Source organism: Coccinella septempunctata, chromosome 7, assembly GCF_907165205.1.
Source record: "Coccinella septempunctata chromosome 7, icCocSept1.1, whole genome shotgun sequence".
In the NCBI taxonomy this organism is placed as follows: domain Eukaryota; kingdom Metazoa; phylum Arthropoda; class Insecta; order Coleoptera; family Coccinellidae; genus Coccinella; species Coccinella septempunctata.
The window spans coordinates 2,704,732-2,826,627 of NC_058195.1; the positions used below are offsets into that span (position 1 = coordinate 2,704,732).

The following is a 121,896-nucleotide window of genomic DNA, read 5'->3' on the forward strand; positions in this document are numbered from 1 at the left end:
TTATGATATGAGCTCAATATGCTCGCGCAATCGGTTATTAATTACGTATACAGGGTTTCTCTTGAGAAAGGGTTAAACTTGAATGGTGAATAGGAGTAATAGGAGACAGCCATCATAGATAGCTTCGAATATTCTGTATTTGTTGTTCCCTTGTTCAATTTAAGGGCTTGTTATTTATTTGGGTTGTAATAGCATACAATCATGCCAAAAGACTGACATAATAACAGAGATTATAAAGTTAGGAACATAGGAGAGCGATTACAGTAATGTGAGCGCCATCTCGTGTTTCAAATGTGTTACTCATAAGACTGTTTAAAATATTAATTTGAGTGGCATTTGCAGAGACACATAAAATGTTGTAAGATTTCACTCGGTCATTTTGATCAAAGAGCTTCTTCAGTTGCTGATTATTGAATCGACTATTTTCAATGCCTTCAGCACACACTACACTATAAGCTGATCACAAAACCAAACCATACTTCTGTTTTGTGGCCTCAACAAAGCCTCTATTGGAATCCAATACAACGAACAGTATTCGAATTTCGCGGAATTCAATTCTAAAACAGAAAACTGTTATTAAACAGCGTTTCAGTAGTGACAGTACGTATTCAGCGCCATCTCATTGTCAAATGTGGCAAACGTCGACCAAAATGTAGTCCGATTTTTAGTACTAGAGATATCTCCTCTTCAATATGTGCATCCTGAAATGAAATTCATGAATAGCGAGACCAAAAACACTACTTCTGGATATCAATGAGATACCCTTGTTGTCTGCGTATCCTCTATGATCAGATAATGAATAATATCACATATTATACCTATATTTCCTAAATTTTCCTTCGATTTCGGAACTGGTAACCCATTTCCTCGAACATGTGGACCTATTCAGTAAATTCCAAAACAGCATCAATCACTTCAAACGAATCCCCACTTATCGCAGTTACATGTTTACCAAAACGCGTTCTATGACCCGCGTATTCGTTCATTATTCTATTTACCTGAAAGCCCGGCTAATGATCTCAATCAACGTCTTCCGATCACTTTCTAAGCAATCTTGCATGTCCGAACAGGCGCGTGGTATGCAGCAATCTCGAGAACGGAGATAGGAACTCGGCTTCACGGTCCTTCCGATTCACTTGTTTTTTTTTTCTATGCCGATTTCAACGCACGGATATGCCGGATTAAGTTTTGAGCCCTGGTGAAATCGAGAAATGAGGTGGGATGTCGCTTATGTCATTGGGAAATCGTGAGGATATATCTATACGAAATGAAGTCCTCAACTTGGCCTTTTTTGGATTTATATTACAGTTTGATAGACTTAGATTCACCCATGAAGCTGATTCACTTTTCGTCCGTTGCTCGATTTGCATAGATACAGCATATTTACTCGATGAAAGTATTTCTCAAAGGCCCTTTAGCCTTTCAACATCATAAAAGTAGCTGCATGTGTTTTAGGAATTTGTGTGACGTTTTCAGAGCTTCACAGTGTAAGCCTCTTCAGCTTTAGTTAAAATAAGTATCAACAGTTGTCACTGGCGGTTGTGCCTCTCGATGTCATCACATCAAACATATTCACCTTTCTGTATCGTTGATCACTCATTTTCTGTAGAGTTCGAGGTGTGAAAACCCGGAAAGTGACAGAGGTGTCGGCAAATTTGACTCTTCACCTTCAATTATCAGGATGGAGCTGAATTTGTTGCCTCATCACCCGGCTCTTGTCTACACGGATTATATCTGAAAGGTGTGGTTGTGACCTCGTTTTTAGCGGCTACTTAGCCTGGGTATAGCACGAGCAATAAGAGCGACATGCAGGATTGGATTAGAAGATGTTGAGCAGGTTTGTCTCAGTTCACCAGTCGACTGGTACAGATATTTCGACAGTAAATTTTTGAGGTCAAAAGAAACACTCTTTGTCTCCACCATTTTCATGGAATCGGCTTGGATTAAAAAATACAGTCTGCTGAATGACCGTAAAGACATGTTATTTTTAGATTTATCTCACAAACGTTTTCATCGAATGAGTTGAATTTCGGTGTATAGTTTTTCATTTATTTGATAAATCTGCGAGTGTGTGCCCTCCTACGACTGAAGAGACCTAACCGTGACCTACAGATCCTTCCACACTCCGGGCATGGATAGTCACCAACCAGATCTGGCCGCCGCTGTATCATTCTCGAGTTTCCATTATAACTATGCACCAAAGACCTCCACTGTGACCTGTCTAACGCTAGTTTTTCCCACTTATGATTGGCATCAACTGATTTTAGGGATTGATGCAGTACATCCTTAAACCGCTTATACTGGCCTCCTGGTTTCTGAGCTCCCTCTGTGAATTCTTCGTACAGAGCCATTTTGGGGAGGCTTTTGTCTTGAATCCTTAGAATGTGGCCTCTCCATCTGAGTCGAGCCCTCATTACTTGAGTCTCAATTGTTGTACAACTCGCGCGTTGCAAGACTTCTGCATTCGAAACTTTGTGGAACCATCTGATGTGCATTATCTGTCTTAGATGACGTTGTTGCGTTTGTTCAAGCTGTTCAATATGTCGCCTGTAGGTCGTCCAGCTTTCGCTTCCGTAAAGAAGCGTTGGGAAGACCACTGCTTTGTAAACAGCTGTCTTGGTCTTCAGATTGAGGTCGTGATTTTGAAACACTCTGTCCTTTAGCTTCCAGAATGCCCGTTATGCCGAATTGATACGGCTGTGTATTTCCGTGTCTAGGTTAGCCCTAGTGTTCATGAAGCTTCCTAGAGTTTCATTCTCCAAGCTGATATTTGTTTGAAGCGCTGAAACACCGTCTAGACCAGGTGACATTTTTTCATCGCACTTATAATTTCCGAGATTTCGAATTCAACTCTATTCAAAAGATGTGTAGTGCCATAGATTTAGCTTGTTATTCTGGAGGGAATTTTGTTTCTTCAAAGGTGGCATAGCTCATTATGAAAACATAAAATGGCTATATCCTTTAATCAAGTCCGAATATTGGTACGAGTCAAAGACTTCCCTTGTATAAACAAAGATCGATAATTTCTACCTCATTTTTGCAAGTGTGGGTGTGAAGAATCGAATACTGAATCCACCCCTGCATCGCTTAATGATAATACTCTGATTGACCCGAAAGAAGATGATGCAACGACCACGGCCCATGCAACGGGGTCAAGTGTATAAGAATCGATCTCGATAAAAGAATATCATATTGTTAATTTCTCAAAATGCTCTGAGCCTTTTTCATCCAATGAAACATGGACGGCCTGATTTTTATTTTTAATGGCAATCAAAACATTGGAGCTGATGCGTAATTGACTAATGAAATGAATGAGATCTTGTAACAACTCTAGTCCCATTATTATGTGATCGTCGAAGAATGAAAACTTGAGTAATTGTTGCTCAACAAGTGATCATTTGAATATAGCAATTCGGCAGATTTAAATTGATTCATTCCTTGTATGGCCTGGTCCCAGCAGTGCAATACTCCTCCATTCGGTAGTCGTCTTCATCTAAAAGAATATTTGCAATGGTAATCAAACGTTGTAGGAATCGAACACTGAGCTCTCTCTAGAGATATGGACGGAGACATCGAAGGAAGATGCGTGCGCTGGACAAAAAATACAGACGTCAATGCAGTTTAATGAGTTTATACCATTTTAGGCTGACCACCTTGATATTTGAAGAAACATCATTTCGTTTACATCCCACTGGCATGTTCACATGGCTGTTTTCACTTCAGAATCACCTGTCAACGCCGATGATGAACCAAAAAAGCAAGTCGTGAATATTTCACACCTGAGATTTTAATTTAATTCGATACATCTGTCAAAGGGTGAGGTCAATGTTTACTGCACAAGAATATACCGAAATTTCCACCTATTGAACTGTACTTTTATACCAGTTTATATTACTTTGAATTGGTGGGTTTTATGATTGGGCATCAGTGACCAATATGTCGCTTATTTCGAGATACTCAATAAACCTTCCATAGTTTTGCCAACACCCTACATAACAAAGAACCTTGTCTTCGACTAGAAGAGTCTAGAACCCCGAGGAAAAGTCGTTACAGCTTATTCTTTGAAATAAATCACTGCACAATTAAGTGGTGACCCTAGAACACCAGAAATTGATGCTTCACTTCGACATAAAAGGAAGACGCCATAAAACGCGAGAAACGTCCACTTTAATCTCGTGACTTTCGTTCACGTTCACAGTAAATCTAACAGATAGTTTTGCTCCACGTCTGCTCTCATTTTCTCCACGTCTGACTAGAATTCGCCAGCATTTTCTTCACCTGTATCAGTAGCGATTTCCAGTGGGCAAATATAGTTGGTTGAATTTATGCAGGCAATTAAATTTCACACTCCAGATGATGTCCGATATCATTGCCGTGAAATTTACGAGTTGAAATTTGTCATCGGCCTTTACATAACGTACCTACGAAGTATGTGGCGATTGAACACAACAAATATGGACCCCAGGGCAAGAAGGACTTTAGAACTCGGATGATCATGCCGGTACTTTCTATGGGCGCGGTCGCAGTCTGCTTCAGTCTAGGTACTCATGTTGTAACCTAATCATAAAGAGTGAGTGCTTCAAGTGTTACCACATCTGAATACGACTGATTATGTTACTTGTCGGTATCGACAGACGATGGATTTCTGTTGAATTGAGACGATTGTTTATATGAGTCGTAGTCCTTTCATATAAATATAATTTTTTTATAGTCCACTGTGCAGTGTGAAGTGGACCAAGAGTACAATTACATTCTGAGGCCTCTGACTAACTAAAAACCGAAATATATGATTTTAACTAACATGGGGTAGACTGTAGTTAATCTTTACCCACCTGAAGAGCTACAACCATCGCACAAGATCGGTTAATACACAAAAATGATTCGTTGTAAAGTTACGTTGCTTGAAAGATGAAGACTTGGTTATGGATTTATTCAATTTTTTCGAAGTATAACCAAGATAGACAAACGGAATTTTGCAAATATATTTTTCGAATAAAGATGCACCTGAAACTAGTTTTCTCACTCATCCCTGAGGGGTGAGATCGACAACACTTTTTGATTTTCTACCATAACTCTTCATAGGCTTTCGGGCATGACTCCATACGAACTTTTCGTCTTATTTTTAGGTAATTTATTTCCATTAATCCTGTGACACCCTTTTTAGTACTACAGGTATGCAAGCAGTGTAGGAATAATAGTATCTAAACATAATTCTTATCAACTGGATCATAATCCTAGTGTAATGGGTTGAAAAGCTTGGAAACTTGAAGTTTTTGTTGGTTTAAAATTGTTGTAGGAAGGGTACTGTTAGGTTAGGTTAGGTTAGTTCAGATTAGGTTAGGTTAGGTTAGGTTAGATTAGGTTAGGTTAGGTTAGATTAGGTTAGGTTAGGTCCTTGCACCTTTGAGAAAAATGTGCTATTTTCAAGTTGAAGACTAAGGATCTCTTCCACGATTTCTACAGGGTGTGCCTTGGACTCGTACAAATATTTCAACAGTGGATTCTTGAGCTCAGAAGAAACACTTTGTTACCTTACCCTTTTTTCCTAATCGGTTCGGTTCAAAAGACACAGGCTGTTTAAAAACCCTTGAAAATTGTTATTTTTAGTTCTCTCACAAACGGTTTCACGCAATGAAATGAATTTCGGAATATAGTTTTTCATTTATTTGATGAATCTTCTTCGAACACAAGATATGACCCACGTCTCCTAGTTTTCTCATTATGACCATTACGTACCATAAGAATACCTAAAATTCAAAGAACCCAACTCTTGCAACTGAGTTGGACGATGCCTGATGAATATTTGAACGTTTTGTATAGTAAAAGTACCTATTCTTCATATTTTGTCGTAAAATGTACCATTTTCGAGTAATTTGATATAGAAAAATTATCATATTATCTGTGAACATGAAAAATTGGGTACTCTGGCTGAAAACGACTCTGTTTAAGTCATTCACAGATGTGTGGTATCAGAGATTCAGCTAGTTTTTCCAGGTGCGGCCTAGCTCATTATGAAAACCTAAAATGGCTATATCTTTTTATCAGGATCGAATCGGAAAAAATGGTAGAGGAAAAAAGTGTTTCTTTTGGCCTCAGGAATCTACTGTTAAAATATTTGTACAATTCGAAGACTCGGCTTGTATAATGAATAAGCACAACTTGAAGATACTTTTTCGGTCAACTCCACCATGGTAAAATGGCAAAACATTGCGCGAGTTGGGAAAGAAAACAACTAAGAAAAAACGCCAGATCGGACATTGGCTAGATGTGGTACAGATTGACCAAGAAACATTCAGAGAGCCGTTTCAACAGAATGGACAACGTCGTCACGACCCAGCGGCAAGATTAGCAGCGATTCGGGAGCATCCCAGACCGCACCCTCCTGGAAACCTTTCGAATTCCGACCAGCGAGCAGCAGCAGCAGCATCGGCAGCGTCAGGACCGAGATGTTCGACACACCGGTGTTACACGTCCGCGCGCCCAACTCCGAAACGAACGACCGGAGATAATCCGCATTCGGTACACGATTCTAACGATACTCTCTGCTCCGTCTTTCCTCATCGCACCCCAGGCGGCTCTCCGTGTCATTTCAAAACTATTGAATAACAACACCGTTTAGCGTTGTTGTTGTGGGATCGTGGCTTTTTTGAGCGTCGTATATCGCTAATGGGCTCTGGTAGTGTATTCGCGTGCCTAGCGCTCGTGTGGCTCGCGTGCCGTCGCCGAGTGACCCACATAGTAACCCTTCACTCTCGCTCAGAGCATCTCGCAGTTTCAGGAGATATATACTGAGTGACATAGAGAACAGAGCCTCCGGTTCTCCATTAGGAAGAATTATCTCCATATCTTAAGACAGTAATAGAACATCCTGATTTACAGAAGGAGTAGCAAATAGGTCTAACCCCTTGCTCATTTTTTACCCAAAAAATCGAGATTTTCGAAATTGCAATTTTAGAAAAATGCCATTTCCAAGAAAATCTAAACGAACAGAGATAGGTTTTCGAAATTACTCGCAATAGATTCAGCTTGTTCGAAAACATATATTGTCATACCAAACTTCCCAATATCTGACACTGTTTAGGAGAAAATAACTTTTTTTGTTTTTCCACTTTTCATTTTCGAGTTGACTTCGAAGAGCTCTCTGAGGTGCAATTCGCTATTGAATCATCAACTGTTGGTTTTCTAGAATCCTCAAAACAAATTCAATGCACTCCATATCCTAAGACAGTAATAGAACATCCTGATTTTCAGACAGAGTAGCAAATAGGTCATTTTAGGGGGGTCTTACCCCTTGCTCATTTTTGACCCAAAAAATCGAGATTTTCGAAATCGAGTTTTTGTGCTAGGGTGGAAGCCTTGGCAATGCTGATTATAAAACCGGAAGTCTCAATTGGATCAGACGAATATAACAGGAGATATCGCAGATTGAAAATTGCAATTTTTGAAAAATACCATTTCCGAGATGAAAATCTAAACGAAAGGAGATAGGCTTTCAAAATTGCTAGCAATAGATTCAGCGTGTTCGGAAACCTATATTTTCATACCAAAATTTCTAATATCCAGCCCTGTTTAGGAGAAAATAATTTTTTTTGTTTTTCCACTTTTCATTTTCGAGTTGACTTCGAAGAGCTCTCTGGAGTGCAATTCTCTATTGAATCATCAACTGTTTGGTTTTCTAGAATCTTCAAAACAAATACTATGCACTCCATATCCTAAGACAGTGATAGAACATCCTGACTTTCAGACAGAGTAGCAAATAGGTCATTTTAGGGGGGTCTAACCCCTTGCTCATTTTTGACCCAAAAAATCAAAATTTTCGAAATCGAGTTTTTGTGCTAGGATGGAAGCCTAGGCAACGCTGATTATATAACCCGAAATCCCAATTGGATCAGACGAATATAACAGGAGATATCGCAGATTGAAAATTGCGATTTTTGAAAAATTGCCATTTCTAGGATGAAAATCTTAACGAAAGGAGATAGGCTTTCGAAAGTGCTCGCAATAGATTCAGCATGTTCGAAAACCTATATTTTCATACCAAAATTTCAAATATCTGACACTGTTTAGGAGAAAATAATTTTTTTTGTTTTTCCACTTTTCATTTTCGAGTTGACTTCGAAGAGCTCTCTGGAGTGCAATTCTCTATCGAATTATCAACTATTTGGTTTTCTAGAATCTTCAAAACAAATAATATGCACTCAATATCCTACGACAGTAATAGAACATCCTGATTTTCAGACAAAGTAGCAAATAGGTCATTTTAGGGGGGTCTAACCCCTTGCCCATTTTTGACCCAAAAAATCGAAATTTTCAAAATCGAGTTTTCGTGCTTGGGTGGAAGCCTAGGCAACGCTGATTATATAACCGGAAATCCCAATTGGATCAGACGAATATGACAGGAGATATCGCAGATTGAAAATTGCAATTCTTGAAAAATGCCATTTCCAAGTTGAAAATCTGAACGAAGGGAGATAAGCTTTTGAAATTTTTCTTAATAGATTCAGCGTGTTCGAAAACCTATATTTCCATACCAAAATTTCGAATATCTGACCCTGTTTAGGAGAAAATAATTTTTTTTGTTTTTCCACTTTTCATTTTCGAGTTGACTTCGAAGAGCTCTCTGGAGTGCAATTCTCCATTGAACCATCAACTGTTTGGTTTTCTAGAATCCTCAAATCAAATTCTATGCACTCCATATTCTAAGACAGTAATAGAACATCCTGATTTTCAGACAGAGTAGCAAATAGGTCATTTTAGGGGGGTCTAACCAGTTGCTCATTTTTGACCCAAAAAATCGAAATTTTCAAAATCGAGTTTTTGTGCTTGGGTGGAAGCCTAGGCAACGCTGATTATATAACCAGAAATCCCAATTGGATCAGACGAATATGACAGGAGATATCGGAGATTGAAAATTGCAATTTTTGAAAAATGCCATTTCCAAGTTGAAAATCTGAACGAAGGGAGATAAGCTTTTGAAATTTTTCTTAATAGATTCAGCGTGTTCGAAAACGCATATTTCCATACCAAAATTTCGAATATCTCGTCCTGTTTAGGAGAAAATAATTTTTTTTGTTTTTCCACTTTTCATTTTCGAGTTGACTTCGAAGAGCTCTCTGGAGTGCAATTCTCCATTGAACCATCAACTGTTTGGTTTTCTAGAATCCTCAAATCAAATTCTATGCACTCCATATTCTAAGACAGTAATAGAACATCCTGATTTTCAGACAGAGTAGCAAATAGGTCATTTTAGGGGGGTCTAACCAGTTGCTCATTTTTGACCCAAAAAATCGAAATTTTCAAAATCGAGTTTTTGTGCTTGGGTGGAAGCCTAGGCAACGCTGATTATATAACCAGAAATCCCAATTGGATCAGACGAATATGACAGGAGATATCGGAGATTGAAAATTGCAATTTTTGAAAAATGCCATTTCCAAGTTGAAAATCTGAACGAAGGGAGATAAGCTTTTGAAATTTTTCTTAATAGATTCAGCGTGTTCGAAAACGCATATTTCCATACCAAAATTTCGAATATCTCGTCCTGTTTAGGAGAAAATAATTTTTTTTGTTTTTCCACTTTTCATTTTCGAGTTGACTTCGAAGAGCTCTCTGGAGTGCAATTCTCTATCGAATTATCAACTGTTTGGTTTTCTAGAATCCTCAAAACAAATTCTATGCACTCCATATCATAAGACAGTAATAGAACATCCTGATTTTCAGACAGAGTAGCAAATAGGTCATTTTAGGGTGGTCTAACCCCTTGCTCATTTTTGACCCAAAAAATCGAGATTTTCGAAATCGAGTTTTTGTGCTAGGGTGGAAGCCTAGGCAACGCTGATTATATAACCGGAAATCTCAATTGGATCAGACGAATATGACAGGAGATATCGGAGATTGAAAATTGCAATTTTTGAAAAATGCCATTTCCAAGTTGAAAATCTGAACGAAGGGAGATAAGCTTTTGAAATTTTTCTTAATAGATTCAGCGTGTTCAAAAACCTATATTTTCGTACCAAAATTTCAAATATCTGGCTCTATTTAGGAGAAAATATTTTGTTTTGTTTTTCACTTTTCATTTTCGAGTTGACTTCGAAAAGCTCTCTGAAGTGCAATTCGCTATTGAATCATCAACTGTTTGGTTTTCTAGAATCCTCAAAAAAAATTCTATGTACTCAATATCCGAGGACAGTAATAGAACATCCTGATTTTTAGACAGAGTAGCAAATAGGTCATTTTAGGGGGGTCTAACCCCTTGCTCATTTTTGACCCAAAAAATCGAAATTTTCAAAATCGGGTTTTTGTGCTTGGGTGGAAGCCTAGACAACGCTGATTATATAACCCGAAATCCCAATTGGATCAGACGAATATGACAGGAGATATCGCAGATTGAAAATTGCAATTTTTGAAAAATGCCATTTCCAAGTTGAAAATCTGAATGAAGGGAGATAAGCTTTTGAAATTTTTCTTAATAGATTCAGCGTGTTCGAAAACCTATATTTCCATACCAAAATTTCGAATATCTGACCCTGTTTAGGAGAAAATATTTTTTTTTATTTTTCCACTTTTCATTTTCGAGTTGACTTCGAAGAGCTCTCTGGAGTGCAATTCTCCATTGAATCATCAACTGTTTGGTTTTCTAGAATCCTCAAAACAAATTCTATGCACTCCATATCCTAAGACAGTAATAGAACATCCTGATTTTCAGACAGAGTAGCAAATAGGTCATTTTAGGGGGGTCTAACCAGTTGCTCATTTTTGACCCAAAAAATCGAAATTTTCAAAATCGAGTTTTTGTGCTTGGGTGGAAGCCTAGGCAACGCTGATTATATAACCGGAAATCCCAATTGGATCAGACGAATATGACAGGAGATATCGCAGATTGAAAATTGCGATTTTTGAAAAATTGCCATTTCCAAGATGAAAATCTAAACGAACGGAGATAGGCTTTCGAAATTGCTCGCAATAGATTCAGCGTGTTCGAAAACCTATATTTTCATACCAAGCTTCCCAATATCTGACACTGTTTAGGAGAAAATAATTTTTTTTGTTTTTCCACTTTTCATTTTCGAGTTGACTTCGAAGAGCTCTCTGGAGTGCAATTCTCTATTGAATCATCAACTGTTTGGTTTTCTAGAATCTTCAAAACAAATAATATGCACTCAATATCCTACGACAGTAATAGAACATCCTGATTTTCAGACAAAGTAGCAAATAGGTCATTTTAGGGGGGTCTAACCCATTGCTCATTTTTGACCCATAAAATCGAGATTTTCGAAATCGAGTTTTTTGTGCTAGGGTGGAAGCCTTGGCAATGCTGATTATAAAACCGGAAATCCCAATTGGATCAGACGAATATAACAGGAGATATCGCAGATTGAAAATTGCAAGTTTTGAAAAATGCCATTTCCAGTATGAAAATCTGATAGAAGGGGGATAGGCCTTCGAAATGCCTCACAATAGATTCAGCGTGCTCGAAAATCTATATTTTCATACCAAAATTTTAAATATCTGGACCACTTTAGGAGACTTTTCGTCCACCTCTGCGTTACAAAGAGTAACTATGACTCTTGAAGGTAGTGAAGGTAGTAGAAGAGTAGTAGATTTGATCTATTATTTTCCTTAACCTACAAAAAAAATTGTTGGAAACATTTATTGTACTGGGTGTTCTGTTTTCTATGTCACTCGGTATAAAGAGACTGCTTGGCAGATTGAGTTATTGCAAGAGTTTTCCGTGGTCGGACTACTGGATGTAAATTCGAATTTTTCAGGTGTACCTACTCGTAGATATATTCGGATAGGTGTGAAAGCTTGTTTACGATGTTGGACGTTGAAGAGTTTCTAATCTGGTGTGGAAGAAAGTACATATAAATTCTGGTGCAGTTCAGATTTTAACGGTCGATTACTTGGTAGTTGGTGTAGGGTGAAAAGAACTGAAGTTCAGAGGACTCATAATCAAAGAATTGTTGGGAATATGTTGTGTAGGGTCAAGCTATGTTTCAACCATACATACAGGGTGCTGGAGTCAATGTCAAAGTTTTTTCATACGTTTTTCGAAACTTACATTATATATTGTAGTATATGGGACACCCTGTAAAATTCTTTGAGCGAATTCAATCACTCCAAATGTTCGGCCATAATCCATCACCATTCGAAAAAATTATAAACGTATTAGAGTTTGAAATGAACTCAACAGTTATTGATTGCATCAATCAACCAAAATGACATGATGAGGCAATAAATTATTCATTCTACGATTCGAAACGTTGTGTAATTTCACAGTCGATTCCAACCATTCGATTTTCTGATCTATTTTTCGACTCAGAGTCTCCCCACGCTGATTGATAATAGTCGTTCGACTAATTAAAACGGATTCGTTAATTAATTTCTCCTTCATTAGGGAACATTTGAACGTGAAAAATCTCGTTACATGGAGTTATCTTGAGCGGATTCAAGAATTTGTCGCGTGGAACAGTGGCGTACACAGAGGAGCCAAAACACTATCCACGAAAGGAACACTCCTGTCTGTGGTATAGGAAAAATAACCTACCAAGAAAGAGTTCAAAGAAGGGGAAAAAACAATCCAAAAATTTCCTTCTCTTCACAGCAAGATCTGACAAGTATCTATATCTAGAATATGCTACACCTCTCTACTGAAATTCTCAATGAGAACGTGTCTAGTCTAGCAGAAACTGACGAGTGTAAATTCTCTTTAGAGGTGGTTGAAACTGTAGATCACCTGGTATTTAATTTTCAGCCAAATCAGAGATAGACTGACACCCTTTTCACCTTCACCCATGTACGCCACTGTCCAAGTTTGTCTCCAGGGATTCGATTCATTAGGAAAGTGGTCTATTCTTTAATTGGATCTGCCTGATTAACGGATTATTGCTTTTGTAACAGCTTATGTATAAGTATGAAATTCAAATTTGCACTTTTTGTCACAGAAATGATATAACGTACAAGAGTTATAATAGTGACGACAAATTATTACTTTCACAGCAGGCTGTAAGCCGAGCTTTTTCATCATTTGTTCAAAATATGAGAAAGTATTCACTGATAGCAGTGAACAGGAGAGTTTTTTCTGAATTCCTCACATAGTTCCTTCGTTTTGTCGTTGGTCACGCTGATTTGACACGGCGATAATGAGATGGAACAAACTGTGTACAGGGTGTCCCAAATTCGATGTCCAAAATCTCAATTTTTGGTATCGACTCAAAAACGAAGCACCGTAAGAGGCTTTACTTTACATCATTCTCTGACAAAGAGCTCGGTTTTGCTCTATCTCTTCACCCACTGGACATCGAATTTGGGACACCCTGTACAAACTGTCAGTGCAACTGTGATCATTTTCTGATCATTAAACGTAGGGGAAACGTGATTTGGATTTCTGCAGAGCCACAATATCGATTAGAGATGGTAGCAAGAAAATAGATCGATTCTCTGACTGAAAAATCATTCATAGGATTTCAAGATTATGAACCTCCGAGCCAAAAATTTCTGAAACATAAAACGACATTAAAAAGTGCAGTTCATTAAAAGTGTATACGTTTGGAAGAATCAATTCGTCATCCGCTCACATGTCGTCAAAACATTGATTATCGAATCCGAATTTTCATCACTAGACCACCTATATGAATGGCATATTCGAACATTCCCTCAGAATTCAATAAAATTATGTGGGACGGAATGTTTATTGAGAGAAATCATACAGTTGCCTCGATAATTCAGGTGAGCTTAATAGCCTGGAATACATCGAATTTTATTGATCTCATGTGAACGACTTTGCATATTCGTTCTCCGATTGATGGTCCATCCAGAGGAAGTTTCTTCGAATTCTTTGGTAATTTCATCGGTTTCAGATAGATGAAATGGCAACAAGGAAGGTATCTCTCAACTTGCAATATATCTTCGAGATCTCTGTATTTCGAACTCTGTTCAATGCGTCTTTCTAGTAGACTGTTGGTGTTAGGAATAACCACTTCGATAGACTTGTTTTCATTTTTTTCAGCCATAGAAGGTAAGGGTTTATTGTGAGTTAGTTTCCGGTCTGTGAAAACTGTGCGAACCCAGTAGAGCTAGTGGTGATGATTTTTCAATACAGATTCTGGATGCTGATTGTTATAAGGAACCTTTTTCGTCCTTGGAAGGTGGTATTTCATTGCCAATTCTTCTGACATCCTCAAATTCCACTGTGTCTCAACCACGCTCGTGTAAATCCCGATTCAGCATCGTGGGCTCCCCAACTACAGAACCTCATTGGAACCTTGCCAATCAAACTCTTGATTCAGCTTGATATCTATCGATTTCCTTATCTCATCAACCCAAATCTCCCTAACGATCCATCAATAATGATCGAATTGCCCAAGACATAAATTAATAAGAAAGATACCTAACCAGCGATGTTATCTCCTAAGATTTCGTAAAATATTTGCGAAAGAGAGGCTGCCTGCCGATCACGACCTATCCTTGAAAACAAAAGGAACAAATAAATAAATTATAAGACCATATAATTAGATAATAATGATAAATCCGCTTGTCAAGACGTCTTGGTATGCGCGGGTAGAAAAATAGGGTCTTAATTAATATGCAGCGTCTTATCGGGGATCTTCTAAACGCGTTTAAAGCCCTATAAATCTCGCCTGGAAGGATATATGTCTCTATGGGCCTCCAATGTGATATTTCATATCGTCGCTTTGGTCATACTCTATGAATATTTCGCCAGATATGATCTCCAACGTAAATTGCCTTTCACAACGCGAGGAATTCAGGATTTTCAGAAAATTAAGCGTTCTACTTGGCCACCAACATTAATAATTTTTGTGACGTTTCAGACATTTTGGTATCTTGCTCTGGTATCGAAACCAAGCTTGCTATGACTTTTTTGAGATTTACAAATAGACTGCGCAAAAAAATTAACGCACATTATGGAAATCTCAAATTTATTCTACAACTGGAGTTGTTCTCTATGATAATTATTTTTATCAGAATTATGCATGCATATGTTATCCACTTTCAACGGTTTTCTTCAATACAGATGTTTTTTCCCAGCAGGAATAAAAAAAGATGATATTATCAGATTTTGAATGTATTGGCTCCATTTTAAAATCAGTTGTTCTCGATCAATTCTAGTGATCAATAGTTTTTCTTTCGTTTCATTTTCTACTCTCGATCGCTATGCAACGCGAAACTCGCAATTTGACCCAAGAGGAATGTGCCCAAGCGGTAGTTTTGCGAGAAGAAGGGTGGACATACACAAGAATTGCAGAAAGGTTTGGAGTTTCCCATACAAGTGTGTCGAGAATGTTGCAGCAATTCAGGGAGACAGGTATGAATGTCCGAAGACCAGGACAGGGTAGACCACGGGTAACAACTGCCATTCAAGAGTTTCTTCGTTGAGACAACGGTTTGCAACCGCTCGCCTCCTTCAAATTCAGCTTAAGCAAACTCATGAGGTGCAAATTAGCACTCAGACAATAAGAAATCGTCTCAGAGAATATGATTTAAGGCCTCGTGTAGCGGCAAGAGGCCCAGCTCTTACCCCAGCCCATCGAAGGGCGCGTTTGGATTTTGCGAGGAAGCATATCCATTGGGAAGAGGCCGATTAGGAATGAGTTCTCTTCACAGATGAGTCTAGATTCTGCCTCTACCATTGTGATCGACGTTCCCTTGTATACAGACGTCCACATGAAAGATATGCTCAGTGCCATTTCCTGAATACTACTGGTTTCGGGGGAGGATCGATTATGGTATGGGGTGGAATATCTTTGACTGCTCGCACAGACCTAATGGTCGTTGATAATGGAGCTATGAATGCTGATAAGTATATAAGGAACATTCTTGAAGAGCATGTAGTGCCATTTGCCCCTTACATTGGTGAAAATTTCATTTTTATGGACGATAATGCCAGACCCCATCGTGCGCGCATCGTTCAGGAGTACCTTGAAGAGGTTGAAGTCTCTCGAGAAGTCTCTCTGAGAAGTTCAGAAAATCATCCAGCTACTCTTAATGAAACCAACTCGGAGAAATCTGGGAAGGATTAGATCAGAACATTTTAAGATCACTCATTTTGAGTATGAACCGTCGTTGCAGAGCTGTAATTAACGCAAGGGGTGGAAATACCAAGTATTAAATCACTTATCAGCATTTCAGTAAGTTTTCTATTGAATTTCTCTGTTCAGCGAAGAAATATTTGGTGCACTCGCTATAATCGAATCTCTCGAACTGATTTACGCCGTTATGATTTGTTGTTGACTCCTGCTTCATTAAGAAGTCACCTCTGAGGTTAACTGTCTCCAGTTAATCGTCAATTTTAATGTAACTCGATTTGAAACACACTTGGGGGTTCTGTTTCGTTATAAGATCACAGTTCCTGAACTACATTTAACTGTCTCTTAATAAGTGCTTGCTAATTGTTTCTTCATGCTGCTCATTAACGAGTGGTGCTAAAATGGATTTATTTCATGGGAGGATGCCTTAGTTGAGAGGAATATAAATTAGTTTGAAATTGATATGAGACGCCATAAAAAGGTTACCGTTGAAAGGCCATTTAACTGATTCGTTTAGTCAGATTCGTGCCGCACAATAATAGATGAGGCACTCCGAAGAAATACAGGGTGTTCTTTGACTCGTACAAATATTTCATCAGTAGATTTTTGAGGTCAATAAATTCAGGCCATCACGATTTTAAATATAAAAATTGTCTGTCTGATAAAATATCAATTCGTTTCATGGTGCTATTCTAATCGGACAATTCTTCAGACATGCACTCAAGTAGGCTTCATTTCAACACTGCAATCAGTCTCTTTCTTATTGAAATACTTCCTGCTGATCCTTGCAGAATGAGCCTGCATAAATTACATCAAAACCACATAACTACATTCATCATAAACTACTGTCCATTGTTCGTAACGAATGAAAACTCATTGCGTAAGTTATCAACAAGCACTCCACCTATAAGCTAACCGCAAAATTCTTCTGGTAATAGACAAATTCTCTACTTGAAAAATAGATTTATTTTTTCGTCATTATTTCTCGACTTCCCTATCTTAGGTAGATATCCGTAACTTCATTAAGTAATTTTCACCTTCAACTGTTACTAATTCTCAAGGCTACAGCGTGACCGTTGCTGCTATTTCACAATGATATTGTTATAATGAATGATTTTCAGTGATCTCATAACGCTATCGATAACTCAAAAATCGATATCTTACATCTAACAATCCCAGAACCCATCGTTACTGAAGATTTGTTAGCAAGGTTGCAATAACGATTGATTCTTGCCCCATAAATTTCGTCAGATTAGCTTGTTCGAACATACAGTGTGTCAAAGTTAAAAAAAAACTATGACTCTTAAAGGTAGTTAAGGTAGTAGAAGAATCATAGTTACTTTTTCTAACTATGACAATGATACAAAAAGTAACTGTGATGATCAATTCCATTATAGTTTTTAGAGACAAATCCAAATTGAGGAAGTTTCAACTGACCCCATCTTTTTGGGAAGTTTTCGATGGTCCACTTGCGAGTAGTTTTTCTTCCAGAAAAACTATCGTAGATCTAACTGTGATACATATTCTGAAAGAGCAACTCGTCTCGTATTTAATCTGAAGATTTCATCCATATCTGCAGAACCGTTCGGTCTTGACGAATTCTGAAGTGAAATTTGCACTTTTTGACAAATGCCATCTCCAAGATAAAAATCTAAATGAAGGGAAATGGGCTTTCGGAATTGCTCGCAATAGATTCAGCATGTTCGAAAACCTATGTTTTCTTACCAAAATTTCAACTACCTGGCCCAGTTTGGGAGAAAATGTTTTGTTTTGTTTTTCCACTTTTCATTTTCCAGTTGACTTCGAAGAGCTCTATGGAGTGCAATTCTCTATTGAATCATCAACTCTTTGGTTTTCTCGAATCCTCAAAACTAATTTCATGCACTCCATATCCTAAGACAGTAATAGAACATCCTGATTTTCAGACAGAGTAGCAAATAGGTCGTTTTAGGGGGGTCTAACCCCTTGCTCATTTTTGACCCAAAAAATTGAAATTTTCGAAATTGAGTTTTTGTGCTAGGGTGGAAGCCTAGGCAACGCTGATTATATAACCGGAAATCCCAATTGGATCAGACGAATATAACAGGAGATATAGCAGATTCAAATTTGCTATTTTTGAAAAAATGCCATTTCCAAGATGAAAATCTAATAGAAGGGAGATAGGTCTTCGAAATTGCTCGCAATCGATTCAGCGTGTTCGAAAACCTATATTTCCATACAAAACTTTCCAATATCTGACACTGTTTAGGAGAAAATAATTTTTTTTGTTTTTCCACTTTTCATTTTCGAGTTGACTTCAAAGAGCTCTCTGGAGTACAATTCTCTATTGAATCATCAACTGTTTGGTTTTCTAGGATCCTCAAAACAAATTCTATGTACTCCATATCCTAAAACAGTAATACAACTTCCTGATTTTCAGACAGAGCAGCAAATCTGTCGTTTTAGGGGGGTCTAACCCCTTGCTCATTTTTGACCCAAAAAATCGAGATTTTCGAAATCGAGTTTTTGTGCTAGGGTGGAAGCCTGGGCAACGCTGATTATATAACCGGAAATCCTAATTGGATCAGACGAATATAACAGGAGATATCGCAGATTGAAATTTGCGATTTTTGAAAAATTGCCATTTCTGAGATGAAAATCTAAACGAACGGAGATAGGCTTTCGAAATTGCTCGCAATGGATTCAGCGTGTTCGAAAACCTATATTTTCTTCCCAATATCTGACAGTGTTTAGGAGAAAATAATTTTTTTTGTTTTTCCACTTTTCATTCTCGAGTTGACTTCAAAGAGCTCTCTGGAGTACAATTCTCTATCGAATCATCAACTGTTCGGTTTTATAGGATCTTCAAAACAAATTCTATCTACTCCATATCCTAGGACAGTAATAGAACATCCTGATTTTTAGACAGAGTAGCAAATAGGTCGTTTCAGAGGGTCTAACCCCTCGCTCATTTTTTACCGAAAAAATCGAGATTTTCGAAATCGAGTCTTTATGCAGGGTGGAAGCCTAGGCAACGCTGATTATATAACCGGAAATCCTTATTGGATCAGAGGAATATAACAGGAGATATCGCAGATTGAAAATTGCAATTTTTGAAAAATGCCATTTCCAATTCCGAAGAATCATTAAGCAAACTTTATCAAGCAATCGTCTTCCTTATCCATATCCTTATCATAAATGTTTTATTTTTTATTTTTGAATGTTTGTGCTTCCATAACACCGGAACCAGATGACTGATTTTGATGGGAATTTCACCATAATGTAGAGAATTTATCAGATTAGGTTTTCATGTTACATCCAATATAATGAGGATCATTTTTTCCAAATGATTCGTGCAGAAAGTTGTTGGCTCCTGGCGTGAGGTTTGTTGATTTTCTGCTCATTTTTCCTAATCACATCTGAACTACTATTGCGCGAGCGAAGTCGCGGGTTCAAGCCAGCTCTCCATAAAAATAAAGTCATTGTTCCAGTTGCGAAATCCCACAACAGAAACGCAACAAAATTGTCCGGCTGCGCTCGCGTCGTCCGCTGAAAGTCATGATCGATCGTGCAGTCTGCGCTCGCATTTTTTCCGAGATTTTGAAACGATCCCGGTTGCCGTGTCTCAATTAAGGTGGAAAAAATCTGTCGTAACCCGCTATCAATTACCGATCGATCGAGCGAACTTGACACAACGAAAGCTGACGAAAGGAAACAATGAATTAGAATTCCATTGTTCTACAAACCTGACTAGGGTAATTTCACATTACGTTTGTCGGCGCAGGACTGGACTGTGCGTATTTTGGATTAGGGAAGAATTGATAGACGTGGCACCTGTCAATTTTCGATTTTAACATACGACTCCTTCTTCACACCAAAGGATTCTACAGAAAATATCCATCCAGCCTCAACTTAGTTCAACAAAGTGTCAGAAGTTTTTTGAATTTCTTTCTCGTTTTTTCAATTTGCTACTGAATAACCACTGGTATATCTATGGTAGATGATTTCCCAACATAAGGGTCCTGTAGCGTTCCTCGAACAGCTGAAGAATAGAAGAATCATCACTTGGAAGACTGGACCTGGTCGAAAGACCCTCCCAGTCTAGTTTGAGTACTGAAGGCATTTCTAACGACGAGGGTGATCCCCCACCAAGATCAGCAGAAGGTTTTTGACGCAGAGATGATATTCCTCTTAGTGCAATTGAAGGACAAGTTATGTACCTATGATTTTTTATTTTTTCTTCATTCATCATGGAGTCTTTGAATAAGTTTTGATGAAACCTTTATTATTCACTTTTTTTCTCGTTTTCTGTTTCTTTGTTTCAGATATTATTTCGAAATGAAAAGCGGATGGAGAAGGAAATCGATGGAAAAGAAGTCCTTCAGTATTTAAAGCTTGTAGCTTGTAGAAACTGGAATCATAGTAGAGGCAGTTCTTAAAGAGAGCTGTCTGATTTCAAAATATATTTTAATTTACCATTGATAAAATGGAAAAGACTGCGTTTATCTACAAGAATACAACCAGAGAAACCAAGCAAAAACACGTTGCAGATCGTTTGTGAGCCAATATTGGCCTTATTTCTTTCACTAATCAATAATTTCTGCTGCTTGACACATCAAAATCTAGGTCTTTTTCCCCATTCCATCCCTGTAGAGATCGCTGGTCGAAGACGGTGCAGTGGCAGCGTTTGCGGGTGGGGTGGGTGTAGTTACTTTCACTGCAGTAGCAGAGTGCTCTACTTGCGTCATCAAGGACAACCGACTATCACGCCCAGCACTCTAGATACCGCGGAGTGTTTCATCAACGCGGAGCTTTGGAGATCGATTATGGTTACATTGTCCTGTTATCGAACCATACACTGCCCGAACAATTCGATCACATCTGAATCTGGTCGTGGATCTGGCGGTTTTCACAGTTGTGGTAGTTTATTCTGGCCGAGAACTACTTAGATTTCAAAACGTAAACGTATCTGATTATTTGGTTTTTCTAATTTTGAATAATATGAGGAAATATGGAGATAGAAGGAATCTTATCAAAAGATTTCAAATCTTGAGGGGAAAGATGGCACCTGAAAAGCTATTTTGAATTTTTTTCAGAAACAAGAAAAGTGACAGCATGATATCTACCCACTAGGTAAATTCAAGCTCACTTCCTACTTGTTGATTAATTATTTTTTCCCAAAACCGGTTACTTCTAGCAAGAAATTACAAGAGACGTTCTTTGTTCGAAATGAATCAAGTTTTTTTCGAAACAAATCTCAGAGATTGCTTTTTCTACCCTTTGTTATTGAAGAAGGCCAAACTCTTCGCTCCTATAGAATGTCAAAGCAGTATAATTTTAGTCAGTTGTCTGGTTTGTGAGAAAAAAATTGATTTCAGGTACCATCTTTGGGGAGCTGTTTCCAATTCTAAGTAGGGGTTCAAAAAAGAACTATATGAAAAACCCGCACTAGTTTCGAAGAGGAATTACCTCTTGTTACTAATTATTCACAACCTGTACATTCAATGATATGAATCCCACATTTATCTTCTACATTCTTGTTGTTCAGTGTATATCTTCGGCTATTATTCTAGATCGACCTCATTTCCTCTGTGAATTCTTAGACCGCCGATATGTAAGAATCGAGCTACAAATTGGATATTGAGTTTCTAAATGACTGTCAACAATAGAGAAGTTCAATTTTGTAATGAGTCGTGAAAATTTCATTGAGCAATATCAAAGGTGTTGTGTTAGTCATGGTTTGGTCTGCAAAGATCAACATATCCAATTGGATTCCATGCCTACCTCAATGTGTGATAAATAACAAAACGTTCAATTGAAAAGCTGAATATATCTTGTTTTTTTTTCTCGTCTCATAAGGTGCTGGAAAAAATGAGTTATGGTGAAATAGAAAAAAAATTTTTTCACGAATAAATTTTGGAAATTCATCACCAAATATATTTCACTGATGAGACGTAGCGGAAAATACATCGAAAAATTATTAAATTAATTTTTTTTTATTTTCAAGAGCAATAATTGAATTTGTCTACAAATTGTGCGCATTCACCATTTTGTAGCTGCTAAAGCACTCCTGATTATTTCACAACTCTTGTATCTTCGGAGAAAATAAATTTCCAGGCAAGAACTCGATGAAATGTTGAGATTCATTACTTATAACATGAGTTGCTCTTCTAGAATATGTATAACATTCGGATCTACCATGATTTTCCTGGAAGATACGCGACTCTACAGTTGAAAGTTTGGTTCAGTTAAAACTTCCTCATGAACGGTTGTGCCGAAATGGATGAAGTTCTCAAATTTTTTACTAGAAGAGTTGCTCTTTCAGAATATGTATCAAGTTTAGATATACGATAATTTTCCTGGAAGATTAATTCCTCTAAAGGAGACCTTCGAAAATTTCCCAAAAAGTTTGGTTCAGTTAAATTTTCCTCAAGACCGAATGGTTGTGCCGAAATGGATGAAGTTCTCAGATTTTTTATTAAATGAATTGCTCTTTCAAAATATGTATCACTTTTAGATCTACGATAATTTTCCTGGAAGAAAAATCACTCTTAAGATGACCGTCGAAAAATTCCCAAAAAAGTTTGGTTCAGTTGAAACTTTCTCAAGACTGAACAGTTGTACCGAAATGGATGAAATTCTCAGATTTTTTACTAGAAGAGTTGGTCTTTCAGAATATGTATCACGGTCAGATCTACGATAATTTTTTTGGAAGATTAATTCCTGTAAAGGTGACCATCGAAAAATTCCCAAAAAGATGGGGTCAGTTGAAACTTCCTCAAGACCGAACAGTTGTACAGAAATCGATGAAATTCTCAGATTTATAACTAGAAGAGTTGCTCTTTCAGAATATGTATCACATTCAGATATGCGATAATTTTCCTGAAAGAAAAACTACTCGAAAGTTGACCATCGAAAAATTCCCAAAAAGATGGGGTCAGTTGAAACTTCCTCAAGACCGAACGGTTCTGCCGAAATGGATGAAATTCTCAGATTTTTTACTAGAAGAGTTGGTCTTTCAGAATATGTATCACGGTCAGATCTACGATAATTTTTTTGAAAGATTAATTTCTGTAAAGGTGACCTTCGAAAATTGCCCAAAAAGTTTGGTCCAGTTAAAACTTCCTCAAGACCGAACGGTTGTGCCGAAATGAATGTAGTTCTCAGATTTTGTATAAGAAGAATTGCTCTTTCAAAATATGTATCACTCTCAGATCACGATAATTTTCCTGGAAAATAAATTACTCTAAAGATGACCTTCGAATAATTCCCCAAAAGTTTGGTCCAGTTAAAATTTCCTCAAGACTGAACGGTTGTATCGAAATGGATGAAGTTCTCAGATTTTCTACTTGTAGAGTTGGTCTTTCAGAATATGTATCACGTTCAGATCTACGATAATTTTCCTAGAAGATTAATTCCTCTAGAGGTGACCTTCGAAAATTTCCCAAAAAGTTTGGTCCAGTTAAAACTTCCTCAAGATCGAACGGATGTGCCGAAATGGATGAAGTTCTCAGATTTTTTACTAGAAGGGATGCTCTTTCAAAATATGTATCACTTTCAGGTCTACGATGATTTTTCTGAAAAATAAATTACTCTAAAGATGACCTTCGAAAAATTCCCAAAAAGTTTGGTTTAGTTAAAACATTCTCAAGACTGAACGGTTGTATTGAAATGGATGAAATTCTCAAATTTATTACTAGAAGAGTTGCTCTTACAGAATATGTATCACGTCAGATCTGAAAGATAAATTACTCTAAAAATGACCTTCGAAAAATTCCGAAAAATATGGAGTCGGTTAAAAATTCGTCAAGACCGGAACTGTTGCACAGAGGTCGATGATATTTTGAGTTGGATTACTAGAAGATTTGCTCTCGAGGACTTGGATATTCTTTGGAATATCGAAAACTTATTTTTGGAAGAAGTTATGTTGTATCTTGCTTTCTATAAAAAATCTTGAAAACTACACTGGCTATATAAAAACAACCCGAGTAATTGTAATAAATTTATTTATGGTCACAATCAGTGATATCCTATATTAATGAGTTATAATCATTATAAGTGAATGTAAACTCGTTTTCATATATTTATATAACAATTATTGGCTAGTACGTTCAAGAAATAAAATAAACAATTTCGATAAACACGAATAAAGAAGTAGAAATAGCTTTGGTTGAGTTATGAATTCAAGGGAAAACTGAAAAAAATCACGAATCACAAATGTAATCGAATCAGAGTATTTCATAGTAGCATAGCGTTCACGACAACTACTACATAAATATTTTATAATACAGATCTCACAATTATATTTACAAAAACCAATCTCACGGAAAACTACTGGCATTTTCTGTCACATATTTACAAAATTCATAGACTTATATTACAATTTCCAAAGGGTTCAACTTTGAAATACTCGAAAATATCGTGGATACTCCAATTATATATAAGATTATGTACTATAAATCAAGTGCTTTAAAACTGCTTACAATTAAAGAATGTGTAGAAGGAGTTATCTGATATTAATATAATAGTTAATCTAATATAGTGTAGGAACTTGGAAAAACAACTAAGGAGTAATATTTACAAAGATAATTCGTCAACATCCAAGGAATGTTCGATGGAGCATAAATAATGTCAACCGAAATAATCAAGTCATGGTTAATACTAAATTATTGCATATTTATGGAGGGTCCCTCCTTTTCTCAGATTATGTAGTGAGTTCGATTGGTTGTTCGTTGTTGTTCAAAACTTCCTCTCTTTCTGACTTGATTTTCATCTCGTAATCTTCAGATTTCAATTCAGCGTAATCTTCAGGAGGCGTACCATCAGAAAAGCTCTCGGAATCTTCCTCATCTTTGCCTACAACATCGATTATGTTATGGGATGGTGGTGAAAACAGCCTAGTCTGACTGTAAGGTTCATTTCCCGAATACGTGACTTTTCCCATGAAGCTACGTATCTCATCGAAATACGCATCTTCTCTTTCATTCTCATTGCTGCTTCCCGGTGAATCAGCAACCACCACACCTCCACTACCATCGTCAGCTTCGTGTTTCTTGAGATGCCTGTCGAGGTTTGTCTGCTGGCCAAAACATCGTTCACACAAGGGACACTTGAATGGTTTTTCCTTGTTGTGGATGTTCCTGACGTGCCTCTGTAAGTTGCTGGATATACTGAAGGATCTCTCGCAGTATCTACACTTGTAGGGTTGTTCACCGGTGTGGGTCCTGAGATGCCTGGTCAAATTCGCCGATCGTGGAAACACTTTCCCGCAAAATTTACAGGCGTACCTATCCTTAATCTTCCCTTGCGTTTGCTGTTGCATCACATCGTGGAAAGGCTTGACGCCAGTGAAATTCTGCAAGCCCGGTCTGAGCAGGTCGAAGTTCCTCTGTGGCTGGAGATTGTTCAAGAATGGAAACCTGTGTGGTCCGAAGGGAGATGGTAGCAATCTCTCGTTGTTGTGTTGAGGTGAGAAATTGGCGAAACTGGGTCGGTACATGTCAAGAAGCATTGGGTGGATCGGTCTCGGGTAAGCCATTGGTGGTGTGCTCTGGAGTTTGTCGATGGATCTCTTCTCTTCCTCAAGGGTGATAACATCGATTTTCTCCTCATTTTGTATCACGGGAGTGGAGGCTTCACTGGGTCTTTCCGATCTTGGAGAGGGCGTTGAAACTTCCGCCACCTCACCCTTGAATTTCTTCCAAGTCATGCTGAGATCCAACGGTTGCTCGCCATCTTCGCTGGAGGTTGGCCTGGATCGTTTTAAGGTTCTTTCCTCGGAGCTTCTAGACAAATCTGTTGGGAAACTGTTGTTCTCGGGCGTCTTCGACCCAACCTCAACCTTCTCCGTCTTCACCGGTGGTTTAGCCGGTGATGGTGTTAAATTAGCCTCTTCTGCAGTCGGAGGACTAACTTTGAGGTTCGCCGATGGTACTCTGGGCGGCGTGGCACGTTCCCCACATGGAGAATTCCTCCCAGCGCTCAAAGACCTCATCTTCTTAGGTGAGGGCAGCTCGGGCAGATCGTCGGTCCTCAACTTGGGCAATTGGTTGAACAGCAGCGGGTTTATGAAGCCGGAGGGCGGCCCCGAAGGGTGAAAAATCTGGTGGTAGGATGGGAAATGCGGCGGGAAGAAGGGCATGTGGCAGGTCGGCCTGTAGAGCGAGAAGGGGTTGTTGCTGGCCATCGAATTCAAGGGTAGCGGCGGTGGGGCTCCAAGGGTTGAGGCTGGGGTGCTCGAATCACAGAAACGTTTGTGTTTGGAGAGTGAGGTCACGGTGGAGAAGGACTGTCCGCACTTGATGCACTTGATCTGCATACGGCAGTCGGCGTGCATTCGCTTGTGGCGGCAGAGGTTGGAGAACTGGGTGTAGGCCTGGAATTTGTAAAGAAAAAGGTGAGTATAATAGCAAATAGGAGGGAGTTAACTGATTGTTTACGTTGCCAACGGTTTACGGAAATTTTATTATAGGCAATAAAGCTGAATTGGTTGTTCTGAATGAAAAAGAATGTTTAGGATTTCATTGAACCAGTATGATTCAATTTTTGGGGGGTATATCTCTTTCTGAAAGAACTTTCCGGAGTTCAATAACTCTGTGTCAACATATTTCACCAAAGTGAGATGAAATGGTGATCAGGAAATCAAGCAGACTGATCTTTACATCCATATTTTTTGGTATGATGACGTTTCATTCGTATTTGTATGTATTTTGTTTGTGATTGTCCACAAAAAACTTTTCAACAATCATTTATTCTAATTTCATATGCTTATCAACAATATTGTTTGAGTTTTCATTGCTCCTGTAATAACTGATGGTTTTGAAATCCGCATTCATTACAGAAATAATCTTAACAGAAGAAAAATAAAATAAGATCGAAAATTTTATCTTCCTAGATCAAAGCATAGTTACTGTGAGTTACGATGAGTCTTTGACTCTCGAAATTTTCATCATACATTTCCATTCATTTCGATAATTTAGGTAGCAAGAGCAAATTGTGACAGTTCTATCTCTCTGTCATTGCTAAAATATAGAACATATATGTATATATCTGTGAAATAGTGGGGAATCTAAACAAAGTTCTTGCGTGTACGTTAATAGGAACTTCTGGTGAAGATTCGCAGGTTGTTTTTCATGATACATACCTTGAAGCAGACTTCACACTGGAAGGGCTTCACCGAGGAATGGATGTGAGTGTGCTGTTTGAGCCCCGAAGAAGTGGCGAATGTTTTTCCGCATTCAGGACAGGCGTGTGATCGGGCTCCTACGTGGTGAGTCCTTATATGCCTCTGCAAATTGCTGGGATCGGTAAAAACCTGAAACGGGAGACGGTGCCATCAGTAAAAAAGCAGACGGTGATTCGCTACCTGCTTACGAGCAGTACGTGAATAATTTCGGATGAAAAAGTAGCAAAGAGCAGTTTTTAGTCCAAGAGTTCATGGAAAAATGTGAAAGAGACTGTCGGTTTTTGTATGGGAAATTTTCTCGCTGGCAGCAATTATCCTACTCTTCGTTTTCAATCATGAGTAGTGAAATACGAAAGAAAGCAAAGCGTATTTTGCTGCAAATAATCATTTCGAGATATAATGGCACATACAGTAAAAGAGTTCGAGAATGTGTCACCCATTTAGGCCAGCTCTTACAATTCTCGAGATCCCCTCAGTGGACAACGATTTTTGCCCACCCTGTACATGATCAGGTGGTCGCCGTAAATCGAACGAACTGAAAGATTCGCGGAGAACGTATACGGAAGTGTTCGTATTAGCGCCATTTATGGTAATTCCAATTTTTCGCATCGCGTCATAATTCAATTAAGTCATTCGCTCAATTTCATCACGGTTATCAAAACAATTTCGTTACAGTCGCTGGATCATTCAACTGCGATTCATATAAGATCTTGTCTTCTTGATTGTCAGAGCCGGAGAATAATTTCCAGAGTACAGAGAGGGAGCGGATGATTCTTAAGCTGAATGTCCACGTATGTTTGCTGGCAAACAAAATTAATTGGTTTTTTGGAAGGAAACATGTCTTGGCTTGATGAATATGTATTCAAAATTGATCTTTACCAAAAGGAACGTTCGATAAGCCTTTTTTTATTCGTTTATGTTATGTCACAAGGATGGGAAGTAGAACTATTCATTCTTTCTTCAAATTCACTCGATCAGATCAACTCACCTTGGGGCAGTTTTCGCAGTGGTATTTTCTATGTTCGCCATGCACTACCGCCTTATGCTTGATAAGGCAAGGTCTGTGGCTGTAAGCTTTCGGGCAGTATTCGCACTTGAACTCGTCTTTTCGATAGTTGTGCTTGACTATGAGATGTTCGTCTAGTCTGAAAGAAAAAATGATGCAATCAGTGAAAGCGTTGATGACCAACGAGTGACAGATAATGACAATTGACAATAATCGCATTTCTATGCCCAGTTTGCCTTCGGTGTGTCTGAAAATTCCTGAATTTTTTATAAGCGTAATTATTTCAATTGTGCGAAATGTTGTCGCCATTAAATGTGAGATAGGTATCGTCTATCTGCAGAAGGAGTACCAGGAGGTCGGTAATATCTTGTGTTCGAAAAAGATTAATCAAATAAATGAAAAACTAAATAATATTCATCGAGCGTTAAATGAAGCAAAAAATAGTTTCGTATGTCAGCCGCTAGAAATTCGAAGTAACCCAAATGCTACTACAGTAATTAATAACACGAGCACTCCTACGTGGAAGGCATCAAAACATATTAAAACACAGCAGTACACATATTCTCCATTACCAACCTGAGAACCGTCAGGTGTTATCTTTAATTTAATTCAGAACTTCGTGGCGTGAAGTACTTTAGGCATGCATTATTCATTAATTGCCAGATTAGGCTTGAGCGAAGATGATGATCAATCAAAATTTCCCAGTCCCATCAGTCCCATTTTCCATCTGCTCGGCAATTACTGGAAAACGACAATTTTCGCGTGACATGGAACAATAAAAATCGTTTCCTTGTACGGAGGAAATTGCTACAGGCGACTTGGAAGGGTCCTTCGTGAGCTACTTGGAAGTTTGAAGTGGATTCACTATTTATTGTTATGGAAAAATTTTTTTGGATGATTTTATGATGTAGGTCGATTCAACCTTCACAACAGGAGGTGTATTCGGAGAATTTGATTCATCAATGGAAAAATTCAGTTTCAGTGGGAAGAACAAACGTTTTTTTTTGAAAATTCGAGCATAAAAATTCATTCTCTCTTTTCCTTGTCTTTCGTTGTTAGGCAACTTCTTTATGATCTTTTCTTAGAATTGTCAGTATGCACTGATGAATTGATACTTGATATTACACTTTTCGTCGCACACTAGATCTTTTCTACATATTTGAAAACCTGCAGACGCTTTCCAAACCGCTGAGAGTGTATTTAACATTGATTTTTTTTCTTTATACCATCTAATCTTCAAAATCCACTAGGTCTCCACGACGCTCGAGTAAATCCCGATTCAGCATCGTGGGTTCCCCAACTATCAAGGTACATCCCACTTTTAAGACCCAGATCTTCGTTACAAATCGAAATTCTTAGATAAAATCGACGCATAAAAAACGACTCTGTTAATTTCGTTCGGGAGAGCAATCAGATAAAGCCCAGCCGATTAAATTGTTCTGCACATGATCAGCCAAAACTGCCAACATATACTGATCAACAGCGAATTAACCTCTTCAAGTTCGTGATGTGTTCATTCACAGGGGAATAACCAATACCCCAGTATCTTCCATGCCCATCGCTCAATAAATATGGCTTTGCTATCAGTCGCTTTCATCTACTGAAAATACTATATGTGTCCGTGTGCGTGACCACTGATAGCACTGGGACCAATTAATTATTAATATTACGATTGCACCGGACTACTCGTTTAATTTGTCCTTTCATGCCGATGTTGGATGGATTGAGATAGTGGATCTTAATCTGGGTATCGCGGAGTTATTCGAGAGTTGCGTTTGTTTGTCCGATTTATTGCTTTCATTTATTTTCGCTTCAGTTCTGTCGTTATCTCATCTTTCGTTTCTTCAACATCAGTTATCTTATTCGTACGGGTCTGATGAAGGATGATGCTAGCTGGTTTCTGCTTGGTTTGAACGCTCTGTAATATATCGAAAAAGAGGTCGACCACTATACAGGATATGCCCTAAGTACGGAATGAGTTCAGGGGCATTTCAATGGTTAAAAAAAATGATACGTAGAAAGGAAGTTTGCCGCTTCAGTACGCGAAAACTTGTCTTCGCAGAGAACTCTTGATTTTTTTCTAGGTAGTTGAACTATTCCAGAACATCCTCTGAAAATTTCATGAAATTCACTGCGACCGTTTAGCCTTCAAGAATTTCAAAGTGACCCTATATATATTTTTCGGAATTTTTTCGAACCTCAAATTTCCACACGCGTATCTCCCATAAAAATGATCGTAAAGCTGGAAGCGATACATATTCTAAAAGAACGAGTCTTCAAGTATTGAATCTCGAAATATATTCTCGATGAAAAAAAATTTAGGCCATTTTTGTCCTAAAATTTCTCTCTCGCGGTATAATGCACTCCTAATATTCATTGAATTCTAACCCTCAGCTAGAAATGGATGATTCAAACACTCTTTTGCGTCGTTTTGAATCGTACTTTGAATAAATTGATTAATTTGAAACGAATTCCTCAAGTTTCAGGAATTATCATCAACTTTATCACTTTTTTTGAGATTTTGAGAGGACCAAGTTTGCGAATCCACTACGCAAAAACTATTCATCGCAGATAATTCTTGATTTTTTTCCTGTTGGACAAACTATTCAAAAATATCCTCTAAAAATTTCATGGATCCCAGTGCAACCGTTTGGTCTTGACCAATTTTGAAGTGACCCCATATTTCTCGGAATATGGACATGCGTCTCTTCCAGAAAAAACATTGTACAGCTTAAAGCGATACATATTCTGAAAGAGCTGGTCTTCTTGTAATGAATCATCAAATTTCATCCATCTAGCACAAAAATAAAATTTGACGATTTTTCAGATCTTGAAGTTTACTGCGACACAATAATAATAATAATATTTCCCAATTCACGACTAATTTTCATGAAAAAGAAGTATAATTTTGAAAAATAATAGAGGTTGAGACTGATTATCAAGTATTTTTGTGTTTATCAGTCCCAAATATGCTCAATAAAAAAATAAGCAAAATAAAATATTTAACCAGTGTTATCAATATAAACCAAAATAAACAGAGGCAGTTATGGTTTTGCTCTTTTTCATTTAAATTCAGATAATTTCATTTTTCTCTCGAATTTTTCGCGGTAGGTTTAATAGAAATTCACAAAAACTACTCACTTATCCACATCCGTGAAAGGTTGTTCACAAACACAGCACCTCACTTCAGATTCATCCTCTTCTTCCTCCTCACGATCGTCAACAGTTCCACTGTGCTGCGAAGCTGTAACAAAAAACCCAAAATCAAATCTCCAAACAGCCCAAACCTCAACGACTATTACCTCCGAGAAAAAACCGAACGAAAACCAAAAAAAATCTACTCTCGAAATAAAGCGTCAACACCGGCGAGAATCCACAGGTTATCCTGCGTGAAGGCTCGGTTGTAATCAAATAAACAAGTCACTTCTCCCATATTGTTCCTCACCTGCCACCCCATTGGGGACTCGCTATACAATTTTTAACCCCGTCTCTCTTCCACCCGCTCAAAGGTCGTAAGAGTCGAACGGAGATAAGTTGGGGGTTGGAACCTCGACAACAGGACGATGACAAGATTTTGCCGAAGCCTATTCGTGGTCGTCCGGTGGAATAAAGGGGCAGGGGTGGAATAGACCCCGCTGATAACTTGACCGCGACGGAATTTTTCGATATCGAATTGAATAATTATAATAAAAAAAATTTAAGAAGAAACAGAACACGAACTACGAATACTACGATAAAGATAAATCTTATTGGGAGTATACAAGAGTTTGATCCTATTTTTGTAGTCAAAAAAGCATGCATTTCCGAATAAAAGGAATGAACACATCATTCAAACAGTTCTCCATCGCTGGCTACTACAAAAACAAACACAAACAAGAAAGACGTGAAAAAGTTCCAAAATCATATTCAAAATATAGATAATCTTCACTTCTACTCATCGAAAAGATAAAAGCTGACGCAGATCATGAAATTTTTGTGGAATTTCCCATATAGAGAAAAATTGAGACACCTTCAGTTATGGAAGTGATATAAATAGCAAGGCAATCTTCGTGATCTCTGCTATCCCTATTTTTATTGGGATGATTGATCGAAATAATGAATTTTTTCGTCGACCTGAACAAAAATTACATTTTCGTACTAATTTAACGAAAAGTCGTCTATTTAGTTCCTTTTCGTCCGCAGACACTTTTCGTCCTGAAACACTTTTCGTCCGGCCTCTTCGTCAATGAGTAATATTAGATCCCGTAGCGATTGAATCAATTTGGTGGATACAGAATTTGCTGTTGTCAAATTAATTTCGACCTGAAATTTCTATTCTCGCTTCAAATGAGCGCCTAATATTCAGAGAACCAAAAATTACGCTATAAGCACTAATTTTCGAACGAAACGTCAACTATTTTTAAAGGCAAGTTTTTTTCGTCCGCAGACACTTTTCGTCCGCAAGCACTTTCCGTCGTTGATCGAAATTGAAACACGTAGGTATCACAAGTATTCATTGCCAAATTTCAAATCGAGTTTAAGTCGCTGTATTGTATAATAAGAGTGTATCGATTTCATTAAAATCTTACTGTTGAGAGTTTTATTGTTTTGAAATGTTGTGCATTCGAGGTGCACGTCAGTTTTGACATGGAAAAAAGAGGGATCGAAGTTATTGTGTGATTTTTAAACGTTTCAAGTCGTCGGATAGAGCTGTCTTCACATAGGGCAAGAACCATCAATCATATCTTCCGCATCGAAAGTAAATCAGCACAATTAACTTTATATCTCAATTAATAAGAACCCAAAAGCCACCGCGCCCATCATAACAACATAATAACTTGGTGTTGGTATGATGAATTAATAATGGAAAATATTTCCCACACTTAATTCAATAATAACGTTCTTTCGTACGCAAACCGTCAGTTGTCGCGGTGCTCTATGCTTCGTGGTCATGGCCGATGGTACCTTACCGTTTGGTCTCGCAAGAACAATTTCCAGAGTGCACCTGTGTGCGAGAGCTACATAGGTATCCTGGTCTTTGGTGCATGAATGAAATTCCAGCCGGGAGACTTTCGGTGGGAAGAATGGACATCTGGTGGTATCTCGCGAGGAAGATAGTTCGGAAGAATGGGTAATGAATGGAACCGTTGGTACCTTATGGTTCTCTGAAGTTGGAGGCTCATTTAAATACCATGAGAATTGGAGTGGAATAGCGAGAGATGGTCGAAAAGCGGTTAGGCGGTTGATGCGGCGGAAAAGCGGAAAATAAATTAGGTGTACAGGGTGTGAATGACGAAATTAAGGGGTGATTCTCTGTTAGAAAAACTGTGGGACTTAAATATCGTTTTTCTTTGAGGTACAGCTCCCTAAAGATGGCATCTGAGGAGCAATTTCAAATTTTTTTCGTTGCGACCAGAAAACTGACAGAAATGTCATTCATATTAAACCATTATACTCCACTAAGGGCAAACGACACTTAGAGAATATAAATGATCTTCAAGTTCAACTGAAAACCTCATCATCATCTTCATCTACCAAATCTCAAGAAGATAAACGTGAAGATAAACAATTTCTCGAAGATCCAAGCATGTATATTAAGAAATTCTTAGCCTACTATAGAGCCAAACAAAATTTTGTCAAAATATTTTATTACTCAACATGTTCTCCTATTAATTGGCTACATTTATCACAGCGAACCTGCAACGTCTCTAGACCTATCAAAAAAAAAACATTGATCACCAAGGGTACTGAGCATATCTTCGTAAATCTGCTCACCTCTTAACCCTTTTAAATACAGGTACTTGATGATGGCTCGATTATCCAATTTTCGATTTTCACAATTTCGGTAGACATCTTCTTTCTTTCAATTTATTGCGTAACTCTGGTTTACTGTTTCGATCTCAAACTTCACTCTGACACTTCTGTTTTTTGACCAGGAATCAACTCTTGCATATTTGCCGCACGTTTAGTGAACACCCTGTAGAAATATGGGTTAGGAAATGGAAGTACTGTTGCAGGACCATATGTTGATGGTGGAGGAAGCTCTATGAATGGAGTAAGATTGTATCATCTGAAGACCCAATATATCTAACTCGTTGTTGTTATTAAACCTCTAATGAAAGAGCTTGCCTCTTCTAATTAGCATTAAACATGATTCATCTTCGGATTCTTCACGTACTTCGCATTTAAACGCATCTAGCCTGCATCTTCATCAATGAAAAAAAATCCTGACGGACTCAAAACCCACATCCGCATCCCCAATAACCCAACCGGTCGAATTAAATCCCTCAAACCGACCTTCTTATCTTGAGGTGACATCTCTCGATCGCAAATGGGTCGGAATAAGCCTCCTACGAGCCGTCAGCAGCCCCCCTTCAAAACACACGCATATTAGGGGCGACCATTCCACTATTTTTAAGGGTTGGGATATCAGTTTAAAATGTTTGCGAAATGCGCAGCTGGAATTAATCGGATTTACGCTTGCGGGGGTATATTTTTATTGTGTCACAGGGCGACTTTTTGTGTTCGACATCGTCACCTTTTGTCGCGCGGGGACGCTCGGATGACATATTTATCCCTTTGTCCTTAATGGTTGTGTATATGTCTATATTACACATGTAAGAGGCGTATGCGTTAAATTTGGGACATTTTTATGGCTTCGACGCTGCGGGAGGATGGATTCATCCATGAGGAGGGGTGGTTAAACATTTGGTGCTAGTTGGTCCCAAATCAGGCTTCTATCGAGCGAAGAGAATGGATTTTGGTTGAATGAAATGCCATATCTGCGAGTATTCTTGTTGCTTTACTTACTCCTGCATTTCAATTTCATTCACAACAAAATTTGGGCAATGCCAAAACTACAAAGGCTATGATCTGTTGTGTGAGGTATAAACTAAATTAAGAATTGTCTTCTCTGAGTCCTGCTTGGGGTTATTTTTTCTTCTGACATTGGAGATGCTTCAGAAGGTGGCCTCTTTCTTCTTGTTGGAAATTCTGCATAATGGTTTACGCTTAAAGACACCTATTGTGTGTATATGCAGTGACCGGTTGTTAGACCTGTGTCTAAACAGCTCTAGAAAGTTTTACCTAGAGGAATCTTATTTTTCACTGAACGCTTTGCTGTTGCAAGAACTGAGAAGTCCCAGATCAGCTTAGATCTATGTTCCATGCTCTGAAAAGTTTTTAAGACCCGTTTGCACCAAACGCACTCAGTGTTAAGTGTCCCTTAAAATGAACCCTTAACTTAAATTACGTTGCACCAACTGTAAAGTGACATTTAAATGGCTAAAGCTAGCCTTAAATTTAAGCGCTCCTGTAATTACCACTTAGGTATTTAAGGGCGGGATTCTAACCTAAAATAATTTGTTGAACTCATAAACTGGCTGCAGAACTGCTGTGGTTTTTCTAATAACGTCAAGTACCTTCTATTTGACAATCTATTTCATTATCAATAATAATGCTAATTCAGCAACAAAAAGTTGTCACTCTTTGATAATAATATAATAGTTTAGGTACTTGACACTGACTGACAGGACAATAAAGTTAGGTTATTGAAATGACAACGATCATCGGCAACCGGCCAACCAATGAAAAGGCTTTATTGGACTAGAATGAAGTTGCACCAAAATAAAAAACTGAAATAGCACTAGATATGAAAACTTAAGGGTCCCTTAATTAAAATTCTGTCAAGCCGCAGTCGTGCAACTGACAATAAAATTAAGCGTCCATTAACTTCAAACTACGCTTAGTTAAGTACTCATTTTAAGGGGTATTGGTGCAAACGGGCCTAAGGGTAGCGAATGTCCACTGCACAGAGCATTGTGAACAGAATCTCTAGTTGAGAATAAATACGTACGAGGATGTATTGATATCAAGTTAGCCTAGACCAGAAAACAAAGAAATGACAACCAATGAGTCAAAATTAGTTCAAATAGCCAACTATTTTGGTAACTGCACAGAATTAGTTAATCTCTTCTCATTTTGTACTTGATCTTAACACGACGATTTAAACCATAGATTAACTTTGATCGGAGATTTCTCAATCAGAACTACGATTAATCTTACGGGCCTTAGCTAGTTATTCTGAAGGTAATTTTGTTTTTCCAGGGGCGGCACAGCTTAAAATGGCTATATCTTATCAGTGTCGAATCGTGAAAAATAGTATAGGAAAAAAGTGTTTCTTCTGCCCTCAAAAATATTATGTTAAAATAATAGTACGTGTCAAAAATTCACCCTGTATAATCGAACAGGAATTAGGCGAATAATCAGGTCGAAAAAATCAGTTCGCTCCGCGTCAAACGTCAGGTGAAATACGCGCTGACCCCATTCGAACATCTGTCTCCGTGTCAAACGAACGACCAACCCCTAATTTTTGAATATTCATCATCGGCATCGGCAAACCGTCGGCGGGGTTAACGGGAACCATTTCCACTAAAACAAAAGAACCGGCATATGGCACCGACTATCACGGCCATCTCGATCGGAGACTACTTTTTATCGTTTCCTACGGCAGGAAACAGATGAACGTCGCGAGGGGCTGAAGGGTGTTGTTTTTCGCATACTTCTACCCGTGACCAATCTCGGTTTCCTGCCTTAGATCGGAAACGAACAGAAAAACCAATATGGACACAAGATATATCATGGGAATTTTTATACAAATGAGTTCCTTAATTTTTTTTTTTTTACTTTCACAGTGTATCACATTTTTCTGGCGAGTCAGTTGACCCAGAACTCTCAGACTGTAGGTACTGAATTTTCCAATTTTCCTCAAGGTGCACGAAAGCCACTCATAATGAAATATCGCAAAATTATATAGAAGATTGAGCAACACAGAGTTCGATAATTTATAACAGAATAATTACACGTAATAATCAACCATTGAACGCACATAATTTAAGCCCATTTCCTAGGTAATAAATAAGGTTATCGTGTTCAAACTTCGACTGTTCATAAAAAAGGGTATCCTGTTAATTGTAATACTACTAATTAATCACTGTGATTGGTGATTTCTCATTTCAGAGATGGAGTTGTATCTTGATTAAGAAAAAGTAGGTGCAGGTGCGTTTTTCACTATAAGAAATACATTATTCAATTTTTTTAAGAAATAAACAAAAGAGCAGATAGAAGTTCTACACGTGTAACAAAATATTTCTGCTTATTTTATTCTTCGTGTTCTTATATTTTCTGAACAAATTCATATGTTCGTTTTTTCCAGAACTGTTTCAACTGACTTGATAACTGGGCTCACCTATGTTGGTAAGAAGAATGAAATGAAAAGACACGAATGAATTTAGTTACCAGGAAACTAATACGCAAACTAAAAGGGGCCTCAGTTTCATTTATAGAGTAAAGACTTTTCGACGATCAGTGAAGAGCTGGAAAAAATACATATTCTGATCGATAGGATGATGCAAAATAAAGAAATATCGCCTTTTTGGAAACCAGGTTGCTCTTACACCCAGAGGAGAAGTTAGTAAAGAAGGAAGCAGACTGCCATTGTAAAAAAAGAATACTGAACAACCCCTAACTACTACCACATGTCTTCTTCTTCTCGTTACATAATCCTCGACTGAGGACAAATCACCATGGACATGGATGACGTCTTCTCCTACGCATAGGACGGGGACACGTGCCTTCTGGAACACGAACAATTGACTATCACGCATAATAGTCACGTGGTACGTGCGACCGCCTTCCAGGATTACCACGGCTATTGTGTGCTGGCAGAACCCTTTTTGGATGGAGTTGTCACACAGGATCGGAGGCTGGGGTGTCAGGGGGATGTTATTTATGATTATTTCGTATTTATTATGAGCCGCGTCGACACTGATCCCAGTCAAACGACGCAGAACCGTAAGAGGAAAAATATCTTCTAGGGGTGACATTTCACATCATTCAGTTATTTCTTTCGGCGTTCAACTATTCATTTATTACGGTGAATATTAATTGCATCAGCATAGTACTGTGTATAGCTATAACTGAAAGTTTACTGCCGCTTTAGCAGACTCCTTCTATGAGCAAACAAATCGCACTGATCCTGCCCTGAGTCAGACCCTTTTTATTAAGACCCAGACAGATGCGAAAAGTCATGGATTTTTGCCATTATGCGTGCCTGTTTGCGTTATAATATAGATAAACGTGTATATTAGGGTTGTGTCATTATGGTTGGGCGGTAACCGTTTGATTGATGTTCGTGTTGTTGATCTGGACCGATCCTAAATCGCTCCTAATGGTTCTCTTCGGCAAACATTGGAAGCGTGTAATGATTGTGCAACTGTATCAGACTTTGCGTACGTCATTTCATTCTGTATTGGAAGTGGATGATTTAGGAAACCTCTACTTTAACTGCTCAAGCGATAATTCTTTAAAATATCACGATCTTCATGGTTAAGTGGTTATTAGCTTTTGAAACTTCGTTTCATTTTCCTGATGCCCAACACCATAAAGCCATGTCTGCTCAACATTTGATAGGGATCACTGGCAGGCAGAACCTTAAATTGTCTAGACATTTTTGCCCAGAAATGATCTATGAACTACATATCTCCCCAGGATTTGATTCTCAGTGACCTGTATTCTCTTGATGTGGGTCTTGGCACTTGGAATGGGAACCAGTTACAGAATTTATGAAGAGAAAGGTAGAAAGGATATTCGACAAAGCCAAACAACATCCAAATGAGGAACTACGAAGATTACTCGACTAGGATCCAACAGAAGAAGCTATAAGGTCAAGAACCTACCACCGAAGACCGAGAGATCAGTTAAGGATTTAAAAAGTAACCAAAGAAGAGCTTAACCTATAAAAGATATAGGCAGCATACAACTATCAACACGACTATGATCGTGTGAGAGTCCAGAAACCATAAGAGTCAACTGGTTAATAGGCAAAATGCCCGGAACCTATGAAGAAGCAGTTGAGGGTTTTTAGTGTGTCTTGAGCTCAAGAGAGTAAGAATCCCCACACTTGTTTCCCCTCAGGAGAGGATGTGTTCGTCTGTCTCGCAGATTTTCCCCCTGCTACACCAAAAAGAAGGCTTTGATGAGGATAGTAAGATGGAGCTACACTCCTAATCCATAATGAATATTCCACATTCTCTAGTGAAACTTCTTGTATATTTTGCTCACGACATGTGAGCTTCGTGATTTCCCTTTTTCCCGTTGAAAATCAACAACCCCCTCGGAAAAAGACCAATATGCATCAAATTATAGCATCCTGTTCGGCGTATAAATCGACCCCTCATAGATTTATAACAATTATTGTGTCAAGTGAAGTCAAGAGTGGTTGACTCGCATATGCCGGATATGGTCAACGTCATCCGGTGCACAAAAATCAGAATAATTACGATCAACGGCGGCGTGCGTGATTGTTTTGATGAACGGAAAATTTAAGTAGATAATAAGTTGGCGCACGCTAGATGGGTGAAGCCCGATTTAGTTGCAAGAAGGTATTTTCACCGGGGAATGATTGAAGTATCCATGCGTATACAGGGTGAGTCATCAGTGCTTGATCGGCAGAAAACTGTTAGAAATTTCGGACTTTTTTTGGGGGAATCTACTTAGCGCATAAGTTCTTGTTAGGTTAGGTTAGGTTAGGAGGTTAAGTTAGGTTAGGTTGGGTTAGGTTAGGAGCTTAGGTTAGTTTAGGTTAGATTAGTTTAGGTTAGGTTAGGTTAGGAGGTTAAGTTAGGTTAGGTTGGGTTAGGTTAGGAGGAAAACAAGACATCTTCTCGAACCATGAATAAGCTTTAGCTTTAGCTTAGGTTAGGTTAGGTTAGGTTAGGTTAGGAGGTTAAGTTAGGTTAGGTTGGGTTAGGTTAGGAGCTTAGGTTAGTTTAGGTTAGATTAGTTTAGGTTAGGTTAGGTTAGGAGGTTAAGTTAGGTTAGGTTGGGTTAGGTTAGGAGGAAAACAAGACATCTTCTCGAACCATGAATAAGCTAAAACGTGTTCATTTGTGAAGTGGGTAACATCCTTTAACGTGAAACACCTATTTCTATTTATTACACATATTTTTTTGCTAGAAAAATGTGAATTGAAAAAACCAATGATAATCTTGTTGAACCTCTAATTGGAATCTAGATTTGCAATTTCTACTTTTAGGCATACACTTATGTTTATGAAAACATGGTATGATTTTGGCTTATTTATTATTTTTGGCGTTGGTACTTGTGTCCACCTGAATTTCTAAGGAATAATTTCAGAATTTCTTTCTGTCAGTATTGCCACTTTCGCAGCTATGGTTTAAGATTTAGATTTATCATTTTCACTCGCATTAGTCGAAGTCGCTTTAGTTTTACTGTTTTACTGATTCATATTTTCACTGAAACGTTTCTCTCTATTGCTTGTTAGTGGATATTTTGAGTCAGAATCGGAGCCAAATGGCTCTGCAGACGTTCTGTTTACTGAAGAGTCAATGTCACTTATAGTAAAAAAAGACTACCACTTTGTTATAATCAAGAGTAGGTATAGAAAGAAGTTGCAATTCAGTGCAAAGCCGATTGGAAGGGTGATGACGTAGAAGGTGGCACAGTCAAGTTCAATCGACAGAAATGGGACCATTAGCAGTGGCGTATCGATAGACAATAGTAATAGGTGAAGATTTGTTCGAATTTCTTGACTTCTTCTCAAGACAAAACAAAAAGTTTGTCATCAAGACAAGAATTCTGCTCTTATCGATCGCTAATATCACATGTGGTAATTCAAAATGATGAAAATAAAAAATCCTGCACATACGAAAGAAAATTTCCATGAACTAACCTGTTTCTCTGTCAGATTTCTCATCAGCTGAGGTAGAATCTCCGAACATATCCTGAAGATTCAAAGGTTCCCTTGGTCCCAGTACAAGCTCCGTCCCAGTTGGTATTTCCATACATGTTTCGTACCATAACTGGAAAAAACAGATGATGATTTAAGGCATTTTTGATTGCTGCATCGCTAAAATAAGGATGGGGATTTTTTTCCCATGACTTTTTGTTGATTTCGTTGTATGTTTTCCCTATTTATCTACAAAGTTTCTTCAAGCCTTTTATAGGCTTCTAGTTCACGTTTGAGGGAGTCCAAGTAGTCCATAAGGAAGACTATATCTTTGTTATTCTTCCTACAGAACTCCTCCTGGTTGAAAAATTATTTCACAAAGCAGAAATGTGAAAAAGTGTGAGAGTACAAATTAATTCAGTGCGTTCTTCAAAACTGAATTTATTCGAGACAAAATGAATGAGAAGATCATTCAAAGGCTCAGGATAAGGCAGCAGAAAAGAAGACAGTTCGACTTTTGGCTCTGAAAGAGGGTGAGAGAGATATGCACAAACATTTGACCTCTGTGCATTTCTGTCAGTTTGGGAAATTTGTTCCGTTGAACAATAGGAATATCCCCATTATGAAAGAGTGTTACTTTCGATGCTATACACTTGGAATGAATTAATCGAAACCCAATCTTTCGATCAATACCCAACAGCGTCAAGAGGACGATATGTATGTGAAACAATGACTGTATCTCGTTAAATGAACATCGATTATTAACGGCCCTACTACGAGTACACCATACGAAAACATTATTTATGGATTCTTTTCGCCCGAGCGTGTCACGTCCAATCAATGAATAATAAAACGATCCACCATCATATTATACTTTTCATAAAAACACTTCACGGATATATCGTGTCATCAAAATCTCATTTCATGTATTCCAGACATACATAAATAATTATGTTGTTAACCCGCCGCTCGCGCTCGTACGCTCGTGCTAAAGGTGGGCATCCGCGTTAGGAGTTATCTCACACAGGTTGGTCCAAAGAAAATTTAACGAGAAAGTAGAAAGACCGTGTTTTTGATTTACCTTGTCTATCCTGAAGTTTCATGAAAGAGGGTGTGAGACGAAGCGAGAGACGTGGCTGTCCTAGGTCATGTAGCAATGAATCTGGCCTTGAGAACTTTTAAATTCATAGGCCAAATTTGAGGAGCTGTAGCAACCAGAAAAAGAGAATTTGACATACGCTGATTTTCTTTATGACAGATGGATCTTTTGCAAATGAGAATTTTTAATTTTCATCCATTTACCACGAACAGTTTAGATTTCATGATTTTTTCCGCGAAGGTCCAAATTTTACGATTTTTCATCGACCACAACTTGAAAAATCAATTTTTAAAAAAATGTCGGTTTGCATATTCGTTATCTACGACCTCGAATTAGTCAACAGTATAAATTTGGTTCCGATCGGAGACCAAAAATATTTTTCGAAAAAATCGCAATTTTTCAATGCATATGTATGGAAAATTTGAAAAATTTTCGATCTTCCCAATTTCCACCAAAATTAGAGCATTCACTCAATTGAGTGCGTAGATCACAAATATGTAAACAGAATTTTGCTGAAATGGATTAGTTTTCAAGTTATGGTCGATGGAGAATTCGAGATTTTGGACCTTCGCGGCAAAAATCATAAAATCTAAATTGTTCGCGTTAGGTAAATGAAAGTTAGATTTTTGTATTCGCAAATAATAAATCTATCACCAAAAAAATCAGCATATGTCCAGTGCCTCTTTTCTAGCTGCTACAGCTCCTCAAAGTTGACCAATTTTTTCGAAATTTTGATTTATATCCTAAACTACTAATTCTGGGAAAAATATACTGGGCATGGCATATTCGTAAAATGAAACACTTTTACACTCGGTTTGACAGTTTGACACTCTCAAATATTGAGTCTAAGGCGGAAAAATGTAAAGAAATGGGTTTTCCTCGGCGACCGATTTGCCGGGCTGCAAATCCTCCCGCGTACGGTCGCCTTTAAGTCGTTAATCCCGTGAGGTCCTGTAGGTGGCGCCCCGTGTCGTACACGCAAGTCCCGCGGCGATGCGTTATCAATTTTTCAAACTGTCTTCTGGACATTAATTATCGACTCCCGTTCGGCCCACGTGTGTGTTTGTTCTTATGTATGAAAAAATTCACCGTGAAAAATATCCGTCGGATTGAACGGCGTCTGGGGGATCGTGACAGTTGAATTATTCTCCGTCTGGAGGACCGTGGGGGCGGATGGGCCAGTCCTACCCCTTCAAGGTTCAACGAATCTTCTAGGAAATTGTCTGGCCATTTCCACCGACTCAATTCATGTTAATTTTCGTACAAATCGAAAGGATGGTCCATTAAACACTCTACCTTCGATAAGTAGAGGGTAAAATTGATTTTTTCAGTATTTCTTCGCCACAGAACTAGGATAAGAAAGAATTTCGGAATGTCACAAAGTCGAACTGATGTTTCGTTTATAAATCCTGAAAAACTCTCACCTGGCCACTCTGGAGGTAATATCTGACGTTGAAATTCGTCCTATCTAGTGAGCAAGTTATCATTTTGAGCCAATTCTGATGTTCCACAGAACCATCGAGCCATCCCCTGACTCCAGAGCCTGCTACGACCTGAAAAAAAGGGTTTTGTTAAATTATGTCTTTCAGAAGAGTTTTCTTTATCCTTTTTGTGGGTATTTGTTCCCAATTTTATCATGTATACGAGATTAAGCCTTTAGGGACTAATGATTTTCTTCATTCGAATAATAGTCAAGAAGAATTTTGGAAATCAGAATGCAATTCATGTAATCTGTTTGATGAAGGTTTGATTATTAATCAAGAAGATACTATGGACCACTTGGTACAGAGTTGAGCAAAATAAAAATTTCAGGGAGCTTTCGAAGGAATTTATTCGGTGACCGATTCTTCTTTGAGATGGGTTACAAATTTCAAAATTATCGAATGAGAAATATAGAATACAATAGGTACCCTCCCTTTTTTTTTCTTGTTTTCAGATTATTTTCACTTCATAAACCATCATGATATAAGGAAGGGCGAAGAAGTTTTTGGATTTTGCCCTATGAAGAAGATTTCCTTCAATATGATAATTTCAGCTCATTCTTCACACAAATCCAGTACCATTACACTTATACGGGCAGACAGGGAGTTTTTTCTGAGGTTTTTATCCCTGTTCTCATGTACCCTACGAAGGTATGTATGGTACCTTCTTGACATTGTTCCTCTGCTTACACTGAGATCTGGAACAGGGATCAGATTCCAGGATCTGTCTCTTGTTGCCATTTCCTCACACTTGCTCCATTGTTTTCAGATTGTCAAAGTTCGTATCACTCTATTCCACTTGGAAATTGTTGAAATTTCAGTGGGATTCAACGTCAACGTTTTTTCATAAGACAGCTGAATTTGTGTCATTAAATTTGCCATTATTACTATTGTTTTGGACCACATGTATATAAGTCACACGTAAATTTCATTTCATATCTCATTCTCGAATTTTCATCCCTTAAAATAATCCACTAAGAGTCAAAAGCTGAAGACCAATTACCAATTTTGTGGAAATTTCATCGATTGATTTTCAGCAGGAAATAGTCGTGATTTTTCTCGCCCACGTTTCCGAAGGTTAATTGGAAATAACGAAGCAAAAAACAGCCTTCTAACTCCTCATTATCTCATCCACTGAGCTCTATACCGTATCAGCAGAATTTCGCAAATCTCTTTTGTCCCGCCAAGATTCGATAATGGGGCGTTTACTCTTCCATCGCCTCCGCCTTTCAAGTCCTCTCCGAGGATGTATAATGACAGGATTAAGGATCAGACCATTAGGGGTCGAGGACCGCGTTTCCTACAATTAGAGGGCACCCTCCCTTAGACCGCACGCCCTTGTTTCTCGTTTCACCCTCAACATGACCGAAACTTTAATTGTGGAAGCTACTACGATTCCAATCCTGCCAGAGGGAGTGGTGAGAGATGGTTTTTGAGAGTGCGAGTCTGTGAGAGAGGTTAGAAACGATCACCAGTGACAATTGGACGTCTACAGATCGAGATTTTCAATGAAAATGACGAATAGAATGTTAATTTTTTATTCGGGCTCGATATAAGTATCACTTGCGTGATTTCCTCGACTCTAAAAACAATTTACAATTATTCCCGATTCAGTCTTCGAAGCTCCCAGATAAGAACGATGACCACGAAGTCTCATACTGATAAAAAGGTGGTGGTTTTCCTTCCTGTGGATCTAGTCTCGCAACTTGTGGTTGAAAGGTTTTATCAGTCCGGTTAATGCATCATAACAGATACGAAAGACACAATATCAATATCTACTCCTATCGTAGGATATAGAGGTCTTAATTGTTTTCGTTTATTCAACAGCGGAAGCTCTGGTCAGCTGGACTTTAACATTACTCGTTCATCGATGAAGAGAGCTCGGAAATGAGGTAGAAGTTGCCTAGAATCTCTGTAAATATTGTGAGACAGAAAAGCGTGTAGCACTTTAAATATTTAGAGGTAGGGGCATAGTCTGGCAATGTACAAAGGCTGAAATTTTGTATGTATTCTCACCATTGGTAGGTGAAGTATCCAGGAATAGTAACCTTCTGTCATCTAACCTAACCTACTGTGGCTTATTCAGGTAACAGTAAATGGAGGTTTGTAAAAATCAAGCTCATTCAAGTTAGAAAATAAACCTTATCCAATCATCATTTCAATTCGATGCCCATAGGCAAGAAGGTCAACTACACCCAGAAGATGTTGCCCATAGCCCATAGAGATGATTACACAGGGTGGCTCAAAGCTGAAGGGAAATTCAGAAACTGGAGATAGCAAGAATCAATTTCTTCCTCATCCAATCAATGTTTGCTCAAATTCGCAGATGGATATCCTTCGATCGTTCAACCTATATGATTGCACAACGAACATAATGTAACCAACATTATGATATACTTATTTTGAATATTATGAAGTCAAATGGGCACCAAGAAAAACGTTGTCACTTTCCACCGTTGCGAGTCTATCGAAAGCTTTCTAACCATATTTTACCGAGTCGTTGTTTTTGATTATGAATTATTTAATTGACCACCTTAATTGACGTTTCAGATAAGATAAATTCCTTCGGTTAATTGAGTTCCTAGTTTATTAACGAGGCATGTCTGCAGCTATTGTAGAAGGATTTCATAAGAGGAGAAGGTTACCGTGAAACTGCGGACAATTTAGAAAAAATGCAAGGGAACAGATCGAATGATATGAATCCGAATAATGGAACTGTCAGTGAAGAGTACAAATCAAAAGAGGAAAAACCCTCCATCATTAATCCTAATTTCGGATGGACAGAAACAACTGCCGAGATGAAAGAATTGTCAAGTTTTCACAGATTATTAAACATTTAGATAGGTGTCACCAAGTTCTTGAAAATTTCGAAATTCTATCTTGATTTCAAGACGGTATCAAGAATTATTTTCAGAAAAAACAAGAAAATTTCATGTCAATACCAAGATTTCTATTAGCTATTTGTAAAAATGATCATATTTCTTGCTTGGAAAATGTGAATTCAAAATAATTAATGATGATCTTGTTGAAACTCCAATTGGAATCTAGATTTGCAATTTTTACTTCCAGACATACACTTTTTTCTGTTTATGAAAGTATGGTAAAATTTTGTTTATTTATTATTCTCGCCGTTGGTACTTGTGTCCACCTGAATTTCGAAAGAATAACAGAATTTCTTTCTGTCAGTATTGCCACTAGTACCTACCACTGTCTTGCATTGGTGAATGCTGCTGCTTTTTCTTTTACTGCCACTTTCGCAGCTACAGTTTCAGATTAAGATTTATCATTTTCAGTCGCATTAGTCGAAGTCGCTTTAGTTTCACTGTTCGTTTTATATTTTTACTAAAACTTACGTTTCTCTTAACTACTTGTTGGTGAATATTCTGAGTCAGAATCGGAGTCAAATGGCTCAGCAGACGTTCTGTTTATTGAAGAGTCAATGTCACTTATGGTAAAATAAGACTACCATTTTGTGAAAATCAAGGTAGGTATAGAATTAAGTTACAATTCGGTTCAAAGCCGATTGGAAGAGTGATGACGTAGAAAGTGGCATGGTCAAGTTATTATAAAAGGCCAGAACTGGGTCCGTTAGCAGTGGCGTATCGATAGACAATAGTAAAAGGTAAAGTTGAAGAGAAGATAATTCGAAATAACATCAACTTTTGAGCCAAAACGTTGTTATTTTTCAAATTGCACTACCAAGTGTGAAGATACCAAAGAGAGCCTAGTATTTTCGATCTCCTATTGAGCCTTCTTTCTATATTTTCTTGGGAATAATAACCTCACCCAACTAAACAAGATTGTATATGTCAAAAAACGTCAAGACAAGATTTATCTTAATTTCTTGACTGTTTCCCAAGACACACAAGAAGTTTGTTATCAAGACCATAATTCTTCGAAATCAGAAAACAGGGGTGTGACAATTCTGTGGGTAGAAGAGGAAACTCTTCTGATCTGATCTGATCACAGAATGCCTCGGCATTGCAAGCCTGCACGAGGAATGCCTCCTTGAAGTCCTCCTCTCAGATACTGGAGTTCATTGAAGCTCTAGAGCTGTAGATGGCGTTGTTTTGAGAATAGCTCTGATGGGAGGCACAACATACCTTATGGACGCAATGAAATTCAACCCCCTCACCCTCTTTTACATCGAGACTTTCGATGCCAGCTCGGTAATTGCGTCACGTTCAAAACTTCACATATTAATTTTTTCTTCCTCACCGTCTCCTTCCGCGTAGCAGAAGGATTCCCGTTGGTCTCATTCTTAATTCATCGCCTCGAAGTATCGAGGTAGCGGCCGTGATGCTAGGGCTATATTAGCGGCGCGAGGGGGGCTATAAATAATGGGGTACGACACGACGAACCATAACGTCCTGACGTTTCAAGGCAGGGGAAGTGATAATTGATAATACGGTCGAAGCGCCGTTTGATTCGATTTTTATGTAGTCGTCATGCTCGAACGATCTCAGGATCGCGGCAGACTTCCTGAGGATTTTTAGATTCGACGCTTAAGAGGCTACCAGAATGTGGGGTGTTGCCAAAACACTCCTAAGATACGTAGAAGTTACGAATATCACAATAGTTTCCATTTTCGTCGAAAAGATGGCAGTAATTAAAGAATGTCTTCTTTCAATTTCACCAGGATAGGAATTGTAGCCAATGGAGAGACTTTTCGAGAAATTTTTTCAGGTGGAAATTCATAGAAGGGATAATTCCACCTCGGAAAGTTGATAACATGTACGAATCTTTTTTCTTCGAGGAAAATTAATTTTTTCTTTGTTTTCCGTTTGACGAATAAAAAAATTTCTGACTTTCCGAGTTGTCGAACTGATTGAATTGAATCATGATGAAAACCCCATATAAATCAGTAGTTTCTGACGAAAAATATTCAGTTTCTCTTCCTTGAACTGACCACTAAAACGGTGTAGACCCCTCTTAAGGTCGCAGATGGAGGCTTGGATTCTGCGTTTTTTGCATTCGGATGCTTCTCAATATCAGCATATGTTAGAGTGTGGAGACATGGTTTGATTTTCAAAGTTTATACACATCTAAAGTGTGGAAAGATGGTTCGCTTAGTAGGAACATGCTGCCAGATATATTAATTCGTATTTTTGTTGATGATAATAGTAGTAATTTCAAAATTTTGAATAATGATCTTCCACAGGATCAGTTTTAACACCTCTTCTTCTCAATTTATACCTGTATGATATCCCCACTCCTTCTTCTGAGAAATTTATATACGGTGATGATATTGCCCTTGCATTCCGTCATTGTGATTTTAGATGCATACAGAATAATCTCTCTACAGATTCAAAAATTTGATGAATTTCTTTTTCTAGTGGCTTTTGCGTCCTTACCCAAATAAAACCGAAGTTTCGTGTTTCCATTTGAGTAACCATCGAAAATATAGAAAATTGAGCGTAGTTTTCGGTGATTTTTTTTTCGAACAAAACTTCAATCCAAAATATCTAGGAGTTAAGCTGGATTCCTCGCTGAATTTAAAAGCCCATTTGGAAATTTGCGTCTGAAGTTGAAAACTACGAATAATATCCTGCATAAACTTGCTGGTACTTCATGGGGTGCTGATGCAACTATTCTTCGAACGGCAGCCCTAGCTTTGGGTTTTTCGGCTGCTGAATATTGTTGCCCCGTTTGGGTTAATAGTGCTCATGTGAAAATATTTATGCACAGTTAAATCTTTCTATGAGAATCATAACTATAACTATTAGATCTTCACCTATTCAATGGTCACCAGTTCTTTCAAACATTGTACCACCCCATATTCATAGACAGAGTGCAGTTATGAAATCTTGGAATAAATTTCTACTCCAACACTGGAGTAGCGTAAACCCTTATGGTCCCACTCTTCTCTTATTTCGAATGTAAGGGACAAGGACGTTTGGCAGTCTGAATGGAATACCATTTTCAACCAAGAATTAGTTAGTGATCCCTCGAATAGAATTCCTGGTTTTGATCTTCCCAGGATAATATGGTGTATTCTGAATCGTATAAGAACAGGTCACGGACGTTGCAATAGTATGCTTTTCCGATGGAATTCAGTTGAGGGCCCTAGTTGTGAATACAAACAACCACAAATCTTAAGAAATTACACTGAAGCTGTTGAGGAGACGAAAATATATAAAATTATTTTTTATTGCACCAAACCAACAACATTTTTTTGCAAGAATAATCATTATATAATCAATAAGCCAACACCCCAGAATCTCCTTATAAACACACACACTATACAATCATTCGGATTTCTAGGCACTAGGGCCCCCTACAAGTCTAACGCGGAACCTTACTCTCTACCAATTCACCTGCAACTATTGCGACAGGTATGGTTGGCTTCATTATCTGTTCACCGTTCGAGAGTTGACCGCAGAGAAAGTTAGAGGGCGCGAGAAGGTAGATTATAATAATATTCAACCAACCATGTCTTATTCGATTAAAAAGTAGCTTATAGTGTGCTCATATTCTACCTGAAAAAGCTAGTTTTCAGAAAAATACATTTTTCGACACATATTCCGAAAAATTCAATAGTATGTCTGGCCAGTGGCCACACTATAACTGAGAGAACTCTTCTTTATGGCTGAAAATGAGATAGATGTAAAATCACCGATGTGTAGCTCCTCATTCTGGTCAGCAAAGGATGCTGCAACAAAGTATTAGATAGGGCTCCTCCCGAACATGTTCGATAGGATATAAATCCTTACATATAATCTCTCCTCTTCCTCGTTGGATTCCCTTGATTTTGAGAAGAGAAGATTGTATATGGCTGTGATTATCTTGGTAGTTCAACATTATAGCCTGACTAGTCTAAGAAGTCTCGAAGCTAGTGGTCACAAACACCTAGTAAAGATTGTTTCCTCTCAAGATCCAGAATGTAAAATCACCGATTTGTAGCTCCTCATTCTGGTCAGCAAAGGATGCTGCAACAAAGTATTAGATGGGGCTCCTCCCAAACATGTTCGATAGGATATAAATCCTTACATATACTCTCTCCTCTTCATCGTTGGATTCCCTTGATTTTGAGAAGAGAAGATTGTATATGGCTGTGATTATCTTGGTAGTTCAACATTATAGCCTGACTAGTTTAAGAAGTCTCGAAACTAGTTGTCACAAACACCTAGTAAAGATTGTTTCCTCTCAAGATCCAGAAGATTTCTGGCCTTAAGTTTTTTGACCAAATGAGAAGACTCCCCACTGCCAGAACTTCATCTTGATGTGCTCCATACAGAGGAAAATTCTAGCCATCCTAACAGTTGTTCGACAGATAAGAAGTTGCTGAACAAAACTTGACGGGCTGATACTCTGACACTAATCATATGAATGATGAATATTGCCATTATTATTGGTTCTTTCCATTTGAAAATCAGAAGATCAACTCTGTGTTTCATCACTCCAGCTGCTAATACGTCAAGGTTAAATTTCACCATCTTATATTCCAACTCCTACCTCCCAATTTTCAAAATTGAATTCCGGCTGAGTTGAAGTACCTGACCCCGAAAATTGATGATGGCTCCCAGCAGGAAGCAGAGACGTTGAACAAATTAGCCGAGACCCTCTCGGCTTTTTAGCAATTTCAAAAGTTACACAAACCCCGTCCTCCGGTAAAGTTGGCCTTTTTCCGTGGAGCGTGAGGAACTTTCTTTCATGCCCGTCTTCAATATTTAATCGGAAAAGGTCGCTCGTGGCGTCTGTGGGAGATTCAAGGAGTAGGGCCAGGTTAAGGAGCCCGGAAAAACTGGAAACTTCATCAATTATTCGTGGAATGATGCCGGATCTCGAGATTTTTCGTTAGAAATTCGTTGTTGATCCAAGCAGCAAGGGCCGTAAGAGAAACAAACTCTCCAGAGACACTCAGAACAAGAGTTTCCACTGAAACCTAGCAGAACTATCACCTAGGATAATCTTTTCGAGTTTCCTTCAACGTTTGAGTGGAAAATATTCATTCCGAAACCATTTTTTCCCTGCTACGACCCTGCACGATGAAACTGCGGATATCAGACTTGTGGAAGAAAATCCACGCTAAAAATACGGCACTCAGCAGCAAGGCAAGCAGTGAAACGAAGTCGAGCGATAAATCTGCAGCTGACTCATAAGCATCTTTGAACATTGATGAGTTATGGCCCAATATGTCAGCAACAAATTGGTCTCGTTCCTCTTAGACAATTTGTCTTATATTAAATAAGGATGTAATAGGAAAGAAGTACGGATCATTAGATTCGCTTCAGTTGGGAGAGAAAGTTTTGCGTGGAAATGATATGGGAGTCTCACGGCACATCGCACAAGGGTGTCGAATATTAGGAAACAATTTTTTTCAGACGTTGGATATAAGCGCGTGCGGGGTATCAGGAATTGCTTGATTTAGGTTGTTTCTGGTACTTCCAGACGATTTTCGTGAAAATCTTCATTTGTCTGGAAGATATACGAGGATATATTCAAAAATTCTCAGCCTACTATAGAACCAAACAAAATTTCAATGTCAAAATATTTTATTACTCAACGTTTCTTCTCTTAATTGGATACATTTATTACAGCGAACCTGCAACGTCTCTAGACCTTTCAAAAAAAATGTTTCTTCTTGCTCTGTAAACCAGACCCCCACAGCTCCAATTACCTCCTCGTTGGAAGAACATTTACGACCTTTTAAACTTTTTCTCAGTTGAGGAAGGAGATGATAGTCGGATGGAGCCAAATCTGGTAAAATAGGGGGGTGTTCTATTAATTCAAACCCTAAATCACGAATTTTTTGAATGGCAACATGAGATTTGTGTGCAAGGGCGTTGTCCTGAAAAAACAAAACACCTTTGGATAGTTTTCCGCGTCTTTTCTCTTTGATTTCTCCCGTGGTCAGTAATGTCGAATAGTAATCTCCGGTTATTGTTCTACCCTTATCTAAAAATCAATCATGATTACTCCATGGCAATCCCAGAAAAGTGAAGCAAGAACTTTTCCAGCAGATTTTTGAACACGAAACTTCTTAGGTCTTGGAGAACCAGAGTGTCGCCATTCCATCTATTGTTGCTTTGTTTCTGGATCGTAGGAATGTATCCAAGTCTCATCCATAGTAACAATTCGGTTTAAGAAGTCTACATCGTTTTCAAATCGAGCACAGATCGAACGCGATGCTTCTACCCTTGCACGCTTTTGGTCAACGTTCAAACATTTGGGGATCCATTTTGCAGCAATTCTTCTCATGTCCAAATTGACGTGAACTATATGATGAACGCGTTCGTATGAAACATTCACTGCCTCAAATATCCGTTTTAGCCCAATTCGACGGTCTGATAAAATCATGTCATGAACTGCTTACCCTCTTAACCCTTTTGAATACAGGTACTTGATGATGGTTTTCACAATTTCGGTGGACATCTTCTTTCTTTTAATTTATTGCGTAACTTTTTCGACCTCAAACTTCACACTGACACTTCTAATGAGCTAATGTTCGTTGCTATGGTAACGCAATATTTTTTATGCATGGAACTGGTCTAGGCTAACTAGAAATCAATACCTCCTCGTATGTTGGAGTGTTGGGCATCAAGTAATGTCCGCTTTTTAGGTTAGATCGCCCTTATAAAAACGCGACATCTCACGTGCAGACAATGAACACCCCCATCCCCTGAATTTTCAACAAATCCCGACACATCTACCATCACAAAAGCACTAGGTATTGGAAGAGCATGTCTAAGCCTTCGCGATAGAGCTTTACCATGTTAACGTCACTTCAGGACTCAACGGGCGGTCTCTTTCGAAGGTGTCAACCATCACATGATCACTTATTTTCATCCCCCCGCTCGGGATGTGAAACCGTCCCCTTTAACTACGCGAGCACGGTCACATCCTGAGCCTACGCTTAGGTAAAACGGTAGCATCCTTATATTCTTTTGGTCCGCGCCGAAAACTGCCCATAAACGGGCCGTGAATGCGTTTCGTCTTCTTCGGATCGTCTCCAGGGCATTGTTCGGGTTCCGAATGAAAAAAGATGCGCTTGATTTATTATGGTTGTTTGTTGGAAATGATGTGCATGAGATTCTCGGAATGGGATCGTGAAAAATGCAGAAGGGTGCTGGGTTGCGTTGATTTTTTGGTTATTAAATGTCACGTAGGTGATAAAGAGCATAGAAATTCGGTTGATGTATTCCTGTGGGTCTCGGATCTTGAACTGTGGATGATATGGGGCGTAACATGAAGATTGTAGGGATAGGGAGTTGTTCCGTTATCCTTTCGTCAACTATTCGAATTTTGTCCAGATTTCCAGCATAAAATCATTAGAAATTTCATCAATAATCAATATTCAATTGATGTTTTATCCACATGCATATACAATATGAAGTAGAACTTTATCCAGTGGTAGGGTCATGGAGAATATTTATTTTTCATTCATATTAATATCATTTCTTTCGATAATGAGCTTGTATCTGTCAAAAATACTGCTTTTACATGGTGTTCCGAAACGAATGCAACAAAATTCTATTTTTGCCAGGAGGGGGAGGAAGAGAACTTACAATTCAGGTAAAAACAGTTTGAGAACAGAACCAAAGTTTGGTTTTCTTGAAATAGAGTGATACAAACTTTTATAATTTAAAAACCATGAAGCGGATGTAAATAAATGGCAACTAGAGACAGACCCTAGAACCTGTCCTTCGTTCCAGATCCAGTGTAAGCAGAAGAAAATGTCAACGGAGTATCATACACTTCTTATGGAACTGGAAGGCCATGGATACCCAAATGTTTGAATGCTGACCAAAAGCGTGCAAGGGTAGAAGCACCTCTTTCGATCTGTGCTCGATTTGAAAACGATGTAGACTTCTTAAACCAAATTGTTACTATGGATGAGACTTGGGAACATTTGTACGATCCAGAAACAAAGCAACAATCGATGGAATGGCGACACTCTGGTTCTCCAAGACCTAAGAAGGTTCGTGTCCAAAAATCTGCTGGAAAAGTTCTTGCTCCAGTTTTTTGGAATTGCCATGGAGTAATCACAATTGTTTTTTTAGATAAGGGCAGAACAAAAACCGGAGATTATTATTCGACATTACTGACCACTCTACGGGAAAAAATTAAAGAGAAAATACGCGGTAAGTTATCCAAATGTGTTTTGTTTTTGCAGGATTGCACACAAATCTCATGTTGCCATGCAAAAAATTCGTGATTTAGGGTTTGAAATACTAGAATACCCCTCTTATTCACCAGATTTGGCTCCATCCGACTATCATCTCTTTCCTTACTTGAAAAAAAGTTTAAAAGGTCGTAAATTTTCTTCCAACGAGGAGGTAATAAAAGCTGTGGAGGTCTGGTTTACAGAGCAAGAAGAAACATTTTTTTGAGAGGTCTAGAGTCGTTGCAGGTTCGCTGTAATAAATGTATCCAATGAAGAGGAGAATATGTTGAGTCATAAAATATTTCGACATTGAAATTTTGTTTGGTTCTACAGTAGGCTAAGAATTTTTCAATATATCCTCGTATATGATAAATCTGGGAGTAAATTTAGGAAGGAAAGGAATGTTCTCCAAGACTTCGAGACTGCCACCTGTACGATGTTTGTAAGAACGGGGACACAATGCAGAGATGTATATTTGATGGTTTCAGTAACAATCTTCATCGAATCATTGAGTGGGGTATCGATTTTATTAACGTGAGCAATGTTGAACCGAACAGAGCAGCAGAAAAAGCTAAGGCCAAAGCTGTCGTACGAAGTGTGAAGGCATCAGCACCCCAATTCATATTGAAGAATTAATAAAATACGTGTCGACGTATGTGAGGTGTAGCTATCCGAATACTTCTCCACCATTTTTCAGGATCGTCGTAAAATGCACAAAAACGCCCCAAAAACCAGCTCCAACCCGACAACTTAATCCGCATATCCCATACATTCAAAAAACCCGAATCGGAAATAACGATTCCTGCCAATCCCATCAAAAATCTCCCCTTAATCCCCATTCCAAAAAAAAACCATCGCCCCATCAGTCAAACCATTCCGTAATACTGACAACTTTTCCCCCCGTATCTATCGGAAGAACACAAAACTGCAAACATCTAAACTCGTACCTCGAGAAAAGAGACACAGAAAAATCAATCAGTGTCCCCATTTGGGTCACTTTTGTTGCGAACAGTGAACAGATGCATCACTTCAGCTGTCAATGGTCCAGTCGGCCAACTGAGTGGCTGGGACGCCGGGGTAGGCCTGCTGATCAGGGCTCGGGTGTTCGGCCAGGTCTCTACACCTTCGAGGATGGCTTCGCGTGAAGGAATCAATCAATAAGGGAGGAGAGCTTCCGATACGGAAGCGTTCGAGTGAAAATAACCCGATTACTTGATACCTTTCCACAATTGGCCGGGTTCTGGTGTGAAAATGCGTGAATTCAGGTAAAATGCCGCTTTTTTATGAGCAGGCGACGGAGCGGAAGGTGACCATTGCAAATTTTAATTAGGTAAATCTACTTATTGCTGCGTATCTCATTCGTTCATGGAAAGTTTGAGTAAATAGTAGGGTAGGCTTAACATCACAGTCACCTACCGTTACTGGAGGCCTAAGAAAGTCATTACTGGCTAATATAGATCAACATCCTTGTACAGAGTGTCCTCCAAAGATGTAACTCGTACCTTACATGCAAAACTATAGGATTAAAAGGAAATATTTGTCAAACAAAGGGTGTTGTAGATAATCAGTCTACAATTTGGCTTCATTTACCTTCAACTAGAACACTCCATATATTATTTGAGCTAAAAAAGTCGAATTCAGATGTATACAGTTTCACACATCTCTGATTGTCTATTTGTACTGATAATTCTCATAAAAAATGGTTCAATTTTGTGGGTATCGAATTGCAGTTAATGCCCAAACTTTTTCTAAACAAAACGTTTTCAGAAGCTTGAAAGCACTGTTGGCACATTCTAAAAATTCGAAATTTCCTTCATTTAAAAGGAAAACCTTACACAAAATGGCATCTTCAGAAAGCTCTTTCAATACCAGATAAGTTTTCAGAAAATGTTAATGAAAGTAATAAAAACCATTATGATTCATTTGTCGTATTATGATTTCAGTTGCTATAAAACAGAAAAACATAGAAGTATATGGTTGGAATCAGTATTGAGCAAGCTTTTCAAAGATGCCCTTTTGTATAGGGTATCTCATTCGGAAGAAAGGACAAAACTACGAATTTTCAAAATGTGGAACTTGCTTTCGAGCTTTCGACAACGTTCTGTTTGTGTAAGTGGTTCAGAGTTACATATTCCAAAAATTCGTTGACTCAAACTGCAACTCCATAGCTATAAAGGTGAGCAACTTACACCATCTCTCCTGATGATCATCAATAAATCCGAATAAGACATCAAGAGAGCCATAAATCTAGATATATTTGAATTTCTTTTTTCAAGCTCAAGAATATGAATATGCTCTGTTGGAAAAAAGGTCAATTTGTATTGCCACCCTGTATACAAATCAGTTATTGAATGAATCGAATTATTGAATATCTACTTGTACTCGCCTTTTTTCCTCTCATACTCTTATAGTCTCACATATAGGGTACAAGGTCCTTTTATGGCAGACACCCTGTATATCCTCGTATATTCGGCAGAATGTTGACTATTTCAGCAAATTTTGTTCATGTGAAAATTGAGTATTAGGGTAATGACGCTTTGCGCGAGAAAACAAAAAATGTGCAAAGTTATTCAACAGTGAACTGAATTAAAACAATCAACAAAATTGTAATTGACTTACTTCGAAAAATTGTTTTATGCCATCAGCGTTTGGATATGATTTCTGGCAAATGGACTTCGAGGGTGGTTGTTGATGGTTAATCATCTGTGAAGAAATTCAACCAGCTCAAAATTAAACAAGGCGCTTATTTTCATAGATATCTCAATCATCTCCCTGAGAATATCCATGCTGGTAAAAAAAATACACCCTTTAAATCACCCCCAACAATATCCACATCCAAACGCGTCTGAATCAGCATGCGGAACGTGTTAAAATCGAGTGATTGTCTGTAATTTTTCACGCCAACTGTTGGTCCAGTAAAAAGGAAGATAAAAAATACACCCTTGCAACATACCGGAAGATAATCAAAATTATTAATTAGTTCAGGACGCCTCACTTGTCCCTGTCCCTTTTGGTCACTGCGTTCGCTCAATGTCACTACGAATGGATGGGTTTGAAAAAGGGGGTACCTACGCTGCAAGAAATGACATTCATCTCTGGTACAATTTGGGGAGTTATATATCAGAATGTGTAATTTGGAAATCAATCAAAGTCTGTGTGGTAAAAAAATTGACCATTTGCTTATGCTACATTGACTTTATTTACAAAATATTGGTACTGAAAGGTTCTTCCTGATGTAGATAGCCCATTTTTCTCACTTATATCTACACCTTATTCTCCGAAGAAGCTTCATTTACTTGACAGAGTCGCATCTATCAGCGTGTGCAAACAAAATTGGCAGTTAAATAAATATACGTGAATCCGTTCGTGATTATGAAGTTCCGAGAAGGCTCTAAGCCTTATTTACCGAATTATGGTGGATATAAATAGAGTTGAGTTTTCAGAAATGATTTCATAATTTTTTCGACTTTTGGCCGTTGGCTAGGTTATATATTTGAGTTGAATTTCTGAGAAAGTAGGGCGCTGTTCTTTATTGACGTCTCGAGGTAAAATCCATTGCCAGGTGAAATACACGCTACTGGGTTAATGCTTGTTTTCACACAGTAGATGTTATTTTCTATGGTTTCCTTCATTCCATAAGAAACATCATACAGGGTGTTTCTGAATTTGAAAAAAATTTCTAATTGAACATAAACACGCAGAATGACGTTCGTATGCATATCATAGCAATATGAAATGTTTTATGTTGTATATATTGGATAGGGGTGGAAAAATGGTAAGTTTTGAAGGGACACATACAGAGCAAGTTGAATAAAAGCTTCAACAAATATTTTTCTCGGATTCGTAACTATGGATCGAGTAGGTCAACACGTGATACCCAATCTATAGTCTTTTTCCGACTGACACAAAGCAATAAGAGATCGCCATCGTGTTTTCACACCCTCCTTGGACGTCGGTTTAACACGTCTGAAAGAGATACCTCAGATAATCATCTTTCATGCCCCAGTGGCCTTATACACCGGTCAGAAGAATGAGGAACCTAACAATGGACGGGATTCCGAACTGACATTGTGAGAAATTATACGTAAGATGATGGGTCCTTTGAGTGAAGGATACCCACTACTGAAATAAATCTCCCGAAAGTTTATTTTCGAATATGTCCAGTTGACAGGGACGCAGCGACGTAAAGGGTCTCAGGTCGCTGTGCTACATAAACATTTCAGGTCGTTTATCTTCAGCGCTAGGAAATATTGTTTTGGTTAATTGATAGAGACGGAATGGCTGAAGTATAATTCTGTAGGAAGGCAGTAAATAATGATAAGTTGTGAAACGTTCTCACCAGCTCATCATATCTGTGTTTACGCGCGACCAAAAGTTGGATTGGAAATATCGTTATTTTATCGACGACGTACATTGCTTGAAACTTGTTGAATAATCTCTTTGGTTTTCGGTTTTCTCGGTTCTGTAATATTATACTCTGAGATCCGCATTTTGCGCCGGAAGTTCGGTTGAGTTCTCTTGTTCCTAGCATCAACCTATTCATACGTAATCTGTCGAAATAAAGCCCACGGTAATAGTATATTCGGATTCCTTCATTCATTCAGTATATAGAAAAAAAAAAAAAGACAAAATGAAATTTTGTCAATTGAATGTTCAATTTCAACACAAGAGTGTCTACAAACACTTCGTAACAAAGCTAAAGATGTTCTGGATGGAGTTTTATATTTGTATTTTTGTGATATTCGAATTAAATACGTAAGATGAGGTATTTTTCGGGGCAAGAACCAATGATGAGGAACTAAAACTTCGTACTGATCCAATTAGATTTGGTAAATATATCAAATACGTGATTTTCCTTTCGACTGTCAAACTTCTCTGCAGTATTTTGAGTCTAGGCCAATAATAACCAAACCATTTTTTAATTTTCTCATGAAAAAGGTTTGGTGTTGGGAGGAGGAAGGAACCTAGATGATGGGACACCTATAATTTATTTTTATTATTCGACTGAAATTCCAAAAAGTAACTCATACATCATGACTGATAATTTTACGATTTTATCCACAATTTTTTATCAATCACCTACGAGTTTGTTCTGCGAAAGAGTGTCCCAACTAGAATTTCATATGAAACAATGATTCCACTAATTTTCCACCCCGTCTCAATCTTCTCTTCACATCTAATACGCCGAGAAAAGCATTCAACAGCGAGTTCACAAACAATCACCTTCCCTTAGAGGAGGAACTATTCAATCTCAAGTTATCTAAAAGTTATTTCCTAAATGTCAAAACAAGAAGTAGATAATTGATCATATGAACCCATAGAAGACTGAGCGGATTCAACCCCTCCGGCACAGGACCGGGTTTCTTATTCGCCCTTGCCGAAAAACATCCCTGAAATTACTGGCTGTTCAGTATCAGGGCATATTAGATCTGGATTTACATCATTTCCTCTGTACATTTTATAGTTGATATTCAATATGTGACAAAATCAATAAAATTGCAAAAAAAGAGAAAAAAAATGAAGGTAGATGTAGGGAAAATAACGAATAGAATGTCAATCATGAGGGAGAAAAAGTTTATCGACAATGCTAAAAATCTACTTATGAAAATCAAACCTCATCAAAGGTAACAAAGGAATAAGAGATAGCAACAGAAGTTAGATTACTCAAGATAGATCAAATCACAAAAAAAGTAAGTTTGTCAATATCCTCCTATTGACTTGCTTCATAAATTCGTGAAAATGCAAGTCCCTGAAACAGGATTTCGGTCCAATCCAGCTCTGCATCTCGGGATAGAGACGGTACAGAATCGAGAAGGAGATGAACAGAGGTCAACTACCATCATTGGCAGCTGTCAGTTGATATACGAGCTAATAACCGCTGCGACACTTTGATTATTACTTACACCCACCCCTTCTTCCTTCATCCTTTGCGAAATTGCTACCCTTAAAACTTAGTACGCCCCGCAGCACTCCCAAGTAGTCGATAATTAGTTGACGAAATGTCTATTGTAATAAGGGAGGATACAGATGCTCTCTCAGCTTGCGTACGATTTCAATAGGTTCCGAGTGTAACCCTTAATTCGCATAAGAGGACAGATCTGCTTCCTGCAATCTGTTGCAATGTTTCTTATAGACAAACTTTTTTGAATTACTAAGCTATAGAGAATTCATAAACATTCTGTGATGAATTAAGTAATTCAGGACTATTGTAGATTGTAATTTCATTGTGTTATAGGTGAAACAGTTGATTGTTTGAGTTTTATCTAGCAGCGCATTAGGTTTTGATTAGGAACACTTACACTCTGTGCGATAGGTGCTTTCAAAAATGTTATGTCTCACAAGAGACACTGTCCTACTCTCAGAGCTCTCAGCAGTTTATCTCTGAGGATGCCAATAATCCTTATCAATCTGATAACGATGAGATCAGTGTGCTGTTGTCTAAATCTGATTAGAATTTGGTTGGATGAGGCAGTCTTCTTCCTAGACATCTCATACTGACTTTCAAGCGTTGTTTGCTTTTGTTGAATTTACGATTCACTTTCTTTGCTTTTCCAAACATCATTGGTTTTTTTTCTAGCAATTTTTCTTTAGACTTTACTCTAGTTTAAGTATCCAAGGTACAAACATTTCACGTTACTTTATTTCAGTTCTCTTCCTTATTCTGCTGTACTCTTTTTTACTCCACTACACTTTACTTTACTCTATTATATTCTTCTTTACAAATAGTAGAAAGTTACAGACAAAGATTGATTTTTAATGTTGAAAAATCGTCGAAAACTTTCAATTATCATCGGTGTTTCTACACGTCTATTTATTTCCAGGATGAGGGAGTACGGGTATTATCCAGGGATTTCAAACAGATGTCACATGTTCGACAGGGTAGGGGCTACCGTAATAACATTGGTAGTGATCACATAAAGGTCAAGTCCATATTGTTTCGAATTTGATTTATTTCTATTGCCCTTTGTGTCGTTTAGACGCAACTGTTTCCCATAATCTCGCAGAATCATATTTGCTCATGTCTTTCACGTAAGAATGTCCAAGAGAATGACAGTTATATGACATATGTCATATTAGTTTACAATAATATTAGAATTGGATTGGAAGCAGCTTTTTCCGTTAAACTATGTCCAAACAATTCTGTAGATCAGGAGACGTCTTCTTTATGCTTTATGTTGACCATAAAAAGAAGACAATTGGCAAAACTCTCGAACCCTCAAAAACACGTTTTTCTACATTCACGACTGACATGATAACATGTAACATATCCGGTCCTGAATACGAATCCACCCTTTGGTTGACACATTTTTGACGTGTCTCTCTACCGAAACAATTAAGAATATAATCGAGAAAATACACTCTCCCTCGTGAATATTGACCCTTGAGCGTCCACTTCTCCTATTGAGGAGCGCGTGGTCAGCCTTCCATGACCGACTCAGGTTTTTCGGAGTTTAACTGAATTTTCTGAAAGAGGGTCTTCTGTATGGAAGATGGGAGCCTGGAGAAACCTCGCATTCGACACACGTATTCTAATCGAATTATAACGTCCGCATCCGTAGAGACCTGTCAATCATTTATTGGGGATCGATTTCAATGGAAATTTGCATGAGCACAACTGGAGTTAATTATTGGAAATGCATCGTGGGAAAGACAGTTGACGGCAGGAGAAACGATCCTAATCAGCATCACAGAATCTCTGACACAATGGTTGTGATCTTCATCCATAGAAAAGAGAGTATGGCAAAAATTAACGTTTAACCACCATCGATGCATAAAGACATCAAAATCCAACCTTTTCCATGAGCAAAACAACTAGGATACCTAAAGTTTTTTTGCCGGTGAGTGAAATATTTATAAATCACTTGTGATTACTGAATCATTATTCTAAGTACATGTTGGACATTTGATCTTGTGTTTTGCGAAATCTGGATATATTCTAGAAGTGAATTGTCCAGAATTATTCCTATTTCGTATACATATGTTGTATAAACCCAGGATTATCTTCCCTTGAATAGAATAAAACTGAAAATTCCTCCCCTGATTTCAGCACCGAATCTCCGTCCAGATTTGGCTGGATTCATCTCGAATTCTTCCCTCTATCTATTCCAGCTAATAATAATGTTCACAAACAGATGAATACATTTTCAAATATAACCAATTTCACACCCCAAATAAAACGGGATTAGTTTCTCCCCAACAGCGGGACAAATAATGCGTACTTCGGACGGAATACAGGCAATTCGCACCCCTAAAATCGAAAACAACCCCGTTAATCGAAACCGTAAACGTACAGTTCACGACACAACGACGTGTTTCTGCTATTATTCCATTTTCGATAAAGTGCATTGTCTCTGCTGTAAGACGACACTCGAAGAGGTGCTTCGCGATCTGTTTCGGGGTTGGAAAATACGGAAAGGGCTTTATGGGGGTCTGCCCTAAGGGTGTTTGAGGTAATTCGTGAGAAATTGATTCGCCTAGAACAAATTCGAGACGGTTAAAAAAAATGTGAAAGTGAGAATCCTCGTGCTGAGAAATATGGGTTTGATCTGACGTTTCATCGATCCTCTTTATACAGGGTGAGTCTCTGACTCGTACAAATATTCAAACAGTAGATTCTTGAGGTTTAAAGAAACACTTTTTTCCCATACCATTTTTTCCGTTTCGGACCTGATAAAAAGACATAGCCATTTTAAATTTTCATGATGAGCTATGCCTGCAGAAACAGAATTCCTTCAGAATAACAAGCTAAATACATGACACGATACATCTGTGGACTTTTAAACAGAGTTGGATTCAGCAAAAGTACCCAATCTTCCGAGTATCACAGATATTTTTTATTTTTGAACATGAAATTATTAGAAAACGGCGTATTATAAAAAAAACATGGAGAATACTTCTATTTTACAAAACCTTCAATAGATATTTATCAGATATCGTCCAACTTAGATTCAAGAGTTGGCTTCTTTGAATTTTTGGTATGTTTATGGTACGTAATAGTCATTATAAGAAAACTGGAAGACGTGGATGATATCTTGTGTTCGAAAAAGATTCATTGAATAAATGAAAAACTATATTCCGAAATTCATTTCATTCGATGAAACCATTTGTAAGATAAAACTAAAAATAACATTTTTTATGGTTTTTCAACAGCCTGTATCTTTTAAACCGAGTGATTCGTAAAAAATGGTATAAGAAAAAAGTGTGTCTTTTGACTTCAAGAATCTACTGTTGAAATATTTGTACGACTCAAGGACTGACCCTGTATAGACAATTTGGGTTTATTCATATCATCTGTAAACGAATTTTGATTGCATTGTGAGGTAAAATAACTGAAAAATACCCGATTCAATTCTTCAAACGTCTTTTGAATTCCTTTTTCATCTGTAGCTCTCCTAATAAAATATGCCCAGAGCATTTGTACCAATAAGTTGACAATTCAACTTGTTTATGTTGAAATTGAGCGAGTAAAACTACAAATCTCTATCTTATCTGAGACTTCGTATACGAAAAATTGACGATGCAATGAAATGGATATGGAATTAATAGTTTATAGGATCTCGTATCAGGAACTTGCGAAATAAGATAGCCATAACAGAGGAAATGTCAACTTCAGAGTTATCTTATCAAATATCACTTCACATTGAATTTAAATTTGGAGGTGTGTTGCATCAAATTTTAATATTTCGCACAGGGGACTCATCCAGAAGTCCGCTTTTCAGATTATTTGAGATTATCCAGATTATTTGATTAAATATTTTGACTCACCTCCCAAGCGAACCTAGCGTCCTGAGGAGACCCAGCCCATTTTCCTTGGAAAGGACCGTACCTAGTACCCTTGCTGATGGTCACTCGGGCAAAAACTCCCTTCTCCCTTATCTCCAGCTCGGCGGGAAGCACGCCACTGGCCAGAACCACCTCCCTCGCCCTCAGATACATCAGGTCCATGTTCAGGCCGTTCTGGGGATGGTCAACGAAGGGCTTATCCTCACTAATATATTTAAAAACACTGTTCGTCCTATCTTTAATATTGTCCACAGTTTTCGTGGCTAGTCTAAAATTGTTCATTGAGCAAACATCCTCGAAATTCTTGAAGTTGTTGTTGAGGTATTCGACCCTCCTGATGAAGTCAGAAGAGACGTCCAGTTGCGGCGGGACCATGGCCTTTTCCATAGGTTGTTCTTCGTGGTGTGAGATGCGGGTTGTGACTTCTACCTCATCTTCACTTCCCTCTGAAAACAAAGCTTCGATTTAGCCATCGATGTCCTAAACACAATTTCGTTCGATAAAGACAAAGATGCAAGGCATCGAATAGAATGGCGTTTTGTCATGTAGATTTCCGCATAGGCGTGGTAATGGCCATTTTCCCGAGAAGCAACATTAATAACAGGCCGATTAACAAAGGCCAGTCACGATATGTGATTCGGAATTTAAAAGCGTGCAAAATCGCGAAGAGACAATGAAAATTAAATTCTTTCCTCGGCGAGAGGCTTCGGGACTTGTGATAATATTCGCATTGTTAGACAATGCTCAATGGGAGATATGAATAAAATCTTCTGTCGTATAAATGACACAGCCAATCACGGAACGACCGAAACGTCACGTTCCTCGGCCGTTTTCGTGCGTCTTTTGTCCGAGCGATTGTCGGTTGTCAATCCAGTCTACCGACCAAGAGTGGAGAAGATAAAGGGAGATTTTTATCGAGATGCTTGGGGGCATAAAACACAAAATTATACTGTTGGTAGGTATGTTTCTTATTCTAGTAAATATCAGCGCAGTATCTCCAAGAATATGTCCGATGGGTGTTAAGTCTGAAGACTGAGGAGGGTAGTCAAGTAGAGTAATGTGTGAGCAGGTGAAAAGACATGTATCATGATCTATCCACTGCTTAAGTTATGCAACTGCTACTGGTTCAGTCGGAAAGAAAAAGAGGGTGCATTAAAGAGACGAAGCTAGGGACATGGCTGTGTTAGGTCATGTAGTAATGGATCCGACTTCAGTACTGGGAAATTGTCCGATGTAACAGAGCAAATTACACCAGAAATCTTAAGTACCTAATGTATACTTCATTCACTTTTATTTTAGCAGTCGGTTGGCCATGGAAATTTGACACATTTCACTCTGTATAGTACGAAAATGTGGGGTTATGAAGCTTGTCAAAACATTTTTGGGTTTTAAATCAACGCTATGTTGCCCGTTCTACGTAAAAGTTTCTGTTATTACCTATTTTCTCACAATGTCGAATCTCTTCGGAAAATATGTGACGAACATAATTGAAGTTTATACAAACTGATTGAAGGCATACCAAATCCAGTTATTTGCATGGAAAATACAAGAGATCAGTATAATATCATAATATGCAGTAGCTTGAGGAGAGTTAATGTTCGTTATCTTCTTTGGCTAACATCATTTGTAGATTTCAAAAATATCAACCCGAAGATGAAATGCATATGATGCAGTGGTTGGGAATGGGTATCTCCCGAAGCAATTAACAGATAATTACAAGAATGTTGAATTCTTCAACAAAAATCATCTTGCATTAATATAAGTAAAAGGAATTTAAGTTAAGATGAACTTCACCTTTGAACATAAATTTGAAAAATTTCACATGAATAAGCAATTAACAGGACAACTGGCGCGTATTTGTGGCTATTCATCTTGATACATTGATACAATTATAATAATTAGGTATTTATTGGTACCTTAAGACATTTACAATGTATAGAACAAGTCAAATGAAAAATAGAAAAATCCATTTTAGGAAACTTATTTTCGGATGACATTTATCGAAAATCCTGTTGTAAACTTTTCGCATTAATTCACTCAAACATAAAATTCTCAAATGCCACCACTTTTTTGGGTCTCCCAATAGAAGGAAATTCTTTGTCATCCTCTTCATTCACAATCTTTCTGATTGTGGAAATATCCAGCTGAAATATAAGTCGTTTAGATTCAGATGAAACATTATATAAATTCTCTTACATTGAATATGTTCGCTACCGTCTGACGTATTGTGGATTTTAGAATATCAGGGTATAACTATTTGAATGAGCGGACCTGAATTCTAAATAGCACTTCCTGAAACCCTGTCTCTTTTTTCAATCACTTTCGGCATTTTCGTAATAAAAATTGATATTAGTTGTGGCAACGGCGTTATGACATTAACGACATTTCATGAGTGCCAACCTAACTTCGTTCTAGTTACAAAAACTTGAGAAAATTATTTCATGGCCAACCGACTGCTAAAATAAATTTGAATGAAGTATACGTGAGCGTTTTCAATTATAAGTCATTTAAGCACGATAGAACTTTATTAGGAGAAGATCGTTTACGTTCAAGCTCGGAGTATCATATTGAAGAGGAAGACAATGATACGCATCAAACACTTAATACTAACAAGGCTGGTACTAATTAAGCAGGTTTAATGTAATTCATTAAAACGGATATCCTAGTCGATCGCGTTGAGAGTGTCATATCTCCAATTCGTGGTTACGTTGGCGATAATGCCATACGACGAAAACCGCAGATCTATTTTTACTAATTACTTTCGTAGGAATTAATTCGTCGATTGAGTTCCCTTAATTCATATCGGAGTAAAATGGGATTTGTAGCGAGATAAAGGAGCGTTAAATCGGTCAAGTGGCTTGTTAGTCCACTGTTTGGACATTGATTAGAGAGCTTTTTAATCCTGAATTATGGAATTCAACCTACTTTCACCGGGATGATAAGGGTTGGCTAGGAAGTGTTTCCTGCTGAGATCGGGATAAGTGGCTGATATGTTTTTCACTTCGCGGAGATTGAACGGCTCCAGGAAGCTGATAATTCTGGTGCTGTTGAGAAAAACGCCGAAGATAAAGGGGTTAAAATAATAGGATATTTTCTTCATTCCGTCGCTATTCGATAAAGGCGGAAACTCCACCTCAAAAGGATGCTATTGACAACTAAGGGAGCAAGTTCTATATTCTCCTGGATTGAAGAAGGTGTTCAGGGTTCATTAACTTCTTCAGAGCTATTTGACTCGTACAATATTTCAACAGTAGTTTCTTGAGGTCAAAAGGAACACTTTTTTCCTTTACCATTTTTTCCGAATCGGCTCGGTTTAAAAGATACAGGGTGTTGAAAAACCATAAAAAAATGTTATTTTTGGTTCTATCTCACAAACGGCTTCATCGAATTAAATGAATTTCGGAACATAGTTTTTCATTTATTTGATGAATCTTTCTCGAACACAAGATATCACCCACGTCTTCCAGTTTTCTCATTATGACCATTAAGTACCATAAAAATACCAAAAATTCGAAAAGCCCAACTCTTGAAACTTATTAAAACGCTGTTTAATATTTGTACGTTTTAAAAAATAGAAATATTCTTCATATTTTCTCCTGTGATGAGCCGTTTTCGAGTAATTTGATGATCAAAAAGTATCTGTAAAATTTAAAAAATTGGGTACTTTGATGAATACAACTCAGTTTGAAAGATCCACAGATGTGTAGTGTCGCAGATTAAGCTAGTTATTTTGAAGGTTATTCTGTTTTTCCCAGGGTGGCTCAGCTCATTATGAGTATATATAGGAAAAAAGTGTGTCTTTTGCTCTCAAGAATCTGCTGTTTAGATATCTGTACGAGTCAAAGACTCACCCTGTATGTATGCGATGGAAATCCGGGAAGTATAAACAAATTCCTAAAAATAAGACAAGAAAACAAAACGAGTGATATTATCCAACGTTTTCCCACGCTGCTTGAGTGAATTTTCTACGACAAGTTTGTGTTGTGATGACAAACTATTTTTATATCATGAGCTGATGTGGAATTTCCTTGGTACGTGCATGAAAATCACGCCTTTTTTCCGCTGAGAATCGATTTCACACAGTGTTATACTAGTTTACATTTAGAGCCAACATCCAAATCGCTGAAGCAAAAATTTGAAGACGAGAATCGAGTTCATTATGAATTTCCTGAAATAAAACTCCCTGAAATTTTCTGCTCCGTGCCGATATCAACCGATAACAGAACTACAAGTGGCCAAAAATCGACGAACGTTAAATGGGGACAGCTTGAAGGCCGTCCGACAGGTCATTACAGCCTCTAGCTCGGCAGTCATAACGAACCACCTACGTACTCTTCGAACTGGACAATGATGCCCAAGGAACCAAAACAATGTGTTGTTTATCCGCAAGTACGACGACCCAGCCAACGCTGTAATGGTAGAAGCGTGCTCGATGCTGATACAAGTATTAGAAATCACTAAAAATTGATACTGCACGTTACATATCATGTTGCACTCTCCTCGAATTTGCAGCTGGGTGTCTTTCTTTATCTCAGTCGTTCGCTGAGCTGGACAGATTCGTCGAAAACCGATGTTTTTTAGGATCGTGCTGACAGCAAGTTCGAAGACGTGAGGGAAGTTTCATTTATACAGGGTTGTCCCATTGAGGATTGTAAGCACTGCTTTGAATTGATCTGGTTGAAAGACATGTAAAAGTTTACTTTAGTGACCACCGCCTATTCTTTTTTGGATAAATTATTGTATGAGAAATCGATTGATGAAATAGCTCAACTTCGGAGACTTATAGTTTACGAGCTAAGATTTTTTTAAGAAAATTGTAATATTCTCCCTGTTCAAAGCTACAATAACCGAACCCAATCGTTTATCAAAACAAGATCATCTTCAGTGATAAAAGCTATTTTTACATCTTTATCTCACTTTTCGCTCGGTAAATCCCATTTCTGAGAAACAAAAGGTTTATGACGTTTCGATCCACAGTTTATTTGCCGTGTAGAAGTCACACCGAAGACAAATCCCATCCCTAACTTTATATATACGCTCACGGATGTGGTGATTGCGCTTCTAGCAAGATATGAAGGATCTGGGGTATCTTTATGACCACAGAGCGGCGATTTCGGCCTCTATGGATCCACAGCCGCCTTGTTTACCTAGGATTAACGCGTTTAGTCCCTACGTCGGCAAGTTCTCAGGTTTCGGCAATTTGCGATCAGATTTTGAGCGACAGATATATGTGAAGATAACTGCATTCTAGTTTTACGAGTGTCTGTGAATTGCTGCGAAGAAGATAAAGAAGATGAAGAAGTATAATGGGTATAGAGAGGTTTTTTCGAACGCCTAAGGTAAAAGTTGTTCAGCAGAAGGATCAATAAGATAGAGATTTAAGTTTTTGGATTATATTTTGAGACAATATATGGTTTAAATCGAAGAAGAGAATGAATTACAACTTCCCTCAAGTTTTCACACTTTCAAGTTTAGGAACTTGAGAGATTTGATCGTTTCATTAGAGCTAGATTCATCCAATGCAGTTTCGCTCTGTTGTTATGCTCAAAAGTTTACTTTTTAACTCAGGATTTTGGTTAAATTAGTTTTCGTGTGATCAAACTTCGAATTGTACAATTGTAACGAGTAAGAACTGCAGGAATAATAGACTGATGTACAAATATTGCAGAGTTCTGTTGTTATGGAGTGAAGATGAGCTATTCTAAGGGTTTCATGAAACCTAAGCATTCTACAAAAGAGTGTTTAGCCCTTTTTTACGTACTTCTCAGAAAAATAACAGTGTCGCGTCACCTTCATGCCAAAATCTTAATTGTGAACACCTTAGATAATGATAAATCAGAGTAAAGTTTCCTATAAATGTTTTTAAAATTTACTGCCTTGTTCACCTATATGTAGATATGTACAGGGTGGGCAAATTTCGTTGTTTGCTGAGGGGATTTCGAGCACTATAAGAGCTAGAAGAATGGGATAACACATTCTCTTTTTTCCTGGCTAGATTTTGAGTTATGAACAGAAATTGGGAAATTGTCATTTTCAATGATCCGTTTTCTCTATAGTTCTCGATATCCCCTCAGTAAACAACGAATTTTGCCCATCCTGTATATAAGAAATGGAAATTTTCATGGAAAGCGAATCGATTCTATCCGTGTCAATTTTCCACAGGATCATACAAGGAACAAAAGTTATGTTTTGGGTAAAATAGTGGTAAACACTCAAAAATCATTCAATATTTGGGACTACGTTCAAGTAAAATACTTTTTAAATCGTGTTTTCATCGTTCTACGGAGTTTCCAGTAACTCAATTGCAGATATTTTCGGAAACATGCATAAAAAATCCTAGTTATTGGACACTAATCCATAATATTGATCCATAACCAACTGAATCTCTTCGAATGTGACTATAAATTTATCCACCGCATCTATCATTTTCAATTAAGGATGATTCCAAAACTAGAAGGAGTGAAGTGGAACCAGAAGAGCAATCTGTTAGGAATTTAACTGCCCTAAGTAAAAATTCCAATTTGAAGATGGGGATGATTATTTTTATTATAAAGGAAACAGAGAAGAGGCCGAAGCCTATAAATTTCATACAAAATGAAAAGAAATGACACTTCAGAAGATAAAAACAAAAACAAAAAATAAAGAAACAAAATTCAGCGATCCTATGCTATCGTTGTATTTTATACGATTATAATGATATGTGAGATGTAAGAATTTCATTTATTTATAACAAGCATTTTCGAAAAGAGAGACACTTGACAATTGCTACATTGTTTTCACAAACATTTTGCCATAAGGAAAGTTATCAGAAAAATTGTTTCAAAGCCTGAGATAGAAAATGAACTTTTATGAATTGCAGGTAGATTTAGCCAAAAATAATAATGAATATATGAATATAGAAGATAATAATTTTCATCTTCGACTCTATACAGACTAAATTTGTTAAAATTCTTCTTTTAAATATGAAATCTTGCATTTTATATGTTTCGTTAGAACTTTTTTTATCAAAACGCATAATTTGAAAGGAAATATTATTCTTGCCTTCGATTTCTCAACGTTGACTTGTTTCGTACATAATTTTTATGTGTACAACGTATATATGTAGATGTATAGAGTGAATCAGGATGATTATCATTATTGAACTCAATTTTTTGTATGAATAATTTGAAGATACTCCGGACCATAGTGACAGCACTCACCTGTCATTATTTCCACTAGCATGAACCCAAATTTCTCCCTCGACCTCCCAGGGATGAATCAATTTCTTCACAAATCGCACAAAATCCAAACTGCGAAAAACCTCCGGTCCGAAAATCACCACCAGACAGGTGTCGGGCCCGTCGAAGAATGACAGTGCCGCCCGTTATGTAACCGATTTAAAACACGACACAACAAATCGGATCAGTGGTTCTGAGATAACAACCTGGCAAGTACATATACACCGGGATACGTCAAGTTGCGAGCCCAGTACAGAACTGGAGAGGTATCGGGAGATGAGCCTGCAGGATCAGGACTCCCCTTGTAAGGGCGTGTTTAGGGTGGGGCGAAATGGGACGGCCGATCCCGCGGGAACATCCCCACCACCGTTGGATCGCGAAGATCACGGAGGATCTGCGCTCTTCTGTGGGTTCTCTGTTGACGTCTACGATGATGCTCTGTGCACTGGCAGGATTATATCCACAAAAAATATAAATAATCCATTCAAGAACTATTGACATCTAGGGTGGCTGTGAAAATCTAATTTAAGTTGGTTATGGTTGATATTTGGCATAAACACTGACCCATAGATCACTTACATACGATTCTATGCTCTGACACTAGATAATTTGGATTTTGTGACGTTGAATCTAACGAATTCAAAAATAATTGCATCAATTTTGAATTCTACTTGAATAGCTCTAAATTTGAGTATGTATTACTTCAGTTCATACTTCTCTAAATCATATTTAAACCTCTTTCAGTTCTGTGTTTGAAACTACAGAAATTAATGGCGATCTTTGGTAGGGTTCGACAAGAATCCTTGTCTTGATGACAAACTTCTTGACTTGAGCAAAAGTCAAGAAACTATGAAAATCTTGTCTTGACGTTTTCTTGACATGTTGAACCTTGCATTGACTCAAGAAATTTCAAGATCTTAAACTCATATCTACTACTTCTATCCTTGTCTTGATGACAAACTTCTTGTCTTGAACAAAAGTCAAGAAACTTTGAAAATCTTGTCTTGACGTTTTCTTGACATGTTAAACCTTGCATTGACTCAAAAATTTCAAGATCTTAAACTCCATATCTACTACTTCTATCCTTGTCTTGATGACAAACTTCTTGTCTTGAACAAAAGTCAAGAAACTTTGAAAATCTTGTCTTGACGTTTTCTTGACATGTTAAACCTTGCATTGACTCAAGAAATTCCAAGATCTTGAACTCCATATCTACTACTTCTATCCTTGTCTTGATGACAAACTTCTTGTCTTGAACAAAAGTCAAGAAACTTTGAAAATCTTGTCTTGACGTTTTCTTGACATGTTAAACCTTGCATTGACTCAAGAAATTCCAAGATCTTGAACTCCATATCTACTACTTCTATCCTTGTCTTGATGACAAACTTCTTGTCTTGAACAAAAGTCAAGAAACTTTGAAAATCTTGACTTGACGTTTTTTTGACATGTTGAACCTTGCATTGACTCAAGAAATTTCAAGATCTTAAACTCCATATCCACTACTTCTATCTATCGATACGCCACTGCTGATTGTCCCAGTTCTGTCAATTGAACTTGACTTTGCCACCTTCTACGTCATCACCCTTCCAATCGGCTTTGTACTGAATTGCAACTTCTTTCTATACCTACTCTTGATTATCACAAAGTGATAATGACTAAGATTCAATATCACTTATTTTACCATAAGTGATATTGAATCTTCAGTAAACAGAACGTCTGCTGAGCCATTTTGGTCAGAAACTCAGAATATTGACTAACAAGCAATTTGAAATGATCAGTGAAACTACAGCGGCTTCGACTAATGCGAGTGAAAATGATAAATCTGAATCTAAAACCGTAGCTTCGAAAGCGGTAGTAAAAAAAAAGCAGCAGCATTCACCAATGCAAGATTGTGGTAGATACTAGTGGCAATACTGACAAAAAAATTCTGTTAATTTTCGAAATTCAGATAGACACAAGTACCAACGGCCAAAATCATCTTTCTCACAAATAAACACGTATTTGTGGTTAGACAAGACATTTCAAGATTTCTTGTCTTCTTGGTATTGACATAAAATTTCTTGTCTTGCCTTGAAATTCTGAAATTATTCAAGAAAAGATCTTGATATTCTCAAGAACTGGACGACCCCTACTTATGGATCAATTTTGACCATCCATATAAGCCCTAATTGATTTTTCTCGCTAATCAGTGCTCCTCAACATATTCATTCCACTAAAAAACAAATGGTTTATTATCCAATTATCTGGGGAAATACCAATTATCGAAACTAAACCAATCTTCGCCCAATGCGAAAATTAATAGGCGATAGGACTATGGGAAGAATGATTAAGTCGTTTCTCATTTAATCACAAAATTCTATTATTTTCGCAATCACAACTATGTTATGGCAGAAAGACAATGAAGTCAGTTTATAGTGACTGGTTTTATGGATTTACGGTCCATTTGAGCTCACCACACAGGAGATATAAGAATGATTCGTTGATAATAGATACGAAAACGTCTGAATCAGAGACGAGGTGTAATGATTTGATCGGGGAATTTTTGAAATTTTCCTATAACTGATCGTCTTTCTGACTTATCAGCTCAACAGGTAATCTGGAAGTTGATGGGGAGGATCACAATTGAAATGATGAAGCTTAATATTTAGGTGTCAGCCTAGAGTCTACAAGACAATGTCTTGAGAAAGCCATATCAAGCAAGCCAACGAAAAAAGCAAAGTAGCTATGATAATACTAAAAATGAGGAAAGCAGCGAAACTATACGAAACAGCGTAGAATTATACGAACCAAGGGCTTATGGGACTAGTAGACCAAGACCCAAAGGAAGACAGAAGAAAAATTTACGAAAGGAATTAAAAAAATACAGACAGTTACCAAAAAACTCAACAGGTAATCTGGAGGTTGATGGAGAGGTTCACAATTGAAATGATGAAGCTTTATATTTAGGTGTCAGCCTAGAGTCTACAAGACAATGTCTTGAGAAAGCCAAATCAAGCAAGCCAACGAAAAAAAGCAAAGTAGCGTTGATAATACTAAAAATGAGGAAAGCAGCGAAGCTATTCGAAACAGCAAAGAATTATACGAACCAAGAGCTTATGGGACTAGTAGACCAAGACCCAAAGGAAGACAGAAGAAAAATTTACGAAAGGAATTAAAAAAATACAGACAGTTACCAAAAAACTCAACAGGTAATCTGAAGGTTGATGGGGAGGATCACAATTGAAATGATGAAGCTTAATATTTAGGAACCAGCCTAGAGTCTACAAGACAATGTCTTGAGAAAGCCATATCAAGCAAGCCAACGAAAAAAAGCAAATTAGCTATGATAATACTAAAAATGAGGAAAGCAGCAAAACTATACGAAACAGCGTACCCAGGAAACCACCTTTCGTTTATTAAACATATATAAGTCAACTTATTCCGACGTATAAATACGGTTTCATTAGACCAAAATAAGAAGGACAAATGTCCGCGTGGTAGACGTATAAAATCAATCCTGGATATACGTCTCCTATTCGTATTTTATATACGTCTGATACTCGTATTTCATATACGTCTTTTAGACTACTTAAGTAATTCAGAAATTACGTCGAAAACCCGTCGTCTATAAACGTTCACAACTCATATATTATAGACTATATTTCAACGACTTCAATGTACCAAAAATAGACGTTCAATAATCGTATTTTGTACTACAATTAAGTATCAGTAATAGACGTCTCTGAACAACGTTAGACCTACTGTTCATGTATACGATATCCGACGATACGATGATCCGAAATTGCATTAATATGTGTTGATCGATGATTCCGAATATAATAAATTAAAAGAACAATAAATGCACTTTCGGATCATCGTTCATACTGTCGAATATCGTATGAATGAACATTAGGCTTATTTGTTGTTAGATATTACTGTTCTGAATATAGTCAATCTTCAACATTTATTATAACAATCTTACCCTCTTCCATACTTATCCTTTTCATAGTTTCGAATAAGACATAACGTAGTGTCAATCGGATTTTAGGAAAACAAAATTTTAAACTATTTAGGTCTCAACCAATTTATTCAGAAAATAATAAAATAGTAGTTTTCAAAATTTAGGTACAATATACATTGAGCACACCTCTTTAAATAAATATAATGGTCTATTCCTATATTTTTAGATTGCTTCAATCAGATGTACCCACATCAGCACTACGACCTCTGTAAAATGTTATTTCAGTTAGTTTAAGGAGAAAAAAACATGTCGAACAAAACATACCAAAAATATCTTTCTCATCATATTAGTAGACTTGAAAGTGGAGAGCTTTCTTCAAAATCGGTTATGTCATTTTGTTTTTTAGCAGATGTTTAAACATGTCCATCACTATGTTGAATCAGAATACATTTCAATCACTCATGACAAAGTACAATTAATTTCCTCCAGACAAAACAAACACAGTAAACACACACAGCTTACGAAACTATTTCAAGATGGACGACAAGGAGAACGAACTACGAACAGCGCATGCCGCATAGCATAGCATAGAAACACGGCCGTGACTGCCACATGCGTGTATTGTAACGATAACTAATTGCCTATTGGCCGGTCGAGCCTGCGTAGATCCTCAATCCTCTGCCTACGTAAACATGGCACGTTGCCAGGCTATTAAAAATGTAGTAGATCTTGAACATTCTCATAAATCTGCTAGGCTTGTTTGAATTAGAACTAGTAGACTACAATTATATCGAGTGAATAGGTCTCATCTCAAGTGAAGAGGGCTCATTCAGTTTTCCAGATCACAAGTATAGACAGCAGAATCTTTGATGGTTGAAGCAATCAGTGTATGGACAGGACATTATTTCATTTCATGTGACAACGCTGTGAATTGTTGAATTGGGGGACTTTTAATCAAAGATATTATATGTGTAATATCTTTGCTTTTAATTGGTTGACGACCATCAATCCGAATGAATTAAACTCCATTTGGCGAGGAAACTATAGAAAAATATGCAAATATGCATTTTTTTCGTTCAATGTATATATTTTTTTTTCATTTATTGCACCTATGGTTGTACCCCTCTATTCAAGAATATCTAGTATGAATGTTATACATATAAATTATTCCTGCCACGGCTCAACCATTTATATACAGCTATCATTTAAATGGTGATTTTTATGGAAAAAGATTAAGTTCGATGTGAGCTGATTAATTAGCTACCTGGTGAAATCAGTTCAAACAATTAAAGCACTTATATAAGCTGAATCGCTTTTTCAACTTCGAAAAACTTGAATGTTTGGAACTATATGTAGGTGTATAAAACTCAGAAACATCGATATGACAATAATGAATAAAGGACCAGTATTTTTTTTCTCCCTGATAACTAGAAGTAATGTAGTAGGTATCTACATATGGCTTATAATAATAGTCATATTTGAAACCTTTCATATATTTGTCCAGTATAGACCTCAATGATAAGTGTTAAAAAAATTCGCTAATAGACAGATTGAAAACCTACCATATATCCGTTTAATATACCTAAGTTCATGGAGTAGGAAGGTAGGTTGAAATATGTACGACTTATAGTCGTATAATTTGTGGAACTTTATAGACCTAGTTTATAAATTATGAAAAATCATTAAAGCTGGGAAATAAGCGATATATATTGTAGGATGCATATTGTTCCAATCGTAAAAACACAACTGGGAGACAAAATAGATCTCATTATGTATATATGACTTCCACTTATAGACATTCCAAAAACCTATCACATATTCGTTTAATATAGGTGTAGGAAGTACGTCGAAAAGTACAATATATTCGACGTATAATTCGGAGATCTTGTAGACTCGTTAATAACTGATGAAAATGACGAAGAGTTTAAAATAATTGAAGTATATAAACAAAAAATAATCTTTAGTTCTTGAAAAAACTATTGATAAGCAAAAAACATATAGTGTGGTATATATAGCTAACGCTAAAAGACGTTTTATAAACCTACTACATAAAAAATGGTATAATATAGACGTAAAATACTTGTACTGTGATAGACCAAAACGAAAAATATACCATCAGGATGAATATTAGACGTATACTAAACCAAGGTGTGTTTCCTGGGTAGAATTATACGAATCAAGGGCTTATGGGACTAGTAGACCAAGACCCAAAGGAAGACAGAAGAAAAATTTACGAAAGGAATTAAAAAAATACAGACAGTTACCAAAAAACTCAACAGGTAATCTGGAGGTTGATGGGGAGGATCACACTTGAAATGATGAAGCTTTATATTTAGGTGTCAGCCTAGAGTCTACAAGACAATGTCTTGAGAAAGCCATATCAAGCAAGCCAACGAAAAAAAGCAAAGTAGCGATGATAATACTAAAAATGAGGAAAGCAGCGAAGCTATTCGAAACAGCGAAGAATTAAACGAACCAAGAGCTTATGGGACTAGTAGACCAAGACCCAAAGGAAGACAGAAGAAAAATTTACGAAAGGAGTAAAAGGAATTAAAAAAATACAGACAGTTACCAAAAAACTCAACAGGTAATCTGGAGGTTGATGGGGAGGATCACAATTGAAATGATGAAGCTTTATATATAGGTGTCAGCCTAGAGTCTACAAGACAATGTCTTGAGAAAGCCATATCAAGCAAGCCAACGAAAAAAAGCAAAGTAGCTATGATAATACTAAAAATGAGAAAAGCAGCGAAACTACACGAAACAGCGAAGAATTATACAAACCAAGGGCTTATGGGACTAGTAGACCAAGACCCAAAGGAAGACAGAAGAAAAATTTACAAAAGGAGTAAAAGGAATTGAAAAAATACAGACAGTTACCAAAAAAATAGAAATACTTTCGAATAAACCGAATGAAATCCTCTCGGATCGAAATCGGACATCAAAATATCCCATCGATTCCAATCGGACTCATACGTCTTATCGCCACAATGGGGTCATTCCCAACCCCCCTCGGAATGACAGATCTAGTCCCTGAGAAACCCGACAATGGACCGGGTTCGAATGGGATACTGGTGTCTTATCTAAATGCGCTTTAAAATAGGAACCATTGCATTTAAATTCGGCGATTTAAACTCGCCGCCGCCTTTCTTCGCGATCGTTTCTATCATTCCAGATGGAAAATCGCCAGTTTCCAGTCGGAGGACCTTGATGGATGAGTGGAGAAATCGCCTGGGATTCGGCAGTACGGACTGCGGGATAGAATGGACTTCCTCCCGTGCACAATGGAACGAGGAATTTATTTCGTTTATCGGCGATCCGGCTCGAAGGACCAAATATTGACGTCGTTTCTGATCGCGAAACGTAATGACCGACGCGCAAGGATGGCAGTCGCCAAGGCTCAGTTTGTCATCGACCCTCTCTTCCTGATAGTTTAACCGATAACGCTGATGTCTTCATCTAACAGAATCTGTTGAATCATTTTTCTGGAAAAAATCCAGAAAAAGATGGGGTCAGTTAAAAATTTGTCATCACCAAACGGTTGTACGGAGGTCTATAAAATCTCGAGATTTATTACTAAAAGAGTTGCTCTTTAAGAATATGTATCACATTGAGATCTACGAAGATTTTTCTGGGAGATATGGGACTCGAAAGTTGACCTTTGAAAAACTCCCAAAAAGATGGGGTAAGTTAAAAATTCTTCAAGACCAAATGGTTGGACCGAGGTAAATGAAATTTCTACGTTTAATACCAGAAGAGTTGCTCTCTTAGAATATGTATCACATTGAGATCTTCGACAATTTTTCTGGGAGATATGCTACTCGAAAGTTGACCTTCGAAAAAGGGGGGGTTTGCTGCTTCATCCCAGAAAGTATACAGTTTTTGGACCGTTAACCTAGTGAAATAAAGATAGAATCTTCAGAAGATGACTTGAGTAGTTGTGTGGGCGTAGGTACAAACAAAACACCTGAGAAACCACGGCTTACAATCCCTGAAATTTCCGATATTGACTGAAAAACAAATCATACGAAACTTCCTGTATTTTCACATTCTTGAAGTTAGGCTGAGCAGTTGAAGAAAGCTCATTTATTTCGAAATAGATTGCGATTGTCACCTTACTGGCCTATTCCTCTACCTACATATTTGCCCAACAAAAGTAATCGCTGAATCATTTCTTCCAACCCATCCAAGGGTGCGAAAACCCTCGAAATGACAATTCAATCAAAACGATTCCCGAAAAACGGGTAAAACCCGCCGATTTCACACGGTCAACGTTTGATAGGGGTTAATTTCGGGTCTTTCTTCCCTTTTTACCATTTTTTCCATTGACGACTGGTTAAAAACGCATGAATTTCGAGGTAACCAGCCTCTAACCACCGTTAAGTGATAATAGACCGCTTTCATAAAGGCGTGACGCTTAGGAAACCCTTTGAGGACGGGGTCAGGTAGACAACAGGTAAATTCGTACATTTCACCCCTTCCGGGCAAAAAAGTAACGTTTTTGTGGATTCTGCTACCTCTCAATTAATATCCTATTCTTCGGCGGTAGAGATCATGCGAAAAGATTTGCATGGTTCTTTCCCCAAGGGTATAGGTCGAGGGCTTACAACGGGGAGATAATTTGTTATCAGGATCATTGAAAAAAAATTGTAAAAAATTATGGACTCAACTGTTCGGGTAAACCCTTGAGATACACCTGAGATGACGATGGAAGATTTCTTCTTCGTTATTTTTCTCACATTTTTCGCTGATAGCAAAAAAATATTCAGACAACAGAAATACATAGAACCACAATGGAAGTTTCATGTTTTTAACACCGTATAACCAAATTTTTAAGAAACAGAAAAAGTGTGGGAATCTCGGAAACTAGAAGAGCTAGAACTCATTCTCAAAGAATCAACGAATGGTGAAAACTGAGAGTCTGACTATTTCGAAAAGTTCTCATAACTTTTCTGTCTTTAAAGTTACAGATCTGTAACTTAAATCTTCTCATTCTGCTCTCTTCTTCAGTTTTTCCACATGAGAGATTTGCCCAAACAAAAACCAGTGACTTGGAAGAGATAGGAATAGAATATATCAAAGAGATCTTTAATCGATTCATCGAGGTTACATCGAAATAAGGTCAACAATCAACCCTTCCTTAACAAATGTGCATTCAATCATCTTTCCTAAAGTCTCAGAGTATCTATGTCTGTTTGGTTCCCAATCTAACTTTTTGATACCACCCTTCAAACTCTTGCTTAACCTTCGGCAAAAGTCAGTTGGAAATCTGCATAAAACTCGTCTCAAATTTTTTTTATCGGAATTGTAAAAAAATAGAAGACCCGATAAAATATTGAGTTTCAATACGACTTTTCCCAAACTGGTATTGAAGTTATCTGACTTCAACCGAGCTTTGAATGGCCGCAAGCATTACCTGTACCTGTTTGCTATGTAAATGTATTCGGATAGGGCTTTTAAAAAACGATATGTAACAATAATGTCACGGGTATTGTTCTGTTGCATCTCTGTGTCAGAAGTTGGGCGTTTGGTGAACAGGGTTGTATTCGAAGAGGGGTGTATCTCAAAATATTTCAATACATTCATATAATATTCATACCGGAATGTCAGAGCATTTTTTTGGTATTTTTATTCGAACAAGTATCTATGGATTCTCTCCAAAAAAGACGCCATCTTTTGAGCTATTTTCTATAATTCAATATGAAAAATTAACCATAATAACTGTCTGTCACTAATTTGATCTATTATTTCTGAATAGAAGATTGTGAACTGTTTGTAAAGAATCGACGAATTTGTTGGTTATGAGCAGCAACCCCTCTCAAAGTTAGAATGCTAGTCCCTCACTGTAGCGGCGTAGCGCTAGACATTTATCTTTTCCTTTTTTCGCAGCGTATGAAAGATGAACAGACGTATGAATGAACATTACGAATGCTGCCCCTTTAGGCATATGTCGCTGCTAGGGTTAGGGCTTGTTTGCATGTGTATATTAGAGGCATATGAAGTTTTCGCCCATTATTTATTACAACATTTATTATGTGTCATTTTCGGATGCCTATATGAAACCGGAATGGAAAGTACATGAAGATATATCGGCGAATTTCAATAATCCCGGTGTGGAGTTTATCTGAATGATGAGTTGCGTCTCTAGAAAAGCAATTTCAGATTTGCGAATCAGAACAAAGATGAAGAAATGGGTTCGTATCCACAAATATATGAATAATTTTCAGTTCGGTCATGTATGTATGAGGAGGTTTGGTCTTGAGGAATATTTGGGTAACCTCATCTTTTTTCGAATATATCGAAGGTCTAATTTTTCCAAGAAAGTCATCGTAGATTCAAATGTTAACATATTCTGAAACAGCAACTCTTCTAGTAATAAATCTGAGAATTTCACCCACTTAGGCACAATCGTTCGGTCTTGAGGAAGTTTCAACTGACCTCGTTTTTTTGGGAATTTTTCGATGGTCAACTTTCGAGCCATAGTTACAAAAACTAACTATGACTTTTAAACGTAGTTAAGGTAGTAGAAGAGTCATAATTACTTTTTCTAACTATGACTCTCAAAGGTAGTTAAGGTAGTAGACGAGTCATAGTTACTTAGTCAACTTTCGAGTCATTTTTCTTCCAGGAAAATTATCGCAGATCCAAATGTGATACATATTCTGGAAGAGAAACTCTTCTTGTTATAAATCTGAGAATTTCAACCACTTCGGCACAATCGTTCGGTCTTGAGGAAGTTTCAACTGACCCTATCTTTTTGGGAATTTTTCGAAGGTCACCTTTAGAGGAATTAATCTTCCAGGAAAATTATCATAGATCTGGACGTGATACATATTCTGAAAGAACAACTCTTCTAGTAAAATATTTGAGAACTTCATCCATTTCTGTCCAACCGTTCAGTCTTGAGGAAGTTTTAACTGAACCAAACTTTTTGGGAATTTTTCGAAGGTCATCTTCAGAGTAATTTATTTTCCAGGAAAATTATCTAAAATCTGAACGTGATACATATTTTGAAAAAGCAATTCTTCTAATAAAAAATCTGAGAACTTCATCTATTTCGGCACAACCGTTGGGTCTTGAGGAAAATTTAACTGAACCAAACTTTTTGGGAAATTTTCGAAGGTCACCTTTAGAGGAATTAATCTTCCGAAAAAATTATCGTAGATCTGAACGTGATACATATTCTGAAAGACCAACACTTCAAGTAAAAAATCTGAGAACTTCATCCATTTCTGCACAACCGTTCGGTCTTGACGAAGTTTTAACTGAACCGAACTTTTTGGAAATTTTTCGAAGGTCATCTTTAGGGTAACGTATCTTCCATGAAAATTATCGTAGATCTAAATGTGATACATGTTCTGAAAGAGCAACTCTTAGTATTAGAAGAAGAATAGAAAAATTGAAAGCGTTTTCCCTGGAGATATTTAAGTTTTAACCGTCTTTCAGTCCATTTTAAAGACGAATAGTATCTTAGAAGACTAATGTATCTTCCAGAAGAATCATCGTAGATCTTAATGTGGTACATATTCTTGAATAACAGCTCTTCTAGCAATAGATTACGAAATTTCATTGAGCTTGGTGCAATCGCTCGTTCTTGACGATGTTTTTGGGGATGTTTTTTTCTTTTGGGGAATTTTTCGAAATCAAAATATTCGTATTGTTTCAGGTTCTGACGTACCCGAACACAATGTTCACGTTGTTGCTTCACTTTCACACCCAATGGTTTCCGCTATCGAATATTTTCGTCGAAAATTCCTTAAAATTTAACGACCTCCCTCCAGGGCTTTCACTCCAACCGAAAAACGTTGAACGGACGACGACACCGTCGAAAATACACCCGTCGAGATTCGCATTGAAATCAGACAATTATTATCGCGGTATATGAAAGCCTGAGAGAGTAGGTACATCAAAAATCCGTTGGAAATACCACCGAACATAATGAGTAGTTTGGCCCTCTGGTGAAATGTGCTTTGTGCATTCTTTCAGACAGTCCGCGCGTACATTGTCGTCAAAGGCCGCAACTATATGACTCCGTGATCTAATCGCATTCAGTTCCGCTTTCTTGGCGAAATAAAGAACTTCCGTTCACCTTTGTGCCTCCGATTCATCAGGGGAGGCCGCTAATAATATGTTATACCGCTGGATCCAGAGTGCGCCTACTGTGCATTGTCTTGAGCATCGATTCCTTGCATCGTAGTCTGAGTGCTCGAGAGACGGTTTGCTGTTTAACGTATTGATGTCCCTCTTTACGATATTACTATACGATTTTTAACCTCTTGATTTTCGATTGGCGATGAGTGCAACCGTCTCAGGACCCCCAGTAGCGGAAACAAGTTTTTTGTAGGGGAGGGCCAACAGTACCTTGCGCTTTTCTTCTTATGAGCACGTCAGATTTGACAGTATCATCTAATATACCATGTTACCGATGCTAACGGATGTATCTTCTTGAAAAAGACTAAGACCATTGGAGTCCAAGCTGATTTCAGCCTTGTAGATAGGAAAAATCTCTTAAGGAACTCAAGATATATGAATTTTTGAATATCCAGAGAAATAAGCTTATCTGCACACTATTCCGTAGCAGAGCTACGTGCAGATTACACGATTAAATGCAGAAGACCAAATGGTTGGAGATTTATCAACAAGTACTTAGACGATCCTGAGATCTTGTCTGTAGATTCCACAGGGTGTCAAATTGGGTACTGTTAGTGGCATACTTGGGAAGCTTCATAAATACTAGGGCTAACCTGGACACGGAAATACACAACCGTATCAATTCGGCATCACGGGCGTTCTGGGAGCTAAAGGTCAGAGTGTTTCAAAATCACGACCTCAATCTGAAGACCAAGACAGGTGTTTACAAAGCAGTGGTCCTCCCAACGCTTCTTTACGGAAGCGAAAGCTGGACGCCCTACAGGCGACATATTAAACAGCTTGAACAAACGCAACAACGTCATCTAAGACAGATAATGCACATCAGATGGTTCCACGAAGTTTCGAATGCAGAAGTCTTGCAACGCGCGAGTTGTACAACAATTGAGAATCAAGTAACGAGGGCCCTACTCAGATGGAGCGGCCGCATTCTGAGGATGCAAGACACAAGACTCCCCAAAATAGCTCTTTATGGCGAATTGGCAGAGGGAGCCCGGAAACCAGGAGGCCAGTATAAGCGGTTTAAGGATATACTGCATCAATCCATAAAATCAGTTGATGCCAATCAAAAAAGGGAACAACTAGCGTTAGACAGATCACAGTGGAGGTCTTTAGTCCACAGCTGAAGTGGAGACTCGAGAAGAATACAGCGGCGGCCAGATCTGGTTGGTGACTATCCATGCCCGGAGTGTGGAAGGATCTGTAGGTCACGATTGGGTCTCTTCAGTCACAGGAGGGCACACTGTCGTAATTTAGCCCCAAGAAATTATAAGTCTATTCTTTTTTTATGTCTTTTTGTAGATTAATGTACTTTGGCTGAATACAACTCTGTTTAAAAGATCCACAGGTGGGTAGTGTCACAGATTGAGCTAGTTATTCTGTAAGTGATTTTGTTTTTCCAGGGTTGGCTTAGCCCAAAATGAAAATTTAAAATGGCTATATCTTTTTATCAGGGCCTTATCGGAAAAAATGGTTTAGGAAAAAAGTGTTTCTTTTGACCTCAAGAATCTATTGTTCGAATATACATACAAGTAAAAGACTCATGCTGTATAAAGCCTCAACTTTAAGCCTTATACAAGCTGTGAGCCTTATACGAGCATCATACGTGGATTCTGAATCCAATAACCATTCATTTCGACTGTACATAAAAAACGCTTTCCCTCCCTCTCCCTCTACCACTCTCAATCATAATTGTATCAAAGCAATGAGCAAAAACAAAACACCAACACTCGTCCCACCAAGCATCTGCCGTCCACCAAGCTTGATGAACCGCGGTTCGCGGCGGTACAATGAAACAAACGAAAACGATTTTGAATCGTCATTTGTATTTCTTCGAGTGGGCGCTGGCGTTGTTGAAACGCCTGGTATCAAAGCGGGCCACACGCAGATGGTGATGGTTTTCGATTGTTTCATTCTATAACGTGATCGGATAATCGAGAATCGCCGCCGAATAATTGGAGAGATCATTGAGAACTCTATGGCACGTGAAATTGAAACGGTAGGCCATCAATCTGAGCACCACTGATTCACACATCGGTTGCTGATTGATTCGGCTGCGTTTGGGAGGTTTAAATTATGCCTCCTCTGCTAGAGCTACTTTGTTGTTTGTTTTTCGCTCTGGTAGAAACCTAATGTAATCAGTTGAGTTGAGGTCACTTTTTAATAGTTTTTTTGTTAATTTTACCTTCAATACATTCAAAATGTCTAGGAATATATCTCGAACACTGAGAACTTCCTCAAGCTTGTTGCTTATGGGCAACAGACCTCGGCGCCGACGCAATGGCCGAGGACAGTTGAAGATTGGGGTCTGTGCATATTTCGTGTTGAGTCCAGATCTTTGATCTATGGTCGCATTCTTGTTTGGGGGAAAAACATCGAAATTATGCAGAACAGTTTATGGTTCCTACAGAACTGACTCATGTACTCCCTAACGCTGGATTGTTTGCCCTCGGCCTACTCACTTCTAGTTTCAATCAAACATCGATTTTCCGTACATGTTCCGTGATACAATTTACATCTTCCGCATCGCCTAAATTCGTTAATCCAGAATCGTACGATCCGAAATCTGCGATCCGGATTATTAAATCATTCCGATTCGCCTTCTATCGGCTCCGAACCAATTAGAGGAAACAACAGTACCGGAATTTATAGGCACATCCATCCGGAATTATATTCGCATAATACGCACCCTGCCGGAAACCGGGGGCTCTTCCGCCAGCACCCGAAAATTACAAAAGTGTAACTCCGGGCCCACACAATAATAAATTTCCTAATACTCCCGAGATATATGAAGCAGCGCCCTGTCAGAAACAAGTGACAGTCGAAGAGCGGGCGGCTTTGTATTAGAATCCCTGCTTTAAAATTGGAAGTTGGCCTGGAAACATTTGAATTACGCGCTGAGCGAGTGAGAGAGAGAGAGAGAGGCGCCCACTGCGATGGCACGTCTACAAAGCGCCATTTTAATGTGAAATTGAATTTGCGATGTGTATTTTCTAACACTTTGATGCTTCGGTATCCTGGGGATTTTATAATTACTTATTTCGGTGGGGGATCGAGCTATCCCCCGTCTGATTTTGAAGGTTCAAGACTGTCGAGGAGTTCGATTATGATTTTTCAATTTTGGTCGAGGTGGATGAACGGTTTTTCCCCTCATTTTCTCTCGCGTGCTTTTTCAATGGGAGATGATCGGAATTCATTCTGACCTATGGCTCAAATCAACAATTTTTCGACACATTGTTATATGAAAAAGTTTTCACAGAGCAATGACTAAAAATTTTTCTCTTTTAACTCGTTGCCTCAATGAAGTAGATGGACCTTTTCAGAAAAAAAAAGACTTACTATCTATCTCAATAACACGATTTACTGTAGACGTCAAAAAAAATAAAATCAGAAATTTTGTCGCAATTCACAACTTGACGTTGATTATTTCCGAATTGCCAGTCCATCCACATATAAATTTTTTTCAATCACTGCGGACCTATCTGGATTCGCTCAATCACGAACAACGAAGATCGATGAAAACAAGGACGCTCCCCCAGGACCCAGACAGTCGCTTCATCTCTTGATTTTTTTTATTAAACATGTGTTGCCGCATAATTTGGGCACTCAATTTAAGGTCGTTTGTTATCTCTTCGGCGTTGGGGCGAGATTCAACACCAGGGTGCGAAGTAGCGAGGGAATGATTGCCTATTATGATATTTTCGCGATAAAGTTAATGGATTTCTATCATTTGTCTCTCCGGACTGACAGATGGAGGGTTATTCAATGTCACTTCATTCGTCGAGTTAGACCGTGTAACTTGCCGGACAATATGGATGAGGTGCTGATGATTTTATCGGTTGTAAATGGGCCCCTGATCACCCTAATGGATTATGACGACTAGATAGAAAGAGTACTGTGGATTGAGATCGTCATTTCTACGAACATCGAAAGATTTGGTTGTTTCTAATCAGTTCCCGCTTTAAGAAGTATCCCACTCAGTATTGGGCTGAGGATAACCGGAATTTGACTACCTCGGTATGTTCTGGTGATTTCCAGCAAGAACAAGATATACAGGATGTCCCTCCAAAACCCTGGAGCTCGAAAATAAACTCGAAATTCATCTTCCACCATCATTGGGAAGAAATTCGGATAGATCCTGACTAGGGCACCCCTAGTTCTCCAGATTCGCTCCCGTCCTAAACGCTCGAATACAAGTAGTTGTATCAAAGAGGTCGTGGGCCGGCAACGCTCATTTGTCAGCCGTTCAGAGCACTCTCGATCCGTACTCATCTAACCGCGCGTTAATACATAAGTGGATAGCGGATTGTTAATAATTGAGGGAGTTTTTCCCGTGTGTCGTTCGTTTCAGTGGCCTTTGTTAGGCCCTGTCTACCCCCAGTGTATTTTGAAATAACTCGCTGAACGAAATCTCGCCCACTTGATAAAAGTCCCCAGCGCAATTAAAAAGGATCGATTCAGTGGTTGCGACTTGAATGGACTGCGGGTGGTTAAGCTAAACGTTGCCGGTCAAAGATAAAAAATTATCACTGAATACGCTGCAGGAGGCTCTCAGCTTGTTTATCAACACTGTTTTTCATATACAGGGCGATTTGACAGTGCTCGATAACTTTGGCTAGGAGAATGATTCAAAATTACGACGGTATAATATAATATAACAATCTCAAAGAGATTTTTATTCAACTTTGAGAAAGGCAACAATGTTTATAATGACATACATACACAATCTCTTTCCTGGATAATGATACCTACTTGCTATGAACACGGCATTTATAAAAATAATCAAACAAAAAACCTAGCTTTATGACTGTGATGATATACAGGGTGAGTCTTTGACTCGTATGAAAATTTTAACAGTAGATTCTTGAGGTCGAAAGAAACACTTTTTTCCTTTACAATTTTTTCCAAATCAGCTCGGTTTGAAAGATACAGTATGGTATGGGAAAAAAGTGTTTCTTTTGACCTCAAGAATCTACTGTTAACATATTTGCAGGAGTCAAAGACCCTATAGCTTCGCATATCAGGTCTTTTTCTGGCGGACACCCTGTACTTGCGTGCATCCAAACGTTCCAACAATTCAGGGGTGCCATCCTACCCCATCAGCCATCCCCGCAATAATTAAACGCAAACGATACGCGCGTTTCGGTAAACTAATTTCGTAATGCCGGTTAATAATGCAAGAAAACACGACAAACAATGCCGGCATATTGTGAGCGTTATCACTGTTCAATTACCCCGAGGGTGGAGCAGCGGTGCGCCACCGTGTATACATCGTGCACACATATCTGGTCTGTTCTGTGTAACATCAACATTTACAGAGCCCTGATTGCGCTCCGAGAGGCAGACACAGGTATTTCGAGGCAGCCACCTGAAATTGCGGTTCATAATATTAAATTTCGGAAATTTTCGCCATGTCGTCCGTGTGAGATGAAATAATAATTGAGGTTCGTACGGGGAAAATTCAGGAACAGGTCGATAGAATGGCATATTTTCATCCCTCGTTCCCAGTCACGACTTGCAAGATCAGTTTGATATAAAAAAACATTAAAGATACACACATACGAGGATGTACTAATATCTAGTCAGCCTAGACCAGTTCCACGCATAAAAAACATATTGCGTTACCATAGTAACGAACAATAACTCATTAGAAGTGTCAGTGTGAAATTTGAGGTCAAAAAAGTAAACCAGAATTACGCAATAAATTAAAAGAAAGAAGATGTCCACCAAAATTGTGAAAATCGAAACATTGGAGTATCGAGCCATTATCAAGTAACTGTATTTAAAAGGGTTAAGAGGTAAGCAGATTTACGAAGATATGCTTAATACCCTTGGTGATCAATGTCCTTCGTATGCTACCATGAAAAATTGGACTGCAAGCTTCAAAAGAGCTAAATTTTTCATTGAAGATGATGACCGATCGGGAAGGCCAGTTTCTGTGTCAGTCCCCGAAAATATCGATGCAGTTCATGACATGATTTTATCAGACCGTCGAATTGGGCTGAAACGGATATCTGAAGCACGGCATATTTCAAACGAACGCATTCATCATATAGTTCACGTCAATTTGGACATGAGAAAAATTACTGCAAAATGGATCCCCAAATGTTGGAATGTTGACCAAAAGCGTGCAAGGGTAGAAGCATCGCGTTCAATCTGTGCTCGATTTGAAAACGATGTGGATTTCGTAAACCGAATTGTTACTATGGATGAGACTCAGGTTCATTTCTACGATCCAGAAACAAAGCAACAATCGATGGAATGGCGACACTCTGGTTCTCCAAGACCTAAGAAGTTTCGTGTCCAAAAATCTGCTGTAAAAGTTCTTGCTTCAGATTAATTATGATTGATTTTTCAGAAAAGGGTATAACAATAACCGGAGAATACTATTCGACATTACTGACCACTCTACGGGAAAAAAATTAAGAGAAAAGACGCGGAAAGCTATCCAAAGGTGTTTTGTTTCTGTAGGACAACGCCCCTGCACACAAATCTCATGTTGCCATGCAAAAAATTCGTTATTTAGGGTTTGAATTACTAGAATACCCCCCAGATTTGGCTCCATCCGACTATCATCCCTTTCCTCAATTGAAAAAATGTTTAAAAGGCCGTAGATTTTCTTCCAACGAGGAGGTAATAAAAGCTTTGGAGGTCTGGTTCGCAGAGCAAGAAGAAACATTTTTTTTTCAAAAGGTCTAGAGACGTTGCAGGTTCGCTGTAATAAATGTATCCAATTAAGAGGAGAATATGTTGAGTACTAAAATATTTTGACATTGAAATTTTCTTTGGTTCTATAGTAGGCTAAGAACTTTTCAACAAATCCCCGTATACACACGACCTCACTCATGTAAACAAAATTCGATAGGGATACATGGATCCCTAAAATTATGGATAATTTTTCATAGCTCAGCGACATCTCCCTTCCCTGCCTCCCAACACCCCGCACCGCTCATAAATCCGAGGCGAAGCCATAACTTTCAACCCATTCATCGATCTCAGAGCGTGACTTCAAGACGCATTCCAGGTCTCCGATGTTCTTTGTTTAAATTTCGAACGAAATAATAAATATAATCGCTCTGACACACTCTGCCGGATCGTATTACCGATACTTATTGGATCATTCCCGAGAAGCTAATGTCACACTGTCAGGACCGTGCGTTTTACGACTTAGGTATTCGGCTGTCACATCTGTAGGGATGGTGACGGTTCATCGACGTATCCGAAATATCGATGTGGTTTCGATCGATCAATTCGTCGTCATGTAGGCCGTGGAAATTTGACAGTTGACGTTTTATGTCGGAACATCAACGCGACCAGAGGATATCGCAGTTGTTTTGGAGACAAGGCTTAAGATTCTGACAGATTTTGTGTATATCTTCTATAGAGCACCTTTCAAATCATAAAATTTGAGGATCCCACAAGGTTTTGTTCAACTGCCTACTTAGTGGAAGCCTTAGAAGTCTGTCGACGTTGATGCATCGATGCCAACATTGGACATCCCTACGTATCTACCAGAGTAATGAAGTTTCTTGTGGTTTGTTGCAAGGATTTGTATAACCTCCTTACTGGAGGTTCTGGACCCTTAATCTAGTGAATTTTCGGCTTATTATGATTGAATAATGGCGTGGCCAGCAGAATAAGAGGATATATTGAAAAATTCTTAGCCTACTATAGGACCAAACGAAATTTCAATGTCAAAATATTTCAGTACTCAACATATTCTCATCTTAATTGGATATATTTATTACAGCGAACTTGCAACGTCTCTAGACCTTTCAAAAAAAAAGTTTCTTCTTGCTCTGCAAACCAGACCTCCACAGCTTTTATTACCTCCTCGTTGGAAGAAAATCTACGGCCTTTTAAACATCTTTTAAATTGAGGAAAGGGATGATAGTCGGATGGAGCCAAATCTGGGGGGTATTCTAGTAATTCAAACCCTAAATCACGAATTTTTTGCATGGCAACATGAGATTTGTGTGCAGGGGCGTTGTCCTACAGAAACAAAACACCTTTGGATAGCTTTCCGCGTCTTTTCTTTTAATTTTTTTCCCGTACAGTGGTCAGTTATGCCAAATAGTAGTCTTCGATTATTGTTCTACCTTTATCTGAAAAATCAATCATGATTACTCCATGGCAATCCCAAAAAACTGAAGCAAGAACTTTTCCAGCACATTTTTGGACACGAAACTTCTTAGGTCTTGGAGAACCAGAGTGTTGCCATTCCATCGATTGTTGCTTTGTTTCTGGATCGTAGAAATGTACCCAAGTCTTATCTATAGGAACAATTCCGTTTGAGAAGTCTACATCGTTTTCAAATCGAGCACAGATCGAACGCGATGCTTCTACCCTTGCACGCTTTTGGTCAACATTCAAACATTTGGGGATCCATTTTACAGCAATTTTTTTCATGTCCAAATCGACTAAACTATATGATGAACGCGTTCTTATGAAATATTCAGTGCTTCAGATATCCGTATTAGCCCAATTCGACGGTCTGATAAAATAATGTCATGAACTGCATCGATATTTTCGAGGATTGACACAGAAACTTGCCAACTCTTTTAACAAAAGTTGACGCACGGTTGAGCATAGTGAATCTAAAAAAGAGAAATTTACCCATTTGAGCATCTTCAGAAAACTAAGGAAAAGTGGAGTTTTTCTTCGAAAATTTCGTGTCCTACCTGACGTTGATGCTATGTCGACACCGCAATCGACCAAACAGTGCAGCCCTGGCCTAACCGCGAAACGCAACCGTCCAAGTTTCAACTCGAAAGTCTTCCTCCCTCTGATGAGGGTCGGAAGCGTTATATGCAGCCACCGCGTTTATTATATCCATCAAACAATTTCGCGTCCTGTGTGAAATGACGGGAAGTCTCGGCGGCAGTGCAACCCTAGACACGTGACCTTATTCTCCAAATTACCGTGGCCTCGTGTCTAAATTGTCTGCTGCCAGAATCATGTCCTGTGTGAAAAATTACCGCCTCACTTTGAGGATAATAACGTCGTCGCAGGGAGGAAATGCAAGGATTTGCGAGGACGTGGAAAATGAAGGATGGTTGGGTTGATTCTGGAGGTATTGTACGGAAAGTGTGAAGTGCTTGACATACTTTTTATCCTTGTACGGTCGGCGTGTCTATTTTTATTCTCATTCTCGATTTATAACGAACGATGTGACACATTAATTAATCATTTCACAAGGCACCTTCTGACACAATCACTACAATTTTTATGAGCTATACTCCATTCACTTTTATTTTAGCAGTCGGTTGGCCATGGAAATTTGACACATTTCACTCTGTATAATACGAAAATGTGGGGTTATGAAGCTTGTCAAAACATTTTTGGGTTTCAAATCAACGCCATGTTGCTCGTTCTTTGTAAAAGTTTCTGTTATTACCTATTTTATCACAATGTCGAATCTCTTCGGAAAATAGGTGACGAACATAATTGAAGTTTATACAAACTGATCATAATATGCACTAGCTTGAGGAGAGTTAATGTTGGTTATCTTCTTTGGCTAAAGTTTGAATACGTTACATCAGTTAGTAGATTTCAAAAATATTAACCCGAAGATAAAATGCATATGATGCAGTGGTTGGGAATGGGTATCTCCCGAAGGTATTAACAGATAATTACAAGAATGTTAAATTCTCCAAAAACAATCATCTTGCATCAATATAAGTGAAAGGAATCAAAGGAAGTTACAAGTCAAGATGAACTTCACCTCTGAACAAAAATGTTCACATGAATAAACAATTAACAGGACAACTGGCGCGTATTTTTGTGGCTGTTCATCTTAATACATTAATATAATAATAATAATTAGGTATTTATTGGTACCTTAAGACATTTACAATGTACAGGACAAGTCAAATGAAAAATAGAAAGATTAATTTTCGGGAACTTATTCTAAGATGGCATTCACCGAAAATCCTGTAGTAAACTTTTCGCATTAATTCACTCAAACATAAAAATCTCAAATGCCACCACTTTTTTGGGTCTCCCAATAGAAGGAAATTCTTTGTCATCCTCTTCATTCATAATCTTTCTGATTGTGGAAATATTCAGCTGAAATTTAAGTCGTTTAGATTCAGATGAAACAATATATAAATTCTCTTACATTGAATATGTTCGCTACCGTCTGACGTATTGTGGATTTTAGAATATCAGGGTATAACTATTTGAATGAGCGGACCTAAATTCTAAATAGCACTTCCTGAAACCCTGTCTCTCTCTTCAATCACTTTCGGCATTTTCGTAATAAAAATTGATATTAGTTGTGGCAACGGCGTTATGACATTAACGATATTTCATGAGTGCCAACCTTACTCCGTTTTAGTTACAAAAACTTGGGAAAATTATTTCATGGCTAACCGACTGCTAAAATAAACTTGAATGGAGTACCTTTACATCAGTTTGGTTTCAGCTTGTAGATTATTATTTAGTATCATTGTCAATATGCTATCAATGAAGAAATTTGAGTGATTCAGTACTGCAAACAGAATAACTGTTTAATCGTTGGAGCTGTCCCTAGATCCTTGAACGACCGAGCTTGTTATTTCACGACGAGCAAAACATGTTGCAATTATGACGTGATCCCTTTCCCACAATTTCCATCGCCAATTCGATTCTCCGAAATGACAGTTGCTCAATACCAATTATCATAAGCGAACCGGAAATGAACGACCAATCCGACGAAACTGCCCGTGCAACTTGTCAAACCTTAAGTCCACCTTATCAAACGTGACGCGTTCACAATAGCTTCTATATCTGTATGAATTTTCGATCCATCCTTGAGCTGCCCTATTGGAATTAGACATGCATAACGTAACACAGATATGATAATATCGATGCAAGTGAAAAATTTCAGCCTGGGGAGTTGCAGTTGTAATATATGGCTAGTTGCCACGAAAAATAGAACAACCAGTATTCATGAAGAAAGAATTTCTGGAATATATTTGTTGAAGTTAGGTTTAAGTCAGTTCTCAACCCTGTATACAGTTGGATTTTGGAAAAAAGTCTTTCTTTTGACCTGAAGAATCTAGTGTTAAAATATTTGCACGAGTCAAAGACTGTATACATGAAATATCACTTACTATATCTACAGGAACAACAGAACTGATAGAGAATATCAAAATTCCACTGTGATTCAACGAATCTTTTATAAATTGCCAGTTTCAGGCATAAATCACAGTGTGATCCTTGAGAAAAGTCGTTGAAAATATCTGGAAGTCTTCGACGAACTGTTTAAATCGATACCAAACCATCAAAAGCGTTCGAAATCCCATGTTGCATGATTCGACCAGCACTCAAAGGCCCTCTACGAGTGAACAAGGTTAGAAACCGATCTTGTGCAGGAGCGGCAGATCTTGGGCGTCCAAGATAGCAACATCTCTCATCAACTCTCATCAAATTCGCCAAGAACTTACCCGAGACAGAATTTGTCATGTTCATTGAAGTGTTCCCACCAGGCAAACCGAAATAATATCTTCGATATCAGCATAAATTTTCGGCATTCATCCAACCTTCCATTCGGTCCGTTGAATTTTCATGAAGTTATTAAGCGAGCACAAAAGATCAATATTTCCGACACTTCTTTATTATGCCGAACAGAATAATAATTTCTTGAGGGTGCGATCGCTCGTTCCGTGTTTGAATTAGGGGTTATTTTCATAGACAACCACGATCGTATCTGGTTCACAGAGGTGAGGGAAGAGTCGTTAGGGCTAATCAAGGGTGAGGAGGTTGTTTCAACTTCCCGTTATCAATAGGGGAGTTTTCGTGGCAAATTCACAATGAATTCCTCATAAATGGAGATGAAAATAACACATCCTCAACGAATTCAAATGTATGGGATGCTGAAAGATTGTTCGTATGACTTGATCACTCTTACTCTCTGGTTACTCGATCAAAATACAAAAAAAAGTTGAATAATCATATCGTTAATGATCCCAGAAGAACACGTTGTAAAACAAACGAGATAAACGATACGTATGTGATACATTAGGAAGAAGAATCTCATCAAAACACTATAGATTAGAACTGTGGGAACACCACGATCATCTTGCATGTTCCTGACTGTCATAAAGCTGTCTTTTGAATACCACGCTGATGGATATTGGGCGTACAGACACTTGAAGCTAAGGGCAGACTCGAAAAATATTTATTGCCAGATATTGTTATCTGTAGTCGACTGGTTGGAAGGTGCTCGGTGGGATTATCACCAGGTCCTGTGTTCCCGTAGGAAGGACCAGATCTGTGTGCGTTAGTGACTAGACGTTAATTAGATCTTATCTCTCGGGTTGCTGTGATATTTCATCCGCTGGAAAGGTTAATCATTTCTGTTCTTCCGTGTCGACTGATTGAATTGTGGTTTCTGCGGATGTTGGAGATATGTGATTTGGGGTTTATCAATAAGAACTGATGAATGAGTTGTAGGTATATCCTAAGACGTTGCAAATTACCTAGACGATTCTGATAGAAATGCTTCAATGTGGAGTATGAACAGAATATTTGGATGAAGTGTTACAAACTGAACCATCGACGACCATGAAAACCGCGGGTGTGTTGGGTGTGATACTACACAACACCAGATGATTTGAAATAGCTCATTATACATGAACACACAAAAAATATCATACATCTTGTATTTCTTTAAACTGTAGCATTAAAGGTCATGAGGACCATATTTTGTTTGTGTGTGTGTGTGTAATAATAAAATACACGCCTCTCTACATGGTATATGTAGGTACAACAATAATGACAATTTGATTTTCTCCAGAAGCTCATTTTGCATTTTGAAAGCAATTTTACACATAGAATGAAAATTTTGGAGTTCTTTTCGGTACCTATCAAACTTCAAAACACCACATTTTGTTCATAGATGAGAGATTCAGAATTAAGATATAGGTCTTATAGAAAAGCATTGCATAAATTTGAAATATTGGTGCTTAGCCGAAAACGAAAGAATTTTCAGATGCGGATCGTGCGAAACAGGATTCATTATTGGATTTTGTCGAATCTCCGAGCACACAATACAATTGAAGCTACTAATTTTCTCTGTGACAATCGCCAGAGTCCCACACAAAAGTAAAATCCCTTGCACGCAGCCACGTCCGTTCATCGTTGCCAGAAATCTGCAAACACGCCAACCGTTCATAATAAACGTGGCACATTCGTATAATGAAGATATCAAACACAGATCTGACAGTAAATCTCATCGTATCTCCATCTCTGTCTCCATCGCGTCCGATACTACCCTCCCTCTCCCTCTTTTTTGGCAGATGTTGTTCGGCTTTATCCTCCTGGAAATACCCTGGCTGCGCGTGCTGGCTTAAATGGTATCTATTAAGAACGGATTCAATGAAGAGCAAATAGTCAGTGGGATAGTGGATGTGGAAGGTTTGCACAGGGGGCCAGGATGGGGTTGAACTACTGGAGGGATTACCGACGGAGTTATGATAGATGAATATGATTTGTAAGCCGTTAAAAGTTAAATCAGGTTGTGCTGTAGTGATCACTTTTTGATTGGGAATTGGCAGATCAGAGGTGTGACGTAAGCGCAGAAAGCTATTAGAAAAATTCTTAGCCTACTATAGACCCAAACAAAATTTCAATGTCAAAATATTTTATTACTCAATATATTCTCCTCTTAATTGGATACATTTATTACAGCGATCCTGCAACGTCTCTAGACCTTTCAAAAAAAATTTTTCTTCTTGCTCTGCAAACCAAACTCCCACAGCTTCTATTACCTCCTCGTTGGAAGAAACTTTACGACCTTTTAAACTTTTTTCAGTTGAGGAAAGGGATGATAGTCGGATGGAGCCAAATCTGGTGAATAAGGGGGGTGTACTAGTAATTCAAACCCTAAATCACGGATTTTTTGCATGGCAACATGAGATTTGTGTGCAAGGTAGTTGTCCTGCAAAACAAAACACCTTTGAAAGCTTTCCGCGACTTTTCTCTTTATTTTTTCCCGTAGAGTAATCAGTAATGTCTAATAGTAATCTTCGGTTATTGTTCTACCCTTATCCAAAAAATCAATCATGATTTTCTTCATGGCAATCCCGAAAAACTGAAGCTGGAACTTTTTCAGCAGATTTTTGGACACGAAACTTCTTAGGTCTTGGAGAGAACCATAGTGTCGCCATTCCATCGATTGTTGCTTTGTTTCTGGATCGTAGAAATGTACCCAAGTCTCATCCATAGTAACAATTCGGTTCAAGAAGTCTACATCGTTTTCAAATCGAGCACAGATCGAACGCGATGCTTCTACCCTTGCACGCTTTTGGTCAACATTCAAATATTTGAGGATCCATTTTGCAGCAATTCTTCTCATGTCCAAATTGACGTGAACTATGTGATGAACGCGTTCGTATGAAATATTCAGTGCTTCAGATATCCGTTTCAGCCCAATTCGACAGTCTGATAAAATCATGTCATGAACCGCATCGATATTTTCGGGCACAGACACAAAAACTGGCCTTCCCGATCGGTCATCATCTTCAATTCACCTCTTTTGAAGCTTTCAGTCCAATTTTTCACGGTCGAATACCAAGGACATTGATCATCAAGGGTATTAAGCATATCTTCGTAAATCTGCTTACCTCTTAACCCTTTCATAAAGGTACTTGATGTTGGCTCGACACTGCAATTTTTCGATTTTCACAATTTCGGTGAACATCTTCCTTCTTTTAATTTATTGCGTAACTCTGGTTTACTTTCTTGACCTCAAACTTCACACTGACACTTCTTATGAGTTATTGTTCGTTGCTACGGTAACGCAATATATTTTTTTATGCATGGAACTGGTCTAGGCTAACTAGATATCAATGCATCCTCGTATTTCTTTCTGCAATATATGTATTCAACTTAATCGATTTTTTTTCCTCTCTATGGACCCAATTTAAGATCTTATTGTGACATCCTTTCCAATTTAACTCCTTAAATCATTGAAAACTATGAACCAAAAGATTCGCTCTTGAGTAATACCGTAATCATCTGATGACAGCTGCTGCGTTGTACCAAATTATTATCCTTTTTTCCATCGCAAATGTCTTCCGAATATTCCCCACATACAGACATCATCGAATTACATCAGCCAACAACGTCTTAACAATTCGATTATCCATCTGCCACCGCGTAATGTTATCAAGCTGAAGACGCGTGCCCTTCAGACAGACAGACAGATCGTATAAGAGGTTCTTCCGCGCCTCTTCCGGCTCCTGGCAGTCCTATTTCCTGCATGTCTTATCCTAGGCCCGGTGTTCGTCAAACGGCACGAGAACAGCTTTTCACCAAGCTCCACACATCGGGAAAAAAGTTCATCGGTGATAACAGGAGGTTTGAAACTGTTAATCGATGGTGTTTTGGGGTTTCAGATATTAGAATTTAATGGAACGGATTAAGGGTCGCAGATGACAGACATAAGAAGATTGATAGATCATTAGTCATCGATGGCGCAAAGTGGTCATCGGTAGAAACAATCTGTAAGATACGAAAAAGGTTTCTGTCCAAGACTGAGAGATATGGGACACTGCTCAGCATTTCGACATTCAAGATGCTTCCAGAGCACTGAGGTTTTACGTTATCAAGTCTCAAAGAAAGAGCGTTACCGTAGCAACGAACAACAACTCATTAGAAGTGTCAGTGTGAAGTTTGAGGTCAAAAAAGTGAACCAGAGTTACGCAATAAATTAAAAGAAAGAAGATGTCCACCGAAATTGTGAAAATCGAAAAATTGGAGTATCGAGCCATCATGAAGTACCTGTATAGAAGGGTTAAGAGGTAAGCAGATTTGAGAAGAAATGCTTAATACCATTCGTGACCAATGTCCTTCGTATGCGACCGTGAAAAATGGACTGCAAGCTTCAAAAGAGGTAAATTTTCCATTGAAGATGATAACCGATCGGGAAGGCCAGTTTCTGTGTCAGTCCCCGAAAATATCGATGTAGTTTATGACATGATTTTATCAGACCGTCAAATTCGGCCAAAACGGATATTTGAAGCACTGAATATTTTATACGAACGCGTTCATCATATAGTTCACGTCAATTTGGACATGAGAAAAATTGCTGCAAAATGGATCCCCAAATGTTTGAATGTTGACCAAAAGCGTGCAAGGGTAGAAGCATCGCGTTCGATCTGTGCTCGATTTGACAACGATGTAGACTTCTTAAACCGAATTGTTAATATGGATGATACTTGGGTACATTTCTACGATCCAGAAACGAAGCAACAATCGATGCAATGACGACAATCTGGTTCTCCAAGAACTAAGAAGTTTCGTGTCCAAAAATCTGCTGGAAAAGTTCTGTCTTCAGTTTTTGGGGATTGCCATGGAGTAATCATGATTGATTTTTGTGGATAAGGGTAGAACAATAACCGGAGATTACTATTCGACATTACTGACCACTCTACGGGAAAAAATTGAAGATAAAAGACGCGGAAAGCTATATCCAAAGGTGTTTTATTTTTGCCGGACAACGCCCCTGCACACAAATCTCATGTTGCCATGCAAAAAATTCTGGAATGTAAGGTGTGATTAGTTTCAAAATCGTTGCCATTCTAATCAGAACATATACAGTACGTAAAAATTATTGAGGGCATTTGAGAGATCGCTTACTTTTTCATATCTAACTCTATAGACTATAAGAAAACTGATAATTATTAAAGCCTGATTTGTTTTAGGTGGTGTACCATATAATGATAGATGGATACTCACTACGCATCAGCTGAAATCTCAACATTTCACCCGGTATTTAATCCGAAAGCACCAATAACACCTCCGCCTAATCGAGTGCGTAAAACCCACTGACCAATTTTCCCGAACATTGTCTATGAAAGACATTCGGAAGTTACTAATAACCCGATAACTTCCCAATATAAATCACTTGGAAAGATATGAAAACATGTATTAATGAGTAATTGCAGATAATGCTCGCCAAAAGACCATCGAAATCATAAAAGAGTGCGTTCTATCAGCGTTTCATTATTATACGCAGACAATGAGGCTCTGTGAAAAGGTTCTAACTTTCCTCATTCTTCCTCTTATCGCCAGATACAGTCTACGGTCACTTTCCTGGTTCTGGATGATAAGGAGTCATTCAGTAGGCCTAGAAAATCTCGAGGAAATGAATGATGCTTCTGGGAGCAGATCCAAGAGAATACCACTGTGGCAAAAACTATATCAGCATGGTACATTTACACCAATAAATCATCAGAACATTCCCTTCTTCTTTATCTCATTCGTAAGCTATACATAATTTTAATGTTCAAAATCCATTACTGATGTTTTTTGAAGAGATTTTAAACTATGTTTGATAAAGCTTTCTGTTGATTTTTGTTTTGGTAGGACTAAAGAAGCTCTGAACTTGAAGGGGCTTTGAAATTCAAATTAAAATTACTGTTGTAGCCACAAATCTGTGCTCGATTTGAAAACGATGCAGACTTCTTAAACCGAATAGTTACTATGGATGAGACTTGGGTACATTTCTACGATCCAGAAACAAAGCAACAATCGATGGAATGGCGACTCTCTGCTTCTCCAAGACCTAAAAAGTTTCGTGTCCAAAAATCTGCTGGAAAAGTTCTTGCTTCAGTTTTTTGGGATTGCCATGGAGTAATGATGAATGATTATATGAATGAGGGTAGAACAATAACCGGAGATTACTATTCGACATTACTGATCACTCTACGGGTAAAAATTCAAGAGAAAAGACGCGGAAAGCTATCAAAAGGTGTTTGTTTTCTGCAGGACAACGCCCCTGCACACAAATCTCATGTTGCCATGCAAATCATTCGTGATTTAGGGTTTGAATTACTAGAACACCCCCTTATTCACCAGATTTGGCTCCATCCGACTATCATATCTTTCCTCAACCGAAAAAAAAAGGTTAAAAGTTTGTAAATTTTCTTTCAACGAGGAGGTAATAAAAGTTGTGGAGGTCTGGTTTGCAGAGCAAGAAGAAACATTTTTTTTGAAAGGTCTAGAGAGTTTGCAGGTTCGCTGTAATAAATGTATCCAATTAAGATGAGAATATGTTGTGTAATTAAATATTTTGACATTGAAATTTTGTTTAGTTCTCTAGTAGGCTAAGAATTTTTCAATATATCTTCGTATGTCTTGAATCGAATTGTCAGGCTCTAATTTTCAGTCCCATCTGTCTTTATTTCACGACATATTTGGCGTAATCCTCCAGTAAACTCCCCCAAATCAATCTTGCCAGTGAAACGAGATACCCTTTGCGGTTTGCTTTGGCATAATGACTCCTAAACGTTGTAAAACATGGTTTCTGGCCAAGCCGCCAAAGGAAGAAACTCCCACACGTGTGGTGATGGTTTAACACTAGGGTGTTAAGAGGTAATTGGAGATATCGGTGTTAAAAAGGCGGCAGATTTGGTTTTTCGATCATAAACAAGAAATTTTATTAATACGTCGGATATTTCGGCGTTTTTGATTTGTCACATGGTCGGTTCTTGGGGGTTTGAGGTGGTTTCTCACAGAGATAAGAGGATTAGTGGACTAAACTGCAGCAAGCGATAGAAGGAATTGATTTTCTATCAATTATCTTGAGTAGTCTCAAGTTTTATTTAAAGAAATAACTTCAAAATTGTTTGACATCGCGTGAATTAAGGATGTACTTCGAATAAACATGTTCTTGTCTTTCAGAAAGTTACAAATGACCTTCCAGATCATCCGAAATTGCTTCCATAGAGGGGAAAAACAAGGGGAGCAGATAAGAATCAACACGACTCTATCATCACCACAATACGACCAAAAAGTAGACAATGAAACGTCATTTATTTTCATTGCCTTTTTTTCAACCATCCGAACCGTGCATAAATACAGTAGTCACCTAGCACTGTGCAGACATCATCATAAGCCGTATATTATGTTGTACAAATCCGACAACAAGCACGAAGGGGCCCGATACGACTAGGTTATCTCGCATCTTCATTCAGGGGAAACACCTGGCCTTTCTGTGAATACAATCGGAACGTACCCGTGTCAAACGGGGACATAGATGACTTTATATGCTTCGCTGAACTTCCAAACGATTTATGGTAGAAATTAGGCAATGCGTCATTGTTGCCTGGCATGTTATCTGTGCTCTCTCGAATCCTATTCGGTAATTATGCGGGAATCCATCGGGATTCGATAACTGTGTTGTTTGTGGCCCACATCTATGAATTTTTCGATTGGCACTTCGAATTCTATGAAGGAAAACACAGAGTATCAAACTCCAAGTTAACCTAACGGTGTCACAAAGATGTCTACCGCGAAGATGTACATACGGATGTACAAAATGAAGAAGAAACCCTTGTTGCTGGCAGCAAATCTATTCTTCATATCCTTTATAGTGATACTCTTCTACGAGGTGACAGTGATCGGTAGACAGAAGTTCCAGGACATAGTAAACGAGGCAGTGATCACCAGACCAATGGTGAAAGGGATGCACCCAAAACTGGAATATTTCTACCGCCAACGGAAAACCTTCCGCTGCATATACACCAAAGAGTTGATCGTCTCCACTAAAGTAAATGATGACTACTGTGATTGTACGGATGGTACCGATGAACCAGGTACCAATGCCTGCATAGACTCGTATTTCTTCTGCGATGTGGAGAATGAGGTTGGACGTTTTCAACTGAACCACGTGATCCTATCCAGTAGAGTCAACGATGGGATATGTGACTGCTGCGATGGTTCAGATGAGTACGGCTTGATGAATCCAAACGAATCTTCCAACTCTTCGTGGATATCCACCTTGGTCACATGTCCATACCGTTGTTGATGAAGATGTCTTTACTTAGAAGGAAGAGAGGATAAATCCCCTTTGACTGGAACTGTTTTCATCAGCACAATAGGAATAAATGATGGCAAAAAGTTGTGTAAGAATGCAGTAACGTCAACATTATATTTTTTCTGTGTCCCTTAATGTGAAAGTTTCGCAAAGTACCCAATAAACGTGAAAAAAACTATGCATTTTCTAAGTAACGCTGTTGTGAGGTATTTATCGGTGAAAAATCGCAAAATTTGGTTGACCACGTTAAGTCTAGGTTTCTTACCTGGTTAGAATGGTGGTTTTCATTCTTTTTGTCAAGAAAATCCTTTAAAATACATCGTGTTTTCAAAGGTGGGGCTTTTTTTGGCAAGATGTACAACACATCGAAATAAATCATAAGGCTGGTCTGCGGTATGCTTATTGGATCATTCTTTCTAGCATCACGAATGTCCAGTGAAGATTTCTATCATTTTCTTCAACCTCAATGACTATAAAATGTCCCTGTCAATGTCAGACGATAATGTGGTTGGTACTAAATGAAGCTCCTTCCAACTGTCAACGAAATATCCGAGAATATTTATGTAATGTGTTCCCAAACAGCTGTATACCTAAGGAGACGTGGAAGGGCCACATAATATGATAGTTTCTCCATTATTTTGACTACAAAATGAATATCTCACAAACTTCGTCTTCCATCCACAGCTGAAGTACCAATTCAATTCTTCTTTACACCATTTGGTTGACGTTTTGATGAGAAATAATTGTAAACAATATCTTATCTTCACAAGGTGTTTCCTTAATTCTTCCTGCAAACCATGCAGGTACTATGAATATGTATGAAAGTTCTGAATTGATTTTACTCACAACTTTCGATAAAACTGGAAACAAATAGGTGTATTGCTCCCTAATCTCCACTGCCTCACCCTTCAAACACCCAATAAAGCTCCGATAGACTCCTACACTATCACCATTCATTAGAATTCCTCCCATTTTATTATATCAATAACGCAATCCTTATGATCACGCTACTCTGAAAGCATCTTTAGATACACCATAAAATAGCGACTCCACTCGAGCTATAACAACTGACGGGGGTGGTAAATAACCTATCTGTTGCTCCGACGTACAAACAGGGAGCACTTAGGGGTTTTATCTATGATCGTTCAGTTTCGAATAATCCACGGGGTGTAAAGCTGTTATGATGTCGACTCTTTAGGGTGCCTTTTGTTGATGATGAGGAGTAGTGTTAAGTTACGTCTGTTGTTTATCGCTTTTCTGCTTTTCGCCATGTTTTGTCTGCCTATATTTACTCAGTACTCTCTGAAGTTTGGAGAAAGTGAAATGAACCGATTGAGACATGAAAGAATTTTATCAGCCATGATCACTCTTATTATTGACATAAGATGAGCCCAAAATACGGTCACTAATTAATATCATGACAGGCTGATAGTTTTTATGTAAAAAAGGTCTAACAGTGAAAAAAAGAACTGAAAAGATCATCCTTGAGTAAAATGAGCAGCTTTCTTTGAAAGCTGCATTGAGTCTTCCATGCAAAGATCCTTGTTTGTGATTTCAGAATGTACAAATGCCAAATTGTGTTGTCGTAGCTCAATTTCTCCAGAGTTCTTTTTGATATGTAGTAGTGGGAGACCAGCAGTGGACAAGAGATTTTGGAATAACCATGATTTTCATGCAGTTTTCGGACAAATGAATTCACTGGCGTTCTCCGAAATTACTGAATGTTGCAGGAACTCATTCCCTTCCAATCAACCAAGTTTTCTTCGAGCAGATTAAAATCTCCGAAATTTAGCACTGCCATAAAGCGACTAAGTGAAGCAATACCGACACTTAGCACCTCCTTGATGAAGACATTAAGACATCGAAGAGGGAAGACAGAAGGCGCGCCAAATCTCGGCCCCCTCTAATTAAGCTGGGCGATAATACAGAAGTTCTTGCTAATTAAAATTAGCTGAAGATACGACCACTTATCTGTCACATATTTAATTTTCGGAAGCGACTTCCTAGATAATTGAAGTTCTCAGTTGGCGTTAATTGTTCGACTGTTCGAAAAGATGGGGATGTTTTATTGGGGTGTAGGGCCGAGTGGGATTGAGTCAGAATTGAAGAGGATGGTTTTAGTCAGATGGACCACCTTTTCAGGAGGATTCACTAAGAAATAATTCGATAATAACGTAAACCACAAATAGTTCTCCTCACTCATAGGACACGTACCCAATATCAGTCATATCTCACCTATGACGCTCGGCGAACGATGCATTTTTTCAAATATCTCCCTTTCTGTACCTCTCATCGTTTTTGTATTAAGAATAAAAGTTGTTTAATTTAAAATTCTACACAACTTTTGTCTGACGCAATTTTAAATATTCTCGACCGTTTTCGAGCTAGAGGGCGATGAGTGCAAGGAGCACATGCGAAATGCCAAGGTCAATGTAGAAGCTCAGCCTAATGTACATTCATCGCCATATATCTCGGAAACTTTCAAACGTAGATAAAAATGTTTCGGACAAAATTTGTAGAAAATGTTATGCCCTACAACTTTTATGATGAGTGCAAAAACGATTTGAAGCCCAGGAGAGGAGATAATTGAAAAAAACTCATTTTTGTGACCTTTAGGACTAATTTTTATTGTTTCATCGTTATTTTTGAATCATAGCTTCAGTTTTTTTTCTTACTATTCTGACAGGCTGTCCTAGACAATTCTCCCTATAAATAGGTCTAATTTTTGCTAAGCACACTCGTGTAAATCCCAAAATTCCCTCTTGGGCTCTCCAACTATACCTAAAAAACCGAATGAAAATCCTACCTATTCAAACAAGAAACGTCATAACTGGATCTCATTATCTGTATCGTAATCATGAGGATTCCTTGTCATCTAGCACACGTAACCATCCTTTGTGATTAAATTGATAACAGGAATCCCGCCAAATCACCTTTTTAGACGCTACACCCTCCGATGATTAAAACCTTTTCACGGGGAGAATCATTGCAAATGTCTCCAATTATCTAGATAACAAAGACGCGACCCAGTTTAGAAATTATGTCCTGTAGCAACTGCGAACTCTCATCGGTCGATTCAGCGAAGAGGAAACAATCAAATTTCAATTATCTGACTGCCGTGTCAGAAGCCAGACGCGGAGGGGTGATGTTATAGAAGTCCCCCCAAGGAACGTTTCTTGGCTCCTCGCTTTTCTATAGCGGTGACGTAGATCGATGTCCTACAACGTTGGAGAGACTCTGAACGAGTCAATTTGTTTGGGTGCGAGGGAGAAGTTCTTTATTGTGCATTATTGTCATTGGGCGGTTGTTGGGTAATCAACAGCATTATACACAGTGTTTTAACTTAAACTCGTCACTACGATCATTCTTCTTCAGTTACAAATTTCGTCAAGACCGAACGGTTGCAGCAAGCTCGATGAAACTTCAAGATGAATTACTGCAAAAGTTGCCCTTTTGGAATATGCATCATATTGATATCTGCGATGATTTTATATCAACGTTGGTTGATACAGAATTTCAAATATGGGGAGTCCGGGAGAGTTGAACCCCTCTTCACTCTGAAGCCAAAATTAAGTTGTATCTGTAAATGGCAGCAACCAACCGTGACCTACAGATCCTTCCACACTCCGGGCATGGATAGTCACCAACCAGATCTGGCAGCCGCTGTATTCTTCTCGAGTCTCCATTATAGCTGTGGACCAAAGACCTTCACTGTGACCTGTCTAACGCTAGTTGTTCCCAGTTATGATTGTCATTAACTGATTTTAGGGATTTATGCAGTATATCCTTGAACCGCTTATACTGGCCTCCTGGTTTCCGAGCTCCCTCTGTGAATTAGCCGTACAGAGCTATTTTGGGGAGTCTTGTGTCTTGCATCCTCAGAATGTGGTCGCTCCATCTGAGTCGGTCCCCCGTTACTTAAGTCTCAATTGTTGTACAACTCGCGCGCTGCAAGACTTCGGCATTTGAAACTTTGTGAAACCATCTGATGTGTTTGATCAGGCTGTTTAATGTGTCTCCTGTAGGGCGTCCAGCTTTCGCTTCCGTAAAGAAGCGTTGGGAGGACCACTGCTTTGTAAACAGCTGTCTTGGTCTTCAGATTGAGGTCGTGATTTTGAAACACTCTGTCGTTTAGCTTCCAGAAAGCCCGTGATGCCGAATTGATACGGTTGTGTATTTCCGTGTCCAGGTTTGCTCTAGTATTTATGAAGCTTCCCAAGTATTTGAACTGCTCGAGCTGTTCTAGAGTTTCATCCACCAGGCTGATATCTGTTTGAAGGTTTTTTGGTAGACTCACCAGGATTTTGGTTTTGTCAAGCCTGTAGCTTCGTATATATGTTTATAGGTGTCTAACATTATCTGTAGATCCTCTGGGCTGCTAGCGATAAGTGCGCAGTCGTCTGTATAATGAAGTTCAGTGCTCTGAGGCGCTTCAGGTTAAACAGGCCTCCATCAAATCTGAATCTTACTCCAACACCAACCAACAAATGTGATAATGATTGACCATGTTCGTAGAAATGACTCGACAGCTACCCCTCGTGTAAAAAAAACAACCCTTGTTATATAAAATTGATGAATCGCATAGTGGCAAGCTTCCGAATCTAGTTGAACCAAGGCGAAACCCACCATTCCATCCGAGTCAGCTCGCCTCCTCCGGCCCCCATAAAAGTCCTAACTATCTCCCATCACGAAACTCGGATTTCACAAGTGCATATATCCTAGATTCGCCCCCTTGTCAGATATCCGACGAGTGCATTATTTGCACGAGGTACAAGTTCGAATCATCTAATGCCGGATGCCCGGGTCACGTGATCGCGTGCCAAGCCCTCGTTGGCGACTTGAAGAACTAATTACGTAGCGAGTTCAATCTGGACGTCGGCAATTTCCACTAATTCAATATCTATTTCGCCCAGAACCTGTTAATTTTCCCACTATACGTGCATCGGTGAGGTCGGTCGGTAATCCTGAAGAGGGCGAGATTGGAGAGAAACGTCGCATGCCGGCGGAGGGAGGCGCTGGCAGTGATAATCCCGATTCTGTTTTGGTCGCACGAAGGCCATCAAATTAAGCGGAATTGGATTGTTTCGATTTGGCGATGAGATTGCAGCTGTTTTTTATTGTTGGAAGAACTTGTTACAGGCGCCAGGACGTCCTGGAGTTAATAGGCGATTGCTATGCGCAATTTTTCTCATTGACAATTGACTGTCATGGAATTCGTTGCAGAGGACGAAGTGTCTTCATGTTCGACAAGCTAAAGACCAATATTTCAAAGCTATCGGTATCACATTTAGCATGATTATGTAGATTCAGATGATAAGCGTTTAAGGAGAGACACCCTATGCACCTAATTTGTGCCTTAAACGGAGAGTGGTAGCCTTATCATTCTCATATTGAATTTCTGAGCCAGAGGACTCTAGCATTCAAATTGAATCCACCTAACTCCCTTTACGACCACACGAAAAATGCTGGTATACTAATACCACATCCTCTTATAGACAGAAAACCCATATTATAATTCAGCTAATTCAGAATGCCATGAGGCCATACAAAATCGAAGGCTTTGGATATATCTGTGACATATTCAAGTCTGTGTTGGTTCTAGAAGAAATGTGTCACTCCATTTTAGAGTCCTACCCTATCTGGAAAAATTGTCCCAATTCACATCTCCCGATATAGAACTTGGTCATCAATTACTAACCTAGAGATTAGGGTCAAACAGTTAGATCTCAATTAGATTATTGCCTCTACTGGTTTTGTCCAAAGAAGTTCCAAATGGCACTGTCAAAAAGTATGGATGTGATTCTACTTCCAATTGTAGCAAAGCATGAGGAAAAATTGTTGGTTGAGGCTATTTTTGATGCACAAAACATGATTGAGCTGGCAATGATCAATAAATCTACAGCAGCATCGCATATCAGCAATAGTTTGTCTACAACAAGTATTGGTGGTGTTTTTCTTTTCTTTCCTGAGTTCTGAGACGCTCAACTGCTTTGGTGCTGAACCCCAAATGTGAAAACAGTACCTAAGACCGAGCCTGACTTGAGGATTACCTACAGGGAAGAATAAATAGAAATCAAATTCACTTTCAACTTTTACAGGTCTTTCAAATCTTCATCTCATGGTCTCCCCAGAAGATCTGATTGGAAAGACTACTACTAGTGATGCCCACGAGACTAAAGACCACCCAAATTCACTTTTAACTTGCGAAGATCCTTCAAATCTTCATCTCATGGTCTCCTCAAAAGATCTGATTGAAAAGACTACTACAAGTGATGCCCACGAGACTAAAGACCACCCAAATTCACTTTTAACTTGCAATGGTCTTTCAAATCTTCATCTCATGGTCTCCTCAAAAGATCTGATTGAAAAGACTACTACAAGTGATGCCCACGAGACTAAAGACCACCCAAATTCACTTTTAACTTGCGAAGATCCTTCAAATCTTCATCTCATGGTCTCCTCAAAAGATCTGATTGAAAAGACTACTACAAGTGATGCCCACGAGACTAAAGACCACCCAAATTCACTTTTAACTTGCAATGGTCTTTCAAATCTTCATCTCATGGTCTCCCCAGAAAACCTGATTGGAAAAACTACTACTAGTGATGCCCACGAGACTAAAGACCACCCAAATCCACTTTTAACTTGCAAAGGTCCTTCAAATCTTCATCTCATGGTCTCCTCAAAAGATCTGATTGAAAAGACTACTACTAGTGATGCCCACGAGACTAAAGACCACCCAAATTCACTTTTAACTTGCACAGGTCTTTCAAATCTTCAGCTCATGATCTCCTCAAAAGATCTGATTGAGGAGACTACTACTAGTGATGCCCTCAAGACTAAAGACCACCCAAATTCACTTTTAACTTGCTCAGGTCTTTCAAATCTTCATCTCATGGTCTCCCCAGAAGATCTGATTGGAAAAACTACTACTAGTAATGCCCACGAGACCAAAGACCACGAAAAATTTTCAAGTGCGTTATTTTCCGGAGGTTTAGCCTTAGACTAAATGGTAATTTCACTGTAGTAGAATATAGAATTTCTGCTTTCTGCCACTAGGAGCGGTAGAAAGGTCTTTAGTTCCTGTTAGACTGCAGGTCGAACCGTAGATTTCCAGGGCCACCAGGAGAAGGGATACACAACAACGCAATATCCCCAATTTGAATGGGCGATATGACGGCGTCCCTTGCAACTGACCGTAATCGGAAATCCATTGTGCGTTTCGGAATTCAGCCATACACATACCATAAATAGAAATTCCGTGTATACATTCTGCACGGTGGGCGGCTTGAATGCAAAACCGTCCGGGGTTAAAAACGCCCATTCAGCCCGGGCGTCAGCTCCAGTGATAAACCCAATTTGGCCATATCTCGCGATGAATAAAGTTTCGACAATGTGACAGTCGATTCAAAGTTATGAAGTGACCATTGGTCGATAGTTGAATGAGGACTATATGCACAGCCAACTTCGCGCTTTGTGCGGCTACGGTTGGCGGGCCTGTTTGTGACACGGGGACTCACCCGTGACGCTTTGAACGCGTGTGTGTGGGGACTGTGTGCCGCCGGTGGTGGTCGCCGCCGACGCCGACGTCTCCCCTCCCTCCCCCCGGTCTGGATGTATTCGATTTTGGCCGTTTTGTTATGGACAACAATTCGTTTGATTCACCTTCGCGAATTTACAACTTGTAATGGCGGAAGTGCGGCTTAGTTGGCCGAATGGGAATCGATAGTCGGCCGGTGCAAGTTCAATAAAGGCAGCATAATCTATTCGGGCAGTTTCGATATGGTAATTTCGATTGTGATTGCCAACAATCGAGTTACAATAATTGCGCGATAAATATTTCGGTTATGCGGGTTCGAATCTGTGTTTCGCGCCGAGCGTTTTGTTCTCGGCGCCGATTTGAATTTATAATGAGGCGGTTTCATGCGTTTCCGCGTTTGCGATGTCCGGCATCCGGTGTGAAGTTGGTAGCGGGTCTACGTTGGTGGCGTTGATGTCGTTATGTTCATCAATGCTCCCTCAAATGACGTAGACTTCTTCGGCGAAGAAGCTGTGAATGTTTCAATTATCATCACAAGAATTCTTGTCTTGATAACAAACTTCTCTTCTTGTCTTGGGAAAGAGTCACAAAATTCAAAGGAATCTTGTCTAGACGTTTTCTTGAAACATTAAATCTTGTCTCGACTGAAGAAATTTCAAGATCTTGAAATTCCTTGATTAAACAGCAACACCGTACGAACTTTTCCCCGTTTAGTTGAGTGAGCTCATTATTACCAAGAGATTTTAGAAATAAGGCCCAATAGGAAAATATTAAGCTTCGTTACATCCCCCGCCACGTCACACAAACGCGCATTGTCGTAACTATCATATAATCAAGCAGTGCAATTTAAATAATAACAACGTTTTGGCACAAAAATTGCAGTCAGTTTTGATTATCTTTTTTTTTACTTTACCTATTACTATTGTCTATCGATACACCACTGCTGACGAACCCAGATCTGTCAATTGAGCTTGACTTTGCCACCTTCTACGTCATCAACCTTCCAGTCGGCTTTGCAGTGAACTGCAACTCTTTTCTATACCTACTCTCCATTATCACAAAGTGGTAGTCTTATGTCACCAGAAGTGACATCGACTCTTCAGTAAACAGAACGTCTGCTGAGCCATTTGGCTCCGATTCTGATTCAGAATATTCACTAACAAGCAATAAAAAGAAACGTAAGTTTCAGTAAAAATATAAAATGATCAGTGAAACTAAAGCGACTAATGCGAGTGAAAATGATGAATCTGAAACCAAGCTGCGAAAGCGGACTAAAAGGAAAAAGCAGCAGCATCCACCAATGATAGTGGTAGGTACTAGTGGTAATACTGACAGAAAGAAATTCTGTTATTCTTTCGAAATTCAGGTGGAAACAAGTATAATGTTTCCATGCAAGAACATAAAAAGAGTTTATGCCTGAAATGAAAAATTGCAAATCTAGATTCCAATTGGACTTTCAACAAAAAAAATGTGTGCAATGAATAGAAATAGGTATTTCATGTTAAAATATCATATTTTCCTTACAGGAAATCTTGGTATTGAGGTAAAATTTCTTGTCTTGTCTTGAAATCACTTCTTGTCTTGAAATCCTGACAAGATCCTAATATTTTCAAGAACCAATTACCCCTTGGACCAAATGATAACCAAGTTTTATAAAGGTTTCAAAACTGAAAGTGGCCTCCACTCCTCATGCCTCAAAATAAACGTCAGGTGGTCACTTTCCAGAAGTTAAATTGAATCCAAATTGATTAGATAGCATCTTTATCTTTAGTAGAGATCAACGCTGAATATTCATTGCTGCTGCCTTATCTTTATACATATCTGATTGCCTTTTGTAGACACGAGATGGCAGCGGTAGGCCTCACAAGAAAATTGCGAGGGACAGGTCCGTAATACCAGAAATCTGCCCTCAACCTCATAGAAAATATTTCTTTATCTGTGTGTTGAAAGTTTCTTTATTCTGGCTAAGGACTCACGTTGTTTCAGAATGAATATAATGTAAGGTCATGCGCCATCTTGTTGGAAAATAATCGTTTGATGGTCTCATGATTGTTGTGCGTGAAACACCATATACATTGGACGATTTCCTAGTACTAAAGGTCGGATACATTGCTACATGACCTAAGGCAGCCACGTTCCTCTCTTCGTCTCTTTCATGCAACCTCTTATCTCAGACTTCGGAGTAAGATTCAGACGGTAGGCATCAGCTACTGCGACGTCCCTGTGCAGGGTGGACGAGGTGACTCTTAAATCACGTGACACGCCACCGGACAATCTTATCGGCGACACGGAGGACAATATGGCAGGATTCGCGTGCGATGGCCATATCGCGTGAGCTGCGACAAACTTGGAATTCTCTCAGAAGTTGGCGGTGGTGAAGTTCACTCGGTCCTCTTGTGCTTTTCACGCCTAAAAGCCGCGGCATGATGTATGTAACAAAGGGCGGTGCGACAGGGGTTGATAACCTATCTTCGACGTTTGGGATTTCTCAGCGGGGGGTGGATAGAAAATTCTCTACTATGGTGGAAATGGATGTGATGGGAGAAGCCGTTTTTTGCCTTTTTAACAAAAAAGGAGCATCTGCGTTGATTTTCATCCAAACTAGGCACATGAACAGAGCTGCGGTGTCCGAGTGGTTAAGGAGATGGACTTGAAATCCATTGGGTTCTACCCGCACAGGTTCGAATCCTGTCCGCAGCGGCTTTATTTTTTTTTTTGGGAACTCGTTCTATTGAAAATTTTTCATTTTACTTGATTGTCTACAAGGCTCTATCGTCTATGATGCTAATTATGAATTACCTGATTGGATTAAAGTAATTGTGCATCGGTTTATGAGTAAATTAAATCATGTAAAACATCCAAATTTTGAAATAGTATTTTCTGCAGATTTCTACATGAATTGGTCAACGTTTCAGGGTGGCATAGAGAGAATAATACAGGGTGTTCACTGAAGAATAATAGTTATAGAGATTACTCTTCTTATTCAGCGATTAATCCTTCTCCAAACTAATTACACGATGAATTTCCCCATGAAAATACTCCAAATAAATACTGCCACATTAACATTTATTGAACAAATAATTGGTTTAACGGTTCAATTGTTCTCTCCTATTGATATCCCCCAATAAACCAATCTAGAAGATATAAAATCATGCAAATATCTTCCTGCTTTCAATGATAGCAAAATGATTCAATAGAGAGCGTCATAAATCCTTTACAGCCGAGAAATATGGTGCCTGACCAATGTGGACTAACCTCAAGAAGTCAGTAATAATGTCGATAAGGACATAATAATTTTTTTTTTAAATGAGATCATTATTTTCTCCTGAATTAACGACCCATTGTTGAGTGTGATTTATACGTAATTGACTTTTATATACGTCTACTCCACTTTATGTACTAGGAAGGCTTCACGAAGATTCAGTGCGGGAATTTGATATACAGCGTCTCACACATGAAAAGGAATCAAAGAACTTCATCTTTGAGCAAGGTGATATCGATATCTCAATATGAGTTATATTTTGACTAAGATCTTGATGGTCTTTTCATAAACACCCTGTACATTTTCGGCCCAACACCAAGCTGTATTAAAGCACTACTCACATTGGCAAAATCAAAAATGGTTAGGATTTTTTTGAAGGGCCTCCTCAGCAAAAATATTAAAAAAAGTGTGACTTTTTCCATAAGAATCTCACCAACTCATAAACTGTTTACTCTTTACCCAAAGAATGGTGAAATTGTCATAACTAACAACTTCCAACCTGATCAGGATAAATAAATTTGTTGATAGTGGACGTATCACATTGGTAAACTCATCTTCGACATCATTTATAGCATAGACACACCAATAATAGAAACAGATAAAACAGAAGCTGTTTTGTTCACAACACAAATTTCAGGTGGCAGAAACTTCTGCTGAGGCCAGAAATGTATAAAGAAATCACATTATGAAACAAAGTTTAAGATCCACATCTTATCCAACCACTTTTACTAATATGTTGTCATAATTAGGAGGCAGTTGAATTATAGACGTTTAGGATCAATTAGAGTGATTGTTAGGAACATTACTTTTATCATTAGATACTTCTTTAAGTTGAACGCTTGGCATATATATGGTCCTCTTCCCAAATATCACATAATAAGAGCAGTATAACGAAGTACTTGAACTCTGAAAGACTAGCATCTTGAGTGTTGATAAAATTATAGAAACATGCATCAACTGTCAGTCTTGGAAAGTGGTAGAAGGAAAACTTAAAATAGATCTTTTTATCAGGGCCGAATCGAAACAAATGGTATAGAAAAAAAGTGTTCCTTTGGACCTCAAGAATCTACTGTTTGTATAGATGTACAAGTCAGAGAGTCACCCTGTATAACACAGAATCCAAGTGTTCAGGACTTATCCCATAGTACCCACACACCTACCCATACCCATACTGACTCCTTGAGCTACCGAACCCATCGAAAAATTAGGTCAGACTACCTCATCAACCATCAGACGATCGCACAAAAGCAGCGTACCCCAGAGAAATAACACCATTTAAAAATTTCATTCATCCGAATGAAAAAGCAGGATATCCATTCATTCGGACAGAGACAAACGGAGAATCTCGGATAACGTGAAAAATAATGAGACGAGACGATAATGAAAGCGGAGGAGGATGCGTACCATAGTATATATCTGTTTTGATCTGAGGAGGCCGCGACAGACGCAGGAAACGCGCGAACTGGTCGAGAAACGGGCGGATTGTTTATACCGGATGAATCCTATTCATCTTTTGATTTCGAAAGGCCCCTCGGGATGCATCCCGTGCGAAGCAAGGTGCTCCACGGTGATGGACCAGAGGAGGGAAAGGTAGTCAACAAATCTTCCTCTTAAAACTCATAATACCTTTTCATTTTAATGTAACTCCAATAACAGAAAGATTCGATCAACTGTACGAGGATGTATTGATATCTAGTTATCCTAGACCAGATCCATGCATAAAAATAGATTGCGTTACCATAGCAACGAACGATAACTCATCAGAAGTGTCAGTGTAAAGTTTGAGGTCAAAAAAGTAAACCAGAGTTACGCAATAAATCAAAAGAAAGAAGATGTCCACCTAAATTGTGAAAATCGAAAAATTGGAGTATGGAGCCATCATCAAGTACCTGTATTTAAAAGGTTTAAGAGGTAAGCAGATTTACGAAGATATGCTTAATACCCTTGGTGATCAATGTCCTTCGTATGCGACCGTGAAAAATTGGACTGCAAGCTTCAAAAGTGGTGAATTTTCCATTGAAGATGATGACCGATCGGGAAGGCCAGTTTCTGTGTCAGTCCTCGAGAATATCGATGCAGTTCATGACATGATTTTATCAGACCGTCGAATTGGGCTAAAACGGGAAAAAATTAAAAGGAAAAGACGCGGAAAGCTATCCAAAGGTGTTTTGTTTTTGAGGGACAATGCCCCTGCACACAAATCTCATGTTGCCATGCAAAAAATTCGTGATATAGGGTTTGAATTACTAAAACTCTCCCCTATTCACCAGATTTGGCTCCATCTAATCCATCCTCCAACGAGGAGATAATAAAAGCTGTGGAGAGCAAGAAGAAACATTTTTTCTGAAAGGTCTAGAGACGTTGCTATAATAAAAAATGTATCCAACTTGTTTGGTTCTATAGTAGGCTAAGAATTTTTCAATATATCCTCGTATGCTCTGCGACAACCCACAAGAACTGAAAAAGAACCGTTTAACAGCAACTAAAGTAATTTCCAGAACCATAGTAATAACGATGTTATTATTGTTTGTGTTATCTGAAAATGTTCTATTCTAACGAGAGTTGTTTAGATTCGTAAGATGTGGAAATGTTTTGTGTTCAATCCAATAACTCGCAGATATTTGTAAACTGTTCCACACAACCTACGTGTTACTCCAAGAAACAATATCTTCAACAATAACTCCTCGAGATACGATTCTAACAGCATCAGGAAGATAAGGACCAGTGTGGGCAGGCGGAAGCGTTCTAGATTTCTAACGGTCTGTTAGCGCAAGAAAACAATCGATTGTTAACGATTCGCCATTGAAAAAAAAACGAAGCATATGAATGTGCTCACGATTTGGAGTCAGCAAATTGTCGATCTCCCCTAATGTTTTAGTCCACAGTTGGTATTATCTTTGTTCTTCGATCGTTCAGGCTCTTGTCTGATCTTGAAAGTGCATTGATTGCCTTTTGAGATTTCGGATGCAGCTGCTGTGGACTCGATTGGAGGTTAGATATTAAATGAATCGTCAATGCGAAGCTAAGCTAGACTAGAAGTTCGATGGGTTGAGATATGTTTCTATCTTGATCAGTTAAGGTCTTTTCAGTTCTACTTTCAGTTTTGGTCATTATAGCCAGCTGTATCGAAAACTTGAATACTTTTTGGGTGGTTTTCATGTGGATGTACCCAGTAATTTCCTACGTTCATGAACGTAGGATCACGTCAGATTTTCTATTTTCAAAATATCCGTCTATCATCAAAAAAATCAGCATATGTCTAATTTTCCTTTTCTGGCTGCTACAGCTTCATAAAGTTGACAAATTCATTTCCTAAAATACTGATGCTGCAAGAAATCTAATTGCATTAAATTCTTTAATACTGGGTGTTCTGCTTTCCACACCACTTATTAGGTATAAATAGTATTATATTGATGACATTTAAATCGAGATTTTCCAATTTTTCACCCAATCCCAGCAATGACTTTCCCGCTAAGGAAAACGAATGTTTTGCGTTCAATAAAAAACGATCCTGAATTAGATCTAGCAACTTCTATTTTTACCCGACGGTTTAGCAGAATTATTAGCATTTCCAGTCTCGTCAAACAAACAGGGCAGCGATGAACATGACATGATGGTTTCCAGAAAATCCTCGTTAAAACGAAGGAATGACGCGTAGCAAATAATGGTGTAGGAGAGATGATATTTTATTGGTTATGTGTAGGTATTTATAGATGAGCCTCAATGAAATCCGAGATACTGCAAGTATTGTAATGGTTCGAAGTTTAGTTTCGTGTTTCGAGTTTAATGGCCGTTATTTTGCACGGATAGTTTTCGGAATGAATAATGAGACCTTTACAGTATTCCTATTCGTGGTGGATATTCTGGAAAATACGTATTTGGAGAATAGATATTGGGTTCTCGCACAAACTCAACTAAATTTTTTCTTGCGGATAAGTTTCTCGCACTTATTGAGGAGATATCCTTCGATATTGACCATTGAAATGTGAATCGATTGTACCGTAAAAATCCATATCAGGGCTACCAGAATGGCATGCAATTTTCACTGAAATTTCGATTATTTCTTCGATGTTTCTAGCCTGAAAAGGTCACATCAATGATATGAGAAGTGTGCTGTCAAAATATGGAGTAAAAAGTCGAATCCATTGGAAATATTTTCGATCAGTTTCAACTATCAGTCATAACCAGCGCATTCACCAATTTGCAATCGGAGTAGAAATTTTTAGCAGAGTATTTTTAGTCGTAAAACAACCGCTTGAAAAAAATTTTCATATGAAATTCCAAACACACGACTTGGATATCCAAAAGAACAAGATTTCGTTGTCATTCAAGTCAGGACCTATGATCAATTCTCGTGTAGAAATGAATGAAGTCAGCATCGATAACATCGAACGTTTTCTCTGCACAATCTCGCGATACTTGTGAGACATACCGCGATAACTTCCATCGTATCATTTTCACTGAACAATGAAGGACGATGACACAACAGCCGCATGCTAGATAATTCCATGGTTAATGGACTGGTAAACATGTATATTGTTTTTCCCGAGATGGACCACTGATTCATTTTACCGAAAATAATGGCGAACAATGACGATAAATTTAACTGTGGAGAAAAAATTGCAGATCGAATGAGGATTCTCAGAATATATATAAAAATCTATTGCATCCGAAGTTTAACTCGAATTTCCCCATAATCTTTGATACATTGAAATTCGAGAAAAAAAATTCCAGCCTCACTTTTGGCTTCTTTCTTTTCTTTAAATTGAAGATACTGCTTTTCGAACAACGTTTTACTAAACTCTCTTCCCCATTCAACAATTCAGAACGTGGTGAAGCATTTAAAAATTGCCGAATCTTCCTGATCTAGAAATGAACTGAATATAAATTTGAGAATACGTTAAGATTTTCATGACACATTTCATGTTTGTTTTCAAATTTTGGAATTCTTTTATGAATTCATTATTACTTTCTGTATCCTTTCTTCATTATATTATACAGGGTCTTCAAAAGCGATTGGGAATGTTTTTTGAGAAAGGAAATACCGGTAGATTCGTGTGACTTGGGACAGTCCTGTAACTTGTGGCAATTACCCCCTTGCAGATTTCTTTGTTTCCTAACATTCATGAGTGAAGGGACAAACTTATAAGATTGTGTAGCGTCTTTTCAGTAAGTTCAACAATTAATTCCTATTGAGTTTGCCGTGACCAGAGCGTTTGAATTGACAGGAAAAATTAACGAATTCAGGAGAGTAAAAGCGCGTTTTTTATAGCCCTTATATACTTTCTGTGTTCTGTACATGTGTTTCACTTTGTGCATGTGAATTTTTTTTCTGGATACGTGGGATATCAGATATGTCATGAAACAAGGTTGTTTAAAAATCAAACGGCAACACGGATCTCATTAATTTTTTTTGTTGTTTCATAGGGTGACTTGAATCAATGCCGAATAGATAGAAGCGGTGCATTGGCAGCAGGAACTATGCCGATTTTTCGCAGGATATTATTATTTGTGTTATTTCCACGAAAAAATCACCAAATGATGAAAGAAGAAAAGTTCCCTTGTTTTGTTTAGTTTTTTTAAATTTGAGTTGCAATATATTTACTTTCGCTGTAATAGGGGTTTATCATTTAATTTCCTTACCGAATTTCAACTATATAACCACAAATTCTAATTTTTCAGAACTATACACCGTCCCAAGTAACCTATTTCATTTGAGAGTTGAGAAATCAATAGATTTCCTTGTGTCCCAAGCCTCCCAAATCGGTGGATGACCTGGGACAAGTATATTTTATTTTTTTCAAAATTTATATCCGAATTCTGATGCATGGTATATATCCTAATCAATAGTCCGAGTCATTGAGCATTACGAACATCTTTTTCAGATAAAAATAGGTCACCTTTTGAAAATACGACAAGTTGAATTCAACAATCGTCCCAAGTCACCCGAATCTATGGTATTCTGATTTCAAAAATATTTCTAGGACTATTATTTGAACTCCTCAATGAAATGCTGTAGCTTTTACCGAGAAAGGCATAAACAAATTTAATGATGCGGTTTTTTGGAAAAGTGAAAGTAAAAGTTTCATTTCAAATATTTGTGGTAGGATTCTGGAAATTTGAGTTTCTGCAGGAATATCTTGAATTTGGTTCCACAGTTTTAAGGAATATTTGAGTGTACTGAAGGTAAACATTATCCCATGAAATAAAAGGATTTTGCTAATTTGGATATAGTTATGTGAAGATGAAGATTCCTACCTTGAGACGTCAACCTTCTGGCGATCGATTTAGATCTCATGGTCCCCAGGGAGTATCACAGAGCGGCGTCGGCGAAGATCAAAGCGAACCGAGTAAGATCACAGAATTCGCGATATCGGCGGTTCCATGTCAAAAAGAACTAACGTCACATCCTCCGGTCGGGATCGCAAGAGGTCCGCGGACGAAGACAATAGGACCGGCGATCGTCTTTTTTCATGCCCGACCCCACCAATCAGAGACGTCCGCTCGCTGTCATGTTTTATCATTCCGCGGTGCGGACCGTGTGTGCCGTAATTTTTGATGCGGGTCGCGGGCGGCGTGTGTCGCAATAAGCGACACCGCGATCTTCTTTTGTTTCTCTCCTTCGGTTTCACCTGTCGCGGATCGCGTAGGTCGCGACGGTTTCTTTTGTCCTCGCGCATCTGTTTGCGCATCGCGCCGCCTACCGCGATGCCACGCCAACGGCATAGGTAGATAAGAGCATCGGGACGATGTCGGTCGATAGTCCGGGACAGTCCGGTAACCTCTCCCGGAGCCGCAGATCCGGATTTTCCGGGCGTTTATCTCCGACGCAGGAGGGATGACACCGGGGGTTGCTCGCCCTTCCAGTCGGGGGTGGGAACTTCCCCATGCTCTGAAAGAGAAATGAGAATTGATCCAGACGTAGCGCACCATTCCGACGAGAAGGAGTAGATGCTGAGCATAGTCAGAGCAACACGACTCTCACTCCGACGTAAATGGTCCATTTATTCGATTCCAGTAGTCGCTAGTGAGAAGCAATACTCCCTAGCGCCATCTGGCAGTAAACAAGCTTCAACTCGATTCAATTTCAAAGTGAAAGTGGAAGTATATATCCAATTGCCCAAATTCTCAAATTTCAGCAGGGGGACAGAGTTATTCTGCTAGATTACAACCATTACTTCGTTCCATTTCCGTCGAGGTAGTAGTTGTGTTGCTCTAACGCGGTCATATGAGAACGAAACTATGTTCAACATGTACTCTTTCTCGAAGAAATGGTATTGCTGTGGATGATTTGTTAGTTGAAGGGCTATGTTTTATGTGGTCAAGTTTTTCAAACTATATGGCGGCCGTCAACGGCTGTACACTGATGTAGTCCATTTGGGAAGTTTTCAACCGCTGTTCGGCGTAGGCAGAGCGAGTGTTTGACTATTTTAACAGTAGATTCTTGATGTCAAAAGAAACACTTTTTTCCAATATCATTTCTTCCGAATCGGCTCGGTTTAGAGCCGAGATGCAGCCTGTTGAAAAACCATAAATGAAATCGGAGCGACGTTTTGAGATATTCCCATCACC

The 121,896-nt window shown here is 38.4% G+C and overlaps 1 protein-coding gene and 1 non-coding gene across 3 annotated transcripts; one reads left to right on the forward strand and one right to left on the reverse strand.

Moving 5' to 3' along the window:
• Window positions 1–24,011: 24,011 nt before the first annotated feature.
• LOC123317296 (transcription factor hamlet-like) lies at window positions 24,012–120,924 on the reverse strand. Of its 2 annotated transcripts, none has more exons than XM_044903750.1 (8): window positions 120,583–120,924; window positions 64,393–64,856; window positions 43,464–43,592; window positions 40,944–41,073; window positions 31,355–31,457; window positions 28,196–28,352; window positions 27,166–27,336; window positions 24,012–26,397 (listed from the first exon to the last, which is right to left on the reverse strand). In XM_044903750.1, exons 1-8 carry the CDS (start codon window positions 120,620–120,622, stop codon window positions 24,727–24,729), a joined length of 2,865 nt encoding a protein of 954 aa, XP_044759685.1. In that variant the 5' UTR covers window positions 120,623–120,924; the 3' UTR covers window positions 24,012–24,726. The 2 variants fall into 2 exon arrangements, with proteins under 2 accessions (XP_044759685.1, XP_044759686.1); XM_044903751.1 differs by lacking the exon at window positions 120,583–120,924 and adding an exon at window positions 71,610–71,846.
• Trnas-uga lies at window positions 113,681–113,762 on the forward strand. The gene has a single exon. It is a non-coding gene; the product is annotated as a tRNA-Ser (tRNA).
• Window positions 120,925–121,896: the final 972 nt, after the last annotated feature.

Bases quoted from the DNA above. Each gene is read 5' to 3' on its own strand.
- LOC123317296 (XM_044903750.1), bottom strand. From the start codon at position 120,622: ATGAGATCTAAATCGATCGCCAGAAGGTTGACGTCTCAAG. The intron at 64,857-120,582 runs GTAGGAATCTTC...CTTTGTTTTCAG, and splicing joins CAGAAGGTTGACGTCTCAAG to AGGGAAGTGAAGATGAGGTA. The intron at 27,337-28,195 runs GTGAGTTGATCT...CTCCCGTTTCAG, and splicing joins ACTGCGAAAACTGCCCCAAG to GTTTTTACCGATCCCAGCAA.